We start from the raw sequence: 144,179 nt of genomic DNA, 5'->3' as shown, positions 1-144,179 counted from the left end.
AATTTGTCAGCATTAAGCAACAAGAAAAACAGAAGAAATACTAAGGTGATCGCCGGCCACTAGCCCTAAGCTTCACTAAAAGACCCAAACTTTAGATAAAGTTGAGGCCGCAGCACGCTCCATTTCCTAATAAAATTAATTTAAAAGGGTAAAAAGCATAGTAACATACTATGCCAGTATGCTAGCCATACGAAAGGGAAAATAAGTGTGTCTTATGTCTGGACTTGAAAGTCTCTACAGAGTCTGACTGTTTTATTGATGCAAGGAGATCATTCCACACAACAGGGACATGATAAAGGAAAGCTCTGTGTCCCACAGACTTTTTATTTACCCTAGGGACACAAAGTCCTGCACCATGAGAACGCAGAGCCCGGGCTGGTACGTAGGGTTTAATTAGGTCAGCTAAGTAGGGAGGTGCCAGTCTGTGAATAATTTTATAGGTTAGTAACAGAACCTTAAAATCTTATCTCACAGAGATGGGAAGCTAGTGAAGAAATGCCAAAATGGGTGTAATGTGGTCAAACTTTCTGCTTCCTGTCAAAAGTCTGGCAGCAGCATTTTGAACCAATTGGAGACCCCTAATGTTGGACTGCGGTAAACCAGAAAATAGAACATTGCAGTAGTCCAATCTCGAAGAAACAAACACATGAATCTCAGCATGGTCTCAGCATCAGCCATAGACAGGATGGGACAAATTTTCGCTATATTTCAGCGGTGGAAGGAAGCAGTCCTTGTATTATCTCTAATGTGGAGGTCAAAGGACAACGTAGGATCAAAAATTACCCCAAGGTTCCTCACTTTGTCAGTGTGATGTATGACACACGAGCCTCGGCTAAGCGTTAACTGGTCAAATTGATGCCGATGTCTCACTGGACCAAGAACCATCATTTCAGTCTTATCAGAGTTTAAAAGTAAGAAATTGCTAAACATCCAGTTTTTCACTGATGCAAGGCAATCTTCTCAGGAGTTTATGTGGATGAGATTACAAGCAGTTACTGGCATGTACAACTTAGTATCATTAGCATAGCAATGTAGCAGGAGGAGTATTCTCCGTCTTTCCCCTGATAGCCATTTGGTTCATTCGATCCTCGCTAGGGGCGCACTTTAAAAGGAGTAGTACCTTAGTGGGTGGGCCCCTTCCTGGTTCGGTATGGCATTGAGCAGGCGTTCTTAGCCGCTCCACTTTCACCACCTGGTTGTTTGCCTCATTCCCGGTGCAGGTATGTAGCAGTGCTGTGCTGCGTATCAACCTTATTGTTTTGGTGCTTGTTGTTAATGATTTAATTCTGCAGCACGTCATCGTGCAGCGAGCGGCCAGCCTCCTCCCGTGTGCTATCTTAGTACACGCCTCGTTTTCTGCAGTTCAGGTACGTTGCTGTAGTTGCACTGCCTGCAAGACAGCTAAAAGAGGCTATAGCTCATTATTATATATGTAAATTTGCAGTGGACAGGAAATCTGTGCTATCGTGTTGTGGGGAAATGTCTTACAGACATAAAGACATGGATGACCTCTAATTTCCTGCTTTTAAACTCAGATAAAACTGAAGTTATTGTACTTGGCCCCACAAATCTTAGAAACATGGTGTCTAACCAGATCCTTACTCTGGATGGCATTACCCTGACCTCTAGTAATACTGTGAGAAATCTTGGAGTCATTTTTGATCAGGATATGTCATTCAAAGCGCATATTAAACAAATATGTAGGACTGCTTTTTTGCATTTACGCAATATCTCTAAAATCAGAAAGGTCTTGTCTCAGAGTGATGCTGAAAAACTAATTCATGCATTTATTTCCTCTAGGCTGGACTATTGTAATTCATTATTATCAGGTTGTCCTAAAAGTTCCCTAAAAAGCCTTCAGTTAATTCAAAATGCTGCAGCTAGAGTACTGACGGGGACTAGAAGGAGAGAGCATATCTCACCCATATTGGCCTCTCTTCATTGGCTTCCTGTTAATTCTAGAATAGAATTTAAAATTCTTCTTCTTACTTATAAGGTTTTGAATAATCAGGTCCCATCTTATCTTAGGGACCTCGTAGTACCATATCACCCCAATAGAGCGCTTCGCTCTCAGACTGCAGGCTTACTTGTAGTTCCTAGGGTTTGTAAGAGTAGAATGGGAGGCAGAGCCTTCAGCTTTCAGGCTCCTCTCCTGTGGAACCAGCTCCCAATTCAGATCAGGGAGACAGACACCCTCTCTACTTTTAAGATTAGGCTTAAAACTTTCCTTTTTGCTAAAGCTTATAGTTAGGGCTGGATCAGGTGACCCTGAACTATCCCTTAGTTATGCTGCTATAGACTTAGACTGCTGGGGGGTTCCCATGATGCACTGTTTCTTTTTCTTTTTGCTCTGTATGCACCACTCTGCATTTAATCATTAGTGATCGATCTCTGCTCCCCTCCACAGCATGTCTTTTTCCTGGTTCTCTCCCTCAGCCCCAACCAGTCCCAGCAGAAGACTGCCCCTCCCTGAGCCTGGTTCTGCTGGAGGTTTCTTCCTGTTAAAAGGGAGTTTTTCCTTCCCACTGTAGCCAAGTGCTTGCTCACAGGGGTCGTTTTGACCGTTGGGGTTTTACATAATTATTGTATGGCCTTGCCTTACAATATAAAGCGCCTTGGGGCAACTGTTTGTTGTGATTTGGCGCTATATATAAAAAAAAAAAAAAAATGTAATCTGCAGGTCGTTTCGGCGGCGTCAGCAGCTGTGGCGCTCCTCCCCCCTCTCCTTTCCTGTGACCAAGTGGTTTTTTATTGGTATGTAGTGTACTGTGTTAGCAGTGCACATATTATGTTTTTTTTTTTGTAATTTAATAATTTGTAATGTCATGGCAGATGTCTGGGGTAGACGGTGGCTCGGGATTGGCTGCATAGGACCACTGCTGCTTTGCCGTATTTGGTTTTAGTGTGTGTTCTCTGACCATGCTAACGTTAGCATACCTCATATATAACCAGGTCTCTTTGTGCAGTAGCCCTGGCGGGTGTTCGGACCAGAGTTTATTAATTTTATTTTATCTTTTCTCTTTTAACTGTATGTGTGTTTTCTTTTAATATTAGCTGATATGTTTTTCTTGTGCCTAGTTGTTTGTGGTTCATTTTAAATACTTTTTTTTGTGAGCCATGTTTCATTTGAGGGATTGTCTTGATTTGCTTATCTTTTTCTTTAGGGACCATCACTGCTGGTGCCTCTTTCTCACCGGTAAGCCCTCGTCGTTGGTCAATCCCTCAATGTTTTGTGAGCATGTGTTAATTATGTTTAACCACAATACAATTCGTCCATTTTTAAATATTTGGAAATAAAACTGTAAATTATTGTAATTGGGGTCACGTCTCTGCTTGTCTTTCTTACCCTAGTTTGAGAATCTCTCTTTTTTGTTGGTGACCTGTAGGGGTCGCCACAATCTGGCGTCAAGAACAGGATGTGGGTAGTCACAGAACATGCTTAAATGCACCTGTGACTTCGGGACGAAGTCAAAAATGGTGGGGAGATATGTAGCGGGATGAAGGTCCTGGGTCCTGATTGAAAAGACGTTCCCGCTAGCTTGGCTTAGCTTGCCCTTTGGCTGACCTGGTAGAGGAATGGTCTTTAGTGTGAGCCGCATGGGTTCGATCCCACCGCCGTCCCGGCCACGAAGGTCCTGCGGCCACAATCTGGCGTCACAAACAGGATTCTCATAGGGTGGGAGCAGAGACTTGTGTTCCTCAATTTGTGTTTTTTTTTTTTTTTTGTTTGGTATTGTTTTGAGGCAAAGCAGCAGTGGGTTCGCAGTTGGTAAGGTATTTGTTTGTTTTTTTTTCAAGAGGGTTTTTTTTTTCTTCCTCTCTTTTTGGTTAAGTTGTAGCCATGGAGGAACAGTTGCAGGAATTAAGAGAGGTAGTCGCTCAGTTGAAGGCAGACAATGAGGGTTTGCGACAGGAGCAGGCCGTAGTTGGGTTGGGCCCTAGCACTTCGGCGTCTGCTGGACCTCCTGAGGCCTCCCTTCCTGAGAGGCTAGTTCTGGTACCTCGGGACTGGAAATGCCCTATGTTTAGGGGAAGATCAGGGATAGGACTGAGCGAATGGATTGAGGAGGTAGAGGCTTGTGTGAGAGCGCGTCATCTATCTACATCTGATAGGGTGCTCTTTTTGTTTGTTCATCTTGAGGGGGAGGTGCGTGAAGAGATTAAATTTCGGTTGAGGAAAGAGCGGGAAGATCCAGATGAAATCATTGCAGTGTTGCAGGAGTTGTATGGTTGTTGTGATTCTTATGTTGCTCTGCAGGAAGCGTTCTTCTCCCGACGACAACAAGAATGGGAAACGTTGCAAGAGTTTTCGTTAGCATTGATGCGTCTAATGGCGTCTGTTAAACGGCGGGCCCCGGGCAACATGCCTAATGCTGACATTCTGCTGCGCGATCAATTTGTAGCGCATGTTAGTGATGGCGCCCTCCGCCAGGAGTTGAAACAATGTGTGCACAGGCAGCCTACTGCTACATTGCTTGAGGTTCAGGCTGAGGCAATTCAGTGGGAACGGGAGGGCCTGCCTGGGGGTTCTCGGGGTCATAGTTCTTCTGTCCCTTCATTGCTTGGCTTTCAGTATGGTGTCAACGGTGGCCCCACAGTTAATCCATCTTATGGGTCTGAGCTAACTGAGATGAGGGAGATGCTCAGACTCCAGCAGGAGCAGCTTAATCAGCTCACTCAGAGCATCTCCCAGTTACACAGCTCTCGTCAGCGTAGTCGCTCCCATCGTGGCCCTATTATCTGTAATAGATGTTAGCAACCCGGTCACTTTGCTAGGGAGTGTGATGGGGTTCGTGTGGCCTCAGGCCCTCAGTTTTCTCCTTCTGCACGGACAACCAGCCGGCAGGCTCATTCTGTTGAACCAGCGGAAAATTAGTTCCAGCCAAATTGCAGAGCCACAGTTCGGAGGGTGTAGCCACAGGCTCAAAGTTTGCTGTCGGCAATTCTGAAGTTGCTAAATTGGTGCCATCTTGTCCCCATTTAGCTGTGAGCATGGGTGGAGTCAGTGTCTCTTGCTTAGTGGATACTGGCTCTGTGGTCTCTACAATTACAGAGAGTTTCTTCCTTCAACATTTTAAGCCATGGGGTGAGGAGAAGTTTCAGTCTTGCCAATGGCTTCAACTCAGAGCAACCAATGGCCTGGCTATCCCCTATATTGGCTATTTGGAGCTTCCAATTGAGCTATGTGGCAAGCTGATTCCGCAATGTCGGGTCCTTGTGGTCCGGGATCCTCCTGGTAGTGTATCAGCACCAGCTCCCGGTGTTTTGGGGATGAACATCATACGCAAGTGCTACCAGGAGCTGTTTGGCCAACATGGTCTTGCATTGTTTGATTTGCCATCTGTGTTTGAGGCCCCCGAAGCAGTTGTGCAGGTGCTACATTCATGCCATCAGGCTAGTGTGTCAACCTGTTGGTCTGCCTCTGGTGAGGTCAAGGTGTGTGGCGAATTCCTGGTGGGGTAATGCGGATTGTTGCAGCAACCTGTTCTGTACATTATTCAGGTACTGCTGCATTGTTTGAGCCTTTGGAATCTGGTCTCCCTGCTGGACTACTTGCCTCACCAGCTCTGGTTTGGGTCGTCGGGGGGACAGCCTACATTCCTATAGTGAATATAGGTTCTACCGAGGCACTGCTTTATCCTCGTACAGTAGTTGGCAGCCTAACTGAGGTAGACGTTGTGAGTCTCCCTGCTGGGGTCACAGAAGTACCATCTAACATGGCCACAGTCTCATATCAGTTGGCTTCCACTTCTGTTCTTGAGCAGATCACCTGCCTTCCCTTGGCTTCCTTGTCTGCTGAAGATCAGTGTATGGTCAGAGCTCTCCTCACAAAGTATGCTTCTGTATTCGCTGCTCATGATGGTGACCTTGGTTGTACCAACTTGATCACCCATGACATCCCTTTGTTGGATGATGCTCCCGTTCGGCAGCACTACAGGCGTATTCCTCCATCTGAATATGAGGTAGTAAAAGCACACATAAACCAATTGCTGGAGGCTCAGGTGATTCGGGAGAGCAGCAGTCCATATGCTTCCCCCATTGTCCTTGTTAAAAGGAAGGATGGCAGCCTCCGTATGTGTATGGACTACAGGCAGTTGAACAGTAAAACCAGGAAGGATCCTTTCCCTCTGCCTCGTATTGAGGAGTCTTTGGATGCTCTGACCAGGGCTCGCTGGTTTTTGACTATGGACCTTGCTAGTGGGTATAATCAGGTTCCGGTTGCAGAGGGAGATCGAGCCAAAATGGCGTTTTGTACACCATTCAGCTTGTTTGAGTGGAATCGTATGCCCTTCAGGCTCTGTAATGCTCCGAGCACCTTCCAGAGATTGATGCAGAAGCTTTTTGGTGATCAGCAATGCCAGTCATTTCTGCTTTACCTGGATGATATTGTGGTCTTCTCTTCTACTGTTGATCAACACCTGCAAAGGCTGGAGGTGGTGCTCGGGCTGTTACAGCGAGAGGGCCTTAAAGCAAAGCTTTCCAAATGCTCCTTTATTCAGAGGGAAGTGTGTTATTTGGGGCATGTGATTTCTGATAGGGGTGTTGCTACAGACCCTAGTAAGGTCGAAGTGGTGGCTAACTGTCCGCCTCCCACCACAATTTCCGAACTGCGGTCATTTCTGGGTTTTGCCAGCTATTACCGCTGGTTTGTGGAAGGCTTTGCCAAGTTGGCGGTGCCCTTACACAGATTGGTGGCTGAGCTGGGAGGGAAAAGGTCTAGAAATAGATCACATACCGTGGTTGAGCACTGGTCTGATGAGTGTCATCAGAGTTTTGAGTCATTGAATACCAAACTCACCACTGCACCTGTGCTGGCTTACGCTGACTTTTCCCTTCCTTTCATCTTGGAGGTTGACGCAAGCTATGGTGGGTTGGGGGCAGTACTGTCACACCAGCAGAATGGCCAGATTAGGCCGATTGCTTATGCCAGCAGAGGCCTACGGCCCACCGAGCGCAATATGGAAAATTATAGCTCCATGAAGCTGGAGTTTTTGGCGCTCAAGTGGGCCATGACTGAAAAATTTTGAGAATACCTGCTTGGTCATAAGTGTGTGGTCTATACCGACAACAATCCCTTGAGCCACCTTTTCTCAGCTAAGCTTGGTGCCACGGAACAGCGCTAGGCAGCTCAACTCGCGTAGTTCGATTTTGACATTTGTTATCAGACTGGTCGAGTTAATAGGAACGCTGATGCGTTGTCCCGTCAATATCCTCCTGGTCCATTAGACCTGGAGGCTATGCTGCCTGCTACAGCGGTTCCTGTAGCCTTACAGCAGGTATTGCAGCCTAGTGCAGCGGAAGCAATTCAGGGTGCTGTCGTGGCTCTGCCTCATTATGCTCCCCGGGATCTCTCCCATCTTCAACAGGCCGACCCGGTTATTCAAGAACTTTCGGCTTTTTGGGTGCAGAAGCGGCGTCCAACTTATGTGAAGCGCAAACAACTCTCCCACCCTGCCTTGGTTCTGCTTCATCAGTGGGACCACTTGGTGGAGAAGGGGGGCATGTTGTATCGGCGGGCCTTCTGCCCTGATGGTACCGAGGGGGTGTCGCAGTTGATGTTGCCTGCGGCATTAAAAGAAGAGGTATTAACTGAAGTACACCAGAGACATGGCCATCAGGGTGTTGAAAGGACCTTGGAGTTACTGCATTTACTCTGTTACTGGCCAGGCATGTCCGCTGACATGGCGCAGTGGTGCCAGTCCTGTGATAGGTGCCAGGTTGCCAAAAACACTCAACCAGCCGCTCTTAGCTTTATGGGCCACCTGCTTGCATCTCGGTCAAATGAGATCTTGCCAAGGATTTTACGGTACTGGAACCTACTGCTACGGGTCTTGAGAACATCCTCGTCATGACGGATGTCTTTAGTAAATACACTCTGGCCATTCCTACCCATGACCAAAGTGCATCTACTGTGGCACAAGTGTTGGTTATAGAATGGTTTTGTAAGTTTGGGGTCCCCGCTCGTATTCACTCTGATCAGGGTCGTACTTTTGAGAGCTTACTGATCCAGCAGCTTTGCAGTCTTTACGGCATTGAAAAGTCCCGTACAACGCCATATCACCCAGCTGGCAACGGGCAGTGTGAGTGGTTTAATCGAACACTCCACAACCTGCTGCTTACTTCGCCCGCCTCTCGGAAACATGAGTGGCACTCCTGCCTACCGCAACTCCTTTATTCGTATAACACCACCCCCCATCAGTCAACAGGTGAATCTCCATTCTTCTTAATGTTTGGACAAGAGCCTAGGCTCCCAGTTGACTTTTTGTTGGGCCGCGTCCAAAGTCCAGTTCGTGGTGGCATTTCGGAATGGATTCAGGAGCACCAAGCCCGGTTGCGGATGGCATTTGAGGGTGCCAGAGAGAGGTTGAGGTTGGTAACAGAGCATCGACGAAACAACTACAATCGGCGGGTCCAGGATGTTCCTCTGCACGAGGGGCAGTTGGTGTTGTTGCAGAATTGTAGTGCAAAGGGCCGTAATAAAATTCAGGATTTTGGGAGTTAGATTTTGTATCAGGTTCTGAAAGCACCAAACGACGGGGCTCTGTGTATACTATTGCCCCTGCGGAAAATCATTCCAAAATTAAAACGGTCCACAGAACCCTGTTGAAGGCAGCGGCTGGAGTTGGTACCCCTGCGGACCCCGGTCCCCTTTCTCCCGAAGGAGAACTTCTGGAGGAGGAACCCTCAGAAAGTGATTTGTTTGTGGTGACTCGTGAAACTCATCATGGGACTCCTAGTTGCATGGTGGCAGTGATTCCAAGCACCTCACCGTTGCGGGGTGGTGCAGTTCCTCTAGGGCAGGTGTTAGTTTCTCCTGCCTCTGAGGTGACTGATTTGCCGCCTGCTCCTTTGGCAAGTTCACAAACTGCTCCTTTGAATGCCAGTGGGGGAGTAGTTAGGCAAACTGCACGGTCACCAGCAGGCCAGCACTCCAATAGGTACCACCTGCCTAGGCCCGTGGGCCAGGTGGTGGATGGAGTGGTGGGTGGTTCTGGCCTGGTGTCCAATGCGATGATTGCACTTTTCAGACCTTGGGACTAGTTTAGGTGGAATCGATGCATCGTCGGGGCAACGATGAAAAAGGTGGGGGTAGAATGTAGCAGGAGGAGTATTCTCCGTCTTTCCCCTGATAGCCATTTGGTTCATCCAATCCTCGCTAGGGGCGCACTTTAAAAGGAGTAGTACCTTAGTGGGTGGGTCCCTTCCTGGTTCGGTATGGCATTGAGCAGGCATTCTTAGCCGCTCCACTTTCACCACCTGGTTGTTTGCCTCACTCCCGGTGCAGGTATGTAGCAGTGCTGTGCTGCGTATCAACCTTATTGTTTTGGTGCTTGTTGTTAATGATTTAATTCTGCAGCAAGCGGCCAGCCTCCTCCCGTGTGCTATCTGAGTACGCGCCTCGTTTTCTGCAGTTCAGGTACGTTGCTGTAGTCGCACTGCCTGCAAGACAGCTAAAAGAGGCTATAACTCATTATTATATTTGTAAATTTGCAGCGGACAGGAAATTTGTGCTATCGTGTTGTGGGGAAACGTAATCTGCAGGTCGGGGCGTCCGCAGCTGTGGCGCTCCCCCCCCCCCCCCCCCCCCCCCTTCCTGTGACCAAGTGTTTTTTTATTGGTATGTAGCGTAATGTGTTAGCAATGCACATATTATGGGGTTTTTTTGTAATTTAATAATTTGTAATGTCATGGCAGATGTCTAGGGTGGACGGTGGCTCGGGATTGGCTGCATAGGACCGCTGCTGCTTTGCCGTATTTGGTTTTAGTGTGTGTTCTCTGACCGTGCTAACGTTAGCATACCTCCGGGTGGCTAACTCAGACACCCGCATTATATAACCAGGTCTCTTTGTGCAGTAGCCCTGGCGGGTGTTCGGACCAGAGTTTATTAATTTTATTTTATCTTTTCTCTTTTAACTGTATGTGTGTTTTCTTTTAATATTAGCTGATATGTTTTTCTTGTGCCTAGTTGTTTGTGGTTAATTTTATGTTTTTCTTGTGCCTAGTTGTTTGTGGTTAATTTTAAATACTTTTTTGTGAGCCATGTTTCATTTGAGGGATTGTCTTGATTTCTTTTATTATTTGTTTTTTACTTGTTGGGCGGCGGTGTAGGGGCCCAGGGTGTTGGATCCCTTGATTTTGGTGTGTTGTGCTTCACCCACCCTGCCGGATTGGACTCTCACAGTGTGATTGTGGTGTGTGTGTCACGTGTGACTGGGGTGCTTATCTTTTTCTTTAGGGACCATCACTGCTGGTGACTCTTTCTCACCGGTAAGCCCTCGTCGTTGGTCAATCCCTCAATGTTTTGTGAGCATGTGTTAATTATGTTTAACCACAATACAATTTGTCCATTTTTAAATATTTGGAAATAAAACTGTAAATTATTGTAATTGGGGTCACGTCTCTGCTTGTCTTTCTTACCCTAGTTTGAGAATCTCTCTTTTTTTGTTGGTGACCTGTAGGGGTCGCCACAGCAATAAAAGGTAATCCCAAAATGGGGCAATATGTGCCCAAGGGGTGCTATATAAAGGGAGAAAAACAGCGGACTGAAGAGGGGCCCCTGTGGAAGCCCAAATTTCATGTCACTAAGGTTAGTTATTGTACAAAGCACAGTGAGAGCGACTGGTCAGGTATGATGTCAACCATGCAAGGGCATTCCCAAGTAATCCTAAAATGATTCTCCAGCCTATCGAGTAGAATGTGGTGATCCACAGTATCAAACGCAGCACTAAGATCTAACAGCACCAGAACCATAGTGGTGTCTGAATCCATTGCAAGCAAAAGATCATACACCACTTTAGTGAGAGCTGTCTCTGTGGAATGATATTTTCTAAAAGCAGACTGCAGTGGCTCAAAAAGATTATTCTCAGTAAGGTGAGCCATGAGGTGCTGTGAAACCACCTTTTCCAGAATTTTAGAGCAAAATGATAGATTTGATATCAGCCTATAGTTTTTCAATAAACCCCAGTTCCTATGAAGTTGGGACGTTGTGTGAAGTGTAAATAAAAACAGAATACAATGATTTGCAAATCCTCTTCAACCTATCTTCAATTGAGTACACCACAAAGACAAGATATTTAATGTTCAAACTGATAGATGTTTTGTTTTTGTGCAAATATTTGCTTATTTTGCAACACATTCCAAAAAACCTGGGACAGGGGTAACAAAAGACTGGGAAAGTGATGAATGCTCAAAGAAGACCTGCTTGGAACATTCCACAGGTGAACAGGTTAATTGGAAACAGGTAAGTGTCATGATTGGGTATAAAAGGAGCATCTCCAAAAGGCTCAGTCGTTCACAAGCAAAGATGGGGTGAGGATCACCACTTTGTTAACAACTGCATGAAAAAAATAGTCCAACAGTTTAAGAACAATGTTTCTCAGTGTTCAACTGCAAGGAATTGAGAGATTCCATCATCTACAGTCCATAATACGAGGTCTGTGATAAAAGTAACGGACCTTATTATTTTTTTCAAAAACCATATGGATTTGAATCACGTGTGATTACATCAGACATGCTTGAACCCTCGTGGGCATGCGAGAGTTTTTTCACGCCTGTCGGTTACGTCATTCGCCTGTGGGCAGTCTTTGAGTGAGGAGTCGCCCACCCTCTCGTCGTTTTTTCATTGTTTAGGAATGGCTCAGAGACTGCTGCTTTGTTTGATAAAAATGTTTTCAAAAACTGTAAGGCACAACTGAGTGGACACCATTCGATAAATTCAGCTGGTTTTCGGTAAAAATTGTAACGGCTGATGAGAGATTTTGGTCTGGTAGTGTCGCTTTAAGGACGGCCCACGGCCCCTAACGGCGATCTGCACTTCGAGGCGGCAGCGTCTCGCCGTTTCAAGTTGAAAACTTCCACATTTCAGGCTCTGTTGAACCAGTAAGTTGTCAGAGAACAGAGAACTTTCAGAAGAAGTCGGCATGAGGAGTTTATTCGGACATTCCATTGTTAACGGACATTTTGTAATGAAAGAACGTGCGGGCAGAGTCGCATGTCGGGCCGGACCCGACCGCGGGGGGTCACGACAGGAAAAACACCTCAGTTGGAAACCTTAACGAGCAAGTTGGAACATGCCCAAGCTGTTAAACAATTTCTCAGTTACTCACTTGTTGAAAGCCATCAAAAGCTGCCTGAATTTTACAAATGGTTTTCAACACAGAGGTGTTTTTCCTGTCACGGCGCACACAGATTCGTCGTCACGGAAATGACTCGGCGAATTTGCGCGCACGTCTTTCATTACAAAATGTCCTTAAACAGTGGAATGTCCGCATAAAGTCCTCATGCCGGCCTGTTCTGAATCTTCTCTGTTCTCTCACGACGTCCTGGGTGAATTAAGCCTTAAATTAGAATGTTTTCAGGTCGAAACAGGCCGACGAAGGTGCCTGGAAGTGCTGCGCAACGTCCCGCTCCGTGGGAAGTCCTTACAGCGACAGAAACACCCCATAATCACTCATCAGCCGTTAAACTTTTCACCGAAAACCAGCTTAATTTCTCGAATAGTGTCCACTCGGATATCCCTCACAGGTCCAGAAAAAATGTTGATAAAGCAATGCGCACCGTCCGCAGTGGCTATTCAGACAAAGAGATTCCGACGGGCGGGAGCACTCCTCACTCAAGGCCTGCCCACAGGCGAATGACGTCACCGACACGCATGAAAAAACTCACGCATGCGCACGAGGGTTCAAGCTTGTCTGACGTAAAAACATATGAATCAAATCCATTTATTTTTTGAAAAAATAAAAAGGACCGCTTTTTTCATCACAGACCTCGTATACTCAGAAGATTCAGAGAATCTGGTGAACTTTGTACACGTAAGCGGCAAGGCCGGAAACCAACATTGAATGCCCGTGACCTTCGATCCCTCAGGCAGCACTGTATTAAAACCCGACATCATTGTGTAAAGGATCTTACCACGTGGGCTCAGGAACACTTCAGAAAACCATTGTCAGTTAACACAGTTCGTTGCTACATCTACAAGTGCAAGTTAAAACTCTATCATGCAACGCAAAACTCATACATCAACAACATCCTGAAAGGTAGCCGTCTTCTCTGGGCCCGAGCTCATTTGAAATGGACAGACGCAAAGTGGAAAAGAGTGCTGTGGTCTAATGAGTCTACATTTCAAATTGTTTTTGGAAATCATCGACGTTGTGTCCTCTAGACAAAAGAGGGAAAAGATCATCCAGATTGTTACCAGCACAAAGTTCAAAAGCCAGCATTGTCTGTGTTAGTGCCCATGACATGGGCACAGATGAAGACGAAGCCACAAACTGGAAATGGCACAAACTTCTTTCGTTACATTATTACAATATTGTCGTTAATGTTGTGTGGGCCGCCAGAAGAGGAGGTACTGCTGGCCCACCACCAGAGGGCGCCCTGCCTGAAGTGCGGGCTTCAGGCACGAGAGGGCGCTGCCGCCACGGACACAGCCAGGGGTGACAGCTGTCACTCATTATCTCATGACAGCTGTCACCCATCTACACTTCATCGTACTACTGCATAAAACCCGAACGTCATCTCCACCTCATTGCCGAGATATCATCTACCTGTGAAGGTAATATTCTCTGCTGTATCTGAACTTAACACTGACTTTATAGTCTGAACTTCTTTGCAGCCGTTTTCCTGTGGGTGTTGCCTTATCTGTGGGATTGGCGTTTTGGTGTGATCAGCAACGGCTTCGCTTCACACCCCAACCAGATAAGTGGTTAACAGGAGCTGCACGAGTGTGTGATTAGAGGTGGAGGTGACTTTCCACCTTCTGACTGTTTTTGTTACTGGGTGTGCACACACCCACATCTCACTGTTTGTGCTCCTCGCCAGCAGTACCAGATCCGACAGTCGGGGACGGTGATCACCTGGGAATTCGGGACTTGGCGGCTCCAGTATTCACAAGGGTTTGGTGGCAGCGGAAATCGTGTGGTTCCGGCACTTCTCAGGACAGATATCTTCTATCCTCGAGCCTGCCCACACGTCATCTTTGTGTATTGACTGCTATCAGATTCTGAGATTGTCTGTATATTCGTTGTGCACATTCACAACATTAAATTGTTACCTTTTGGCTCATCTATTGACCGTTCATTTGCGCCCCCTGTTGTGGGTCCGTGTCACTACACTTTCCCCAACAGGATATCTCGGCCAACGTCATGGATCCCGAGGGGCGTCAACCATCTGTTGGACAGCCAATGGAAGAGCAGGGTGCGCAGGCGTCGGCTGGAGGCGTGACTGGTGAGTTGCAGCACATCCTCACCGCCTCTACCGCTCGGATGGACCTGATAACCGAGCAAAACGTCATCCTTAATCGCAGGATGGAGGCTCAGGTGGAAGCGCGCGCTCAGGGCGCTGCTGCAGCTCCTCCTCCTGCCGACCCGGTGCCGAATACAGACATTCCACTGGTCATTCAACGACCCCCCCACCATCCCTTGAAGCATACATAAGCCCCCCAGAGCCGTACGGAGGTTGTGTGGAGACGTGCGCAGACTTTCTTATGCAGTGTTCGCTCGTCTTTGCACAAATTCCCGTAATGTACGCGTCTGACGCCAGCAAGGTGGCTTACGTGATTAATTTGCTTCGAGGTGAGGCACGCGCTTGGGCTACAGCGCTTTGGGAACAGAGTTCACGGCTCCTCGCCTCTTATACTGGGTTTGTGAGGGAGCTCAGAACTGTTTTTGATCACCCTAACAGAGGCGAAACTGCGTCTACCGTGCTGCTGTCAATGAGACAGGGGCGCCGGAGCGCAGCCGAATATGCAGTCGACTTCCGCATCACGGCTGCGAGATCTGGCTGGAATATGACTGCGCTCCGCGCCGCCTTCATAAACGGACTGTCGTCGGTCCTGAAGGAGCACCTGGTGGCTAAGGAGGAACCGCGGGATTTGGCTGAGCTTATCGATTTGGTTATACGATTGGACAATCGGTTAGAAGAACGCCGACAGGAGCGAGGCGAAGGGCGTGGTCAGGCACAAGCCGTCCCTCTTCCTCCCGGGTCTGAAAGAGAGCCGTCTTCCCCACGCTCCACAGCCACAGCGCTCCATGTGGCTACAGCTCCCCCTGCTGATGGTGCTAGGGACATGAGCAGGGCCACATTCAGACAGAGGAGGCTGGTCCGCGGGGAGTGTTTTGTCTGCGGCTCGAGTGAGCATCAGCAGAGAGACTGCCTCAAACGGTCAAAACACAAACGCCCGCCCTTAGAGACTGGGCTGAGGGGGGGTCAAAACATTCACGTGGGTCATACACATCTGTCAACACGACTCCCAGTTAAAATCCTGAGCGGGGATTTAACCCTTCAAGCCCCAGCACTGGTGGACACGGGGTCAGAAGGGAATCTGCTGAATAGCAGATGGGCAAGGGAGGTAGGGCTCCCTCTGGTGGCGCTTTCTTCGCCAGTGCAGGTGCGAGCACTAGATGGCACTCTTCTCCCTTTTATCACACACAAGACACTACCTGTAACCCTGGTAGTGTCTGGGAATCACCGGGAGGAGATTGAGTTTTTTTGTAACTCCTTCTACCTCCCGCGTGATTTTGGGCTTCCCATGGATGATTAAACACAATCCCCGGATTGATTGGCCGTCTGGGGTTGTGACTCAGTGGAGCGAAACCTGCCACCGGAAGTGTTTAGGATCCTCAGTTCCTCCTGGTGTAAATGCTAATGAGGAGGTTAAAGTCCCTCCCAATCCGACGGCGGTGCCGGTTGAGTACCACAATCTTGCTGACGTCTTCAGCAAGGATCTGGCGCTCACCCTTCCCCCGCACCGTCCGTACAATTGTGCCATTGATTTGGTCCCGGGCGCTGAGTACCCGTCCAGCAGGCTGTACAACCTCTCACATCCTGAGCGCGAATCAATGGAGACCTACATCCGGGACTCATTAGCTGCTGGGCTGATCCAGAATTCCACCTCCCCGATGGGTGCAGGTTTCTTTTTTGTGGGCAAGAAAGATGGCAGACTCCGTCCATGCATTGATTATAGGGGGCTGAACGACATAACGGTTCGTAATCGGTACCCTTTACCCCTGTTGGATTCAGTGTTCACGCCCCTGGAAGGAGCCCAAATTTTCACCAAACTGGACCTTAGAAATGCGTATCACCTGGTTCGGATCCGGAAGGGAGACGAATGGAAGACGGCATTTAACACCCCATTAGGTCATTTTGAGTACCTGGTCATGCCGTTCGGCCTCACTAACGCCCCGCGACGTTCCAAGCATTGGTAAACGATGTCTTGCGGGACTTCCTGCACCGATTCGTCTTCGTATATCTGGATGACATACTCATCTTTTCCCCGGACCCTGAGACTCATGTCCAGCATGTACGTCAGGTCCTGCAGTGGTTGTTGGAGAACCGGCTGTTTGTGAAGGGCAAGAAGTGTGAGTTTCAACGCACCTCTTTGTCCTTCCTGGGGTTCATCATCTCCTCCAACTCCGTCGCCCCTGATCCGGCCAAGGTTGCGGCGGTGAGAGATTGGCCCCAACCAACAAGCCGCAGGAAGCTGCAACAGTTCGGCTTTGCAAATTTCTACAGGAGGTTCATTAAGGGCTACAGTCAGGTAGTTAGCCCCCTGACAGCCCTGACCTCTCCAAAAGTCCCCTTCACCTGGTCGGATCGGTGCGAAGCCGTGTTCAAGGAGTTGAAACGCCGGTTCTCGTCTGCACCAGTTCTGGTGCAGCCTGACCCTAGCCGCCAGTTTGTGGTTGAAGTGGACGCCTCTGACTCAGGGATAGGAGCTGTGCTATCCCAGAGCGGAGAGACCGATAAGGTTCTTCACCCGTGTGCCTACTTTTCTCGCAGGTTGACCCCCGCTGCACGGAACTATGATGTCGGCAATCGGGAACTCCTTGCGGTGAAAGAGGCTCTTGAGGAGTGGAGACACCTGTTGCAGGGAGCGTCTGTGCCGTTCACGGTTTTCACTGACCATCGGAACCTGGAGTATATCAGGACCGCCAGGCGGCTGAACCCCAGGCAAGCCCGCTGGTCACTGTTCTTCGGACGTTTTGACTTCCGGATCACCTATCGCCCCGGGACCAAGAACCAGCAATCGGATGCCTTGTCCCGGGTACACGAAGACGAAGTCAAAACTGAGCTGTCGGATCCACCGGAGCCCATCATTCCGGAGTCCACTATCATGGCCACCCTCTCCTGGGACGTGGAGAAGACCGTCCGGGAGGCCCTGGCACGGAGCACGGATCCCGGAACTGGGCCGAAGAACCGACTGTACGTCCCACCAGAGGCTAGAGCTGCAGTATTGGACTTCTGTCACGGTTCCAAGCTCTCCTGTCATCCAGGGGTGCGAAGGACCGTGGCAGTTGTCCGGCAGCGCTTCTGGTGGGCGTCTATGGAGGCCGACGGCCGGGAGTATATCCAGGCCTGCACCACCTGTGCCAGGGGCAAGGCAGACCACAAGAGGTCCCAAGGCCTTCTCCAGCCGCTTCCTGTGCCTCATCGCCCCTGGTCCCATATCGGCCTGGATTTCGTCACGGGCCTCCCACTGTCCCAGGGCAACACCACCATCCTCACGATAGTGGACCGATTCTCCAAGGCGGCCCACTTCGTGGCCCTCCCAAAGCTCCCAACGGCCCAGGAGACAGCAGACCTCCTGGTCCACCACGTCGTCCGTCTGCATGGGATACCAACTGACGTAGTCTCGGATCATGGTCCCCAGTTTTCCTCTCAAGTCTGGAGGAGTTTCTGCAGAGAACTGGGGGCCACCGTTAGCCTCTCGTCCGGGTACCACCCACAGACGAACGGACAAGCAGAACGGGCCAACCAAGAGTTGGAACAGACCTTCCGTTGTGTGACATCCGCACACCCGACGGCCTGGAGTAACCATCTGGCCTGGATCGAGTATGCACATAACAGCCAGGTGTCTTCTGCCACCGGCCTCTCCCCATTTGAGGTGTGTCTGGGGTACCAGCCCCCATTGTTTCCAGTGGTGGAGGGAGAGGTCGGTGTGCCCTCGGTCCAGGCCCACCTGCGGAGGTGCCATCGGGTGTGGCGCACCACCCGTTCTGCCTTGTTAAAGGCCCGGACGAGGGCTAAGGCCCATACAGACCGCCGGCGGTCCCCGGCCCCTGCATACCAGCCCGGGCAGGAGGTGTGGTTATCAACGAAGGACATCCCCCTCCAAGCGGACTCACCTAAGTTGAAAGACAGGTACATTGGACCATTTAAAATCCTCAAGATCCTCAGCCCTGCCGCAGTGAAACTCCAACTCCCGGCTTCACTGCGGATCCAACAGTTAAAAAAAGAATTGCAATGACAGTTGTGAAGCAGCCTATCATTACTTTGAGGTTCTGCAACAATTATTCGATTTTAAATTATTCTTTGATGATATATGCACAGATAGTGAAGAGCTTCCCTCTTTAATGTCAGCGACATCGCATATATTGCATATACACAGTATAACGAGATGAAACTAACCACTTTGGCCTGCTTGTGGCTAAGACTGGGGGTTTATTCTTCTTATTTTCTTCTCGTCATCAGCTTATTTGAAAGTCTTTCATAATGTTTTCATGCCTGCTCCGAAGTACGAGTCTGCCACAGCATATCATCAAAACAGGAAAACGGAAGTTGCCCCCGTGACAACAGGTAAACCCATAAAGCACCAAAATAACATACAGAACTAATCAATTTTCAATTTCAATTTATTTTCCTTTATATAGCGCCAAATCACAACAGAGTTGCCTCAAGGCGCTTCACACAGGTAAGGTCTAACCTTACCAACCCCCAGAGCAGCAGTGGTAAGGAAAAACTCCCTCTGAGGAAGAAACCTCAAGCAGACCAGACTCAAAGGGGTGACCCTCTGCTTGGGCCATGCTACAAACATAAATTACAGAAATAATTCACAGAACAATTCATGGATGAATATACAAGAATTGCTGTTGGTGCACAGGACAGGAGGGTCGCCAACACAAACACAACTCCCATCTCTGGATGGAGCTGCACCTTAAACAGAGAAAAAACAGAATCAGGCATCAGAAAGACAAAAAATACTGTATAATTTGCCAGCATTAATCAACAAGAAAAACAGAAGAAATACTAAGGTGATCGCTGGCCGCTAGCCCTAAGCTTCAGTAAAAGATCCAGAATTTAGGTGAAGTTGAGGCCGCAGCCCGCTCCAATTACTAATAACATGAATTAAAAGAGTAAAAAGCGTAAAACAATACTGTACCAGTATGCTAGCCATATGAAAGGGAAAATAAGTGCGTCTTAAGTCTGGACTTGAAAGTCTCCACAGAATCTGATTGTTTTATTGATGCAGGGAGACCATTCCACAGAACAGGGGCACAATAAGAGAAAGCTCTGTGACCCGCAGACTTCTTATTCACCCTAGGGACACAAAGTAGTCCTGCACCCTGAGAAAGTAAAGCCCGGGCCGGTACGTAAGGTTTAATTAGGTCAGCTAGGTAGGGAGGTTCCAGTCCATGAACAATTTTATAGGTTAGTAGCAGAACCTTAAAATCTGATCTCACTGGGACAGGAAGCCAGTGAAGAGATGCCAAAATGGGTGTAATGTAATGAATCTTATTCAAAACAAAGTATTTCAGCTATTATGCAAACAAATACTATTTACAATGCTGTACATAAATATAAAATGTATAAAAAATATAAGTAAATAGTGCAAACGTACGCTGAGCCAACATTGCCACCTAATGGATTCAAGAAAAAGTACACAAATCTAACTATACACTATTTTACACTCCCACCATCACACTACGTGTCATTCTGTATGTGTTACTTGTCTTATTACTCAGCTTCAAGTAAAAGTATTGTCTTGTGTATTGGTCTCTCCAAAAATGTAATTGTATGTATTCTTTTGTTGTCTAGTGTAGTGTCACTAACAAGAAATTTGACTTTCCCAACTCTGCTGTCAGCTCCTGAGAATACTTCTACCACCTTTCCACTGGTTTCTTGGTACACTATCATCTTGTAGTAATACAATGTCATTTATTTTAGTGTCTTCAAGTCTTGTTCCATTTCCTTCTCTGTTGCAGATTCAATAGATATCCCTTTCTCCACCTGGTCCAGAATATGTTTGCCAAATATTGAATTCTTTTCCATCTCTTCTGCAGATAGAGATCTTCTCTGACAAATTCTCCAGGCGGAGAATGATTGTAGATTTCATCGTCAATATGTGGTTTGGTGTCAACGGTTCAGGTCCCACAGGATCGTTGATACACTCTGCACTTAGTGGTCTGCTGTTCACTATTACCATAACTTCATACATGAAAGTTCTCAGTGATGAAGAGTCGAGCCTTTGAGCAGATTCATCCAAGATTGATTTCAACACGTTTCTTATTGTTCTAATCTGTCTCTCCCAAATGCCGCCCATGTGACTGGAAGCAGGAGGGTTGAGAACAAATTTGCATCCGAGTTCTTTCAGTTTCTCCTTACTTGTTTTCATCAAGTTCTAAAACTCATTCCTTGCACCCAGTGAAATTAGTGTCCTGGTCATAATGCAGTTGTCTTACGTTGCCAGGTATTGCTATAAAGCAACGGAGAGCGTTGATGAAACAATCAATGCTGAGGTCATCCAGGACTTCAATGTGGATGGCCCTTGAACACATGCAGGTGAATAAGAGTCCGTACCTTCTTTTCTTCACATGAAATGGTCCATAGCGATCCATACCACTATACGCAAATGGAGGGGTAGTTTCCATCCTCTCTGGAGGTAGGTCGCCCATCCTTTGTTCCTGATTGCATTTCCTGAATTTTCTGCATTTGACACACTTATAAATGAATGATGACACACTACTGCTACAACCAATAATCCAAATCCCATTGGCTTGGATTTCATTGACTGTCATACCACAACCTTGGTGATGGATCTTTTCATGGAAATGTTTGATGAGTAGGCGTGACACATGATGTTCTTTCGGCAGGATAGCAGGACGTTTGACATTAGGATGTAGTGACACTCCAGTCAGTTGTTCTCCTACCCTTACAACATCACTGTAGTCAATAAAGGGACTTAACTTGTGAAGCTTTGTTTGTGTTGTCACCTTTCTGTTTCTTTGACTTGATTTCTTCATAGAACATTTCGTTTTGTACAGTTCAAATTATGAATTCTTCTACATCCTTTCTCTCATCCAGTGTAGTCGTTTCATTTGATATTTTCATTTTGTTCTTTGCATGCTTTGCCAAGCGGTTTAATCGTGCTATACCCTTTACCAATCTCTTCCTATCTGAAAAGTTCTTCATTCGATCTGAAAGCGACCTCTCTTCTTTTACTTTGATTGTGTGAACTTGTAGCATTTTTAGCTTGGGATCTTTACTGTTGATCTCTTTGATCTTATCCTCTTCCTTAGGAAGTTCCTCTTACCATAAGAAACTTGGTCCAGTGAACCAGTTTGAGTCGACCAGTTCCTTTGTCATGACTTCACGAGATGCATGGGTGGCTGTATTTTGTTCAGACACAACATATTGCCATTGACTTGGTTCAGTGCTTGATCTGATTCTTTGAATGTGATTTGCTACGAATATGTGAAATGTTCTTGCATCATTATTAATGTAACCAAGAACGACCTTGGAATCAGTCCAAAGTATTGCTTGATTTCTTCAATCTCTAGCTCTCTGTTTAGATAGCAAGCTGTTCTTGTGGCCACCACAGCAGCAGAGAGTTTGAGTCTTGGAATAATTGTTACTTTTGTTGGAGTGACTCCTGCCTTGCCCATTACAAGAGTACAGTGAACTTTTCCAGACTTGGGTACAGCTCTAAGGTACGAGCATACTCCATAACCAGAAACGCTGGCATCACAAAAACTGTGTAACTCGTGCTACTGAATGTCTTTGAATGTTGGAGGCACATAGCACCATGGGACCTTTATTGAAAACAGGTTGAGGAGGTCTTGTAGCCAGGCTTCCCAATGTGGCTTGAGGTCATCTGGAAGCGGCTCATCCCAGTCTAACTTGTCTTGGCACATTGTTTGAAGGATTCTTTTCCCAACAAGGATGTAAGGAGCAACAAATCCAAGACGATCAAAAATTGAGGCTACTGTAGACAGTGCTACTCTTCTAGTACAGGGATTGTGTTTTACAATGACTCTGAAATGAAATGTGTCTGAAGTTACACACCACTGGACTCCTAAAGCCCTTTTGATCTTGCTCTCCCAAAGCCAGGTCCAAATCAATGCCTCCTCTTGCACATTCCTCCTGTGGGATAGAGGCAATCACTTCCTTGTTGTTGCTGATGAATTTGTGGAGGTGTAACTTTCCAGAGTTACAGAGATCTCTTCCTTCTTTTATAAGCTGGATAGCTTCTTCTTCAGAATCGACAATGACCAAGCCATCGTCCACATAAAAGTTGCGCTGTATGAACTTAATGTTGGCTTGACTGAACTTGCCTTCACCTTGTGCAGCGAGATGCTTGAATCCAAAGTTTGCACATCCAGGTAAGGATACTGCTCCAAATAGGGGGACCCTCATATGAAACACTGATGTTGGTTTATCCATATTACCTTCCTCCCACCATAGGAGTCTGAGGTAATCCTGGTCTTCGGCAACAATATGAAATTGGTAAAACATGCGCTCCACATCACACGATAGCTACTTGTCCCTTTCTGAAGTGACATAGAACTCCAACAAGGGCGTTAGTGAAGTCAGGTCCACTCAAAGGATGTTCATTGAGAGATGTATTCTGGGTTTTTGCAGAGCAATCAAAGACTATGCGGATCCTACCTGGTTTTTGGGTATGGTAAACACCATGATGCGGAATATACCATGTTGGTTTTTTGTTTATCTCCATCTCTGGCACTTTTTCAGCATCACCTCTCTTTATCATGTCCTCCATGAATTCCACAGTCCTTGAGATAGCAGTCATCCTTTCTCAGGCACTTCTCCAGACACTTTAGTTTATGTTCTACAGAAACTCTATTGTTTGGTAGGTTAGGCTTTTCTTCTTTAAAGTGTAACAGCATTTCAAGATGTCCATTTTGTTTTTGCTTCATGCCTTCCTTTACGTTTGCCAAGAACATCAAATCTTCTTGTGACATTGAATCTTCTTCTGTGGCCCTTTCAACAAAGTCTGAATCAAGCACTTTGATGACCTCTGCTGGAGTTATTACGTCCTTAACTTTGTTTCTGCTTACAAAGTGGACTTCACCTTTGAATTTATGAGACTCGTCAACAGCTGGCAGGACTTGCTTCACGATAACACGATCACTAACACCAATCTTATCTTCAAGTTAGCTTTCAGAGTGGTTGTAGCCGATAATGTGCCATTGTAACATAGATTTTAGTCCAAATGGCTGGTCTCTTTCTCCACTGACCACTTCAATGGACAGTAAAGCCCGTGGGCAGTTATAGCCAATTAGTAATCCGACTTCACAATCAAGTTCAGGAGCCATCTCATTTGCCAGATGTTTGAGGTAAGACCAATTCTCTGCTGTCTTGCTTGTGTGAATATGAGCGTATGGACGGAGCGTTTGAAAATTTCAAGTAAGGCGTGTGTCGTATATGTGCTATTGACGTAGAAAACCACTCTGTTGCTTATAATTAGTTCATTCTGGCCATGTCATTCTTTACATGTGATGATTATACTCAACTGATGTTCCTGAAATAAAAATGACATCGATTTTGTTTGTTACAATTGATCGTAACATATGTATTTCCATAGTCCATGCAAATATTTATAGATTTCCAAATTTTTTGAAATAACACCCCTCCCTAACATGATGGAACACTCTGATGTGTTGCATGACACGCAGACATACACTATAACATTTTTACATACTGTTTTGAACGTAACATGAACACACACCTGCAAATACCCACCTACTTCACTTTGCAGCCAATAACATAGACGCTGATTCACGACAGGCTAAGGACTGCCCACATATGGCCGGCTGGAGGAACAAAAGTTAGCGTAGAAAGGAAATCTGGGCTCTTTGTTCTAGATGTTTGCATGTGATCTGGTCAGAGATCCCAGTGCTGCAGATGACTCTCTGTATCAGTGTTTGAACTTTTTCAATATAACATCTAAACTTTGAAGTCCGTTTCCTGTCCAATTCTTTTTGAGATCACTCATCACATAAAAGAACCTAACACTGGACTCAGTCACAACGCAAAGACAAGAGTTCTTTTTTCACAGATGTTTACTGCTCTTTTAACACCAGAATTGGCAAGAAACAAGCACAAATATAACAGAAATAATTAGCCATATTACCAGCAAAATACATATATGCAGTATAACGAGATGAAACTAACTACTTTGGCCTGCTTGTGGCTAAGGCTGGGGGTTTATTCTTATTTTCTTCTCATCAACTTGATTGATCAACTTATTTGAAAGTCTTTTATAACGTTTTCATGCCGCTCCGAAGTACAAGTCTGCCATAGCATCTCATCAAAACAGGAAAACGGAAGTTGCACCCATGACAACAGGTAAACCATTAATGCACCAAAACTAACATACAGAACTAATCTTATTCAAAAACAAAGTACTTCAGCTATTATACAAACAAATATTATTTACAATGCTGTACACAAACATGTATAAAAAATGTATAAAAAATATAAGTAAATAGTGCAAACATATGCTCAGCGCAACATCGACATCAACTGGATTCAAGAAAAAGTACACAAATCTAAGTATACTATTTACATTAGTGCTGACCTTGAGGTTTACCTGAAAGCAAAGCAGAACTTGGAACTTAAAGTTGAGAGGGTGGTGACGAGGTACAACACCTATTCCTTCTTTCATGTGACATGTGAATGTACAAACCCTTCTGTATCCATGGCTGACAGTCTGTGGCCAGAGTGTGTTTTTGTCCGATGGTGGAGGGAATGCAGACCAATGCAGACTTGGGGTGGGCAGCTCTACCTGGTATGAGGTACGCAAGACATGACATCAGTGTTACTGAGGATGGTCAGGGGGATCTTAACAACACCTTCAATGATCAGCAAATTACATCGACTGAGTTACAACAGCAGAGGTCTCCCCAAAGCTGTAAGAGAACTTGATTTTTGACAGGATCTGGTGTACGCGTTGGGCAGCAATGACATTATTTGTATTCAGGAAACATGGTACAGTAAGTAGGACTTACATAACATAAATGACTTACACCAACTTTTCCATGGCGCTGGAGCTTCATCAACTGATCCGGTACCTGGTTAGACCATGCTGTGTCTACAGAAACCTTTGACAGTGCTATCAATGATATGAATGTGTGTTATAACTTGACAGATGAAGATCATATTCTGGATGCTTTATCTCTGTTGGTTGAAGAGATACCTAGCCTGACGAATATTACCAACAGTTGCACCCCGAGACTAAACTGGGAAATTCTGTCTGAAGCAGAGTGTAATGCCTGTATTACTGAGGTTCTGTTAAAGGATGTTCCTGTATATGGTTGTGTGTATTGCAGAGATACAAATTGTAGCAATATTCAGCATGCAGATGGCGTCAGATTATTGTACAATGTCATTATCAAGTGCTTTAAAAATGTTGGGAGTCAGGTCTTCAATAACGCTTTGAACCAGAGTGGATTTAATATGCCAGGATGGAAGGAACAGTTGGCCGACTTATATAAAGCCTCACTTGAAATGAGAGAAGTATGGTTAGGTGCAGGCAAGCCTGAACAGGGCCAAATCTTTGACCTCCACAAAAACACTAAAGCGAAATGTCAGTAGTACGCCATAAGGTTTATAAAAAATAATGAAAACATTATGCAGAAAGAGTCACTGGCCAAAAAGCTTTCCAACTTGGATGTAAAATCCTTTTGGAAGGAGGTTAAAATAACAAATCAAAGGAACGCCCCCCTGCCGACCACCATAGATGGAGTGTCAGGTGGTGCTGCAATCTGGAAGAGTCGCTTTGAGAACCTTTTCAACTGCCATAAACAAACACATGAAAACTACAGTTGTATGTAAAAGTTTGGGCACCCCTGATGATTTCCATGATTTTCCTTTATAAATCATTGGTTGTTTGATCAGCAATTTCAGTTAAATATATCATATATCAGACAAACAGTGATATTTGAGAAGTGAAATGAAGTTTATAGGATTTACAGAAAGTGTGCAATAATTCTTTAAACAAAATTAGGAAGGTGCATAAATTTTGGCACCCACACAGAAAAAAATACATCAGTATTTAGTAGATCCTCCTTTTGCAGAAATAACAGTCTCTAAACACTTCCTATAGCTTCCAGCGAGAGTCTGGATTCTGGCTGAAGGTATTTTGGACCATTCTTCTTTACAAAACATCTCCAGGTCAGTCAGGTTTGTTGGTTTCCAAGCATGGACAGCCCACTTAAAATCACACCACAGATTTTCAATAATATTCAGGTCCGGGGACTGAGATGGTCATTCCAGAACATTGTACTTGTTCCTCTGTATGAATGCCTTAGTAGAGTTTGAGCAGTGTTTAGGGTCGTTGTCTTGTTGAAAGATCCAGCCCCGGCGCAACTTCATCTTTGTCACTGATTCATGAACATTGTTCTCAAGAATCTGCTGATATTGACTGGAATCCGTGTGACCCTCAACTTCAACAAGATTCCCAGTACCTGCACTGGCCACACAGCCCCACAGCATGATGGAACCACCTCCAAATATTACTGTAGGTCGCAAGTGTTTTTGTTGAAATGCTGTGTTCTTTTTCAGCCATGTATACTGCCCCTTGTTATGTCCAAATAACTTGATTTTAGTTTCATGAGTCCCCAGCACCTTATTCCAAAAAGAAGCTGGCTTGTCCAAATGTACTTTAGCATACCTCAAGTGACTCTGTTTGTGGCATGTACACAGAAAAGGCTTCCTCTGCATTACAGCATCATACAGCATCTTTTTGTGCAAAGTGCGCTGTATAGTTAAATGATGCGCAGAGACACTATCTGCAGCAAGATCATGTTGTAGGTCTTTGGAACAGGTCTGTGAGTTGACTATGACTGTTCTCACCATTCTTCACTTCAGCTTATCTGAGATTTTTCTTGGCCTGCCACTTCGGGCCTTAACTAGTACTGTGCCTGTGATCTTCCATTTCCTCACTATGTTCCTCACAGTGGAAACTGACAGCTGAAATCTCTGAGATAGCTTTTTGTATCCTTCCCCTAAACCATGATGTTGAACAATCTTTGTTTTCAGGTCATTTGTGAGTTGTTTAGAGGCTCCCATGTTGCCACTCATTAGAAGAGATGCAAAGAGGAGAAACATTTGTAAATGGCCACCTTAAATACCCTTTCTCATGACTGGATTCACCTGTGTAAGGAGGTCAAGGGTCAGTGAGCTTACAAAACCAATTTTGTGTTCCAGTAATTAGTGATAAATGTATTTAAATCAATAAAATGACAAGAGTGCCCAAATGTATGCACTTGCCCAATTTTGTTTAAATAATTATTCCACACTTTCTGTAAATACTAGAATCTTCATTTCACATCTCTGGGATGTGTGTTCGTTCCACACATGACTTAGGCCATTATTTTAGGAAGGTGACGATATGATATATTTAACTGAAAATTCTGATCCAGACAACCAATGATTTATAAAGGAAAATCAGGAAAATTATTAGGGGTGCCTGAACTTTTGCATACAACTGTATAATGACAAGGTGAATAGAAGATATGAAGAGATTTTTGTTTCAACAGTAGATCAGGATGGACATCAAGAACATGGAAAAGAACAAATCTTGTGGACTTGATGGTATCTATGCCAAGCACCTTAAATATGCATCCACTCATCTGCTAGACCTTCTTAGTCGTTTTTCTAGTCTCTTAGTGTACGGTGTGCTGCCAGATTCTATGATTTCAGTGGTATTCGTACCTGTCATTAAGGACAAAGCAGGTAATATCATGTCCAAGGACAACTATCGGCCCATAGCATTAGCTAGCATTGTTTGCAAAGTTTTGGAATTTATATTATTAAATCGCATGTCTGAATACAGGGTAACCAACCCCAATCAGCTGCTCATCACGGCACAGACCAGTGTATATATGTGATGAAAGAAATAATCTATGCCTATAGAGTGCTTAACGGCTGTATGTTTACATGTTTCCTCTATGGTAGTAAAGCTTTCGATAGGGTAAATCACTCAGTATTATATAAAGCTCTCATTAGGAGAGGAGTTCCTGATTATATAGTTAGCTTACTGGTTATGGTATGCTAACCAGAAAATGCGTATCAGGTGGGGGATGATCTCTCAGAGTTCTTTGGAGTATTTAATGGTGTCAAACAGGGTAGCATTTTGTCCCCTCATTTATTTAATATCTATGTGGATGACCTGAGCCACAGGCTAAATAATTGTCATGTTGGCTGCCATTATAGTGTCATACTAATTAACCACATGATGTATGCAGATGACCTGATGCTAACTGTGCCCTCAGTGGCAGGACTCAACAAACTGTAGAAAGTATGTGAGCTGTTTGGTGACAACCACTGTGTACTATACAACCCCAAGAAGAGTGCTGCAATGTCCTTTAGGGCCAGCTATTTAAAACGGGTAGATTTGCCAGTGTTTAAACTAAATGGTGATGGTACTGAAAGAAGCTAACTTATACTTCCTTTTCCTGGGATACATTAACCACCTCTGACTGGGGGATACCGAGGCGTTCCCAGGCTGGTGTGGAGACAAAATCTCTCCACCTAGTCCCGGGTCTTCCCTCGGGTCTCTTCCCAGCTGGATGTGCCTGGAACACTTCCCTAGTGAGGTGCCCAGGGGGCATCCTTACAGGTGCCTAAACAACCTCAGCTGGATCCTTTCAACACAAAGGAGCAGTGGGCCTGCTCCGAGCTCCTCACAGATGACCGAGCTTCTCACCTTATCTCTCAGGGAGACACCAGCCTCCCTCCTGAGGAAATCCATTTCGGCCGCTTGTACCCGCGATCTAGTTCTTTCAGTCATGACCCAACCCTCATGACCATAGGTGAGAGTAGGAACAAAGATTGACCAGTAGATTGAGAGAGTCATCTTTCGGCTCCTCTCCCTTTTCGTCACAACAGTACTGCAGAGCGAATGCAATACCACCCCTGCTGCGGCGAACTCCTTCACTTGGGGCAAGAGCTGATCCCCTACCCGGAGTAGGCAATCCATCAGTATCAGTATGTATTGGACAATGTATCTATGTATATGTGTGTGTGTATATATATATATATATATATATACAAATAATGGATGGTAAGGAGTCCAACATAGAGAAATATTGGATGAAGAAAAGTTATATTGGATGAAGCGTAGCCGAGTCCAATATAAATTAAATAAATTAAATAAATTAAATAAATAAATAAAAATTAAATAAATTAGATCAATTTATTTTGTTGTGAACACCATATGAATGCTTCTAAAACGTCAGTAGCGTGATTGTCTACCTTCTTAGTGTTTTTGGCATCCTTGGAGTTCAGTATTTCCACCAGTTCCTCCTCTGTGAACTCAGCCAACCTCGCTGGAAGATGCTGTTGTTGACATGTTTGTTGCCATTTTTTCATCCAGCGTCTGTCAGCAAGTTCCTGACCTCTGCTACGTCATTAGTGATGTCATCTCATGAATAATTGTATGCCGCGCTCTGACTGGCTAGCTGTTGGCAGTAAGCTCTAATGCTATTGGTCAGTGGGAACTGATCCAATATAAGTTTTGGTCCTAGCCTTTTTGGATTCCTTTACACACACACACACACACACACACACACACACACACACACACACACACACACACACACACACACACACACACACACACACACACACACACACACACACACACACACACACACACACACACACACACACACACACACACACACACACACACACACACACACACACACACACACACCTTCAACCGCTTAGTCCAATTAAGGGTCGCGGGGGGGGCTGGAGCCTATCCCAGCAGTCATAGAGCGTGAGGCGGGGTACACCTTGGACAGAACGCCAGTCTGTTGCAGGGCCACAAACAAACACAGTCACACGCACACACCTACAGACAATTTAAAGATTTCAATCCACCTAACCCGCATGTCTTTGGATGTGGGAGGAAACCGGAGCACCCGAAGGAAACCCACGCAAACATGGGGGGAACATGCCAAGTCCACACAGAAAGGCCACAGGCGGGAACCCATGACCCTCTCGCCGTGAGGCAACAGTGCTAACCACTAAGCCACCGTGCTGCCCTATATATATATATATATATATATATATATATATATATATATATATATATATATATATATATATATATATATATATATATATATATATATATATATAGTGAGGCTGTAAGAAACATGACCAACAACTCCTTCGAACTTCATTTCCCAGGTGGCATTGCGAACAGTCGGTTGTCTCTGTTTCTAGGTGTCAACGAAGCGCTGTCAGTCCGGACAACCAGCGGCAAGTAGATCTGTGTTTCTCGTTGTGTCCGTGCAAAATTATTCGCTGTTGGATATTCAATTAACAGTCACTTGGTCGAAATAAGTGAAAATACCACCCTGACCCCTGCAAAGAGATATGAGCGGCAGCGGGCGGCAGAGGACCAGCTCGTTTGCTGAGCCGCCAGGTGTTCTAGGAGCCGCTGCCGCGTCCGCTGGATCAGCCGCTGCCGTGGGGAGCAGCACAGGAAAATCCGGGGTCCCGCAGGCCTCCGGTAGCAGCTCATCGGGATGCTCGAACTTAAAGCTTTCAAGTAAGTTCTGATCTACCGCTAGCTCAGTGTTTAAGCTTGCTTGTTCTGTAAACTTTAGTCTTTGCTTTTGCTTCCACGGTAAAGGTGAATATTGGTTTCACAATATCCTGGAGGAAAGTCGTTGCTGCTGCTATGGCTGACCACCTCAGTAACATGCTAGCTAACGTTAGCCACTTGTTTTGTACATTGTTAATTACCCTGCTGATGTTAAACCGAAGCAGCTTGACATTCTTGGCTTTCCTTCAGTGTGCACCCAGCCGACGTGAGGAATATTATGTTTTACTTGTGAAACATATGAATATCATTTTGATTCCACTGCCTCTGCTGTCAACGTGAATCGGCGCTTACACTGATTTAGTTCTTTGTGGTTTAGCTAGGTTAGGTTGATACACGGATAATAAGTGCCTGATTCAATATTTCATTTGGGGATTTTAGTGACAGTCACCAGATAACCGGTTCTTTTGACTCGAGAGGGATCAGAGCTAAAAGTTCTCCTCACAAGGTCACCAATGGGACAAAGCGTAACAGCAGGTGGCCCGCGCCTGGAGGATGCAAGTGATCCACGACAAGAGCTGGACTGTCTGCTTCTTAAATGTCGAGGAATTGACTTGCTCCTACTTTATATTTCATGATACCAAAACCTTATTGGTATGGAACAGGGGTGTAGGCACTAGGACACTCACGGGTACCTACCCAACACTTTACATTAGAAATCAGAGTGATGCTGGGTTATGGTATGGTTTAAAGGACATACTTGTTTGATAGCATCAGAGTTCTGAGGTTTCCTTACTGGGTTCCTTCAGTTTTAGCTAACTGACCATGAGGGGTCAAAGCTAGGGATGGGTATTAATAAGATTTTATCGTTATCGATTCCGCTTATCAATCCCTTTCTTTATCGATACCTTTTGTGAATTTTCTCTGTACTAAAAGTAGGCTTTACAGGTATTCTGTGTTAACAACATTTTAAATTGGTCACTGAATCCTTGATCTCTGGACATAAATAAAATCTGTAGTTTTTGTCAACCGCATTTCCTTTCAGACATTTTGAATGTCACTCCAACCTTTGAGCTGAGCTCAGCCGACTGCGGCACATCAGCGCAGGACGTCTCGTTTTGGGAGGGGAAAAAAAACGTTTTGATCGATTGCAGTTTGTTTGTATTACAATGTTTGGAAAGTGGTGTCATTTGATTTAAACAGCATTGCTCTTTGAATTTATTAATTCCGACTGGACTCTATCGTTCTAACTTGACTCTGCAGAGAGCAGCACAGTGTTTGGAGCTGCGAGAACAGAACGGAGGACGGTTCTTGTTTCTTTCTCGCAACAAGACAGGAGTCTCAGTTAGTGACTTTAATCTGCACAAAAGTGAGTCACAATTACCCCAAAATTACCCCCCAACACCAACCGCATGAAAATTTTTGAATTCTAGAAACTCTGAAATGCAATCTGGGGCTATTCCAGACAATAAACTGCAGTGAGTGCAGCATCCATTTTGGTGAGAAAAAACCCAACTTTCCTTATTCACATTTATTCCAGTAGTATTTTGCCCTTACGAGGATGCAGCAGTTTTCTAGCTTGGCAGATCGTTTCTATAGGAAATCACATTGTTACATCTCAAGAAATTAACAAATTGAAAATATGAAAATATGGTTTGACCAAAACAAATTGTCATTAAACTTAAATAAAACGGGGATGAAGTGGAGGTGTAAGAGTCACTAGGTGTTCACAGGAAACAGTTATTTATTTCTAGTTATTTCTTTCTCGTATATGTATTTATTTATTTTCATTGTTAGTTGGTTTTATCTTTTCTGTTGTGTTTTGATTCATCAGGTACTTTTTGTCTCTTTCTCTAAAATTGTATTGTAGCATTATTAGTTATTACTACTATTAGCCTGTTGTTGTTGTTGCTATTATTAATATATGAATAAAAATAAATTTTAAAAAATTACAATTTGACTCTTTTATGACAATGAACGCGGAGCCATTAATTATTATACAGAAAACAAATGCACACAGATGTGCTGAGATGTGAACAGCTTAATGCTAACTTTAACATATAAAACGCCATAGACATAACGTGTTAGTATCGGCCCTGTTTTTAAGTTATAAAATACATCTTTCAACAGGTTCAGAAGACCATAACAGGTTGGTTTAACATAAAAAAGGTAAATATTAGTCACAGACATATGCTGTTTAGGGTTTTAGCAGGGAAAAATTAAGATAAAGCGAAATGAAACAATGAATCAACGAAGCAGTAGATCGAATCACTGCTTCGATTGGTTCAAAGCGAAGCCGTGCTGCAGAAAAGTTGATAACAGACCCGCTGCAGGGTCTGTATTCAATGTAGAGAAATGATCATTTTCCTGACAAACACCCCCCAAAACAACGGCCACTCTGAAGGACCAATAAGGGAATCATTAAGCAAAAAGATTATTGATGTAGGTGGATCGACTCATTTCTTAACGATACCTGAAAGCAACTGGTTCTCGATACCCATCTCTAGTCAAAGCTATGTTTCTTGCTGATGCAAAACCTTTAGTAATCATTCAGTAGAACACTGGTCATAAAGTGGTGTTTCTTAGGTAATATTGCGAGAAATATCAAAATAGTGCGAAAATTTTATGATCACAATTAGCTTCCAAATACAAATTTGCTGCAACTGTAAAACCATTGCCATAGAATTTAACAGTTATCTGCTTTCAATCATCTGTGATTTTAGAGGAAAACTGCTTTCCTGTGGTCATTATTGTATTGTCTATTACATGTCTACTAGTTACATCTATCTGTTATCAGCTCATCTAAAAAACAAAAATAAAACATTAGATTGGTGCACGTCTAGTTGTTTGTTTTTCTGATTGACAGTTATCTTGTGACATCTCCAGTTCAAAGTGGTGTGACGATTGTTTCCTCTCTCACTTGGTGACACTACAACTCATGACACTACCTAATACCTCATGAATCCAGATGTTGTTGGGACCAAACAATACTGACTGACTGGATCATGGATATGTTTTCGTATGTGAGATGGGAGTAACTCTATTTTAAATGACGTGTCAAGTATGCTGTCTCAATACAAGTGTAAAGGTGCCCTGACACAAGCATGTTTTTGATTCACGCAACAGCACGACCTGTGTCATGACGATCCCACCCGCTGTGTTCACAGCTGGACGCCATTCTTTGTTCTACCGGCTGCCATGCACTCTGCCCTGGATGCTACATATATAAAATAATTATTTTGTGGCAGATTTATCATTTTTTTCTGCAAATTTGCTATTGAAATGGCTCTAATCACTTCCTGAATCACAGAGGAGGCTGCAACCAGAGCCATTTGTACACGCACCTAACAAGCTGCAGAAAGCATTTTGAGCTGTCTAAAAAGGTCATTATTTGTCATGTTTACCTTGCCATGGCTTGATAAAACAGTTGCATTTACTTTCCGTCATGTGTGCAGCTGTTAAAGTATGCTTATAACAGATTTAACTTCTTGTCATAATCCGTCAGATGCGCTCTGATGCGATCCGCTGACGTCACCTCTCGCTCTGTTCACTTCTTGTTTAATCCACTTGATGAGCTGCACGTCGTGTTGGAGATTAGATCACGCCACATAGCACGACATTTGTGCGTGAAAGATTTTTTGAACATTTTACAATTCTCTGTGCGCAATAGCACACACCGGAGCTCCTTTGGCGTCCTGTCTGCACCCGTTAAAGACAAGTTTACTCTCCAGCACAACACAGGTTGACACAGGTCTTGAATCAAAAACACGCTTGTGCTAGGGCACCTTTAGTTGTCAAGTCACACTATGTGTGCATTTGAGTTCCTTGCATGGCAACAATCTGACTTGTGTGTGTGTGTGTGTGTGTGTGGTGGGGAATGGGGTGTGCAGACAAAATCACTGTAAAGGGCTTTGAGCATGAAGGTGTCATATAATTGCAGTCTGTCTTGTTAAAAATTAAAACCGTTACTCATTACAGAAAGTGTAATGTGAGGAGGACAAAACCATACTCTTTAATAAATAAATGGCATAAACTAAAATCTGGAGTACTGTGTTTGACAAGCCACATCAGGCACAGAAATTCCCAACACTCCCCAAAACAATGCACTGTAATTCTAATTTTCATTAATTGTCATCAATCGGACATTAATTACAATTTGTGGATTTATTTATGTGGCTTTGGCTGGCAAAGCATGAGAAGAAGCTTATAAACTAATTATTTGTTCCTTTTTATAATCTAAAAATTATAATAAATTAATAAATAATTAATTAATAAATTTTTGTATTGGTGATCTGCTATGTTTAATGGAATGGATCAGCTTTTGCCAGTGTTATTGCTGTCGGTCTGACTATGACCATACCAGACAACAGCTGTTTCATTGTGGCCCTTTCACAGCCAGAGCTACTTGTCTTTATTCCAGCACATGCAGTAACTTGTCCTCAGCTAAAAAAGTGTGACAGGCTGGTGTCTGTTACAGCTGAAACAGCGAGACCTGCAGAGTGACTAGCTCACAAGGTCTCCATGATGATCTCATACACTGAGCTCACCTGCTGGACAACAACACATAAAACGCGTATGCAGTCCATACAGGCTATAAAAAGACATGTTTTATTTATTTTTGGTTGTCTGTCTCTGCAAAGACAGAGATGTGATTTATTTATTTCCCCCATACTACAGTATGAAAAACAGCTTCCACATTTTAGAAACTTGTCTGAGGTCAATTATCTGTCACAGGCTTCATTCTGGTTTTGCCAGAGTTTCTGTTTTTATCATTGTTTCATTGTGCACACGTTCAGTGTTTTTGTATCAGTGTGACTTTCTGTCATCAACCTGACATTCACAGAAGGAGCCTCAAGTCTTCCTCAGAACATTACAATTGAAAATTTATCATATCTACCTACATGCTGACTCAGCTAAGTAAGTATGTGTTCTGAAGTCTGTCAGATCTGACGGGTTTGGGGACACAGGTTTGGGTTTGGGTTTGTCTCTGACACAGGTTTGGACAACTCTGGTCAGTTTTCATGGCAGCAATACATTATTGACTTTTTCACCCTCTGTGAGGTGAATTTGTACAATTACTTTGTAGTCAAAGGTTTTCTGCTTGGTTTGTGTTTGTTGGACTAATAATGCTCATGAAATGGGAAAAAAAATAGTACTTTAATGAAAGTGCTATCTTCTTCTAGACATAATTCATCAGAAAGTGGTTGCATGATTATTAATGCAATCACTTTCTCTAAAATGGACATTCAGCCCATTCTCATTGGGGATACCTGTGTGGAAAGGGTCAGGGACTTCTGTTCACATGTCATTCCAGCTCATTATAGAAACTTTGTGCAATTTATTACCATCCCTTTAAAAATATCAGCTACCTATTTTATAAACACTACCCAATCTAGAGCCTGTGGATTGCCACGTACAATGCGCTAGTTATTATTATTATTATTATTATTGGCACAGTATCTTGAATAAAAATGTTTGTTTTTCTTTTCCAGCGGCTTCATAAAAGTGATTTATTCATGATGCCACTGTTGACCTAATTCTAAAAATGGCTGTTAGGGAGACAGTCTCCATGCTTAGTTTGGCTACAACAAGCATCCTGAGTTGAATGTCAGCGATATTGTTTTGACGATGTTGGGAATTCTGTATGAAAGACAGCACATGGTTGCCAGTGGTGTTTTCTGTGTGCTCTGTATCCTGAAGTCACCTGATTTCATGTTGACCGTGTTTTCCGTCTTGTTGCTTAGGAGACAGCGGGAAAGTAACAACAGTTGTGGCAACACCAGGGCAAGGACCAGACCGCCCACAGGAAGTCTCTTATACAGACATCAAGGTCAGTAACTATAAAACCCAAAACCAGCTAGTGCTAACAAGATGTGTCCTTGTACATTATTGTCCAAAATAAGTCATTACACTGTTCACTTCAGTTATCAGAGCAAAGAACGACATAAAGCTGAGATCTGTGGGCTCCAGAGAAAGTCTACTGTTATATGTTGAACAACTTTATCACCTGAGCTGTTGTTGCAAATGTTACTCAGTCATAAGTAATGCATTTATTTCCTCTAGGCTGGACTATTGTAATTCATTATTATCAGGTTGTCCTAAAAGTTCCCTAAAAAGCCTTCAGTTAATTCAAAATGCTGCAGCTAGAGTGCTGACGGGGACTAGAAGGAGAGAGCATATCTCACCCATATTGGCCTCTCTTCATTGGCTTCCTGTTAATTCTAGAATAGAATTTAAAATTCTTCTTCTTACTTATAAGGTTTTGAATAATCAGGTCCCATCTTATCTTAGGGACCTCGTAGTACCATATCACCCCAATAGAGCGCTTCGCTCTCAGACTGCAGGCTTACTTGTAGTTCCTAGGGTTTGTAAGAGTAGAATGGGAGGCAGAGCCTTCAGCTTTCAGGCTCCTCTCCTGTGGAACCAGCTCCCAATTCAGATCAGGGAGACAGACACCCTCTCTACTTTTAAGATTAGGCTTAAAACTTTCCTTTTTGCTAAAGCTTATAGTTAGGGCTGGATCAGGTGACCCTGAACCATCCCTTAGTTATGCTGCTATAGACGTAGACTGCTGGGGGGTTCCCATGATGCACTGTTTCTTTCTCTTTTTGCTCTGTATGCACCACTCTGCATTTAATCATTAGTGATCGATCTCTGCTCCCCTCCACAGCATGTCTTTTTCCTGGTTCTCTCCCTCAGCCCCAACCAGTCCCAGCAGAAGACTGCCCCTCCCTGAGCCTGGTTCTGCTGGAGGTTTCTTCCTGTTAAAAGGGAGTTTTTCCTTCCCACTGTAGCCAAGTGCTTGCTCACAGGGGGTCGTTTTGACCGTTGGGGTTTTACATCATTATTGTATGGCCTTGCCTTACAATATAAAGCGCCTTGGGGCAACTGTTTGTTGTGATTTGGCGCTATATAAAAAAAAAATTGATTGATTGATTGATAAGTACAATAATTTTTATCACCCAATATAACAGAATTTCTGTTACCATATCTGGCTGGTCTTTACAAAGATGGGGGAGTCTATCTGTCTGTCCATGAATTTGGTACACACAACACATAAGCACACTATATGAAGGTCTGCATGAAGGAAATTGTTCTGTTACGGCATCTTCAAGGGGAGAAAATTAAACTTTTAGTATTTTATTAATACATCATATTTGTCAGTTGCATGTATAAATGGGCCTTTGGTGCTCTTCAGTGTGGAGGTTAACCAGATTGTTATGTCAGATGTTTCATCATTAAAGATTTCACTACTACTGATATGTGATGTGTGCAAGCAGCTAGTTTGGCAGAGCGTGCTGTATTATTTGGTGAACTGTGCTTCTTCACTTCTATATACTATGAGACGTGTGTGTGTGTGTGTGTGTGTGTATATGTCCCTCTCCTGTTCAAACAGCACTTCAGAATTGAACCAAACCTGGCACACACATACTTTGACATACTGCAAGCCACATAGGTTATTGAGTACTTTAGTACTTGTAGTTAAGGATAGAGTACTTCTGTGCTGCATCATCATTGGCACGTGTGCTCAAAGTTTGGTGTCATACTTTATTTCTATTCTTTAATTTTTCCTCTGAACTTTTACGCTTCATTTTTGCAAGTATCGTAGTAGTAGTGGTAATAGTAGTAGTGTCTTCTTGAGGCAGCTTTAATTGCACCCTAAAGGTGCCTTGACACTTGCACAAATTTGATCCCCACGTTGCCACGCAATTCGTCATGCGAATGCGTCCCGCTTTGATCCGCCTTTGTCCCGCTGGGCACCACGCTATATAAAATAATTTCGTACCCGATGACACATTTTCTCTCAGAACGTGGTTGATGAGACCATCTCTCATCACTCCCAGAATCACACAGAAATTATCTACAGCTACAGGTTGTCTCATGCGCGTCATGTGGTGGAGAATGCTTTGGAATCTTGTCTCAAAGGTAATTATTTATAATATGTGTTGTAGTGGATTGGTAAAATAGTTGCATTTTCATTCATTCTTATGAGTTAGATAACATATCTCTAAAATTATGTTTATTATGTATGTAATGTTTATGATGTTATTTGACATCTCGTCATAATTGCTCAGATGCGCTGCGTGCAGTGACACTCATTGAAACGCAGAGTTTTCGAATATATTGCGTAATGTTCATGACTAGTTCACAAAATTAATGCGTGCCAGAAGTTTTGAACATTTCAAAATTTTCTTTGCGCACTAGCATGCAGCCACAAACAGTTAACGCAGTTTAGAACAGTTTATGACGCGTTTACTCACTGGCACGTAAAGGTGCGTGCCAGTGTGTGGATCAAATTTGTGCAAGTGTCAAGGTGCCTTAACAGTTCTCTGGAATCCAGGATAGGTAGGAGGTGATAGCTTTTTTTGGTGAAGATGAGGTTTTCATTTCAGTCACTGAATTAAACCTGTCCTGTGGCAGGTAATCGGCTAGTGTATTATATCACATGTGATATAATACACTGCAGAGAATGACACTGCTCATAGACATTTTGCATAACTGCCAAATATGGCTGCTGATTAACTTGTAGATCAGTTACCATAAGATCTAGTTGGTTCAGACTTCCCAAGTCATAATTTTTTTTTCTCCATCTCTTGCAGGTGATTGGCAATGGGTCGTTTGGAGTTGTCTACCAAGCACGGCTCATAGACAACCAAGAGATGGTGGCTATCAAGAAAGTGCTACAGGACAAGAGGTTTAAGGTACAGCTGTGTGTGTGTGTGTGTGTGTGTGTGTGTGTGTGTGTGTGTGTGTGTGTGTGTGTGTGTGTGTGTGTGTGTGTGTGTGTGTGTGTGTGTGTGTGTGTGTGTGTGTGTGTGTGTGTGTGTGTGTGTGTGTGTGTGTGTGTGTGTGTGTGTGTGTGTGTGTGTGTGTTGCGTTGCACATCAGCGGGTCCAGGGCCGAGCATCCACCCGCCTCCTGTTTTTGAAGAAAGCAGGTTAAACACCCACCCACAATTAAATTATTATTATTTTACATTAAAGTTTATTAAATGCCCACCTAAAATAAATTAATTCCCTGACCTCCGGCATATTGTAAAAGGCAAAAAATAATGTATTTTCACAATGTTTTTCTCCTCTTCACTGTTGGACTTGTGATGATGTCATCCCTTTGTCTTTTCTTTTATTGTGAAAGACTCTTGTGCAAGAAAAAGGAAGTGTTCTGTAACAATGTGGCCAGCTTTGTACAGTCACACGGTGAAAGAGCTATCAATTTGTGTTCATTTTTGTCTGACAAAAGTCTTTTCTATCCACTAAAATGAGTTCCTTGTCAGCTGATGTCCGCAAAGCTTGTCAGAAAGCTTTGTGCGTGTTCAGAATTTTGAGGGGCGTTCAGACAGAGATCTTTCCTGCCAGCTGGATGTTTGTTTGCCATTTTGAGTGTGAATGAGTGGGACACAGAGAGGAACACTCCTCATTTCAGGACTGACCACAGAGAAAACTGCCTTCAAGTGTTGACAGTCAGTGACAGACTGGATGTTCCACTGTTTCAGTGAGAGGTTGACGGGAACATTAAGATTTTTTTTTTTTTTTATCTCAATGAGTAGGAGTCACAGACGGCAACAAATGGATTATTTAACCGCAGTCTCCTGGATTTCAACAGGTAGGAGTTTTTTGAGGCTTCCGTGAGTGCCAGAGTTTCTGTTTTAATGTAACGCTGTGCAAAATGTTTCCGTAAATTGTTGTCTGCGTGGTTATCATTGGAAACTAACTGTGCACATCATGTCACTTTTTTTTTTTTTCTGCAGAGATGAAAAAGCAGCAGACACAAAGTTGGTTAAATGCCCACCTGAAATTAATGTTCTTTTTAAATAAAGTTTATTAAACACCTACCTAAAATAAATTAATTCTGTGTCTTGTGCTCTTATTGTGAAAGGGTCTTGTCCATGAAACAGGAAATGTTCTGTAATAATGTGGCTATCTTTGTACAGACGGCAACAAACGGATTGTTTAACTGCAGAGTCGCCTGGATTTAAACAGGAACTTTTTGAAGCTTCCATGAGGGTTCCATGAGAGAGAGTTAATATAAATGCTGTGGAAAATATTTCCGTGAAGTAAATTATTGTCCGTGTAGTTAATATTGAGAACCAACCGTGCTTGTCATGGCACTTTTTTGCTGCACCAGACAACAGCTGACAAGGAACACATTTAATAAATGACATAAGGACAGGAAAAAACAGAGATTTATTCTTTATTTGTGAGGAAATCAGACATCTTATTGAAATGGATGGTCTGGCAAACATAATATTTGGATGAGATTGTGCAAACACCCACCCCCACTTCAAGCAGATTCGTGCGGAATGCCCAAGGCGCTCACAGTCATGTCTGTGATCTTTTTTTCTACAAAATTAAACAACTGAATGAACATCCTCCGAGGCCGGTGATTCCATAATTATTGCCAGGGGTTGTATTAGTCCTCTACAGCATGCCAAAAATAGAAATGTGACTTTCTTAAGGTGCTCCCTGACAGAATTGTTCATCTTGATGAGAAAGTGTTTTCTGCAAAATTTTATTTTGATACGACAATTCTTACCACTGCTGCACGCAGGGTGGAAATTGCAATGGTTGAGCTCATTAGGGCAAACCAGCAATAGTAATGTACCTATTGACAAATGAAATGCAAATTGATACAACAATCCTTTCTCCTTTAACTGACCATATAGGAGAGATAAAGTATTACATGTTGCTGTCCACCTATTTGGTGAAAACAAACATTCATGGGGAGTGGCGTTTGGTTCCAATTTTCTTCATCTCTGGGAACTGATGTCGATGCCACTCAAACTTGCATTAGGTATTGGCGCTGCTGTTCATTCTTCCTTAGGATCTAATTGTAATCCTGGATAAGTGCAACTCTTCGCTCAGCAAAATCATCAACACCAGCAATGTTATACAAGACCTGCTGTGACGACTGGTCGTCCTCCCACTCTGAGGGGTCATTGATGAGGAAGTCCATGTTGACGGTGAATGCCTCAACAATGCGACCTGTGGCAGATGTAACAAAATCTGCCACTAATGGACTAGTGTGTCCAGTCCAGTCACTCACATGTCACAAAAAACAGGGGCCAGGCAGCAGTGGTGAATACTTTTCAAATCTCATGAAATTTTACCCAATTTATTTTTACCCCTAAAGGAACCAAAAAAAAAAAAAAAGATGAAGAAGCACCTTGAAAAAGTTTGTTTTTCGGGACCACCTTAATAAATGGGAGTTTGGTGTTTTGAGGTTTTAAATGTTGTTACTGTGGTTCATTTAACAATGTTGTTAGTGGTGTTGTTAGTGTTGTTTTTATTTTAGTTATATAACCAGGAAAGTCCCATTGAGATTAAAAACCTCTTTTACAAGAGAATCCTGGCCAAGAGGCAGCAAAAGTTAGACAACTATTAAATTAAATTACCATATTAAAATAACATACATTTACAAAAAGCAGATGCAATTTAAAGAAGTCTTTTCAAGTGCTCTCAGTCTGGACTTAAAAGCAACCAAATGAAATAAATTCAGTTAATTTCCAGTCTTTTTGTAACATGTTCCATGTAAATGGAGGCGAGCAAACAAAAGCCCTTTTCCCCAGTTGTGTGCGGACAAATAGAACAGAGAGCAACAAATGATCATTTGAACGCAAAGAGTAAGAATCAACACTTCTCTGTGTTCAAATGATAGATGTAAGAAGGCAGCAGCAGCCCAAGCATGGCCTTAGAAATAAATGTAGATTAGATAGGACTTTATTAATCCCTTGGGAAGACCCCCTCAGGGAAATTGAGGCTCCATCAGCATTGTATAGCAGCACACAGGGTAAGAAGCACACAAAAGTAAATGTTAAATAAATAAATAAATGAACTACTGCATATCAATTTCAGGAGGTAAAAAGACCCCGTGAACTCCTGAAAATCTTGTTAGAATGCATTATCATTTTCTTATAAAGAGTTTTATGATTTTAGAATTACTGGCAACTCTGCTGTGACTTGAACATGCCAACTCTCTCGATAATTTCAGCGACAAAAAACAGTCTGAAGAAAAACAGTGTTGGGGTTAATTTTAATTTGACAGAGACGGTGGTGAAAGACAATAAAAGCAATACACATTTCACTCATAGCACCAACATAACACGTAACTAAACTGACTAAACCAACTGAACAACAAAAACACAACAAATCAATAACACTAACAACACTGTTAAACTAATCTGAACCACAATAATGACATTTAAAACTGTGAACTCCCATGGTGCATTGCACCACAATGTCCAATGTATACTGGTTAGCGAAAATCCATAATTTCTCAAAAAGTATTTGTCCGTTTTTGCAGCATTCATCCTTGACCCAAAATATGTAAGCATTCCAAACAACAAATGTCAGCTCTCCCTGGTTTCGCCATGATCGAAGCCATACACAACGCACGCAAGCACACAAGCATAGAGATCCCATATATAGATGTTTTTAAAGGACATGTCGCATGGTTTTTTTTTTTTTTTTTTTACGTCCCAGTTAGCAATACATCAAAGTACACGATTATAAGTCTTCCTGCGCACATGCGCTCATAATTAGTGGTTTCTGCTGTTTTTTATTCCTCTCCCAAAGCGAGGAAACGGGTGCTTTTCCAGAAAATGTCTCACTCTGCAATTCTCTGCATTTCTCTGTGTGTGACGTAGATATGAGCAAAACAGAAACATCCCAGAAAGACAGACAGAGCAAAATGATTGAGGTTATGTCCCATTACGAAGCTTCGGTAATTTTCTTTGAAAGCAGTGGCTCGGATTTACGGAGGAGACAACAGACTTCACCCCGAAACTCCTAACTTTTTCAGAGTCTGTCGGATTTTGGAAATTAAAGTGTTGTGATGTTGCTGTTTGTGCCACAGCTGCTGGTTTACTGCTGCGGACATGCCTGGACATGCAGATGTATGTCTCGTATTGGGAAAACTCAGAAGACGCTATTTTCAGGAGCTAATGGAAGTTGAGTTGAAGGCAGAGCTGTGATCGGACATTATGCGCACGTGCGACCAGAACCTGAGAGCGAGTGGACCTGGACATTATTCTCTGGCCGAGTGGAACTTGAAAATAATCTCTGGCTATGATCCGAGTGTGGACGACTGGACCATTCCATGGCTGGTGATCGCAATCGTGTGCGCGTGATGCGTGCGTAGGGGCTTGTTTTTGTTGTGGACTAATTTGGAAATTTTTACACTGGGGTGAGTGGAATGTTAATGGAGCTTTCAATGAAAATAATTTTTTTTTTTACTTTGACAATGTGTTTGTGTGCGTGTGTGCGCACAGCAGCTGTTTTAACCCCAATTTAGACTGACTTTTGTCTTAATTTGAACAAAATACGAATAATCAGCATTAAGCTTGTAGACTCTCAAATGTCATAAAACTGTCAATTTCTATAAGTAAGTTTTTAAAAGAGAATGTTGAATGTTAAACAGCTGACATGCAGGTTAAAACAGCTGTTACACTGTTTTAACCTGCATGTCAGCTGTTTATTGCCACTTAATGGACATGGAATGTCTCTGTGATGACACAGATATATATTTATTAGATTTTTCACAGTTATATACAACACTTATTAGCAGTGGTGGGCACACTTCCGATAATCCGATAACATAATTATCGAAGATAATGTTTTCATTATCGGATTATCTTTTTAGATAACTTTAAAAACCATTATCAGACTAATTATCTTCCGATGAATTGTCATCCAATAACTTTTAGACCGATAACGTACGAGTAGTAAAGCAAGCTGAACAGCAGGAAACATGTTTAAAATTTAAAATCAGTTGAGACCAAGCTGTTGAAAGTTTCCTAAGAGATTTTTAGTTCTACCCTCTGCAAACAAGCAAACTAGTTTCAGGAGAAACCACTCTACCCACTGCAGGCAATGAAGAACTGGTCACAAAAAAAAAAAATCATTTTCTTTAACACCATACTGATGATGGCAATATCACCCAAGTCATCCAGATGCATACATTTTTAACTTATGGTTCAAATTTTAACCAAACTAATTTTGGACAAGTTCTTTAAAATTACTGTCATGCCTGAAGTTTTATAAAGTGAAAACATCAGATATATGTTTTAGTTTTAAAGTAATGTGCTAATTTTTAAGGTTTTGTGACACATGCTTTGCCCAGCAGTGCATTATGGGTAATCTCAGTACGTTCACGACAGGACAAATGCATTTCAGACACTCTGTTCAGGCTCCACGGACAGCAGCATTAAACTCTAGTGCCTAAAACTCTCGTGAATATATTCTCTGGGTTTATAGACATTATTGTATTTGCGTTTGTTAAATTCCACGCATCTTAAATCAATGTAGCAGACACGGATTATCTGGAATTTTGTTTTGGCAGGTTTTCAAGGCCTCTACTGTCATCTACTGGCCAGTAGTGTTCATGGCAGTATTCGCCCTAAGTACTAAGCGTCTGGGCACCAGTACATGGCAGTGTTCTATTTATTTGGACCCCAGTTATATCAGATGGTTGTCAAATCAACTTTTTGGCTTTGCAAATGGCTTTTTTTTTTTTTTTACAAATTAAGTTTAAAAACAAAACAAAAAACACCACCAAAAAACATTACAAGACAGCTCTGCGGTGTTTGCACATGCACAGTGCAAGCGGTTGGATGCTTGTCGCTCTTCAGGAGCAGGACACCCGCACGACGGCCGACCAGAATATCAAACAGGTTTGATTTTCATTCGACCATACAATCGGCAATCAGGAGGTGGTCGTGAGATGTTGAACGCAGTTTGTTACTCCATGTACACTACACGATGCAGGACGCGCGATTAACCTGAAACTCGGCCCAAACATTTCTCACACGAATGAAAAATCATTTGAAAAAGGGCCAAAACTCGCACAGTGTAAAGCCAACATTTATGTGTCAACACAATATTGAGTGCACGTTTTACATCATCAAACGTGCACACATCATAAAACGTGCGTACAGCACTAATAAAATGAGCGCACATTCTCTCCACATGCAAAACATTTTGTGATGACACTTCCAGGGCTCCATAAAAATGCCTGTTTTTACAAATAAAAATGGAATATTTTACAAAAGCTCATTTATCTGTAAACACCAACACACGACACATGTCACATTAATGTGTTGGTTTACATAATGAATGACTGAACCAATCAGTGTTTAGCAGAGGCACTTTTACCCAGAATCCTTTGCGAGCTGTCTGTGTTTGTTACAAAACCTCAGAATTGGTGCATTATTCAACATTAAAAGATATATGTTATATTTTAACTTTGTACATGGGTGATTCTTAGACTACAGGCACTTATGTCCTTTGATCATATTGTATGAATAACAGAAAAAATGGGAAATTTCACACTTTTATAGTTATCTTTACAATGAAAGTGTGTTAAGAAATTTGTTCTAGTAGTCTATGATGACTTTTTCACCTTTTTTCAGCATCATTATATGCAAATATTGCTGTTTTGTGCTTGTCCCACGCCCAGGCTTTTGATCTTCATTGATAAAAATGAATGGTAAAGAAACGTTTTTTCTAATGTTTTAAAATATCTCTGAATAAAATACCAGTAAAATAATCAAAACATAATTGGGGTATTCAATGTCATGCAACTGTTGTGATTTTTTTAAAACAAAATGTAGTTGTCCCACACTATTGCCGTAATTTCCACCACAACACTGTAATGTCCCTTTAAACAGTTTGTATGAAAGATTGTTTGGGTAGTTTCTATGGAGATAAACAGTGATATCCGAGCACATGTATATAGCGCCAAATCACAACAAACAGTTGCCCCAAGGCGCTTTATATTGTAAGGCGTGGTGGAAATTACATTTACAAGGCCAATAGTGCCCGTAGTTAAAGAATCACCCACAAATGACAGAATTGACATTAATGGAGTTATTCTATCAGTATTCACACCAAACCATAAGTCAGGATGCCTTTATTTTTCAAGACCTCCGCCTGACCGGAGCATTGTGATTGGTAGAGAGCTGGCTTTGTGGCTGCTCTCAGGGTGCTTCTGTGCTGTAGCCGTGTAGCTTCCAGCAGGGGGCAGCATGTTCAAACATAGAAGTGCTGACTCATTGTTTGGGTCTTTTGTTGCTTTTTATGCTTCCAAAAGCGATCGAGGTGTTTAAACTCAAATTCAGCTTGTTAGCAGTTGCAAATGTACCAGAGACAATACTGGAAGTTATCGGTTATCTGTAACTTCCGATACATTTTTGGGTGGTTCATCGGTTTATCTTTATCAAAGATAACTTTTCAGTTATCTGATTATCTGTTATCGAAGTTAATTTTTTGGTTATCTGTGCCCACCACTGCTTATTAGTGTTATTAACAGGCTGCGTTTATGACTAATTGCCACAGGTGCACAAAACCTTCTCACAGCTGCTCCTTTTACCGTGACTGCATCAAAATGAACAGTTATCACTTAAAAACGAGTCATCATAACACAGCATCACACTTGTGTAAACTTTGGAATTAACCTGTGCCTCAGCTCATTGAAGCGCACGCTGAGACACTTCTAGTAACTATGTCACCTGTCAGAAACACCCGAGTACTCATGAGTACTTTGTTTTCAGAAGTCTCCGTAGCTGTTTGCTTTGAACGCCGTATACTTCAAACCCGGTCACGGAAGTGCACAAAGTAATCCCTGTTGCTCATCGGATGGTCATTAACAGTCTAAATCTAAATTGTTATGATTTCAGTGCGACATGTCCTTTAAGAACCTTAAACTTCAACAAGTTTTTGAAGAACTCAGCCCTTTTATTTCCTTTTAATTACGTAATTTATTAATGTTAATTTACTGTCTTAGTATTTATAAATTGTGTAGGTTCTTGTTATCATATACACACTATTATTGTTATTAACTACTATCAGTATTATTATTTTATCTACTATTTTGACATTTGATTTTTAAATGGACCACAATGGAAATAAATGTTTTCACTTTCTTGTGTCATCCATGTATTTTTAATGTAAGGTAAGTGTACCCTTTAAGGCCACTTTCAACTTTGATGTCGATTTACAAAAAAGGAAAATATATATTTTGCCATCCATTACTTCATCCAGTCAAATGGTTTGTTACTTCTATGACATTTTTTATTGCATACAAATCACATTTTCCTTTGTTGAGTTAGCCCCACCCCAAAGTATACAGTCTCGGGACCCCTGACTAGAAGACACCCAAAAACTTTGGTGTGGTGCGTGTCAGAAACAGAGTAATTTAATCCCCCACATCCACCTTATTGTTGTCCTTCTAGAATCGGGAACTACAGATCATGAGGAAGCTGGACCACTGCAACATTGTCAGGCTACGTTACTTCTTTTACTCCAGTGGTGAAAAGGTAATACCTTTATTTTTATTTTCATTTGACTATTGTTGCAAGATTTGGTGTACAAAGTGTAACCAGAAAACTAAGTTGCCTGCTTTGTTTGGCTGGTAAGCACACTGTCATCTTGTTAAACTGAAACATCTGTAATGACCTGTTAATTGCTGTCAGTGCTGTGAAAAGGAAGAGGTTCTTAAGGGCGTAAATAAGCTTTTTATGACACCTGGGTCACCTCGTGCAAACAAAGGCCTCTGTCTTTATGAAGACAGTGCTGGTTCCCCACAAATGCCTGAGTTGCCCTGATACTGATGTGGCAGATCAGCACAGATAATCCTCTGGACATAATGTTAAACCTGTTTTATGCCCACCCCTTTCCCATGTTGTGTATAGAAAGACGAGGTGTACCTCAACTTAGTGCTGGACTTTGTCCCTGAGACGGTCTACAGGGTTGCCAGGCATTTTAACAAGGCCAAGAGCATAATTCCGATCATATATGTTAAGGTAAAATACTTTCTTGTCAACTAATTTCTACACAAAAAGTTCACTATATATATATATATATATATATATATATATATATATATTGCACTTGAAAACAACTTTTTTTCCTGCAAGCCATTTTTTCAGTCATGTTTGTTTGTTTGTTGACGTGTTACTCGTGCGGACAGCTGATTTTATGTTGTCATTTCCTCAGGTGTATATGTATCAGTTGTTTCGTAGTCTGGCTTATATCCATTCCCAGGGAGTGTGTCACAGAGACATCAAGCCTCAAAATTTGCTTGTCGATCCAGAAACTGCTGTCCTGAAGCTGTGCGATTTTGGCAGGTGAGGCACCATGAAGCTGTGGCTTTTTCACACACTGGAACACAGATCAAGTCTTGGAAAGATATAGTGGATGCTGATAGGGTACCGCAGTCTCGTTTGAATCCTGCATGATACGAGGTCTGTGAGAAAAGTATCGGACCTTTTTATTTTTTTCAAAAACCATATGGATTTGAATCACGTGTGATTGCATCAGACAAGCTTGAACCTTCGTGCGCATGCGTGAGTTTTTTCACGCCTGTCAGTTGCGTCATTCGCCTGTGAGCAGGCTTTGTGTGAGCAGTGGTCCACCCCTCTCGTCGGATTTTTATTGCAAATAAATGTCTGAACGATTTGGAGCCTTGCTGCATCAATTTTTTCCAGAAACTGTGAGAGACGTCCAGGTGGACACTGTTCGGAAAATTAATATGGCTTTCAGGGACGATTTTATGGGGATTATACAGATTAAGGAGTGTTACTTCCGCTTTAAGGACGTCCCACAACTGCTGAGAGCGCAGCGCGCTCCCAGCGCCGATCGACATGCTCAAATAACCAGATCATTTCCAACGTGAAGGCTTTGTTGATCCGGGACCTCGTCTGACTTTCACAAAAAGGCAGGAGACGTGGACATCAGCACTTTTTTGGCACATTCCACTGTTACAGGAGTTTTTTTCATGGAAAGAAAAGCGGAGGGACGCGCCACGGAGCCGTTCATTACGCGGCACAAAACCACCTCCGTGTTGGTCTCACAGGATGGCTTTCAGGTGGATTTCAGATGGATTCCGGTTGCTTTTCAGTCGTGTGATTATCCGATTGTGATTGTGCATGAGCTGGACATGCCCCAACATGTCCTGGAAGGCTTCATCACAGCGCTCCTCTTTCCATGACAAAAACTCCTGTAACAGTGGAATGTGCCGTTCATTTCTAAACTGGACGCTGTCTTGATCCGGTATGTTGTCTGACTAGCACAGGAATTGTGAAAAGACATGGACATCAGCACTTTAAGACAGACATGCGGAGGAGTTCCGCTCGTCGCGGTGGAGCCGCATGGCACAAAGCAATGCCGTGATGAAGCCTTCCAGGACATGTTCGGGCATGTCCAGCTCATGCACAATCACAATCGGATAATCACACAACTGAAAAGCAATCGGAATCCATCTGAAATCCACCTGAAAACCGTCCTGTGAGATACTTTTCTCACAGACCTCGTATTGTGGGATTTGACCACTTATAGGGCAGCCGGTCCTGTTGTGTAATATGTACACAGTATAACTTCACATGGAAAAAAGGTGTACTGTTTTGTTTTCGGCTGTAATCACTGAAGCAGTCTTGAAAAGTGCAGTTCCCAGTGGAGAAGGGAAGACGAGGCAAATGGGAGATGTTGTGTCGGTAAGTGTTAGCCTATACAGCTAACCAGAGTAGCTACTTTCTCTCACCTGCAAAACCGCCTCGACATGTTTGAGCTCTGGGTCTTAAACAAACCACAAGACATGTCCACTTTCGCACTGCATCATCACTTTTCTTTGCATTTTCATTTTGTTTGCGTGTAATTTGCTCAAAAACTCAGAGAAAATGCCATGTTTTTTTCCCCCAGAAGTAGAGAAATGACATCATATGCGTCATATTTTACCCCTTTACCGCACACCCTCAAACGAGACTGCGCGAGCCAATTTGCCCACCACTGGTCCATTGTTCATCCCATGCTTCCCTATCCTTGTCTAAGTCATGTAACTCTTCCTGGGGGATCCCACTGCATTCCCAAGCCATCTGGGAAATATAATCCCTCCAGCGTGTCCTGGGTCTTTCCTGTGCCCCCTTCTTAGTTGGACATGCCTGAAAGACTTCCCTAGGTAGGCGACCATGGGGCGTCCACACCAGATGCCCAAACCACCTCAACTGGTGCCTTTTGATGGAAAGGTGCAGCAGCTTTACTAAGTCTCTCCTGGATAGTTGAGCATCTCAGCTTGTTCAGGAGTGAAAGCCCAGATACCCGACGGAATAATATCCAGGGATGAAAATTTTCCACAGATCCACGGATTTCAAAGTTTTTCTGGGCCATTTCTAAGATCAGTGTAAATCCGTTGAGAAAAATTTTGGGTAGGTGGTGCAGCGCGGGTCATCCATGCGAGTTAAATCTTTCCTCATATGCATGAGAACCATAATAGTGCTGCCAAAACTGCAAGCTTAAGTGCACAGCATCATTGGTTACTTTTTATACAACAAAAAACTTTTAGCTAGTCAGAATCTCTGTAATATTGAAAGTCACTGAAAGTACCTGGATGTGGAAGTTTTGAATTTCTGCAAGTTTGGTCTGTCGAGCTGCATCTTAACATCAAGAGAGAAGATGAAGACTGCGTTAAAGACATCGATACTGGTGCAAAAAAAAAGGTTTAAGTGGACATGTTTGGAATGGGAGGTGGACGTGGACAAAGGCGACTCTGTGAATTTTTGCGCAAGGTTGAGCTACCCAGTAACGCTATGTTCGGATTTAATCAACAAAACCTTGGAAGAACACTGCAAGACGAAGAAACATGTCATCAAATAAATATTAAATGGAGTAATCTGCCCGAATCAAGAGCACGTAAGAGGTACAGAGCGAGCACCAAAGCCCACAGCACTCGTACCAGTCAGTGATCAAACATCCAGTGCTCAGGTGTGTGTCCCCAATAATTTTATTCATGCAATTAAAATGTGTTTACAATCACTGAAATTTTTAAGTGTGGTGCAGTTATTTATGCTGTGCACATACTGAAGTGAAATTCAGTGCTACAAAACCAGCATTGCTATACGGATTTTTGTCCAAATTTGTTTCCATGTTCCGTTTATGCCATCATATAAAACCGCTAACTTTATATATATATATCAGTCCCTGATTGTGCAAGTTCTCGTACTTAGAGAGATGAGAGAGGTCTGTAATTTTCATCATAGGTACACTTCAAGTATGTGAGACAAAATGAGAAAAAAAATTCCAGGAAATCTCATTGTAGGATTTTTAAAGAATTTATTTGTAAATTATGGTGGAAAATAAGTATTTGGTCAATAACAAAACTTCAATTCAGTACTTTGTAACATAATCTTTGTTCGTAATGACAGAGGTCAAACGTTTCCTGAAAGTCTTCACCAGCCTTGCACACACTGTAGCTGGTATTTTGGCCCATTCCTCCATGCAGAGCTCCTCTAGAGCAGTGATGTTTTGGGGCTGTCGCTGAGCAACACGGACTTTCAACTCCCTCAACAAATTCTCTATGGGGTTGAGGTCTGGAGACCGGCTAGGCCACTCCAGGACCTTGAAATGCTTTTTACGGAGCCACTCCTTCGTTGCCCGAGCTCATGAGTACTCATTGTCATGCTGGAAGACCCAGCCATGTTGCATCTTCAATGCTCTCATTGATGGAAGGAGGTTTTGGCTTAAAATCTCACGAGACATGGCCCCGTTCATTCTTCCCTTAACACGGATCAGTTGTCCTGTCCGCTTTGCAGAAAAACAGCCCCAAAGCTTGATGTTTCCACCCCCATGCTTCACAGTAGATATGGTGTTCTTGGAATCCAACTCAGTATTCTTCTTCCTCCAAACACGACGAGTTGAGTTTTTACCAAAATGTTCTATTTTGGTTTCATCTGACCACATGATATTCTCCCAATCCTCTTCTGGATCATCCATATGCTCTCTGGCAAACTTCAGACAGGCCTGGACATGTACTGGCTTAAGCAGGGGGACACACCTGGCACTGCAGGATTTGAGTCCCTCTCTGCGTAGTGTGTAGCCTGTGTTACTTTGGTCCCAGCTCTCTGCAGATCATTCATCAGTTCCCTCCGTGTAGTTCTGGGAGTTTTGTTAACTGTTCTCATGATCATTTTGACCCCACGGGATGACATCTTGGGTGGCCTCAGATCGAGGGAGATTATCACTGGTCTTGTATGTCTTCCATTTTCTTACAATTACTCCCACAGTTGATTTATTCACACCAACCTGCTTGACTATTGTAGATTCACTCTTCCCAGCCTGGTGCACATCTACAATTGTCTTCCTGGTGTCCTTCAACAACTCTTTGGTCTTGGCCATGGTTGAGTTTGGAATATGACTGTTTGAGTCTGTGGATAGGTGTCTTTTATACAGATAACGAGTTCCAACAGGTGCCATTAATACAGGTAACAGGTGGAGGACAGAAGAGCTTCTTAAAGAAGTTACAGGTCTGTGAAAGCCAGAAATCTTGCTTTTTTGTTAGTGACCAAATACTTATTTTCCACCATAATTTACAAATAAATTCTTTAAAAATCCTACAATGTGATTTCCTGGGTTTTCCTTTTTTTTTCTTTCTCATTTTGTCTCTCATAGTTGAAGTGTACCCATGATGAAAATTACAGACCTCTCATCTTTCTAAATAGGAGAACTTGCACAATCAGGGACTGACTAAATACTTTTTTTTACCCCACTGTGTGTGTGCATATATATATTATGGCTTTATTTTGACACAAAATAGGCTTTTTCTGAAAACGTGACCCTGTAGAGAAAAACAAATGGGCCCTTCTTCTTTTGTGGTGTATAACGGCACCTGGCATGCTTTTTGTTGCATTGCTGCCACCTGCTGCATCAGTCCGTTATAGCAGTATTAAATACTCTCGATGAGTCCGGTGTATTTCAAGTATTTGAAAAGCCAACACGCCCCCCTCTCACTTGACCTGATGGCTAAAATACTTCCTACAGAAACTTCTTTCAGTCCTTATAATTGCTTTCCTTCAGTTTTTACTCTTTAGTAGATAAACCATTCAAAAATGACTAAATATATTTTGTCCGCATGCTGAAGTTGTCCTGCATCATTTTGGTGAATTTCATAGACTGCGGTACAGCTGGTGCACAGGACGTGTGCTTTTTAATGACACAATTCTACTGTATGTGTCTGTGGGGTTTTCCTGCTGACTGACATAAGTAGTTGGGCTGCAAACTCACATGGTGTGATTTAGGAATTTATTATGGGACAGTAATTTGTAAGCATACATTTTACATGTAAATATTAATAAAGTCACTGCTTTATACCACAAATGTTGTTTTGATAGGTTTAATCTCTTTAAATGATTTACACACACTTGCATGAAGTTTCAGTATATTTCAGAGCTCATTACAGGTTAAGGAAAGATACTTAAAGAATAGTTTTGGCAAGTTCAGTGATATCTGTCCAAATGCTATGGCATTTATAGTAAGTACATATGCTATAGCACGAGGCAGATGTCACTGAAAGAAGGTCTACATAGACAGATTCTTTTATTACAGTCAGGTTTCCACAAATCAAACATACAAAAAATATAAGATGGAAATTCATGAAATTAGGTCTCTATAGTGACCCTGAAATGCCTCTAAAATGCTCAAAGCCTGTGGGCTCCCACCAGGGGCAGCGCCCCTCGACCTTGCTGGGGGCCTACGGCGACCCCCGGGCCCCCGCTGTTTTCAGAGTTTTTTTTTTTCTTTGCCCATTCTCATCCCTGAATCTCACTTCATTTGTATCCATGACCTTATTCTTTCGGTCAATATCCAAAGTTCATGAGAATACTTGAAGATAGGATTGGAGAATTAATTATCTGGTAAATTAAGATTCTCGCATTCTGGCTGAGCTTCTTCTTCACCACGATGGTCTGGTACAGCGTCCATGAAACATCAAACACAGTCCACTGGTCAATGTAGCCATGTATCTGCTGTAGCATCTGAGTTGTCCGGAACACAGATTTATATGTTTTCATGTGCAGAAAACGCAGACTAAAATTATACTCATTTTAAAGGATTGTCTTGATATAGTGTTCTGCCCATTTTCTCTCACTTTAATCACATGACCAAACACAGCACAGCCATTACTGGGGCCTTTTTAATAATTTAGTTTGGTTTCTTCTGTTTTTCTAGCGCCAAACAGTTGGTCCGTGGTGAACCTAACGTGTCGTACATCTGCTCACGGTATTATCGCGCCCCGGAGCTCATTTTTGGTGCCACAGATTATACGGCAAATATTGACATCTGGTCTGCAGGCTGCGTTTTGGCTGAGCTGCTGCTTGGACAACCCATATTTCCTGGGGACAGTGGTGTGGACCAACTAGTAGAGATCATCAAGGTGTGTGTGTGTGTGTGTGTGTGTGTGTGTGTGTGTGTGTGTGTGTGTGTGTGTGTGTGTGTGTGTGTGTGTGTGTGTGTGTGTGTTGTTTGATGTGAGGTTATTCTTGTTGGCAAGGTGATGAAAAGGTATGAGTTACTGTTATGTTTGCATAATATTACTTGTATTGCTTTTGTTTTCAGGTGCTCGGAACCCCAACAAGGGAACAAATCCGAGAAATGAACCCAAATTATACAGAGTTTAAGTTTCCTCAGATTAAAGCTCATCCATGGACCAAGGTAAATAAATGTAGAAATGAGGCAGGATTTCTTATTTGTCATGAAAAAGAAAAAATCCATTTGTTGACTGAGCAAGCAAGTTGTGTGTGTGTATGTACACTCAACAAAAATATAAACGCAACACTTCTGGTTTTGCTCCCATTTTGTATGAGATGAACTCAAAAGATTTAAAACTTTTTCCACATACACAATGTCACCATTTCCCTCAAATATTGTTCACAAACCAGTCTAAATCTGTGATGGTGAGCACTTCTCCTTTGCTGAGATAATCCATCCCACCTCACAGGTGTGCCATATCAAGATGCTGATTAGACACCATGATTAGTGCACAGGTGTGCCTTAGACTGTTCACAATAAAAGGCCACTCTGAAAGGTGCAGTTTTGTTTTATTGGGGGGGGATACCAGTCAGTGTCTGGTGTGACCACCATTTGCCTCATGCAGTGCAACACATCTCCTTCGCATAGAGTTGATCAGGTTGTCAATTGTGGCCTGTGGAATGTTGTCCACTGCTCATCAATGGCTGTGCGAAGTTGCTGGATATTGGCAGGAACTGGTACACGCTGTCGTATACGCCGGTCCAGAGCATCCCAAACATGCTCAATGGGTGACATGTCCGGTGAGTATGCCGGCCATGCAAGAACTGGGACATTTTCAGCTTCCAAGAATTGTGTACAGATCCTTGCAACATGGGGCCGTGCATTATCCTGCTGCAACATGAGGTGATGTTCTTGGATGTATGGCACAACAATGGGCCTCAGGATCTCGTCACGGTATCTCTGTGCATTCAAAATGCCATCAATAAAATGCACCTGTGTTCTTCGTCCATAACAGACGCCTGCCCATACCATAACCCCACTGCCACTATGGGCCACTCGATCCACAACATTGACATCAGAAAACCGCTCACCCACACGACGCCACACACGCTGTCTGCCATCTGCCCTGAACAGTGTGAACCGGGATTCATCCGTGAAGAGAACACCTCTCCAACGTGCCAAACACCAGCGAATGTGAGCATTTGCCCACTCAGGTCGGTTATGACGACGAACTGGAGTCAGGTCGAGACCCCGATGAGGACGACGAGCATGCAGATGAGCTTCCCTGAGACGGTTTCTGACAGTTTGTGCAGAAATTCGTTGGTTATGCAAACCGATTGTTTCAACAGCTGTCTGAGTGGCTGGTCTCAGACGATCTTGGAGGTGAACATGCTGGATGTGGAGGTCCTGGGCTGGTGTGGTTACACGTGGTCTGCGGTTGTGAGGCTGGTTGGATGTACTGCCAAATTCTCTGAAATGCCTTTGGAGACGGCTTATGGTAGAGAAATGAACATTCAATACACGAGCAACAGCTCTGGTTGACATTCCTGCTGTCAGCATGCCAATTGCACGCTCCCTCAAATCTTGCGACATCTGTGGCATTGTGCTGTGTGATAAAACTGCACCTTTCAGAGTGGCCTTTTATTGTGGACAGTCTAAGGCACACCTGTGCACTAATCATGGTGTCTAATCAGCATCTTGATATGGCACACCTGTGAGGTGGGATGGATTATCTCAGCAAAGGAGAAGTGCTCACTATCACAGATTTAGACTGTTTTGTGAATGATATTTGAGGGAAATGGTGATATTGTGTATGTGGAAAAAAGTTTTAGATCTTTGAGTTCATCTCATACAAAATGGGAGCAAACCCAAAAGTGTTGCGTTTATATTTTTGTTGTGTGTGTGTGTGTCCGTCCCAAGTTGGGGAGGATTCAGACTTGAAGTAATTTTGCCCATTTTGTCACAGGTCTTTAAGCCTCGCACCCCTCCGGAGGCTATCGCTCTTTGCTCGCGGCTGCTGGAGTACACGCCAGCCTCGCGCCTCTCTCCGCTGGAAGCCTGTTCACATGCCTTTTTTGATGAGCTGCGCCAGCCAAATACACGACTGCCCAGTGGGCGAGAACTGCCCATGCTCTTCAATTTTAGCACCATAGGTATGTGCACGCAGACCTCTCCTAAATTCAAGCAGATTCCACAGTGGTTCACTGCAGCTTCATGGCTACAAAGTTGCATTGATACCATTGTACTGTTGATGATTTCAATTTTCAATATCAATTTATTTTCATTTATATAGCACCAAATCACAACAGAGTTACCTCAAGGCGCTTCACACAAGTAAGGTCTAACCTTACTAACCCCTAGAGCAACAGTGGTAAGGAAAAACTCTCTCTGAGGAAGAAACTACTACAGACATAAATTACAGAACAATTCACAAAATGAATATACAGGAAATGCAGTTGGTGCACAGGACAGGAGGGTCTCCAGCACAAATACATCTCCCATCTCTGGATGGAGCTGCACCTTAAACAGAGAGAAAAAAAAAACAGAATCAGGCATCAGAAAGACAAGAAATACAGTATAATTTGCCAGCATTAAACAACAAGAAAAAAAAAGGAAATACTAAGGTGATCAAAAGGGAAAATAATCAATCAATCAATTTTTTTATATAGCGCCAAATCACAACAAACAGTTGCCTCAAGGCGCTTTATATTGTAAGGCAAGGCCATACAATAATTATGTAAAACCCCAACGGTCAAAACGACCCCCTGTGAGCAAGCACTTGGCTACAGTGGGAAGGAAAACTCCCTTTTAACAGGAAGAAATCTCCAGCAGAACCAGGCTCAGGGAGGGGCAGTCTTCTGCTGGGACTGGTTGGGGCTGAGGGAGAGAACCAGGAAAAAGACATGCTGTGGAGGGGAGCAGAGATCGATCACTAATGATTAAATGCAGAGTGGTGCATACAGAGCAAAAAGAGAAAGAAACAGTGCATCATGGGAACCCCCAGGCAGTCTACATCTATAGCAGCATAACTAAGGGATGGTTCAGGGTCACCTGATCCAGCCCTAACTATAAGCTTTAGCAAAAAGGAAAGTTTTAAGCCTAATATTAAAAGTAGAGAGGGTGACTGTCTCCCTGATCTGAATTGGGAGCTGGTTCCACAGGAGAGGAGCCTGAAAGCTGAAGGCTGTGCCTCCCATTCTACTCTTACAAACCCTAGGAACTACAAGTAAGCCTGCAGTCTGAGAGCGAAGCGCTCTATTGGGGTGATATGGTACTACGAGATCCCTAAGATAAGATGGGACCTGATTATTCAAAACCTTATAAGTAAGAAGAAGAATTTTAAATTCTATTCTAGAATTAACAGGAAGCCAATGAAGAGAGGCCAATATGGGTGAGATATGCTCTCTCCTTCTAGTCCCCGTCAGTACTCTAGCTGCAGCATTTTGAATTAACTGAAGGCTTTTTAGGGAACTTTTAGGACAACCTGATAATAATGAATTACAATAGTCCAGCCTAGAGGAAATAAATGCATTAATTAGTTTTTCAGCATCACTCTGAGACAAGTCCACTGTCCGAGGCCATAAGAAGATCATTTGTAACCTTCACTAATGCTGTTTCTGTACTATGATGAATTCTAAAACCTGACTGAAACTCTTCAAATAGACCATTCCTCTGCAGATGATCAGTTAGCTGTTTTACAACTACCCTTTCAAGAATTTTTGAGAGAAAAGGAAGGTTGGAGATTGGCCTATAATTAGCTAAGATAGCTGGGTCAAGTGATGGCTTTTTAAGTAATGGTTTAATTACTGCCACCTTAAAAGCCTGTGGTACATAGCCAACTAACAAAGATAGATTGATCATATTTAAGATCGAAGCATTAAATAATGGTAGGGCTTCCTTGAGCAGCCTGGTAGGAATGGGGTCTAATAAACATGTTGATGGTTTGGATGAAGTAACTAATGAAAATAACTCAGACAGAACAATCGGAGAGAAAGAGTCTAACCAAATACCGGGATCACTGAAAGCAGCCAAAGATAACGATACGTCTTTGGGATGGTTATGAGTAATTTTTTCTCTAATAGTTAAAATTTTGTTAGCAAAGAAAGTCATGAAGTCATTACTAGTTAAAGTTAATGGAATACTCAGCTCAATAGAGCTCTGACTCTTTGTCAGCCTGGCTACAGTGCTGAAAAGAAACCTGGGGTTGTTCTTATTTTCTTCAATTAGTGATGAGTAGAAAGATGTCCTAGCTTTACGGAGGGCTTTTTTATAGAGCAACAGACTCTTTTTCCAGGCTAAGTGAAGATCTTCTAAATTAGTGAGACGCCATTTCCTCTCCAACTTACGGGTTATCTGCTTTAAGCTACGAGTTTGTGAGTTATACCACGGAGTCAGGCACTTCTGATTTAAAGCTCTCTTTTTTAGAGGAGCTACAGCATCCAAAGTTGTCTTCAATGAGGATGTAAAACTATTGACGAGATACTCTATCTCACTTACAGAGTTTAGATAGCTACTCTGCACTGTGTTGGTATATGGCATTAGAGAACATAAAGAAGGAATCATATCCTTAAACCTAGTTACAGCGCTTTCTGAAAGACTTCTAGTGTAATGAAACTTATTCCCCACTGCTGGGTAGTCCATCAGAGTAAATGTAAATGTTATTAAGAAATGATCAGACAGAAGGGAGTTTTCAGGGAATACTGTTAAGTCTTCTATTTCCATGCCATAAGTCAGAACAAGATCTAAGATATGATTAAAGTGGTGGGTGGACTCATTTACTTTTTGAGCAAAGCCAATAGAGTCTAATAATAGATTAAATGCAGTGTTGAGGCTGTCATTCTCAGCATCTGTGTGGATGTTAAAATCGCCCACTATAATTATCTTATCTGAGCTAAGCACCAAGTCAGACAAAAGGTCTGAAAATTCACAGAGAAACTCACAGTAACGACCAGGTGGACGATAGATAACAACAAATAAAACTGGTTTTTGGGACTTCCAATTTGGATGGACAAGACTAAGAGTCAAGCTTTCAAATGAATTAAAGCTCTGTCTGGGTTTTTGATTAATTAATAAGCTGGAATGGAAGATTGCTGCTAATCCTCCGCCCCGGCCCGTGCTACGAGCATTCTGACAGTTAGTGTGACTTGGGGGTGTTGACTCATTTAAACTAACGTATTCATCCTGCTGTAACCAGGTTTCTGTAAGGCAGAATAAATCAATATGTTGATCAATTATTATATCATTTACCAACAGGGACTTAGAAGAGAGAGACCTAATGTTTAATAGACCACATTTAACTGTTTTAGTCTGTGGTGCAGTTGAAGGTGCTATATTATTTTTTCTTTTTGAATTTTTATGCTTAAATAGATTTTTGCTGGTTATTGGTAGTCTGGGAGCAGGCACTGTCTCTACGGGGATGGGGTAATGAGGGGATGGCAGGGGGAGAGAAGCTGCAGAGAGGTGTGTAAGACTACAACTCTGCTTCCTGGTCCCAACCCTGGATAGTCACGGTTTGGAGGATTTAAGACAATTGGCCAGATTTCTAGAAATGAGAGCTGCTCCATCCAAAGTGGGATGGATGCCGTCTCTCCTAACAAGACCAGGTTTTCCCCAGAAGCTTTGCCAATTATCTATGAAGCCCACCTCATTTTTTGGACACCACTCAGACAGCCAGCAATTCAAGGAGAACATGCGGCTAAACATGTCACTCCCGGTCTGATTGGGGAGGGGCCCAGAGAAAACTACAGAGTCCGACATTGTTTTTGCAAAGTTACACACCGATTTAATGTTAATTTTAGTGACCTCCGATTGGCGTAACCGGGTGTCATTACTGCCGACGTGAATTACAATCTTACCAAATTTACGCTTAGCCTTAGCCAGCAGTTTCAAATTTCCTTCAATGTCGCCTGCTCTGGCCCCCGGAAGACAATTGACTATGGTTGCTGGTGTCGCTAACTTCACATTTCGCAAAACAGAGTCGCCAATAACCAGAGTTTGATCCTCGGCGGGTGTGTCGTCGAGTGGGGAAAAACGGTTAGAGATGTGAACGGGTTGGCGGTGTACACGGGGCTTCTGTTTAGAACTACGCTTCCTCCTCACAGTCACCCAGTCGGCCTGCTTTCCCGGCTGCTCGGCATCTGCCAGGGGGAAACTAACGGCGGCTAAGCTACCTTGGTCCGCACCGACTACAGGGGCCTGGCTAGCTGTACAATTTTCCACGGTGCGGAGCCGAGTCTCCAATTCGCCCAGCCTGGCCTCCAAAGCTACGAATAAGCTACACTTATTACAAGTACCGTTACTGCTAAAGGAGGCAGAGGAATAACTAAACATTTCACACCCAGAGCAGAAAAGTGCGGGAGAGACAGGAGAAGCCGCCATGCTAAATTGGCTAAGAGCTAGTAGCTACGCTAAGCTAGCGGATTCCTAAAAACACGCAAAGTGAATAATGTGTAAATAATTTAGAGGTGATTCAGCAGAAGGAGTGCTTTAGTTAAGGCACGTAAAGATTACACTGTGCGTCTTAAGTCTGGACTTGAAAATCTCCACAGAATCTGACTGTTTTATTGATGCAGGGAGATCATTCCACAGAACAGGGGCACGATAAGAGAAAGCTCTATGACCTGCAGACTACTTATTCACCCTAGGGACACAAATTAGTCCTGCACCCTGAGAACGCAAACCCCGGGCCGGTACGTAAGGTTTAATTAGGTCAGCTAGGTAGGGAGGTGCCAGTCTGTGAACAATTTTATAGACTAGTAGCAGAACCTTAAAATCTGATCTCACTGGTACAGGAAGCAGTGAAGGGATGCCAAAATGGGTGTAATGTGGTCGCAATTTCTGCTTCATGTCAAACGTTTGGCTGCAGTATTTTGAATCAGTTGGAGAGCCCTAATGCTGGACTGCGGAAAACCAGAAAATAGAACATTGCAGTAGTCCAATCAAGAAGAGATAAACGCATGGATCAGGGTCTCAGCATCAGCCATAGACAGGATGGGACGAATCTTCGCTATATTTCGCAGGTGGAAAAAAGCAGTCCTCGTAATACAGTGAGGAAAATAAGTATTTGAACACCCTGTGATTTTGCAAGTTCTCCCACTTAGAAATCATAGAGGGGTCTGAAATTTTCATCTTAGGTGCATGTCCACTGTCAAATCGCAATGTATGAGTTTTTAATAATTTATTTGTATGTTACTGCTGCAAATAAGTATTTGAACACCTGTGAAAATCAGTGTTAATATTTGGTACAGTAGCCTTTGTTTGCAATTACAGAGGTCAAACATTTCCTGTAGTTTTTCACCAGGTTTGCACACACTGCAGCAGGGATTTTGGTCTACTCCTCCATACAGATCTTCTCCAAATCATTCAGGTTTGGAATTTCAGCTCCCTCCAAAGATTTTCTATTGAGTTCAGGTCTGGAGACTGGCCAGGCCACTCCAGGACCTTGAAATTCTTACGGAGCCCCTCCTTAGTTGTCCTGGCTGTGTGTTTGGGGTCATTGTCATGCTGGAAGACCCAGCCATGACCCATCTTCAATGCTCTTACTGAGGGAAGGAGGTTGTTTGCCAAAATCTCGCAATACATGACCCCATCCATCCTCCAATACGGTGCAGTCGTCTTATCCCCTTTGCAGAAGATCACCCCAAAGTATGATGTTTCCACCCCCATGCTTCACGTTTGGGATGGTTTTCTTGGGTTTGTTCTCATCCTCTAAACATGGTAAGTGGAGTTGATTCCAAAAAAGCTCTATTCTGGTCTCATCTGACCACATGACCTTCTCCCATGCCTCCTCTGGATCATGGCTTGAGCAGGGGGACCTTGCTGCTCTGCAGGATTTTAAACCATGACAGCATCATGTATTACTAATGTAATCTTTGTCACTGTGGTCCCAGCTTTGTTTAGGTCATTGACCAGGTCCTCCTGTGTAGTTCTGAGCTTTCTCAGGATCATCCTTACCCCACAAAGTGAGATCTTGCATGGAATCCCAGACCAAGGGAGATTGACAGTCATCTTGTGTTTCTTCCACTTTCTAATAAATAATCATAACAGTTGTTGTCTTCTACCAGCCTGCTTGCCTGTTGTCCTGTAGTCCATCCCAGCCTTGTGCAGGTCTACAGTTTTGTCCCTGGTGTTCTTAGACAGCTCTTTGGTCTTGGCTATGGTGGACAGGTTGGAGTGTGGCATGGGCATAGGCATATGGCGTAGGTATGTGATTGATTGAGTGTTCACACACTCAATCAATCACATACCTACGCCATGCAGCTCCGTCGCGACGCACGGAATTCCTCCGCACGTCTGTCTCAGTGTGCCGAAAAAGTGCTGATGTCCACGTCTTCCGCAATTCCTGTGCTAGTCAGATGACATCCCGGATCAACACAGCGTCCAGTTAGGAAATGAACGGCACATTCCGCTGTTACAGGAGTTTTTGTCATGGAAAGAGGAGCGGAGGAATTCCGCGCGTCACGACGGAGCTGCATGGTGCAAAGCAACGCCATGATGAAGCCTCACAGGACATGTTGTGGCATGTCCAGCTCATGCACAATTTCTCAGATAGTCACATGACTGAAAAGCCACCGAAAGCCATCTGAAAACCGTCCTGTGAGACCAACACGGAGGTGGTTTTGTGCTGCGCCATGAGCGTCACGGTGGCGCATCCCTCCGCTCCTCTTTCCATGAAAAAAAACTCCTGTAACAGTGGATTGTGCCAAAAAAGTGCTGATGTCCATGCCTTCTGCCTTTTTGTGGAAGTCAGACGACGTCCACGATCAACAAAGCCTTCACGTTGGAAATGATCTGGTTGATTCAGTGGGGTTTGAGCCTGTCGATCGGCGCTTGGAGTGCAGCGCGCTCTCAGCAGCTGTGGGTGGTCTTTAAACCGGCTGGAGCACTCCTTAATCTATGTAATCCCCATAAAATCGTCCCTGAAAGCCATATGAATTTTCCGAATGGTGTCCACCTGGGGGTCTCTCACAGTTTCTGGAAAAATTTGATGCAGCAAAGCTCCAAATCGTTCAGACATTTATTCCCAATAAAAATCTGACGAGAGGGATGGACCACTGCTCACACAAAGCCTGCTCACAGGCGAATGACACAACCGATAGGCGTGAAAAAACTCACGCATGCGCACGAAGGTTCAAGCTTGTCTGATGCAATCACACGTGATTCAAATCCATATGGTTTTTGAAAAAAATAAAAAGGGCCGATACTTTTCTAACAGACCTCGTATATGACCACTAGAGTCCGCACTCCCAATGCTGCCCACTAAACGTGAATGTCCCTTCATAGACAGTGACATGACGCCTCCTAACCGGGCAAAATATTGACGAAGTTCCCGGATGTTAATGCATTTTCAATGGGGATTTGTGACTGAACACACTCACAAAAACACTCGCAAAATACGTGTTAAAAGGCCATTCTGACCTGGATATCAAGCCAGTAAAATTAATTAACATTAAATCATGTCATGAAAGTATAAACTTACTCTGACACCCACACATTCCAAAATATTAGTGTTGAAAGTTACATAGATCTGCACTGTTAAGCTGCGCTGTTGTGCTGAACCCAGCTGCTGTTGCTGCTGTTTTCAGCGTAGAGCAGCTCCTAAAACTATTATATATATATATATATATATATATATATATATATATATATATATTATTTATTTATTTTTTTCACAATTATCCTTTATTGACCGAATTTCATTCATGAAGTCAGTGGTGGGTGTGTGTGTGTGTGTGTGTGTGTGTGTGTGTGTGTGTGTGTGTGTGTGTGTGTGTGTGTGTGTAAGTGTCATCCTTGTCCTCAGACGACACAGGCACAGGCAGGAAACATACGCCTGTTTATCAACCAAACGTCACAGACAAAGTGACAAGAATAACCTAAACCACTTACTTATGGAAGGAAATATTGTCTCCATTGTTTCTCCGTTTGTGGCTTTGCCAACATGCGCAGTTTTCTGGCATATTCCACCTGTTTCTTGACGAGACTAATAGAACTTCAATGTAGTGTTAATTTCATCAGACGAAAGAAGATGAAATATGTTCGTCAACAACCCTTTTTCCTATGACTATGACGAGATGGCACCAGTGTTCTAAAACTGTATAAATGTGCGTTATTGTTGATGAATAAAAATGAGATGAAAATGTTTTGCAGGAAATAAATAAACAAAAACTCCCTCCTTGTTTTCCTCTACTACACAAGAAGAAACACAACAATGAATAAGAGCTTGGGACTCCAGCGAGGGCGGTCGCATCTCCTCCTCTCTGCTCTCTGTCCTTGTCTATCTCTGCTCCAACCTTTAAAAGTCCCAACTTCACCACACTGTGAATTCTTCAAAATATTTTTGGAATAACCATGGAATTGGTCAGCTGGTCTCTGAACGCTATTGACACCATTTTTTCAACAAGGAAATCACGGCTGGGGGACCCTGCGTGCCCAGATGGAACCTACCCTGCGGGCTATGTTCTCGGCGCCTGGGAGAAGTGGCGTGTTGCGTGCTTGGTACCACTCTCTGTGGAGGACGTCAAAGACTTATTTATATTTGGTTTTATTGTGGGAGGGCTGGTGCTCATTGGTTTATGTGCTGTCCAGACCTACCGGAGAATTGATTTAACCTTGCAAAGAAAGATGTCTGAGACCAGGGAATACTCATAAAATGGATTTGGTCGGGCAGAGGAGCTGCAAATGTGTTTCTCTGCTCAACCCAAACATGGCAGGCTTATCAGCCTCCGAAGATCAAAACACCCCACTGTTTGCCTTGGTGAACCATTCGGCTGCTCTCTCATCTTCTGCTCCCCTCTACAGTCTGATGTTGTCAAGGCAACTCCAGACATTATGCACACAGTGACAGAAACTGATACAAACTCATCTGACTGATACAAACTCATCTCATCTGCACACTTGACGCACGCCCCTCTCGCCACCACCGCACCCCCCGCGCCTCCACCCTGCCGCTGAGCTCATGGCTGCGTGGGACACTGCTGCGGCCCCCCACACTCACATTTCCTCAGTACGGTTGACAGACTGTATTAAAGTTTAGCGTACATAAACAATCACATGTATATGTATGGTTGTTTTAATTCTGATGTGTGCCATTATTACGTTCAACGTAATAATGGGGCAGCCAATGATGTGGATCTCTGCCGTGGACTGGAACATTAATATCTCCCACTTCTCTGGTTCTCTGGTTAAACTAGAGTTACTGTCCCTCATGAAAATAATAATACTAAAGATAATATTATCAGTTCCATGTCTCTCTCGGTGTGTGTTGTGGGATTTACTGTGGCTCTCTGTCGAGTAAAGGTGGAAAGACTGATCATTCCATTGTGCAGGGCTGCAGGGCTGCACTCTGAGTTCCATTATAGTTTATCTTTCCTCCTTTGACCATGAGGTGCACGTGTGCGTGCGAACGAACCGTCCGTGAGTAAATGTGGAGATGTCTGACGTGATACTTGATGTGGACATGTCCTGTTTGGCAATCAGTCTGTGAGCAGGACTTATGTCCTTTATTGAACAGAACAATGAGAAAGTTTAAGGGGAGAACAAGGAACTAACTGCAGCAGCCAGACAGTTTTTTTGTTTTTTTTTAATTGTTCACGTGCACTCACGAACGAATCGTCCGTGGGTGGAGTGGAGTGGAGATGTCTGGACTTCTTACTGGATGTGGACATGTCCTGTCTCTGGCAATCAGTCTGTGAGCAGGACTTTTATGGACTTTATTTAAACACATTTGTGAGAGAAGAGTGAGGAGCTGCAGCAGCAGTCAGGCTGAGCATATTTTTGTTTTTCTGTGCTCTTTGAGCGTGTAGTTTCACTGCATTGTGTACAGGATATAAAAACAATCCTGCGTGATTTATGCTGTGGGAAAAATGAAACACAGCAGGAATCATAAATTGGCGTCGGGTAATGTTGTATTGTGAGGGTATGACTTCCAGTCACGTTGAGTACCATCGTGTTGCCCTGACTTGCACTGAAACCACCTAATTTCTGCATCGAGCACAAGACGCAAAAAAATTAAACGTTTAATTTTTGGCGTCTGATTTGCTTCGTCCTTTGCATCCCTCGCGCTGTTGGGACATTGAGCTACATCATCTCGGCACTAGGTTGCTTCCACGTGGCGTCGTCATAACATTGCACGACGCAACTCGGAAGTGGGCCCGGTGTGAAAGGGGCTTAAGACTAAGAACGAACTTTGAAAGAACACTAAGACTAAATTGAAAAATGGGCGACAAAATTAACACTACTTCAATGAGCGATCTCAGTCAACGGCCCAGAACACCCCAACCAGTGACGTCAACCAGAAGTGCCCTCCACTGACTTCAGCCAATGGCGATTTACATGTCAGTTTAGCGGCAAATTTGATTCAAATATTATCTACACTGCACTCAAACATTCTGCAAGTGTATAAATAACTATTTTTACCAAGGAATGCACAAATAAATTCTCAAACAGCGTTTCTGTTCTCCTTTAATGTTAGCTCATTTAGAGAGCTGTTAATAGGCATTATGTGGATCTGTGGGATAAGTTGGACTGCATTATGTAGACCACGGTTTAGTTCATAGCATTTGTGTCCTACTACGCTTGACCAACTCACTTTGTCCCAGTCCACACAGCTGTAAATGTGTTGGCTGGTGCAGTAACCTGCAATGACTCCAGGGGGAGTTGTTGACTCTTTTTCCTCGTGTTATGATACCGTATTTTGTCATAGGTACATTTACAATTTATCAATAAATAAAGAAATGTCAGTTCTGAATGTTATGGGCAAGCGCGGTGGCCAAGCAATTTGTGCATAAGGTTCCTGGTTCAAGACCACCCCCTGCCCATTCTTCATGTAATATGGAGTTTTCTCAGGAAGGGCATCCGGTGTAAGACTTGTGCTAACTCAACAGGCAGATCCACCTCAGACCTGCTGTAGTGACCCCAAGTGGAAAAAATCTACCACATCAGTATGCACTGGAATTTATTAAAAAAGAAAAGAAAAAAAAAACAATAAATCATCCAGATAAAAGTAAAAAGTGAGAAAATTAAAAATAAAAGTTCTCACATTATTGTGCATATGCATTAAAATTCTGGAGCTCAGTAACATGAATCCTGTATTTTACTGTCAGATGTGTTTTTGTTTTTTTTCTTTCAGTTTTAATATCCTGTTTCAGTTGTGATGTAAACCTCTGGATTTGGCTCGACGGTGCCCCCCTCCCTCACCCCGTGCTTTGGGTTTTGCACTCTGCCATAAGGGGGTTGTGTTGTCTTTAATTGGCTGAGTGATTTTTGGTCCTCACTTTGTTTTGATCTCATCAGAGGCCATTTTTAATGCAGTTTGCTGTTGTTACATCAAATCTAAATCAGACCCGTGTGTGTCTTTGCAGAGCTGTCCATCCAGCCCCAGCTGAACTCTGCCCTCATCCCTCCTCACGCTCGCTCTCATACAGCTGCCTCCGCCCATGGTGAGAAAGCGCTTCCTTGCTGTCATGGTTTTGTTTCTACAGACATGATCACTGCTTCTGAAAATGTTCTGATCAAGTTTGGTGTGAAATGAAAAACACTATAAATAGGGCTGAACGATTTTGGAAAATAATCTAATTGCGATTTTTCTCCTCAATATTGCGATTACGATTTAATATGCGATTATTTTTCCCCTTCTTATACATTAAAAAACCACGCACACGCAACAGAATTAATGAATCCGTTTCATAATAAACAATATATTTTTTTAAAGTGCAAACAACACAATGCAACACAACAACAATGCAAACAAACTGACTTTACTTGTTCAACTTTAGTTTTATGTAAGCCTATGTAGGTCTACTCTTTTTAAACACTGAACTTTAAACACTGAACCTTATAGATTTATAACAATCTATAAATAAATACAATTACAGGTATAAAACAAATAAAGCTTACTGATCTCAACGTGGTGTTGCCTCGTGAGGTAGCAACTGTAGCAAGGCAGGTTCTGCACAATACCTGACGCTGCGCTGCATCTTCATTTTTAAAGCCAAAATAATTCCACACAACTGACGTGCTGCCCCTCTTTGGTTCCAAACTTTGAGCTGTGTCCGCTTCTGTCGAGCCTGAAGCCATTGTACAACAGGTTAGCGCAGTGCTACTGCTAACTACACATTGTGGCTGCTTTCTTTGCTCGGCTTGCACTCAAATCTCGTGCGTTACGAGATCATGTTTCAAATCGCGTCCTTTGCAATTAGGAAATCTCGTTCTATGATATTGCGATATTATCGTTAATGCGATTAATCGTTCAGCCCTAACTATAAATAACCATAAATGAATTAAAATGACTCAAAGAGTCTTTGTTAGAATGTGGTACAGTGCTCTCAAATAATTGAGGGAAACTGATGTCAAAATTAATTTTTGGACATGTTTAACAGCCCTACAGGGATATTCGTTATTAAAAAAAAAAAATCTTAAATTCTGTGTTGAATCAGACTGTGTTTTTATTGGATTCACATATTTCAGAGGTGTTCTAATGGCGGCCGTGGGCCTCGCGTGGGCCACAGGCAGGTGTTCTGACAGCCCAGCATACTGTGCCGTAACAGGCCTGGGTGTCTTTCTGTTATTAACTTTCTTCTGTTGTGTAGCGTTGTCATTTCTGTTTGTCTTGTAATCAAAATTAAACACGATGAAGGAAAAAAAAAATCTTGTCTGCTGCCTCATTAAACTCCATCACACCACCTTTTCTTCTCAGAGACTAAAACCTGCACATGCTGTTAAATGGAACACGTGCTGTAGTTTAGCTTTGAAATTCATGTCAACATCATGCTGTAGAATTGTGCTGCATCGTTTGCACAATGAGCTGCAGCAGACCGCTGTTTGTTATTGGATGGAGGTTTGGTTTGTTTTGGTTGGTGTGAAAACAAATAGCTCTGACACCACGGAAAGGATCTCGCTCCATTTTTGTTGTTTTGTGATAAGTCACACACGTGACTTTCAGGTGTGATTTGTACAGCGACTTTTTTTCTCTGTACTCAGGTGTGACGAAATGTTTGAATCTGCCAGCGGTAGCAAAGTGAAAACCCAACCAGGGTTTGATTCAGATGGAAGAAACATTCACACTCATCATTTCATTGATGCTGCAAGAGCTTCCACAGAATGTAAATCATTTGACATGATAAAAGTTTATCACAAAGTTCTGTAGTTCATCAACTGTACAAATTCTCCCCATTTCAAACTGCCATCTTAATTTTTCACCTCAAATGAACAAAACATCAAAATTTATTGTGATCTCATCTCATCTGGGGGAAAACTTAAATACCTGAAGGTGTGATATTTGTCACTCAGAGCTCACTGCGCTTTTCTCTCCTTCAGATGGTTCAGATTCATCTCAGCACAGTTCGGTACCAGGATCCCTTAACAGTATCTGAAGCAGCATCTCACCTGTTCAGCCGCCGGCCTCACCTTTCATTCAGACACACACGTTCCTGCTTTCCTCCGTGCTGCTCGTATTTTAGCTGCCAGAGTCCAAACTACGGGAGATTGTTGAAGCAGCTCAGGTGGGATGTGAAGGTTCAATCCTGGGGGCTGGTCCTCTGTAATATAACCTTTTTTTTTCTTTTTTTAGATCAACATTCTTCTCCTTTTATTATGTTTTATTTATTTAAACATTTAAAGCATTATTTTATCAAACCACATTTTGTGTCTGAAGTCTCTGCTTACATTTATTTAATATTATATAATATATACTTTCTTTGCATCCTTGATGGTTAATCCGTGATTGCTCTTTCTGACCGAGACCGGAATCGGCCTCCAAAAGGTCTTCAGGCTGAAAGAATTCTTTTTCATTATTCAACTCAGGGCAAGAGAATGACAGCAGCATAGACTTCCTAAAATTCTCCAACCAACAAAACCTGATGTCCAGAGTGGAAACAATTCCTGAACTTTTAAATGACCTGCTGAAGAGGAAAAACGTTGGTGTTTGGAGGCTTGTAGCGAGGTGCCTTCAGTCATGTTTAGTTACGTGTTCTTATTATTCAAACCTCGTTAAGACTGGCTGTATTCATTTAGAGATAAAATACTTTAGGTTTTCAGCTTTTAAACTTGATTCAGATTTTAAACACCCATCTGAAGCACGTTAGATATGTTGTTACTATACAGAAGCAAGTGCGTTCATTCATTCATTCAGCTTTTTGTTTGCTGCTCTCACATATTTCAAGCTTTACTCAAATGTCAGTTTGTGCAGAATGTAAAAACTTTTTTTTGTTGTCTTCTGGCACAGTAAAGTGTTGAACTTTAACAGTGGTCTGAGCTTTGCGTAAATGTTGTCCTGTTGCTTGAGTGTCATTTGTTCTCATTAGGTGGGTAGAATGAGGCCCGGTGACAAATTACAGTAGCACGAGCTGCACATCTGTAATTTTCTAAAAGTTGAGAGTGACAACACAAACTGTCATTGACACCAACTATGAATACCAGCCTCTTAGCTTGTTTGTCGGAGTCTCCATGTGACGTCTCCAAAGCTGAAATGAACTTAATTTTAATCTTTTCCCATAAATTCTGGAGGAGCCACGTGAATGCATCAAATAACCCTCAGTGTTGTTATAATATTAATAGTAATTAATGTAAGAATACAAAAAGATTAATTCTGTGAGCCTCTTTAAAGTCTGAAATATTCTTTCAGATAAAATATTTAAGTCCTTAAACTTCTAAATTAAGTTCAACTTAATTTTAAAATTATTTTTCTCACTTAATTGTTTATGATTTCTTGTTCCTTAAGAAAAAAATCTTACCTTGTAGTTGGTCCTTTTTAATTTTACAGCTGAGAAATGAAAAGATACTTGATGCTCATTTTGCAGACATTATGTGTTTTGTTTATTGATCTACTATATTATTGGTGGGACGACCTTGAAATAATGTGTCAAACTCCTTCTGTGGGAAGTGATGAGAGACGTGTTTGTGTGGAACCTCGGCCGGTAAATGTTTGTTATATTTACCTCTTGTTAGTGCTGCTCATATGCACATAGAAGCATTAAGAAAATGAACTGTGTGTGTGTGTGTGTGTGTGTGTGTGTGTGTGTGTGTGTGTGTGTGTGTGTGTGTGTGTGTGTGTGTGTGTGTGTGTGTGTGTGTGTGTGTGTGTGTGTGTGTGTGTGTGTGTTTTCTGGTACTTCTATCTTTGTGAAAACCAGGTGACATTTGGTACCTAAAGTTAGTGGGTGAGGATTTTATATATATATATGTATATATATATGTATACGAGGTCTATTAGAAAAGTATCCGACCTTATTATTTTTTTCAAAAACCATATGGATTTGAATCACGTGTGATTACATCAGACATGCTTGAACCCTCGTGGGCATGCGAGAGTTTTTTTTACGCCTGTCGGTTACGTCATTCGCCTGTGGGCAGGCTTTGAGTGAGGAGTGGCCCACCCTCTCGTCGATTTTTTTCATTGTTTAGGAATGGCTCAGAGACTGCTGCTTTGTTTGATCAAATTTTTTTCAAAACTGTAAGGCACAACTGAGTGGACACCATTCGATAAATTCAGCTGGTTTTCGGTAAAAATTTTAACGGCTGATGAGAGATTTTGGTCTGGTAGTGTCGCCGTAAGGACGGCCCATGGCGCCTGACGGCGATCTGCACTTCGAGGCGGCAGCGTCTCGCCGTTTCAAGTTGAAAACTTCCACGTTTCAGGCTCTGTTGACCCAGTAAGTCGTCAGAGAACAGAGAACTTTCAGAAGAAGTCGGCATGAGGAGTTTATTCGGACATTCCATTGTTAACGGACATTTTGTAATGAAAGAACGTGCGGACAGAGACGCATGTCGGCCGGACCAGACCGCGGGGGGTCGCGACAGGAAAAACACCTCCGTTGGAAACCTTAACGGGAAAGTTGGAACATGCCCAAGCTGTTAAACAATTTCTCAGTTACTCGTTGAAAGCCATCAAAAGCCGCCTGAATTTTACAAATGGTTTTCAACACGGAGGTGTTTTTCCTGTCGCGGCGCACACAGATTTGCCGAGTCGTCACGGAAACGACTCGGCGAATTTGCGCGCACGTCTTTCATTACAAAATGTCCTTAAACAGTGGAATGTCCGCATAAAGTCCTCATGCCGGCCTCTTCTGAATCTTCTCTGTTCTCTCACGACGTCCTGGGTGAATTAAGCCTTAAATTAGGATGTTTTCAGGTCGAAACAGGCCGACGACGGCGCCTGGAAGCGCTGCACGACGTCCCGCTGCGTGGGAAGTCCTTACACTGACAGAAACACCCCATAATCTCTCATCAGCCGTTAAACTTTTCACCGAAAACCAGCTTAATTTCTCAAATAGTGTCCACTCGGATATTCCTCACAGGTCCAGAAAAAATTTTGATAAAGCAACGCGCGCCGTCTCGAGCAGCGTGTTAAACAAAGGAATTCAGCCGAGAGGGCGGGACCACATCTCACTCAAGGCCTGCCCACAGGGAAATGACGTCACCGACACGCGTGAAAAAACTCACGCATGCGCACGAGGGTTCAAGCATGATTGGTGTAATCGCACATCATTCAAATCCATATAGTTAAAAAAAAAAGGGTTTATTATCTAATAGACCTCATATATATATGTATATATATATGTATATATATATATATATATATATATATATATATATGTATATATATATATATATATATATATATATATGTACGAGGGCTGTCAATAAAGTAACGGTCCTTTTAATTTTTTTCAAGAACTATATGGATTTCATTCATATGTTTTTACGTCAGACATGCTTGAACCCTCGTGTGCATGCGTGAGTTTTTCCACGCCTGTCGGTGACGTCATTCGCCTGTGAGCACTCCTTGTGGGAGGAGTCGTCCAGCCCCTCGTCGGAATTCCTTTGTCTGAGAAGTTGCTGAGAGACTGGCGCTTTGTTTGATCAACATTTTTTCTAAACCTGTGAGACACATCGAAGTGGACACGGTTCGAAAAATTAAGCTGGTTTTCAGTGAAAATTTTAACGGCTGATGAGAGATTTTGAGGTGATTCTGTCGCTTTAAGGACTTCCCACGGTGCGAGACGTCGCTCAGCGCTCTCAGCCGCCGTCGTCAGCCTGTTCAAGCTGAAAACCTCCACATTTCAGGTTCTATTGATCCAGGACGTCGTGAAAGAACAGAGAAGTTTCAGAAGAAGTCGGTTTCAGCATTTTATCCGGATATTCCACTGTTAAAAGAGATTTTTTTAATGAAAGACGTGTGGACGGGTCCGCGCGTCGGGACGCAGCCGCCGTGACGCTCCGCCACAGGAAAAACACCTCTGTTGAAAGCCTTAAGGACAAGTTGGAACGTCCTGCCTGTTAAACAATTTCTCATATACTCACTCCACTGAAAGCCATCAAAAGCCGCCTGGATTTTACAAATGGTTATCAACACGGAGGTGTTTTTCCTGTGCCGCCGCACCGCGTCGGCTGCGTCCCGACGCGCGGATCCGTCCGCACGTCTTTCATTAAAAAAATCTCCTTTAACAGTGGAATATCCGGATAAAATGCTGAAACCGACTTCTTCTGAAACCTCTCTGTTCTCTCATGACGTCCTGGATCAATAGAGCCTGAAATGTGGAGGTTTTCAGCTTGAACAGGCTGACGACGGCGGCTGAGAGCGCTGAGCGATGTCTCGCTCCGTGGGAAGTCCTTAAAACGACAGAATCACCTCAAAATCTCTCATCAGCCGTTAAAATTTTCACTGAAAACCAGCTTAATTTTTCGAACCGTGTCCACTTCGATGTGTCTCACAGGTTTAGAAAAAATTTTGATCAAACAACGCGCCAGTCTCTCAGCAACTTCTCAGACAAAGGAATTCCGACGAGGGGCTGGACGACTCCTCCCACAAGGAGTGCTCACAGGCGAATGACGTCACCGACAGGCGTGGAAAAACTCACGCATGCGCACGAGGGTTCAAGCATGTCTGACATAAAAACATATGAATGAAATCCATATAGTTTTTGAAAAAAATAAAAAGGACCGTTACTTTATTGACAGCCCTCGTGTGTATATATATATATACAGGTCTTATTTTTTCTAAATTTATGCTTTGTTTCATTTCTTTCTTCTCTTTATATGCACCAAATCAGTGATGGGGTGTATTATTGTATTATCTGTCATTTCTTATTCTTTGAAGAAGAAAATCTGGTTTTACGTCACTTTTGTTTAAACTTCAGGTCCTACTGCTGTTTGTCCCTCTTTTGTGGGTGAAAGGTCACAGGGAATGACTCAGCTGCTTTGGATAAGCTGTAATTGGGTAGTGCAGTCTTGCTTGAGAGCAGGCGCTAAAGGGTTAAAATATGCATCAGTAATAGGTACAGTTGGGCCTACGTCACTTCCGCGTAGTTACGTCCGCCATTTTGGGTCGCCGCTGAAAACAAACTACGCGCACTCACAACCATTGTTGATATAGTCATCTTTACCGCTGTTTATTCGCAAAGTCTTGCTGATTTGGTCATTCCAAATGGCGTAGGTACAGTACAGGACATCCTGGTCCCTGATGTGCGCGCTACAGCCGCAGCCAAAGCAGAAATGTGAAGTGTCTCGACCAGCCACGCCCCAGGCCAATGAGGACAAAGTCGAAGCTTCATTTTGGCTCATCTCCTGCAGCTGCCTCTATTGGTGAACCTGCTACAGCAGTAACCTCACCCAGAGAGTTTCTGCCTCCAGCTGACCTGAGTGACCATGAGGACTTGCCTTGTCCAACATCACATGATTACGTTGACATGGAATAGTTGTCCTAAAATGGAAGAGTTGGAAAGCCTGAAAGCGGAGAACTCACAGCTGAAGACAGAATGCGTTCCTGCGAGCCAAGCAGAATGAAGAGAGAAGCAGAATGTGGCGCTTTGGGAGCTCGAAAAAAAACCCGCACTTATTGATCTTTTAACTTATCATGGTTGGTACAGCCAACTGCAACAAATGATCGTGGCATTCTCTGTGAAAACTGGTGTATATTAAGTAGAAAAAACTGTGGCAGTATGATGCGAGCACGATGGACATCAAGTAGGAAATGAACGCGACAGTGGCTTGTTTTCAGCGGCTCGCTGGTTACTATGCGAGTTGCTATGTGTGCGCGCAGCAGGGACCCGAATGTCCGACCGTACCTATTCTGCATCTGGGGACCACCCTCTCTGAGTTTTTGGGCAAATTCCATGCAAATTTTGGGGAGGTTGCTGTTTGGGAGGTGATGGTCTAGTGGTTAAAGCGTTGGGCTTGAGACCAGAGGATCCTCGGTTCAAACCCCAGCCTGTCCGTAAAATCAATCAATCCTACTTGCTCCCGGTCTGTAGTGAGTACCTTGTATGGCAGCACCCTCACATCAGGGTGAATGTGAGCCATTATTTGTAAAGCGCTTTGAGCATCTGATGTAGATGGAAAAGTGCAATATAAATGCAGTCCATTTATTTGTTTGTTTAGGACCCGGAGCTCAAAAGTGTCGAGACAGTTTTGCAGGCGAGACACCGCAACTACTCTGGCTAGGTGTGTAGGCTAACACTTACCGACACAACCTCTCCCATTTGCCTCGTGTTCCCTTCTCCACTGGGAACTGGGAAAAAAAAAAAACTGTACTTTTCGCGACTGCTTCAGTGATTGCAGCTGAAAACAAAACCGTACACCATTTATCCTTGTGAAATGATGCTGTGTTTGTGTTGCACAATACCAGGCTGTCCCCAGAAGTGGTCAAATCCTGCAATATCACACAGGAGTTCAAACGAGACTGCGCTGCCCTATTCTTTTGCTTTCAGTCCACATGAAAATTCAGTAAGGTATATCTTATATACAAGGTATTATATTCCAATACTAAGGTGGAACTATGCTAGTATACTAAGGTATATTTAGATATTTAAAAAGGAAGAGTAAAATAGAAGAATAGAGTAGAGCCACTTAGGTGCCTGGTCTTGAGAACCAGGGATGGTAGGTTGAAAAGCTTTTTTATCCCATGTTACCATGTTATCACGTTTACATTATAGATAACTGAAAGAACGACAGTGCATACCAATAAAAATGCAAAGTGGCACAGCTATATATAAAATGTTTTACTTTACATTTAATAAGTTGAATTCTATATTATGATTATATTGGGATATAATTGTAATAGAATTGGACCTGGATCAAACAGCATTTTTACAGAACATTTTATTCTTTTCTTCTTCTTTTTTTTCCTCCAGCAGAATATTGAATTTTCACAAACTATACGTTTTTTTTTTTTTCCTCTACATCCAACAATGTCAGATAACTGACACCTACATCTATTTTATTTTCATAACTTTGAATTAAAACTGCAGCGAACTCTTAGAGTAATATGGGGTATTTGATTTGTAGATGTGGATACGGTGTCCCAAATGTTTTTTGTCATTAGATGTCATCACAGGCATAGAAGTACATGCGTGCGTGTGTGTCTAAATAGTTTAAGTATTATTTTGTGCTGACTACTTGAAGGTTGTTTTATTTGGTACTGTTGTACCATTCCTCCTCCTCCTGCTGTTTTTAGCCACTTTATTTAAAATAAGTGACTGTTTCTGTTGAGCCCTCGCTCTTTTTTTTTTGTTTTGTTTCTATATATATATATATATATATATAAATAAAATTGCGCCACATCAGAGTTTCGAGCGTTTCTTTCTCTGCCCACAACTGCTTCTCTGTTTCAAACCACTGGCCTCCCGGGTCATGTTGCTCAGTGACTGTTGAACACATTCTTTGTTGTCAAAGAGTCAGAGCGGTGCGTTTGCTTTGAGCCTCAGCTGGCGTTCACACACAGAGCTGTCAGTCACCCTGTAGCTATGAAAAAGTGAGAAAAGGTTACCTGAGACAAGTCAAACAGCGCATTTCTCTCCTCTCCCTTTTTGCTAAAAGCCATCTTTAAAAGTGTCCCTCTTCCTTTTATCGCACATGTAAATATCACTGATTTTTATTTTCTTCTTATTCCGGAGTTGTATCTTATTTCCTTCCTTCCTTCCGTCCATGACACGTTTAGCTTGTGCATTTTTTTTTTGTACATAACTTACTTTTTCATGGTCAGAAATGTAAATGCTGTGGAGAGGAAATGTCTCCCCACAACTCCTCATATTTGTGAATGATCTTTCTCTCTCTTCCTCTTTCTAGTAGTCACATTGATTTTGTAAAGTGGCTGTTTTCAGCTCCTCTCATTTGGTGTGTAGGACCATGAGACTGTTTAATGAATATTTTAAGGGTTTTGTTCCAAACGGTTGTCTGTGTGTTTGCTTTGTGTCAATGTGAACAGTATGAAAATGACTAATTTGTTTTAGTTTTTACAACACCTCATTATTAGTTGAGCACTTTTTTTTATCTTGATTTTTGTTTGTCTACTGTAATTTCTCAAAAACTATAAAATGATGATGCAGAACCACCTTACGGTTCATTCCGTGACAAATCAGCAGCAACCCCTCCAGAGTCACCATCATGGATTTGCTTTGTACTTCATGTTAATGATGTAATTGTATCCAACAAGTAGTATGCAAAATTTTTGGCTTTTCCCTTCTTTTGGAGATATTGAGGATTTAAAGAGGGGGTGATGGCACAAATGAACATGTTTCTAAAAAGTTAAAAATTTTCCAGAACTCAGTACTTTTGAGCTGTTTGAGCTACACACTTGGTGCATGTTTAACAAACCCATCCCTAAAAACAACAATAAAACAGGAAATGGTGTCGATTTTGCAAGTTTTCCTACATACAGAAAGAATGTAAATGTCTGTAATTTTTATTGTAGGTACATTTCAACTGAGAGACAGAATCTAAAAAAATCCAGAAAATCACACATTGCATGATTTTAAATAACTTTTTATTGCATGAAATAAGTATTTGATCACCAACCAACCAGCAAGAAATCTGTCTCACAGACCTTAGTTTTGTTTTGTTTTTTAAGAAGCCCTCCTATTCTGCACTCTACCTGTATTAATCACACCTGTTTGAATGTGTTACCTGTATAAAAGACACCTGTTCACACACTCAGTCAATCACACTCTAACCTATCCACCATGGCCAAGACCAAAGAGCTGTCTAAGGACACCAGGGACAAAACTGTAGACCTACCCAAGGCTGGGATGGACTACAGGACAACAGGCAAGCAGCTTGGTGAGAAGGTAACAACTGTTGCTGTATTTATTAGAAAATCAAAGAAACACAAGATGACTGTCAATCTTCCTTGGTCTGTGGCTCCATGCAAGATCTCACCACGTGGGGTAAGGATGATTCTGAGAAAGCCCAGAACTACACGGGAGGACCTGGTCAATGACTGGATTACGTCATGGTTTAAAATCCTGCAGGGCACGCAAGGTCCCCCTGCTAAAGCCAGCATATGTTCAGGCCTGTTTGAAGTTCACCAGTGACCATCTGGATCATCCAGAGGAGGCATGGGAGAAGGCCGTGTGGTCAGATGAGACCAACATAGAGCTTTTTGGTATCAGCTCCACTCACCATGTTCGGAGGATGAGAACAACCCCAAGAACACCATCCCAACCATGAAGCATAAGGGTGGAAATATCTTTTTTTGGGGGGGGGGGGGTGCTTTTCTGCAAAGGGGACAGGATGACTGCATCATGTTGGAGGATGGATAGGGTCATGTATCATAAGATTTTTGGCAAACAACCTCCTTCCCTAAGTAAGAGCATTGAAGATGGGTCATGGCTGGGTCTTCCAGCATGGCAATGACCCCAAACACACATCCAGGGCAACTAAGGAGGGATTTCAAGGTCTTGGAGTGGCTGAGCCAGTCTACAGACCTGAACTCAATAGGAAATCTTTAGATGGAGGAGAAACTTGAAACCTGAAAGATCTGGAGAAGATCTGTATGGAGGAGTGGAGCAAAAACCCTACTGCAGTGTGGAAAACTTGGTCAAGAACTACAGGAAATGTCTGACCTCTGTAATGGCAAACAAAGGTTTCTGTACCAAATATTAAGTTATTTTATTAAGATTTTTCTATTTTATCAAATACTTATTTAATGCAATAAGTGCAAATTATTAAAAAAAATCATACAATGTGATTTTCTGATTTGTTTTTTGTTTTTTGTTGTTGTTTGTTTGTTTTAAGATTCTACCTCTCAGTTGAAGTGTACCTACGATAAAAATTACAGACCTCTCCATTCTTGGTTGGTGGGAAAACTTGCAAAATCGATAGTGAATCATATACTCATTTTCCTCACTGTATGAAGTTGATATTTTGAGGAATCAAACTTGATTTTCTGGGGAGTTTTTTGTTGTTGATTTTTTGTTCTTTGGTTGTATTGGCTTCTGTTTAATTTCATGAGATGCTCTGTTGTGGGCAGGTGTGTAGGAAAGAATGGTTTTACTACTATTTCATCAAGACATAGAAAATGTGCTGCTGCAGGCCAACCATTTTAGAAGTTAAAAATTGCTAATGGTGTTGAACAAACTCATGTAGCATGTAGCGCAAACGGTTCAAATGTAATGAGTTATGGAAGTTTGCTTTTTTTTTTTTTTTTTGTAAGCAACAATCATTTATTACCCCCACCCCCAAATATCTCAGAAACTAAAAATTATGCAAGCAAAAAAAAAAAAAAATTGCATGTTTGTTGTTAGGTATAAAGATATTATTTGCATGAAGTACCCATATTTTCCAGAGTATGTCATTTTTCTTTAATAGTTTGGGAGGTCCTGAATCTTACACTCCAGTGCGACTTATACACCGAAAAATCACAAGTTTGCTATTAATAATTATGACTGTATAATTTGATTTTCCTGGGAATCAAAGCACTAAATAAAACAAAGTCCAATAATAAAAGAATATATGCCAATAATGAAAAGTATACTTAAGCAAAACACAAAAAGTCTGCCACTAATTAAGCTGCTGTGTTGATGTAAATGCCAAAATTACTCTTTTTTTTGTTTGTTTGTAATAAAGCTTAGTTGGAATTTCACAAATTCAGTTTAGCTTCAACACAGCCACACTCGACTTTGTGCAAGTTCTTGATTTGGATAATGACTCATAAATTCAAAGTTGAGCTAAAATTCTGAAGAACAAAGACCAAAAATTAACCTGGAACTGCAATTCGACCCAAAAACAAAATTCTGCTCGAGTACCAAAGATATGCCAGAGGTTTTTGTCCTTGTGGAAAGGTTTTTTGTTTTTTTTTACAGCTAGCAGTGAAGTTTTTCTCCCTGAAGTTAAAATATTTTAATGGCGTCTTTGCATTGATTAGAGCCAACCAAAATGGTGAGTTTCTTATTTGGTCTGAACTTGCCTTCAGTCCACTTTATTTCAGTGAGGCGGCTATAAAGTTCAAAGTTGGCTTTATTGTCAATTCTTCACATGTACTAGGCTATAGTTGAATCATTCCCATTTTGGGGCAAAACGTGTGTGTTGTGGCAGGTTGCAGTATTGAGAAACCTGCCACACTGCAGGTTAGTGGTAATTTCAGAACGTGCTTTGTCAAAAGTGTTAGTTGAATTAGAAACATGTTATTTTGTCCAACCAATCCTTAACTTGGAGGTTTTTGTCTTGCAGTATATACTGTAGATACGTGCTGTGTGACTGCTGCTAATGGTCATGTGATGGCCGACGTGCACGTGTGTAGCGACTGCAGAAGGAGCTATCCGTGTGAAGATCTGGTTCATGTGTCTGAAAACTGTCGTGTTAATATCCTGAACCTCATTTAACACCTCCTGAAGGAAACCATGCGATCTTTTTATATGGATGGCTTTTATTTTGTCCTTCGGTTTATGTGTTCTGAAGGTGTTAGCGTGTCATTCTGCCCTGGTGGACTGACGTGTCAGGGTGAGGAGAGAGAAAGAAAAACAAACACGTCTCTGTTGTGTGTATGTAAGATATCAACTCACTGACTGGAATAAAGTGATCAAACTGTTTCTGTGCTCTTTGCCTGCTCTCGGACCTTAAAATTGTTGGCTGTTTTTGTGTTTGGGTTGGGGTGGAGGTTATTGGATATGGTTGGGATTGATTTGAGGTATGGCTAGGTTTAAGAGTCAGGGTTTAGTTTTCGTGCTTATATTAAAAAAAGACAGTTTTTGTAATGATTTAAAACAAAAATAATCTGACTTTTTATTGCAAGTTTAAAAAAAAAAAAGAAGTTAAGATACTATGGTGTTATTTGACCACCAGAGGGCGATTCAGATTTCCTCAATAATCCCCCGCAGATGTCTCAAATCCGTTCCAGAAGGGGCCAAGAGGGTGCAGGTTTTCTTTGCAACCACCCATTCTACGAGGGCTGTCAATAAAGTAAGGGTACTTTTTATTTTTTTCAAAAACTATATGGATTTCATTCATATGTTTTTACGTCAGACATGCTTGAACCCTCGTGCGCATGCGTAAGTTTTTCCACGCCTGTCGGTGACGTCATTGGCCTGTGAGCACTCCTTGTGGGAGGAGTCGTCCAGCCCCTCGTCAGAATTCCTTTGAGAAGTTGCTGAGAGACTGGCGCTTTGTTTGATCAAAATTTTTTCTAAAGCTGTGAGACGCATCGAAGTGGACACGGTTCGAAAAATTAAGCTGGTTTTCAGTGAAAATTTTAACGGCTGATAGATTTTGAGGTGATTCTGTCGCTTTAAGGACTTTTCACGGTGCGAGACGTCGCTCTGCGCTCTCAGCCGCAGTCGTCAGCCTGTTTCAAGCTGAAAACCTCCACATTTCAGGCTCTTGATCCAGGACGTCGTGAGAGAACAGAGAAGTTTCAGAAGAAGTCGGTTTCAGCATTTTATCCGGATATTCCACTGTTAAAGGAGATTTTTTTTAATGAAAGACGTGCGAACGGATCCGCGCGTCGGGACGCAGCCGACGCGATGCGGCGGCACAGGAAAAACACCTCCGTGTTGATAACCATTTGTAAAATCCAGGCGGCTTTTGATGGCTTTCAGTGGAGTGAGTATATGAGAAATTGTTTAACAGGCAGGACATGTTCCAACTTGTCCTTAAGGCTTTCAACAGAGGTGTTTTTCCTGTGGCGGAGCGTCGCGGCGGCTGCGTCCCGACGCGCGGACCCGTCCGCACGTCTTTCATTAAAAAAATCTCCTTTAACAGTGGAATATCCGGATAAAATGCTGAAACCGACTTCTTCTGAAACTTCTCTGTTCTCTCACGACGTCCTGGATCAATAGAGCCTGAAATGTGGAGGTTTTCAGCTTGAACAGGCTGACGACGGCGCCTGAGAGCGCTGCACGACGTCTCGCACCGTGGGAAGTCCTTAAAGCGACAGAATCACCTCAAAATCTCTCATCAGCCGTTAAAATTTTCACTGAAAACCAGCTTAATTTTTCGAACCGTGTCCACTTCGATGTGTCTCACAGGTTTAGAAAAAATTTTGATCAAACAACGCGCCAGTCTCTCAGCAACTTCTCAGACAAAGGAATTCCGACGAGGGGCTGGACGACTCCTCCCACAAGGAGTGCTCACAGGCGAATGACGTCACCGACAGGCGTGGAAAAACTCACGCATGCGCACGAGGGTTCAAGCATGTCTGACGTAAAAACATATGAATGAAATCCATATAGTCTTTGAAAAAAATAAAAAGGACCGTTACTTTAATGACAGCCCTCGTACAAGGTGATTTCACTGATTAGCATCACTTTGAGCAGATGGAATCACTTAATCAGTGAAATCACCTGGTGCAGTGGGTGGTTGCAAAGAAAACCTGCACCCTCTCGGCCCTTTCTGGAACAAGTTTGAGACCTCTGCTTGCATCCTCAAATCAAAGATGCTCATTTATAGGTTACCTCTGTTATTGATGAGCTCACATTGTTATTCTAAGTTAGACTTTTTACATTAATAGTAATAATCTGTTGTTTTTAATTTCATGGGTTCAACAGTATAGTGTAGTTTCAACATGTTCCCACAAGAGGGCAGAGAGGTTTTATTTAGGAGGTGATGAAGCTCAGATCTACAATGTGGTGTGAGGTCACGGGTTCTGTTCTGTCTCCACGTGATTTGACTGTTGGTTTGATTAACCCTTTTTTTGGTTCTAATTATGGGAGTTTGATTCTTGTTGCTTTATTTATTTATACTTTTGCAGTGTTTTAAGAGAGAATGCCCTTTTTTTCCTTCCAAAATAAATGTTTTGAGTTCAATGGTATGAATATTTCACGAGGTGAAAGCTGGAACAAACTTGCCGAGTTGAATGGTTTGTTCTGGCTTTCACAGAGCTAGTCAAATCACAACTTTTTGCTGTGTCTGATTTGACAGGTGCACGTCCAGGCTGCGGCTCAGAGTCTGAACATGTGAAAAAAATAAACGGTCGGGCTTTTAATCACAGAAATGACTCCGGTTGCACATTCAAGGGGTTTAATGGAAATACACTGCAATCGGACGGGACATTTTATCTGATATGAGCGAACATCTGTTGTACAAAATCTGTTATGGAAAACAATAGAAACTTTGGGAGGTTTTTTTTGTCCGGTGACTGCGAATATCCAATTCATATGATGACTGTTTAGGTGAGTTTTACTGTACATGGGACTGAACAATAAATTTACCTAAACTCTGACCATCCCATACAGCTGGCTTTGTTTTCCCAAATTTTTCTTCTGTTCGGATCTGAAGAAAATCTTGAAGTCCTTACTTTGTCTATGTGTGCATCCAAATGCACAGCAACCTGTCATTTTCAGCGAATAAATAATTTTAAAAAGATGGGTTTATATGCAGACAGATTAAAAGCGAATGCTATTTTGAACCCAAGATAGCACACACTCATGAGCATCCACAACTTAGTTTATGACAAGCTAAAAGTGGACGCTCTCGTTATGGCCGAACAACTGTCCAGTTTCTGGGTATTGTGTTAGTACGCGCCCGCGGCCAACGTGCTTGATGAATTCTTGCGGAAAAAGTAGTTCCCAGATAATTCATTCTAAAATTTACCAATAATAAAACTATAACTTAAGTTTTAAGAGTGGCCGTAATAAATATTTAAGAAACGTAAAGTTTATGAGCATTGTAAACATTGACACGATCTGCACTGAGATCTATCCGGTTGTTACTCCAACGAGAGCAGCACGCTGAGCAGTGTGGCGGAAATAGTCCGGCGAGCTCAATCTGTGGACGCGAGCTATCCCACAATTCCAAAACAGCAGAGATGTCGGTCCAATGAGAGCGGCACTCTGAGCAGGGTGCAACGACACCAAAATTCGACAACTTAAATCAGGACCCGTCAAATACATAAACCCACAGTTACCGCAGACAAGTGCAAATTAAAGAAAATGCTATTCTGTGTACCGCTCATTATGTGCGCGACCACGTTTCTGTGATATCTTCTTCTCGGTTGTCGACAGGCTAGGCACGTTCAGTGCATTACTGCCCTCCTCAGGTCATAAGACTTATTAAAACTTTATTGAGATAGATACAGATAGCCTCTCATTTTTTGTCTTCATGGATCCTGCTCGGGTTTCCGACTTGAATGCCCCCCCCCCCCCCCTTCAGAGTACAGTTGAACACAGCATGTTTAAAAAATGAACATAAATTCAAGTCATTCAATGCTACTACATTAATACAAATCCATTCATAATGCCGCTCTCGGCCATAAGCTAAGCTAGTGGCGCTCGTGATAGTGTGTGTACAGCGCGTTGTGGTCACGTGACTTTCGCTGAAAATGACGTCATCTTCTAAGAATGTGTTCTAATCGTGAGTCTCGCGACGACGAAAAGACGAACAGGGAAGTCTCGAAGGTAAGAATCGTTCAATGCGAGAATTATTTGTTTTGTTGGAACTCGAAACCACATGCACAAATGAGTTAACATAGGTGTCTATCTCATGTTGTTTTGTTTATGCTTCTGTCACGCTGTAAAAGTTGGTATTTTCAGTCATATGCTGTTTTAGCTTCTTGTGCTAGCTTAGCTAGCTAGGCGGTGTCGGCCTGTTTGGACGAAGCGGACAGTTTTTCCGTAAACTGGTAATTTCTTATTACTAGTTGTAGTTAAATGTATGCTGCAATGACAGAAACATGAACATTTATAAAGCAGAGGGGTGTTTCTGACAAAGTTAACGAAAAGTCCTTTCGCTAAGCAAAGACTGTGCTCGATAGTGGCACTTGCCGGACAAAAAGCGGAATTTCAGGAGTTGGGGACGAACAAGATTTGTTTTAAGAACAGGGTCATTTGTCATGGTGGGAGTGTTTGGGATTGTTGGTGAATATTTTGTTTATAAGGAAAGTGTGAGGCTTGTCTGACTTTACCAACAATTTTATATCTCACATAATGAGCACAATCTCGTTGTGTTAATATTACTAAGGCAAAGCCTTGAACCGAACATTAGCAAAGGTTGATGTAAATGTAGCGTGTCGATTGTATGCGATACACCATAGTTCAAAATTGCTTGGGTGTATGAAGGTACTTTAAATAGACTGACACGATTTGTTAATGATAAACTATTGTACCCTTTTTTAAGATAAGAGAGACTTTATTGTAATTGTATTAACTATTGTAATAACGAAACTTCGTTGGTGACAACCAGTCAGTAGCAGCAAAGATTAAATATAAAAGATAAAATAAATGGTACATACATGTGGGTTTATTAAAGGTATACATGAAAATATCATTGCTAAGTAGAATATCAAGAACAGAAACGTCTGTATTCTCAAGATCAATAGATTTATTGAATGATCAATGTAATTTACAACAGTAAATAATGCTTATGTGGGGTTATAGTTGGTGCATACTTTATTGTTTAAAATGTCTTTAAATAATTAATTACAATGTAATTTTTCTGTGTAACGGCACACCTCAGCTGATATTTTCCAAAGCAGTTGTCACCTGGTGGCAGTTGGGTGTGAAACTTTGATCCTCTGTTTCGTCCACGCACGAACCTCTGAGCTGAGCAGTGCACACTGCTGGTGCGCACAGAGCTTATGAGGTGTTTCACATTTAAATAAAGACTCACCTCCATGTGTGCATTCTTTGGGTGATTCTCTTTAAAGCACATAGTTTGATTTGTTTTTTCTTTGTGCAGGTTGAAGCTGAGAGCCATGGCTCGTGGACACCAGAAAATTCAGTCCCAGCAGAAGAACGCCAAGAAGGCTGCAGAGAAAAAGAAATCTCAGGGTGCTGACCAGAAGACGGCAGCGAAGGCCGCACTGGTCCACACCTGCCCTGTCTGCAGGGTGAGAACGATGTGATCAGCAGAAATTCTCATAGAAACTTAGATGTTTGTTTTTTTTCCAGTTAAATCTGAACATTTTTATTATTATTATCCAGTTTAAAACAGTCTTATTTAGATTAAAGAGCCACGTACACACATACTTTAACTTGAATCCATACTTTTTGTGCAGGGGTAGTTGATGTTGTCGTCAGTGTTATTTGAAAAATGAGTTGTGTTTAAACAGAGATGCTTTTCTTCATGTAGACACAGATGCCCGACCCCAAAACCTTCAAGCAGCACTTTGAAAGCAAACACCCAAAGTCTCCAATGCCTCCCGAGCTGGTAGACGTTCAGGCGTAAATGACTGCTGACCTGAAATGAGGTAATGTCCACCACACAGAAGTGTTTTTAAAAAAAAATTATTAAAGAAAAGGTTAATGTCAAAGCAGTTTGATAGTTTGCAACAATAACAGATATGTAGAACTTAAAACCACATGTTATTTACAGATACACACTGACCATGGACTAAACGTTGAAACATGGCACCTGAAGGATGTTGACAACGAACACTGGGATCCGTCAGTATTAAAGGACAGTGGGTTGGGGTGTGTATGTGTTTGTATGTATATGTGAGAGAGGAAGCAACTTTTAAGGGACAGAAGTACACCAGCGCCCTGTTTTCATATTTATTGTGTAAAAATACTTTGGTCTTTCTGAGGGTGTAAGTATGGAATCAGCTAACAGTTAAAATAAAAAACTATTATGCCATAAAGTGTCAATAAATATGAAAAGGCTTCCTAAAGAAGAAATAAAACGATGATTTCGAATGTATGGTGGAAGTTGGCTGTACTTTGATCATGGCATCAGAGTGATGGATGTGGGTTCAAGGCCCTGACTCTAAACTCCGTCAGGGGCTGAAGGGTTCAAAAACTGTGACTTTAGTCACCTTTTTTCTTTTTGCTTAACTAGATGGCAGGATTGCGAATTTACGTTAGCTGGAAATCACCATGGTAACCACCCTGAGGGACAAACATGCATACATAAACACAGGTGTGAATGCCACATAAATGTTTGGAAAGAATTCAAAACATACATATTCAGGTGTGTTATTGCTCAGTGGTAAATGACAAAAACTCAGACTTCTTCAGTTTAACTGCGTGCAAATGGTGCCAAAAAAAGCAAGGAATGAAAAATGGCAAATACTCAGATTTGAGGAGCTGCAACCAAAGTGTAGTTCTGGTTTATACAATTATTTCCTTAATTTTATAGGAACTAGTCGATCATTTCCACTCTCGTCTGGTGATTCTCAGACAGACTTTCGACTGGATCAAGCAGCAACACTCAGAACTTGCATTTTGACCCCAACCAAGAAGTGCAGTTCCTTAACTGGCTGCTTGAGGCTGGCTCCAAAAAGAGCTCATTCCCATAGAAGCCCATTTTAAAACATCTCACTTTCAGAGCAGAAATAAACATGTTTATAGTCTGGTACAAAAAAATGGTTTTGGTCTCTGTAGATGGTTTCCTCTTCCATGACAACTGTATGGGGTGAAATTTTTTTTGTAGTCTTTGAACAAAATGGAGCCACTCACTTTTGTGTCTGTTTGGGGGGGGGTTATTCCAAACACCTGGAATAATATATAGTTTGTTGTGTGGTGAAACGCTCTGACGGATCATCTAAGACTGCTCCACAGGTGTCAACTGTCAGTAACCCTTGAAATCAGTACCTCATTGTGTTGAACCACATGGTTGACAGGCGTTAGCAATAATCATTGACACACATTGCTCACGGTTATGGCTTCTTTCTTTGACAAAAATAAGTTTAAAAAAATTGTGCTGAGCCCAACTTTAGCTACAGGCTGAATTGTAAGATACCAAGAACTGTAGTGTACACCCCACCCCTATCTGCCAAAATCATTAATCCTCATTTTGATTTCTTTTCACAGTTGATTGTAAGCAACATTAGAAATCTGTTCACTGTATTTTTTTTTAAACACCCTTTTCAATAAATTAAACTATATTTAATGTGTTGTGCTCTGTCTTTGAATACTGTGAAGAATAATTGTCATGAATGACACTGGAAAATGTTAAAATTACTTTTGACAAAGACAAAAATCCTGAAGACAAATTATAAAGGGGGATGTTTGCATCAATCGACACAATGAGAATTATGTTTTTGACTGAGTAATGGAGGAAATGTAGCTGCAGAGACTTTTGATCACACTAAACCACTACAGTGTGCAGTTTAAAATGGACGTATCCTGTCCCTCAGTGTGAACTGAAAGAAAAAAAAAAACTGCTTTTCTAAAAAAAAAAAAAAAAATCTGACACATGGCAGAGAAAAGTTGTGATTTGTCCCTAAAAAGACAAAAAAGTAGAACTTAGGAGTATCCAGAGAACACATTTAATTACTTGTCTGCGATGAACACGGTGTCAAGAGCAGAACTTGTGGAAAAGCTTTTTTTATTATTGTAATCACTTTTTTAAAATCATTAGCAGCATTAAATATTCAATCAGGAGGAAGTGAAAAGTCTGAACAAAAGCATGGATTAGAATGTGATTCTGACGAATCAGATCAGCGCACAGACCTGATCCATTTGTCACTAAGCTTGTTCTGAGTTTACAGGTGCTGTTCATATAATTAGAATATTATGAAAAAGTTGATTTATTTCAGTAATTCCATTCAAAAAGTGAAACTTGTATTTTATATTCATTCATTACATACAGACTGATATATTTCAAGTGTTTATTTCTTTTAATTTTGATGATTATAACTGACATCTAATGAAAACACCAAATTCAGTATCTCAGAAAATTAGAATATTGTGAAACGGTTGAATATTAAAGACACCTCGTGTCACACTCTAATTAACTCAAAACACCTGCAAAGGTCTTTAACTGGTCTCTGTCTAGTTCTGTAGGTGACACAATCATGGGGAAGACTGCAGCCTTGACATCTTGCCTGGGTTAAAGACAAAAAGGACTGGACTGCTGCTGAGTGGTCCAAAGTTATGTTCTCTGATGAAAATAAATTTTGCATTTCCTTTGGAAATCATGGTCCTAGAGTCTGGAGGAAGAGGAGAGGCACAGAATCCACATTGCTTGAGGTCCAGTGTAAAGTTTCCATAGTCAGTGATGGTTTGGGGTGCCATGTCATCTGCTGGTGTTGGTCTACTGTGCTTTCTGAGGTCCAAGGTCAACGCAGCTGTCTACCAGGACGTTGTAGAGCACTTCATGCTTCCTGCTGCTGACCAACTTTATGGAGATGCAGATTTCATTTTCCAACAGGGCTTGGCACCTGCACATAGTGCCAAAGCTACCAGTACCTGGTTTAAGGACCATGGTAGCCCTGTTCTTAATTGGCCAGCAAACTCACCTGACCTTAACCCGTAGAAAATCTATGGGGTATTGTGAAGAAGATGCAACACACCAGACCCAACAATGCAGAAGAGCTGAAGGCCACTATCAGAGCAACCTGGGCTCTCATACCACCTGAGCAGTTTCACAGACTGATCAACTCCATGCTACGTAAATGTAATTCAGGCAAAAGGAACCCCTACTATGTATTGAGCCCTGCACATGCTCACACTTTTCATGTTCATCCTTTTCAGTTGGCCAACATTTGTACAAATCCTTCTTTTGTATTGGTCTTATGTAATATTCTAATTTTCTGAGATGCGGAATTTGGGATTTTCATTTGTCAGTTGTAATCATCAAAATGAAAAGAAATATATCAGTCTGTGTGTAATGAATGAATATAATACACAAGTTTCACTTTTTGAATGGAATTACTGAAATAAATCAACTTTTTCATGATATTCTAATTATACGACCAGCACCTGTATGTTGTGGTTCTCGGTTGGACTGGGTCACAGGCAGCCGCAGGTCTTCACCACCATGTTACGATGTTTCTTCAAGATGACGTTGTTGTTGTCATCATAGAAGAGGACAGAAATGGGACTCAGCTTGGTGGGGGCACAGCAGGCTTTGGGAACCTCATCCGGCTTCAGGAGGTGGACCTGGCAGAACAGTGGAAGATGGTTTAAGAGACGAAGAGATGTGCACAAAATGAATTGCCTCCAGCTGTTGTGACGCTCTCGAAAAGTTACAAATAATGCAAGAGAAGAGATGCGCAGCAGCACGAAGCTTGCTGATGGTACAATGTGTCCCAAACAGAAAACGCCAAATTTTGAGTCCACAGTGAAACAAAATGTCAAATGTTGAACACTTCCTGGATTGACAATAGCCAAGATCTCATGAAATCTCGTGGGAATTCAGTGGCAAGGTCATACTGAAACAGGAAGTGCCAAATTTTGAGCCCACAGTTAAACAGGAAATGTTGAACACTTCCTGGCATGGGTGGAGCTTGGTGTCGCTGGACCACCTTGAAATCTGATTGGACACCCCAGATGATTGACACGTCACGGCACTGCACATCTGGTTGAAAAGAGCCATTTTAAATTTGTGACATATTGACTGCTAAGTCTCTCCTGTACAGTAGTTGGCACTGTGTACCACAAAAAGTTCTAATCCACCTTAGTAGAAGAAGAATCTTGGAGTCATATTTGAACCTGAACAGTCAGCAATATTTAACAACCCTGTAAATCTGATGCTCAAACTTTCATGGCCTTTTATTTCCTCAAATATAAGACAGATTTTTTTTTCTTCAAATACTTAACCCCACCCCTCTCGAATATCCCACATCAGACTTAGAGTGGTTAAAAAGTGCCTAAAAACCTGAACAGTGTCTGAACCATGGACTCCTCATGACACCAAACTTATATTTGTGAGTAAACGAACATATTTTCTGCCAGAAATGAGGTTCAGGTTGTTAAAAGCAGCATTTCTTCATTAATTAAGGTTGCCTTATATATGCATGTTTTTCCAGTGATTTTAGCAGCTGATTCATGCTCTGTTTGCTTATTAGTGCAGCAGATAACTGAGACAATCCTTCAAATCGTGATACAAGCAACATATTCAGCACAAATGCACCTTAGACATTACACTTTTGAAAAAATTGAATGGCCGCTTGAATTTTCACTAGGGGTCAATTGAGGAATTACACAGAGATTGAAATTTAAAAATGCTCCAATCAAATTGAAAACTACATCACATAACTTGTCTGATCATAAAGATTCCAAAAAGGTATAGTTTGGACTATCTTTGAATGTTATTCTGTGTTTCATAGTTGTGAATCTCGTGCCGTCTGGTGGTCCGTGACTCACGCGAGAGGTCTGTTTCAGCAGAGTTCCAGTGTCAAGAGCTCAGCACTCACAGTGTAAACACATCTCGTCAAGTATGGACAATAAGACAACATTGGGGCACAGCATAAATCTATCACAGGTGCTACACCTCCTCTAGATAACCATCTCAACTTGGGAGAACATAATCATCATAATCGCCCGTGAACTCGCTAAATAAATGACATCCACATCCTCGTATTGCCATAGTTTACGTGCACTGTGAAACAGCGGAACTCTGCTGGCACCACGGTGCATTCTGGGGAGTGGAGGCCCCCACCAGGGGCATCATGGGAAACGCTGAAACACCGAATGGGATAAAAACAGCAAGAATGGCGACAAATGTCAATTTCCGTTTGTACAGGGGTCAAAAGTTAAAGTGGCTCCAATTTTTATAAAAAGTGATGCAAATTTGATTGAGTTAATAGGATTAATAAATGGAATAGTTTTGACAGTGTTGAATGTTTGGTCTCCAAAGTAAAGGTCAAACAAGGTCAATGTCCATTGGATTCTATGACATGTGACATATGTTACCCCGTGACATGAGCTAAGCATGACACATGATGCAAACTGTTACTTTTTAAAACCCAATTAGCTCAACCAATAATTTGCATCATTTTTTTCTACCAAGATTGGAGCAGCTTTAACTTTTGACCCCTGTACAAACCAAAACTGACCTTTGTTACCATTTTTGCTGTTTTTACCCCATAATTCCATAGAATTCAGTCACAGATTGTCCAAACTATACATTTTTGGAATAATTATGATCAGCCAAATAATGTGGTGTAGTTTTCAACATGATTGGAGCATCTTTTAATTTTGACCCCTGTGTAATTCTTCAGTTGACCCCTACCTGGCTGCCTAATGAAAATTCAAGTGGCCAATCATTTGTTTTTGTTTTTTTTTAAAGAGTTAATGTCTATGGATTATTTGTGCCAAATTTGATGTTTGTATCACCATTTGCAGGATTCCACTCTGAATATTCTCTTACCTGCTGCACTATACAACCCCTGGCAAAAATTGTGGAATCACCGGCCTCGGAGGATGTTCATTCAGTTGTTTAATTTTTTAGAAAAAAAAGCAGATCACAGACATGACACAAAACTAAAGTCATTTCAAATGGCAACTTTCTGGCTTTAAGAAACACTATAAGAAATCAGGAAAAAAATTGTGGCAGTCAGTAACGGTTACTTTTTTAGACCAAGCAGAGGGAAAAAAAATGGAATCACTCAATTCTGAGGAAAAAATTATGGAATCATGAAAAATAAAAGAACGTTCCAACACATCACTAGTATTTTGTTGCACCACTTCTGGCTTTTATAACAGCTTGCAGTCTCTGAGGCATGGACTTAATGAGTGACAAAAAGTACTCTTCATCAATCCGGCTCCAGCTTTCTCTGATTGCTGTTGCCAGATCAGCTTTGCAGGTTGGAGCCTTGTCATGGACCATTTTCTTCAACTTCCACCAAAGATTTTCAATTGGATTAAGATCCGGACTATTTGCAGGCCATGACATTGACCCTATGTGTCTTCTTTGCAAGGAATGTTTTCACAGTTTTTGCTGTATGGCAAGATGCATTATCATCTTGAAAAATGATTTTGTCATCCCCAAACACCCTTTCAATTGATGGGATAAGAAAAGTGTCCAAAATATCAACGTAAACTTGTGCATTTATTGATGATGACAGCCATCTCCCCAGTGCCTTTACCTGACATGCAGCCCCATATCATCAATGACTGGAAATTTACATGTTCTCTTCAGGCAGTCATCTTTATAAATCTCATTGGAACGGCACCAAACAAAAGTTCCAGCATCATCACCTTGTCCAATGCAGATTCGAGATTCATCACTGAATATGACTTTCATCCAGTCATCCACAGTCCACGATTGCTTTTCCTTAGCCCATTGTAACCTTGTTTTTTTCTGTTTAGGTGTTAATGATGGCTTTCGTTTAGCTTTTCTGTATGGAAATCCCATTTCCTTTAGGCGGTTTCTTACAGTTCAGTCACAGACGTTGACTCCAGTTTCCTCCCATTCGTTCCTCATTTGTTTTGTTGTGCATTTTCGATTTTTGAGACATATTGCTTTAAGTTTTCTGTCTTGATGCTTTGATGTCTTCCTTGGTCTACCAGTATGTTTGCCTTTAACAACCTTCCCATGTTGTTTGTATTTGGTCCAGAGTTTAGACACAGCTGACTGTGAACAACCAACATCTTTTGCAACATTGCATGATGATTTACCCTCTTTTAAGAGTTTGATCATTCTCTCCTTTGTTTCAATTGACATCTCTTGTGTTGGAGCCATGATTCATGTCAGTCCACTTGGTGCAACAGCTCTCCAAGGTGTGATCACTCCTTTTTAGATGCAGACTAACGAGCAGATCTGATTTGATGCAGGTGTTAGTTTTGGGGATGAAAATTTACAGGGTGATTCCATAATTTTTTCCTCAGAATTGAGTGAGTCCATATTTTTTCCCTCTTCTTGGTCTAAAAAAGTAACCGTTACTGACTGCTACAATTTTTTTTTTCCTGATTTCTTATAGTGTTTCTTAAAGCCAGAAAGTTGCCATTTGAAATGACTTTAGTTTTGTGTCATGTCTGTGATCTGCTTTTTTTCTACAAAATTAAACAACTGAATGAACATGCTCCGAGGCCGGTGATTCCATAATTTTTGCCAGGGGTTGTATATGAGATGTAAGATGCTGTTTTTCAATTGGCCTCAAAAGTATTTCACACATTTCAATTTGTTTATTCCATTTCAAATATTTTTTTTCTAAAATTATCTTCCGTAACTCAAACTGAAAGCAAATCTCTACAACTTGATATAAATTAATTAAAAATAGAAAATTCAGCTTCCTGATGAAGTGGTGTAGAGGAGGATTTTCTTAAAAAGAAGACCTGAAAGTTCAGCTACAATTTGACAGAAAGTACATTTGAGATGAAAACCTAGATTTGATGTTTTGGTGCAAGAAAGTTTTGTATTTCTTCATAATTGATGTAAATAAAGTCCAACACATATTCAGTGACTTGGAAATGTTCATGTTTCCATCCCCTGACTTGTCTGAAGAAAACTTGCAATAAAAATGATGATTATTTACAGGTACCATCAGGTTTTAGAAATTTGCTTTCAGTTTGAGTTTGAGGAAGATAATTTTCGAAATTTTTATTCTTTGTTTTTTTTTTTTTTGCATTTCTTGTATTTGAAATGGCATAAACAAATTAAAATGTGTGAAATTCCAAGTGTACCAATACTTTTGGAGGGCACTGTATCCTCACTTTATGATGAGTGCAAAATGAGTGTGGTATTATTACAGTTTTGTTTAAGAATGTTTAATTTTCACTGTTGCTGCACTTTGTGTGAAATCATAGCCATATTGTATATCATATTGATATGACAATATTGAGATACCATAATTTGGCCATATTGTACAGCCCTACTGTCAACTTGGTGAAAACTTTGAATATTAATTTACATCTACATTTTTTAAAAAATGCTTAAAGTGGCAGGGGGTTAAGAGGGCCTTCATTAGTGGGGTATGGGGTGGAGCTCCCCCCTTCCACAGAAGCTGAAAGGCAAAAAAAAAAAGGCAAAAAAAAAAACTAAAAAAGGCGGGGGGGGGGGGGGGGGGGGGGGACTTTGAAAGGTTTTAGCCATGCTAATGCTCCCCTGAAGCATTTGCTCAAAAAAAGTCTAAATGACATGGTGAGATGCTGAAGAGCTTCGCTCGTTCATGTCTACAACATATACATGTTATGAGCGAAGCGTCGCAAAACTCGCTCATGGTACAGGGAGTCCCAAACAGGAAGTGCCAAATTTTAAGTACACAGTGAAACAGGAAATGTCAAACACTTCCTGGATTGAGAGTAGACGGGAACTTGTGGAATCTCACAGGAATACGCGAAGTGCGCATCTCAGGCCGCACGGTGCATTATGGGCAGGCTAAAGTTTTCAGCTACCAATCCACAAGCTATGGCGGCGGAAAGCAGCGAGGAGTGTTGTGATTTGGATCATTTCAACCACTGGAAAGCTGCCGATTTAAAGCGTTTTTGTAAGCTCCGAGGATTGCCTGTTACAACCAGGACTGCGTACGGCAGTGGACAGAAATGGAAAGAAGAGCTGGTTGTGCTTGCGTGTGCTGCATCTGTACAGAAAGTACCGTTAGTGCCAACAAAGGAGGAAGAGCGCGCTGCTGTCGAAAATGACCCGTGCTTGTTGATAGCTGGAGAAAAACAAATTTCTGACCCCTTGAAGGCAACTGACGGATGGTTAGACGAAGTCCAGAGACTGAAACTGGATATTGCAGAATATTTGCTAAGCAGGGATGAGAAATCGCGACTCCCCCGGCTTCATAATGATGACAATGACGGTGAGTCTCACATATAACCTCTTTGGTGTCACGTTTGTTTTGATAAGTTGACAGACATACAATGATATGTGCATGCATGCAGTTTGTTTATAGAACATGTCAATTTTACAATATTACACGCCACGTCATTCATGGCGCGACATTACAGTCATAAGCTGATGCACAAAAACAGTGGCATGGTTTCAGGATATTGACAAAAATGTGTGCAAGAAACTTACAGTTTTAGTCCGACTTTTACGTCCGTCGAGCTTTCTTTTCTGTGGCGAAATTGTGTAGAATGAACGGAGGTTTACGACCACATTTCTTCTTTCCATCTTTGTTTGGACTCGGCGGAGCTTTGCAATTGTGTGTTTTCAGCCGACTTTCAAGCCTATAAATTCCGTTCAAGCATTTGAAAACAGCACAATGTGCCCCTGTCATTACTGTATGTGTCGCTTAAGGCTTAAAGCCTTTGAAACAATCCCTGTAAAAGCCTTAACTTTTACAGTCCGCTAATGCTACTGTATACGAAATTCAGTGGGAGCAGTGTGAGTGTGGTAGCTGGGATTTTTACCCCCGTTTGACCCACGCATGCGCAGATGCAATGCGCACTTCGCTTATTCCGTGGCAAGTTCAGACTGAAACAGGAAGTGCCAAATTTTGAGCCCACAGTGAAACAGGAAATGTCAAATGTTGAACACTTCCTGGATTGACAAAACAGGAGATCTCATGGGATGTCACTGGAATTCAGTGGGAGGTTGGGACTGAAACAGGAAGTGCCAAATTTGGAGTCCACAGTGAAACAGGAGTCAAATGTGTTTAACTCTGGTTTTGATATTTTTCTTTAAATTAACCTATTCTTTGGTATGTTGTTTTTGCTGTTGTATTTAATCCCCTATAAGGCTTCTGTGTAACTTTTTGTTTCTCTCATTACATAATAAAATAAAAGTCAAATGTTGAACTCTTCCTGGTTTGACAATAAACAAGATCTTGTGGGATCTTGCGGGAATTCAGTTGGGGGTTGAGACTGAAACAGGAAGTGCTAAATTTTGAGTCCACAGCCAGGTTCTAGCTAGGACCATTTTAGTGCCGGGTAAATTCTGTGATCACAGCTCATAGCTTTGGGGGGCTGCGGGGCCCGTGGCCCCTATAGCGGTTTTATACCACTGAAACAATATTGGCAAAACCTATTTGAACTAATTTTTAGTGAATTTAGATGCATTGAAAGCAAGAATAATAAGCAAATAAAATACATTTATATTGTAATATTTGTAAGATCAAAGTTCTTTTTAAGTAAATTAACATTTTTTTAAAAATTACATAATTAACAGGAAATAAAAGGGTTGAGTTCTTCTTCTAAAAACTTGAGGTCTAAGGTTCTAAAACCATTTTGGAATCACACGCCATTCCAAATCATTATAGAAACTTTGCACAATTTATTACCACCTTTGAAAAAAGTCAGATACCTATTTTATAAGCACTACCTAATCTAAAGCCTGTGGATCACCACAGGCAACACGGTAGAGTGTGTGTGTGTGTGTGTGTATGTATATATATATATATATATATATATATATATATATATATATATATATATATATATATATATATATATATATATATATAAAATAGCCAAATGGCCTCTGTGTGCATATGGCTTTGATCATGCAGAAACAGGGGAGAGCTGATATTTGCGGTTTGGTATGCTTATGTATTTTGGGTCAAGGATGAACGCTGCAAAAACGGAAAGTTGATAGGACAAATATTGTTGGCGAAATTAGCAATTTTAGCTAACCAGTAAACAATGGACTTTTTTTTGTTGTTGTTTTTTGCATTTTTTTGCATTTTTTTTTTGCATTTTCTACACTATATGTATTTTGATTTGAGGTTGTACCAGCAGCATTGGCCTTGGTGGTCACCAGACAGGCTGTGAAAGAAATCACCTAAAAATGAGCTAATGTTAAACTACATGTAACTTCAAAACCACAGAGGTGTGTGCTTAGACTACATTCATGCAAAATATTTCCTACAAGGTTGTGAGTTTTAGAACATAATGACTGAAAACATTTACAATTGCATTTCTATGCAAAAAATCCTAATAATATGGGTGAGGCAATGAACTAGTGGTGGGCTTGAGACCAGTGGAACCTCAGTTCAAACTCCTGCTACACTGGAAAATCATAAGGGCCCTTGGGCAAGGCCCTTAACCTCCACAGTTGCCACAACGGTCCACAGCTGCCCTGTCTGCAGTGTCTTATTCAGATGGAAAAGAGCTATATAAATGCAGACCATTTATCAAGCCAAGATTCACTCACCATCCAGCAGGTGGCAGACATGTCTATAGATGTTACACTGGCAAAAGAATGTTGCTTTTTGGATGATGTGATGCATCAGAGTTTATTAGATTTAAATGAGTTTGACTTCAGTGTTAAACTGTTAAATCGCTTTAATTCACACCTTGGCTTTGTCACAACGCAGGAATATACCATAGTTTATGTCCTGATTTCTGCAGTACACAGTGTTAGTGGGTTTGATTATGGGTTTGACATGATGCACTGACCAGCTGCTGGATGAGGGCGTGGTTAGTGGCATTCATGCAGGAGCCCAGAGGGTAGAAACACTCGCCATCACAGTAATACGCCGAGTATCCAGGGGGAGCCAAAACCCAGTCCTGAGTGGGAGAAACAGACAGTCATCTAGTGTGCAGTTAAAAGTCAACTGTGAGGTGATTCTGAATTTAAACAGAAGTCAAAGCTGACCTTCCATCCCAGGTCGCTGAAGCTGACGTAGAGTTCATGTTTTTTACACACCTGACGTCCGCTGTTAGTGTGACTGTGATCTGAACAACGTTAAATAAGGACAAACAGTAGAGACCACACATTTATAACTTAATAGTTTGATTCAAAAGACTTTGGTGGAAACATTTAAGTGGTCGTCTTCCAGGCTTCATTTTCTAATTCAACGATGATGTTTTGAGCTCAATCTAGATACATATTTTAAAAATAATTTTCCAACACTTTGTAGATTAAATATATAAAAAAAAATGGCTGATTATGAAAATAATTGTCACAGCTTCAAACTTAGGTTCATACGCATTAAATACATGTCACATTTTCTTAAATTATGTTTCTAAAAAAAAAACATTATCAATTTTGTCCAATTACTTATGGTGTCTGAAAAGTGGAGGATTGTGTGTAAAAAATGCTCGTATTTACTAAATGGTTATCATATTTTTGTTAAACCGAGTTAAAGCTGAAAATCTGAACTACAGTTGTGTTCAAAGTAATAGCGTATTTAAAAAAAGTGAGTATTGTATTTTCGGGAGTATAAGTCGGTAAAGGTCAAAACCCTTATAATAGCTTTTATTTCCATACATGCATTGGGAACACCACAAATTCTTTTCCAAGTCAAAACATGAAGAATAATTTATTAAATTTGTTATTTACAGAAAGTAAGAAAAAAGGAATATTAGCAGTGTCTGCATTTATATTTCTGCGGAAAAAAAAAACTGGTGTCAAACAGGTGGCCCTGATTTAACAGGGCCATAGTTCCAAACACTGTTCAGAAGAACCGTGTACTTTGATTAAAAAGTTGATTGGAGAGAGAATAACTTATTTAAAAAAAGCGCAGAAAATGATCTCAAATGCTTTAAAATCACAACCAAAAGTAGAAAGACGTGAAAGAAAACTGAAAACCACAATTCAAATGCATCAAAGAATAGCTAGAATGGTCATCAGCTCCAGGGTGATCAAAGAAGGTCTAAAGTTACCTGAGTACTGCAACAATTAGAAGACGCCTATGTGACGCCAAGCTATGGGTAAGAAGCCCCCGCAAAGCCCCACGGTTGAAAAGCTACATGTGCTGAAGAGGTTACAATTTACCAAAGAACACATTTACTGGACTCAAGAGAAATGGTGCAACATTTTGTAGACTGATGAAAGCAAGGTTGTTCTTTTTTGGCCTAGGGGACGCATACAGTTTGTCAGACAACCCCCAAAACCTGAATTCAAGCCACAGTCCACTGTGAAGACAGTGAAGCATGGTGGAGCATCATGATATGGGGATGTTTAAGTTCAAGTTCAAGTTTATTTATTTGAATATGTGTATAGTACACAAGAAAAGACAAAACAATATCATTACTAAAGAGAGTACATATTCAAAAAGGAATGGGAAGAAGTATAGACTTATTAGTCGCAATCCTTAATGTTTCTCTTACATACATAAGCATCACAATATGGGGATGTTTCTCATACTATGTTGTCGGGTCTATTTATCATATACCAGGGTTCATGGATCAGTTTGAATACATCAAAATATTTGAAGAGGTCATGTGGCCTTATGTCGAAGAGGAAATGCCCTTTAAATGGGTGTTTCAATAAGACAACACCCCAAACACACCAGCAAGCGAGCAGGATCTTGGTTCCAGACCAACAAGATTAATGTTATGGAGTGGCCAGCCCAGACCCAGGATCTTAATCCAATAGAAAACCTTTGTGGTGACAAAAAAAAAAAATTCTGTTTCTGAGACAAAACCCAGAAATGCAGAGGAATTGTGGGATGTAGTCCTATGATCCTGGGCTGGAAAACCTGTTCACAGGTGCCAGAGGTTGGTTGACTCAGTGCAACATAGATATCAAGCAGTTCTCAGAAACAGTGGTTACTAGTTCAGTGATTCACGGGAAGGATAAATCTTCAAGCATTGTTCAGTTTGTACAGTAAATGTTTGTGTTGGCAAAGAAAAATGGAGACAGTGCTGTTTTTTTATTATTATTATTTTGAACAGCCATATGTTCCAATTTCTTCACTTTCTGTAAGATTCTGTACATTTAATAAACTTTTCATCATATTTTGAATTGGAACAGAATATGCAGTGTTCCCAATGCATCTGTGTGTGTGGAAATAAAAGCTGTTTTGGGGATTTTGAGCTGTACTCACTTTTTTAAACACACTGCTGTTATTTTATACACAACTGTACAACAAAGCGTTGATTCATTTCAGCTCCAGTGTGGTTCTTGAGACAAAGTGGCATCAAACATTCACTGTCCAAATACCTATGGACCAAACTAACTGTTCAGTTTTAAACTGCACTCTAGAATCATTGACATTAATTTTGCAGCTCTTTGTTCACATATTTGACACTTTGTTCATATATGTGACAAAATAATTAGAGAATCTGAGCAGGATGAGGTTTAGCTGCAGGGTTCAAAGTTCACCGTGAATGCTTGGGACGGGAAGGTCATATTTAGGTTTCTTCCTGCGGGGGTGTGGCTTGACAGCACGTGGTGGCCGACATGGGACTTGGCTCTCCCTGAAGAAGGTCACCATGAAGGGTTGTTTGGACCGGGGCCCCCGTCGGCCGACCAACCCAATCCAGCCTGCAGACAGCGAGCGGTCTGCAAGAGAGGCGATCGATGACATCAGCAATCAGTGGATCAATGACATCAATGATTAAAAAACAACCACTTTTATTGGATCAGTGCAACCAATGAACTTAAAGAGTTATAAATTCTCAGCTGTATACTTATTAGTATACTTTAACTTGTATGTGTAACAAAAAGTGCACTAGTTCAGGAGCCAGTCATCAATTTTGACCTGATTGGTACCACTGAAAGTGACCAAACATTTAGAATACAGCCTCAGTGTGCCATGGCCTACACATTAATGTATGATAACCATCACAGGGTGGTAGATGTAGCCAGCTAGGGGTCAATGAAGAATTACACAGAGGTCAAAATGTGAAAATGCTCCAGTCATGTTGAAAACTATATCACATTATTTGTCTGATCATAACAATTCCAAAAAGGTATAGTTTGGACTATCTATGACTGAATGTTCTGGAGTTACGGGGTAAAAACAGCAAAAGTGGTGACAAAGGTCAGTTTCAGTTTGTACAGGGGTCAAAAGTTAAAGTTGCTCCAATTTCAGTTAAAAGAAAAAAAATGCAAATTATTGGTTGAAATAAAAGGGTTAATAAATGGAATAGTTTTGACTGTGTTGAATTTTTGGTCTCCAAAGTAAAAGTCAAACAAGGTCAATGTCCATTGAATTCAATAACACGTGGTATATGTTACCCTGTAACGTGATAACTAAGCATGACAGGTGGTGCAAACTATTCCTTATTAGAACCCTATCAACCCAAACAATAATTTGCGTAATGTTTTACTGAAATTGGAGCAACTTTAACTTTTGACCCCTGTACAAACTGAAATTGACCTTTATCACCATTTTTGCTGTTTTTACCTCGTAACTCCAGAACATTCCGCCATAGATGGTCCAAACTATATCTTTTTGGAATCATTATGATCAGACAAATAATGTGATATAGTTTTCAACATGACTGGAGCATTTATAGGTTTTAACTTCTGTGTAATTCTTCATTGACCCCTAGCTGGCTAGAGCTGTCACCCTGTGATGGTTATCATACATTTTTGTGTAGGCCATGGTACACTGAGGATGGATTCTAAGTGTCATTTGGTCACCTTCAGTGGTACCAAAAACTTACTTGGCCCATGGACTACACCACCTTTGACCTCCTGCTGTGACAAAAAAAAGTCTAATTCTAGTTCAGCTCTTTTTCCTCAGCTGTCACATTTAATGATGACCTTTCACCTCAGAAAAAAGCTGTAATTGTTCTTTTCTGTCATCCACTGATGTGGCTCTGTGGGGCAGTTTATGGTTTTGGTGTCTGCGTGCTGCACTGACCCTCCTCGGTCTCCACATACAGTCGGATCCCCAGGTTGCTACGTGGGTGCAGGAGCCAGTGGTTGGAAGCTGAGGTGACGTCGAAGGCGAGCCAACCCTCCTGACCCGCAGGTACCGACTGCATGTCCAGCAGCACCAGCTCCGCCTCCCTACCGTGCACACACACACAAACATTCATTTCCACAAAATTCAACTGCACACGAAGGTCAAAGGTCAAGCCAGTGTTTTTGATTTGAAACGTGAGAGAACCTGTGTCTGGTCTCGCGTTTGATCTCGTAGACAGAGATGTGCAGCGTGCGATTTGCCCTTTGACCCACAGTCAGCGTCTTATAGATCCGAAACTCTGCCGCCGTCACCGTCTCACCCTGTGGGAGGGGAGTCAGGTCAAACCGAAACTCCTTCCAGTATGGACGAGGCTGCAGGAGGTCACGCTCCTGCTCCACTGCAGGAGACAAACAGAAGAAAAAGACTAAGTTTCAGCTACAAGAACTCCGGTAGCAGGAAGTCTCGGTTCCTCAGTTTCCAGGTCTTGACGGAGGTTTGCACTCTGATCACTGCTCCTCAGAATAGCTTTTAATTTGCCAAGGAATTTGACTTGACTTTGAACATCCCAACATGAATGTGAGTAGGCGTTTCTGCTGAAAATCGTCAAATATTTTGTTACAACATGATTTATGGCACTTCGATCCTAATCAGTGGTATTAAAAAAAAAAATTCACAGCTGAAACACTTTGATTTCCTGTTCATGACCCAAAAGTAACTTAACAGCCGAGTGGCTAAAAACAAACAAATCGTATGAAAGCCAACAAGAAACCAGAAACGATCAGGGAAACAGTTTATGCATTTCTTCTTAGTTTGCTGTCAGTCTGATAAATTTGAACCACAGCTGATGATATTTTAAGATTGTAATCATCACATCAGACAAAAATACTCTTACAAAGACCTGTATGCGTAAATGTAATAAAGACAGCACTCAGAGTGCTCACTCCTGAGAGAAAAGGAGGCTTAAAATGTCAATTACAAATTATCATGGATCCACATCAGCTCACTTGACCTAAGGTCGATCTCTCCAGCAAATTATACTGGAATCCATTACAAACTATATCCTGCGTAACATTAAAGTCACACCCACATTTCATAGTATCAGGCCTGTAGAGAAAATGTTACATGGGCAAATTCATAAAATAAATAACTTTCTATAAAATTTACCATTTTCAGATTTATTAGCACGAGGCTGGAAATTTCACCTTGACCTCTGACCTGTCAACCAAAATCAAATAACGTCTTCACATCAGTAAGCCCGATAAACCTGCTGAGTTTGATCAAATCAGGTTGTGTTTGAAAAATATCCTGCTCACACCACTGCACAGAAATTTATGTGAACACACATCTGGCGGTGTCACCAACAGCCTCCACGACAAAAAGTTAATGAAGATCAAGAACATATTCATAAACTTTGAAACATGCTATAAATACCGTAAATTTAAGACGTAAAATAAAGAGTATTAGCAGCATGGGTGGATGGACGTCTGTGCTACATTCATGGCGTCCTCCATCATTACGTAAGACAGAAACACTACAAATACTATTTAATTGCTTTTAACAAATCACTGACTTGTGTGCGTTTGTGTTCTTTGTTTATTACTGAAATTTTCAGTGTTACATTTTCACAAAGATGTCACTGAAGCCAAAACACAAAATAGAAAATGTCCATCATGGTCATTTTTTTCCATCTTACTGACCCGCGACAAGCACCTACAATAACCTTTTTATGTTCCTTGTGAAGATAACAACAAACCACAAATGTGTTCCTGTGGGCATCCATATTGTTTTCAAAGTCCATCAAGCGAACACACAGTTTTTGTAATTCGGAGGTTCCCAGTTTGGGTTTCCTGAGTTTACACGTAAACACAGCATAAATAATATTTTACATTTTGTTCTGGATTTATTGGTGTACATATTGTGTGCCTTCTTTTTTTTTATTTCTTACATAATGTGCTGTGACGCTGGTCACGTGGTTGCCTGGGCCTGGTTTTGGTGATAAATGGTGGGTCGGTGTCTCTCGTCAGACCCGTGAGGGTTTGGGCGTGTTCATAATTAGAGACACTGGGAGCTGAACCGCAGCAGCTGCTCTGCACACTCACCACTAATTACAGCCCTGCCTCGTATTTTTAGAGCCTGTCCACAGCCGTATTTTCATCTCGGTCTCTCTCTCTTCTTCCCCCCTAAAACGGCTGTGTGTCAGCGAGGCCTTTAATTCTAACCAGCTGTGTCCTCACACACACACCCGGACCTGTTTCAGCCCTTTGACATCAAACACACCCGTAGTGTTCTTAAAACAAATAAATCAACCGAACACATTAACTATGCTAATAACTGATCATGAAGAAATGCCTCATCTTGTTCCATGCTCTTGGTGATGAATTGATTTTAAAAGGTGGAGTCCCTTTTGTTCTAAACCATTTGTTAAAAAGTATTTTCTTCAACACCATCATCACGTTCTTTAGTCTTCAAATAAGTAATCTTATGTCGCCAAAAGATTATTATTATTTTGACCCGCACGGGTTAAAAATCCAGCTTTATGTTGAGGTGGTGGATCTGAAATTGCAACAAAAAGTGCCAGCTGAACTGAAAATCTAAGCAAACAAGGAACACTGTGCCTAAACACAGGTGAGCAGAGTCGGAATCAAATCCGAACATATTTCACACTAAAGCTTTGCAGGATATTTGCTGGACATGTAAAACAGTCACGCACGTCTTGCTGTGACTAACGTCAGTTACATTTACAGTGTTTTTACTTGCATTTTCTCATAACTTTTAGACTCTACATGTCATTTTCCTGAGAAATTGGGAATTTCAAGTTCCCAGTTTCAATCAGATGCAGCATAAAGTTTGAACGTTGTCTGCAAAATCTCACAGAGCAAACTCACTACATTCGTTGTGGAATCCCCAAAATAAAAACTATCAGTAACGAAAGTAGGTGTAATTTTGTAATTGTATAAATAAAGGAAATTTCTAAAAAGTAGCAAGAAGGTCATGGGATTGAGTCCCATCTGTGGCCTTTCTGTGTGGAGTTTGCACCTTCTCCCTGTGTTTGTGTGGGTTCCCTCCAGGTGCTCCAACTTCCTCCCACAAGCAAAGACACACAGGTTAGGTGGATTGGAAACTTTAAATTGTCCGTAGTGTGAGTGTGGGTGTGAATGTGTTAGTCTATATGTGGTCCTGTGACAGACTGGCGTCCTGTCCAGGGTGTACCCCGCCTCACAACCTATGACTACTGGGATAGGCTCTATTGGGTATGTTCTCTATTGTCATATACCAACACAGAGCAGAGTAGCTACCTAAACTCTGTAAGGGAGTTAGAGTATCTCGTCAATAGTTTTACATCCTCATTGAAGACAACTTTGGATGCTGTAGCTCCTCTGAAAAAGAGAGCTTTAAATCAGAAGTGTCTGACTCCGTGGTATAACTCACAAACTCGTAGCTTAAAGCAGATAACCCGTAAGTTGGAGAGGAAATGGCGTCTCACTAATTTAGAAGATCTTCACTTAGCCTGGAAAAAGAGTTTGTTGCTCTATAAAAAAGCCCTCCGTAAAGCTAGGACATCTTTCTACTCATCACTAATTGAAGAAAATAAGAACAACCCCAGGTTTCTTTTCAGCACTGTAGCCAGGCTGACAAAGAGTCAGAGCTCTATTGAGCTGAGTATTCCATTAACTTTAACTAGTAATGACTTCATGACTTTCTTTGCTAACAAAATTTTGACTATTAGAGAAAAAATTACTCATAACCATCCCAAAGATGTATCGTTATCTTTGGCTGCTTTCAGTGATGCCGGTATTTGGTTAGACTGTTTCTCTCCGATTGTTCTGTCTGAGTTATTTTCATTAGTTACTTCATCCAAACCATCAACATGTTTATTAGACCCCATTCCTGCCAGGCTGCTCAAGGAAGTCCTACCATTATTTAATGCTTCAATCTTAAATATGATCAACTTATCTTTGTTAGTTGGCTATGTACCACAGGCTTTTAAGGTGGCAGTAATTAAACCATTACTTAAAAAGCCATCTCTTGACCCAGCTATTTTAGCTAATTATAGGCCAATCTCCAACCTTCCTTTTCTCTCAAAGATTCTTGAGAGGGTAGTTGTAAAACAGCTAACTGATCACCTGCAGAGGAATGGTCTATTTGAAGAGGTTCAGTCAGGTTTTAGAATTCATCATAGTACAGAAACAGCATTAGTGAAGGTTACAAATGATCTTCTTATGGCTTCGGACAGTGGACTTATCTCTGTGCTTGTTCTGTTGGACCTCAGTGCTGCTTTTGATACTGTTGACCATAAAATTTTATTACAGAGATTAGAGCATGTCATAGGTATTAAAGGCACTGCGCTGCGGTGGTTTGAATCATATTTGTCTAATAGATTACAGTTTGTTCATGTAAATGGGGAATCTTCTTCACAGACTAAAGTTAATTATGGAGTTCCACAAGGTTCTGTGCTAGGACCAATTTTATTCACTTTATACATGCTTCCCTTAGGCAGTATTATTAGACGGTATTGCTTAAATTTTCATTGTTACGCAGATGATACCCAGCTTTATCTATCCATGAAGCCAGAGGACACACACCAATTAGCTAAACTGCAGGATTGTCTTACAGACATAAAGACATGGATGACCTCTAATTTCCTGCTTTTAAACTCAGATAAAACTGAAGTTATTGTACTTGGCCCCACAAATCTTAGAAGCATGGTGTCTAACCAGATCTTTACTCTGGATGGCATTTCCCTGACCTCTAGTAATACTGTGAGAAATCTTGGAGTCATTTTTGATGAGGATATGTCATTCAAAGCGCATATTAAACAAATATGTAGGACTGCCTTTTTGCATTTACGCAATATCTCTAAAATCAGAAAGGTCTTGTCTCAGAGTGATGCTGAAAAACTAATTCATGCATTTATTTCCTCTAGGCTGGACTATTGTAATTCTTTATTATCAGGTTGTCCTAAAAGTTCCCTAAAAAGCCTTCAGTTAATTCAAAATGCTGCAGCTAGAGTACTGACGGGGACTAGCAGGAGAGAGCATATCTCACCCGTGTTGGCCTCTCTTCATTGGCTTCCTGTTAATTCTAGAATAGAATTTAAAATTCTTCTTCTTACTTATAAGGTTTTGAATAATCAGGTCCCATCTTATCTCAGGGACCTCGTAGTACCATATCACCCTAATAGAGCGCTTCGCTCTCAGACTGCAGGCTTACTTGTAGTTCCTAGGGTTTGTAAGAGTAGAATGGGAGGCAGAGCCTTCAGCTTTCAGGCTCCTCTCCTGTGGAACCAGCTCCCAATTCAGATCAGGGAGACAGATACCCTCTCTACTTTTAAGATTAGGCTTAAAACTTTCCTTTTCGCTAAGGCTTATAGTTAGGGCTGGATCGGGTGACCCTGGACTATCCCTTGGTTATGCTGCTTTAGACGTAGACTGTGGGGGGGGTTCCCATGATGCACTGTTTCTTTCTCTTTTTGCTCTGTATGCATCACTCCGCATTTAATCATTAGTGATCGATCTCTGCCCCCCTCCACAGCATGTCTTTTTCCTGGTTCTTTCCCTCAGCCCCAACCAGTCTCAGCAGAAGACTGCCCCTCCCTGAGCCTGGTTCTGCTGGAGGTTTCTTCCTGTTAAGAGGGAGTTTTTCCTTCCCACTGTTGCCAAGTGCTTGCTCACAGGGGGTCGTTTTGACCGTTGGGGTTTTTCATGATTGTTGTATGGCCTTGCCTTACAATATAAAGCGCCTTGGGGCAACTGTTTGTTGTGATTTGGCGCTATATAAAAAAAAAGTTGATTGATTGAAAGTTGATAGGCTCCAGCCCCCTGTGACCCTTAATTGGAGTAAGCGGTTGAAGATGAGTGAGTGAGTGAGATTTCAACACAATGCAAATTTCAAAAAATTAAAAGGGACTGCAGGTTTAAATGGTTGTAAACGATGAAAATTAGGTTTTCAGTTGAGCTTCAGTCAGTTTGTCTGATTGTCTGCAGGACATCTAAAAAAATACCTCAACAGTTTTCTGATAAAATGTCCTGGAGAGGATTTTAGACTGTATCTGGGAATTCCTGATTTGACTGTGAAGTGGATGCAGATCCAAAATATCTGTTGTGTGGGCCGCCAGAAGAGGAGGTACTGCTGGCCCACCACCAGAGGGCGCCCTGCCTGACGTGCGGGCTTCAGGCACGAGAGGGCGCTGCCGCCACGGACACAGCCGGGGGTGACAGCTGTCACTCATTATCTCTTGACAGCTGTCACCCATCTACACTACATCATCTCACTCCATAAAACCCAGACGTCATCTCCACCTCATTGCCGAGATATCATCGACCTGTGAAGGTCGATGATATCTCAGCCGTATAACTAACTGTGTTTAGTAAACTCATTTTTGCAGCTGTTTTTCCTGTGGAGTGCATTATCTGGAGATTGGCGTGACCGGCGACAGCTTTGCTTTACACCCCACCAGATAAGTGCTGTGTGACAGGAGCTGCACGAGTGTGGATGAGAGGTGGAGGTGGAATCTCCACCATTGTTGTTACTGGGTGTGCACACACCCACATCTTATTGTTTCTGCTCCTTGCCAGCAGTACCAGATCCGACATTCGGAGACGGTGGCCACCTGGGGACTCGGGACTTGGCGGCTCCAGTATTCTCCGGGTTCGGTGGCGGAGGAAATCGTGTGGTTCCGGTTCTTCTCAGGACAGACGTCTTCTATCCTCGAGCCTGCCCACACGTCACCCTTGTGATTGACTGTTTGCAAAATTTCACATTCCTCTGTATTGTGGTTGTGCTCATTCACAACAGTAAAGTGTTCATATTCGACTCTTTCATTGTCCGTTCATTTGCGCCCCCTGTTGTGGGTCCGTGTCACTACACTTTCCCAACAATATCTATTTTATTAATATCTCAGGCTCCCAATGATTTCCATATTTATATTTTGTTGAAACAGTGCCCCCACCTGGACTTCAGTAGTGCTTGGCAGAGGTATGTGCTCTCAGGGCACTCTTCAGTTTGTAATTATTTTTTGTTTGGGAATGAAGGTTTAATTTTATAAATAGAATTCAATCCAAATAAACATTTTAAACCTGTTTCATACTTTTTTTTTTTTTTTTTTTTTTTTTTTTTTTTTTTTTTTTTTTTTTTTTGATGAAAATTCTCAAACAACCATTTGGCAATATTGAGACGTTTTGGATGTTAGATGGTTTCTGACAAATAGACGAGAATAATTGGTAAAATAACTGGTAGCAGTAAAAATACTGGGACTCACTATGAAATATGAGCCCTTTTATTGACCTACCCTAGCCAAAAGAAAAAAAATCCGCACAACATAAAGAGTTACCAAACCATCATCTTTTCAGCGAATGGGATATATAAAGACAACAACTTTATATAGAATAAAGAATATAGAAGTTTTGAATTATGTGCACAGCTTTGTGTCAAAAGGAATACTTGATAGAACCATGATACCCTGTTAAAGTTTAGATGTTTAGCACAATGAAAATCTCTTTACTTATCTGTACAAAGTGTATATACCATTCACAAGTGTGACTTTTCAGCTTTCATGTTGTGTAAAGTTATTCAAATTGGACATATACTGACCATTTCACAAGTACCTGACATCTTTTATGCACAAAGCAGGTGGAATGTACCAGTGAGTACAATGTGCTTTGTGTATCTTTCAGGCTCATTGCAGATCAGAGGGTATACATTTGACATACTCTTGACCTACTTCATGTGTGGCCTCTTCTGCTACTCGCAGGCATGCTTTGATAGTTTTGTATTTCATAATAGAAGAACAAAAAAAAACAAAGCAAATAGATCTACAGATGATGCTATCTCGCTAACTTTTCACACTGTCCTCCTGATGGATGCATCTGGTGGGGCAGGGAGGATCGTGGAAGGAGCGACGATTTCCCATGTTGACAGCATAACGGCATGTCATTTATTTCTCTCTTGGTTCACACTACTCACAGACTTTAAAGCACAACTCAGCACCAGCCATTAACCCTCTGGGGTCCGGGGGCATTTTATGGACAGTTCACTCACCTGGCATAAATGTTTTATTATTGTTGTTAAAAGCTCACCCTGCATCCCACAATCAAATGGTATGTCTCTTTTTTTTTTTTTAGGACAACCTGTACATTCAGAATATATATGCTAAAGTGGTGTTTTATAAGTGTAATAAAGGTTTACAATCAGAAATATGAAAAGAAAAAATAAAGCGGAAAATAATTTTCACACACATTTATTCAAAACACAGCAAACTATAATAAACAACTATTTTTACACTTTATAAAGTCAGTTTGGGTCTTGTACAAAAGAATTTACAAAATTAAGGTACTAACAATAAACACAAATGCACATTTTGAACAATATACGAGGTCTATTAGAAAAGTATCCGACCTTATTATTTTTTTCAAAAACCATATGGATTTGAATCACGTGTGATTACATCAGACATGCTTGAACCCTCGTGGGCATGCGAGAGTTTTTTCACGCCTGTCGGTTACGTCATTCGCCTGTGGGCAGTCTTTGAGTGAGGAGTCATCCACCCGCTCGTCGATTTTTTTCATTGTTTAGGAATGGCTCAAAGACTGTTGCTTTGTTTGATAAAAATTTTTTCAAAACTGTAAGGCACAACTGAGTGGACACCATTCAATAAATTCAGCTGGTTTTCGGTAAAAATTTTAACGGCTGATGAGAGATTTTGGTCTGGTAGTGTCGCTTTAAGGACGGTCCACGGCGCCTGACGGCGATCTGCGCTTCGAGGCGGCAGCGTCTCGCCGTTTCAAGATGAAAACTTCCACATTTCAGGCTCTGTTGACGCAGTAAGTCGTCAGAGAACAGAGAACTTTCAGAAGAAGTCGGCATGAGGAGTTTATTCGGACATTCCATTGTTAACGGTCATTTTGTAATGAAAGAACGTGCGGGCAGAGTCGCATGTCGGGCTGGACCCGACCGCGGGGGGCCGCGGCAGGAAAAACACCTCCGTTGGAAATCTTAACGGGCAAGTTGGAACATGCCCAAGCTGTTAAACAATTTCTCAGTTACTCACTTGTTGAAAGCCATTAAAAGCCGCCTGAATTCTACAAATGGTTTTCAACACGGAGGTGTTTTTCCTGCGGCGCACACAGATTTGCCGAGTCGTCACGGAAACGACTCGGCGAATTTGCGCGTACGTCTTTCATTAAAAAAATGTCCTTAAACAGTGGAATGTCCGCATAAATTCCTCATGCCGGCCTCTTCTGAATCTTCTCTGTTCTCTCACGATGTCCTGGGTGAATTAAGCCTTAAATTAGGATGTTTTCAGCTCGAAACAGGCCGACAACAGCGCCTGGAAGCGCTGCAGGACGTCCCGCTCCGTGGGAAGTCCTTACACCAACAGAAACATCCCATAATCTCTCATCAGCCGTTAAACTTTTCACAGAAAACCAGCTTAATTTCTCGAATAGTGTCCACTCGGATATTCCTCACAGGTCCAGAAAAAATTTTGATAAAGCAACGCGCGCCGTCTCGAGCAGCGTGTGAAACAAAGGAATTCAGCCGAGAGGGCGGGACCACATCTCACTCAAGGCCTGCCCACAGGGAAATGACATCACCGACACGCATGAAAAAACTCACGCATGCGCACGAGGGTTCAAGCATGATTGGTGTAATCGCATGTCATTCAAATCCATATAGTTAAAAAAAAAATAATAAAAGGGTCGGTTTATTATCTAAGAGACCTCGTATACAAAATGGTCTATGCACTTTGTTTGTCTTTATGCCACATCTCAAAGCAATTTTTGTCTGCTATTACACAAAGGCTTACAACACAAAATTTTATTTCCATGAAGTTTGACTCCCTCTTGGAATGTGTTCCTGCACTGTAAACAACTTTTCTTCACAGTTTGAGGACCTGTTAACACCCCCTCCTTTCATTCATATGCGCAAACGGCACTTTACAAGTGAGAGCGAGAGAGGCTTATTCAACAATATTCACTGGCCAAGTAGTGAATCATTTCTCTCATTTCTCTCACTCTTTGGTCGACCACATGAGGTTGTATAAGGCCTTACACTGATCACCTTCATTCATATGCGCAACACTGTGCTTTTATGCATGGAGCCAGCAGCCAGAGGGCTATTCAGACAGCATTTACATGCCAAAGAGAAACACATTGCTTCTACAAACGATCTTTTGTCTGCCATGTGAGACTGCTCTGCCCTACGATTGGATATTGGAAAACCATGTGATGATGAACCAATTCCGAATGGACACTCACATTGCACGTCATCACACAGCTTCTATGAGGAGTAGAAAGATGGTGGACAGCTGGCTTGAAAGTGCGCGGAGTTAACTTTTCAGCAAAAAAAGTAAGTTTCTATCTCATATCAATAGAAAAGTTATTTTATTTATAATTTAGTAAAACTTGTACTCAGCCATCGTATATGACGGCGTCCCAACGGGGAAACATCAAAGAGACCGAAACGTTTTGATATATGCCTCACACGTCAGCTTGTTGTCAAATGCACAACAGGAACAAAAAACAGCTTGCCCACCCATCAGCAACACAGCAATCACAACAGGGAAACATGAAAGCAGCAGAGACTGTTGGGAAGGTGTAGTGACACGGACCCACAACAGGGGGGCAAATGAACGGCCAATAGATGAGCCAAAAGGTAACAATTTAATGTTGTGAAATGTGCACAACGAACATACAGACAATCTCAGAATATAATTACAGTCAATCCACAAAGGTGACGTGTGGGCAGGCTCGAGGATAGAAGACGTCTGTCCTGAGAAGAGCCGGAACCACACGATTTCCGCTGCCACAGAACCTGGTGAATACTGGAGCCGCCAAGTCCCAAATTCCCAGGTGATCACCGTCCCCGACTGTCAGATCTGGTACTGCTGGCGAAAAACAAAGACAGTCAAGTGTGGGTGTGTGTACACCCAGTAACAACAGCGGTGGGAATGCCACCTCCACCTCTCACTCAATACTTGCAGCGATCCCTCAGAGGAAAAAGAGTGCCGTCTTGCACAGCCTCCACAAAAAGGACCGGTACTCCTGCAAACACTCACAATAAACTGATTTACAAAATACCACAAAAAGGCTGAGGATATTACCTCCAATGAAGTATGATATCTCGGCAACGAGGTGGAGATGACGTCTGGTCTTTATGGAGTGAGAGGACGTTGAGTAGATGGGTGACAGCTGTCAAGAGGTAATGAGTGACAGCTGTCACCCCCGGCTGTGTCCATGGCGGCAGCGCCCTCTCGTGCCTGAAGCCCGCACTTCAGGCAGGGCGCCCACTGGTGGTGGGCCAGCAGTATCTCCTCTTCTGGCGGCCCACACACAACAGGACCCCCCCCTCAACAACAGGACCCCCCCCCCCCGGCTTGTTGGGGTGTCGACGGTAGAAGTCGGCCGGGAGGGCCGGATCCAGGATGAAGCTCCTCTTCACCCAGGAGTGTTCTTCGGGTCCATACCCCTCCCAGTCCACCAAGTACTGGAACCCCCGGCCCATCCGACGGACGTCCAGGAGCTGGCGCACCATCCAAGCCGGCTCCCCGTCGATGATCCGAGCAGGAGGCGGCGCCGGTCCAGGAGCACAGAGGGGTGAGGTGTGGTGAGGTTTGATGCGGGACACGTGGAAAACCGGATGGATCCGCAGTGAAGCCGGGAGTTGGAGCTTCACTGCGGCAGGACTGAGGACTTTGAGGATCCTGAAGGGGCCAATGTACCTGTTCTGAAGTTTCGGGGAGTCCACCTGGAGGGGGATGTCCTTCGTGGAAAGCCACACCTCCTGCCCGGGCTGGTAAGCAGGGGCCGGGGATCGCCGGCGGTCTGTATGGGTCTTCGCCCTCGTCCGGGCCTTCAACAAGGCAGAAAGGGCAGAGCGCCACACCCGACGGCACTTCCGCAGGTGGGCCTGGACCGAGGGCACACCGACCTCTCCCTCCACCACGGGAAACAACGGGGGCTGATACCCCAAACACACCTCAAATGGGGAGAGGCCGGTGGCAGAAGACACCTGGCTGTTATGCGCATACTCGATCCAGGCCAGATGGTTACTCCAGGCCATCGGGTGCGCGGATGTGACGCAGCGGAGGGTCTGTTCCAGTTCCTGGTTGGCCCGCTCTGCCTGTCCGTTCGTCTGTGGATGGTACCCGGACGAGAGGCTCATGGTGGCCCCCAGTTCCCTGCAGAAGCTCCTCCAGATGTGTGAGGAGAACTGGGGACCACGATCAGAGACGATGTCGGAGGGTATCCCATGCAGACGGACGACGTGGTGGACCAGGAGGTCTGCTGTCTCCTGGACTGTTGGGAGCTTCGGGAGGGCCACGAAGTGGGCCGCCTTGGAGAATCGGTCCACTATCGTGAAGATGGTGGTGTTGCCCTGGGACGGCGGGAGGCCCGTGACGAAATCCAGGCCGATGTGGGACCAGGGGCGATGAGGCACCGGCAGCGGCTGGAGGAGTCCTTGGGCCTTCTTATGTACTGCCTTGCCCCTGGCACAGGTGGTGCAGGCCTGGATATATTCCCAGACATCGGCCTCCATAGACGCCCACCAGAAGCGCTGCCGGACAACTGCCACGGTCCTTCGCACCCCTGGATGACAGGAGAGCTTGGAACCGTGACAGAAGTCCAAGACTGCAGCTCTGGCCTCTGGTGGGACGTACTGACGGTTCTTCGGACCAGTTCCGGGGTCCGGGCTCCGTGCCAGGTCCTCCCGGACGGTCTTCTCCACGTCCCAGGTGAGGGTGGCCACGATAGTGGACTCCGGAAGGATGGGCACCGGTGGATCCGACAGCACCGTTTTGACTTCGTCTTCGTGTACCCGGGACAAGGCATCCGATCTCTGGTTCTTGGTCCCGGGGCGATAGGTGATCCGGAAGTCAAAACGTCCGAAGAACAGTGACCAGCGGGCTTGCCTGGGGTTCAGCCGCTTGGCGGTCCTGATATACTCCAGGTTCCGATGGTCAGTGAAAACCGTGAACGGCACAGACGCTCCCTCCAACAGGTATCTCCACTCCTCAAGAGCCTCTTTCACCGCAAGGAGTTCTCGATTGCCGACGTCATAGTTCCGTTCAGCCGGGGTCAACCTGCGTGAAAAGTAGGCACACGGGTGAAGAACCTTATCGGTCTCTCCGGTCTGGGATAGCACGGCTCCTATCCCTGAGTCAGAGGCGTCCACTTCAACCACAAACTGGCGGCTAGGGTCAGGCTGCACCAAAACTGGCGCAGTAGAGAACCATCGTTTCAACTCCTTGAACACGGCTTCGCACCGATCCGACCAGGTGAAGGGGACTTTTGGAGAGGTTAGGGCTGTCAGGGGGCTAACTACCTGACTGTAGCCCTTAATGAACCTCCTATAGAAATTAGCAAAGCCAAGGAACTGTTGCAGCTTCTTACGGCTTGTTGGTTGGGGCCAATCTCTCACCGCCGCAACCTTGGCCGGATCAGGGGCGACGGAGTTAGAGGAGATGATAAACCCCAGGAAGGACAAAGACGTGCGGTGAAACTCGCACTTCTCGCCCTTCACAAATAGTCGGTTCTCTAATAACCGCTGCAGGACCTGATGTACATGCTGGACATGGGTCTCAGGATCCGGAGAAAAGATGAGAATATCGTCCAGATATACGAAGACGAATCGGTGCAGGAAGTCCCGCAAGACGTCGTTAACCAAGGCTTGGAACGTCGTTGGGGCGTTGGTGAGGCCGAACGGCATGACCAGGTACTCAAAGTGACCTAACGGGGTGTTAAATGCTGTCTTCCATTTGTCTCCCTTCCGGATCCGAACCAGGTGATACGCATTTCTAAGATCCAGCTTAGTAAAGATTTTGGCTCCATGCAGGGGGGTGAACACGGAATCCAACAATGGCAACGGGTATCGGTTGCGAACCGTAATCTCATTCAGCCCCCTGTAATCAATACATGGACGGAGTCCGCCATCTTTCTTGCCCACAAAAAAGAAACCTGCCCCCATCTGGGAGGTGGAGTTCCGGATCAGCCCGGCAGCTAATGAGTCCCGGATGTAGGTCTCCATTGATTCGCGCTCAGGTCGTGAGAGGTTGTACAGCCTGCTGGACGGGAACTCAGCGCCTGGAACCAAATCAATGGCACAATCGTACGGATGGTGCGGGGGAAGGGTGAGTGCCAGATCCTTGCTGAAGACGTCAGCAAGATTGTGGTTCTCAACCGGCACTGCCGTCAGATTGGGAGGGACTTTGACCTCCTCCTTAGCCTGTAAACCGGGAGGAACCGAGGATCCTAAACACACCCGATGGCAGGTTTCGCTCCACTGAACCGCCACCCCAAACGGCCAATCAATCCGGGGATTGTGCTTCAACATCCATGGGAAGCCCAAAATCACGCGGGAGGTAGAAGGAGTTACAAAAAACTCAATCTCCTCCCGATGGTTTCCAGACACCGCCAGAGTTACTGGTTGTGTCTTGTGTGTGATTAAAGGGAGGAGGGTGCCATCTAGTGCCCGCACCTGCAATGGCGAAGGAAGCGCCACCAGAGGGAGCCCTACCTCCCTTGCCCATCTGCTGTCTAGCAGACTCCCTTCTGACCCTGTGTCCACCAGTGCTGGGGCTTGAAGGGTTAAATCCCCGCTCAGGATTGTAACTGGGAGTCGTGTGGCAATCTGTGTGTGTCTCACGTGAATGTTTTGACCCCCCCTTACCCCAGTCTCTGAGGGCGGTTGTCGTTTTGGCCGTTTGGGGCAGTTTTTCTGTGTGTGCTCCTTTGAGCTGCAGAGAAAACATTCCCCGCGGATCAGCCTCCTCATTTTGGCCCTGTGCGTTTCCCTAATAACGTCAGCAGGGGGAGCTGTTGCCCCACAGAGCGCTGCGGCTGTGGAGCGTGGGGAGGGCAGCCCCTTTTCGAACCCGGAAGGGAGAGGGGCGGCGCGTATCCGGTCACGTCCTTTGCCTCGCTCCCGACGGCGTTCCTCCAACCGATTGTCTAACCGTATAACGAGATCGATAAGCCCATCTAAATCCCGCGGTTCCTCCTTAGCTACTAGCTGCTCCTTCAGAACCAACGACAGTCCGTTTATGAAGGCGGCGCGGAGCGCAACGTTATTCCAGCCGGACCTCGCAGCCGCGATGCGGAAGTTGACTGCATAAGCGGCTGCGCTCTCGCGTCCCTGTCTCATTGACAGCAGCACAGTTGAAGCGGTCTCTCCTCTGTTAGGGTGATCAAACACTGTTCTGAACTCCCCCACAAACCCAGTGTATGCTGATAACAACCGTGAATTCTGTTCCCAGAGCGCCGTAGCCCAGGCGCGTGCCTTACCTCGAAGCAGAGCAATCACATAAGCTATTTTACTAGCATCTGACGCGTACATGACGGGACGTTGTGCGAAGACGAGCGAACACTGCATGAGAAAGTCCGCGCACGTCTCCACACAACCTCCGTACGGCTCAGGAGGGCTTATGTATGCTTCAGGGGATGGTGGGAGGGGTTGTTGAACCACCACTGGAACGTTTATATCCTGCACAGGGTCGGCAGGAGGAGGAGCTGCAGCAGCGCCCTGAGCGCTCGCCACCATCTGTGCGGAGAGAGCCTCCACCCTGCGGTTTAGGAGGATGTTTTGCTCGGTCATCTGATCTAACCGAGCCGTAAAGGCGGTGAGAATGTGCTGCAGCTCACCAATCACGCCTCCTGCAGACGCCTGCGCTCCCTGCTCTCCCATTGGTCGTTCAACAGCCGGGTGACGCCCCTCGGAGTCCATGACGCTGGCCGAGATATCCTGTTGGGAAGGTGTAGTGACACGGACCCACAACAGGGGGCGCAAATGAACGGCCAATAGATGAGCCAAAAGGTAACAATTTAATGTTGTGAAATGTGCACAACGAACATACAGACAATCTCAGAATATAATTACAGTCAATCCACAAAGGTGACGTGTGGGCAGGCTCGAGGATAGAAGACGTCTGTCCTGAGAAGAGCCGGAACCACACGATTTCCGCTGCCACAGAACCTGGTGAATACTGGAGCCGCCAAGTCCCAAATTCCCAGGTGATCACCGTCCCCGACTGTCGGATCTGGTACTGCTGGCGAAAAACAAAGACAGTCAAGTGTGGGTGTGTGTACACCCAGTAACAACAGTGGTGGGAATGCCACCTCCACCTCTCACTCAATACTTGCAGTGATCCCTCAGAGGAAAAAGAGTGCCGTCTTGCACAGCCTCCACAAAAAGGACCGGTACTCCTGCAAACACTCACAATAAACTGATTTACAAAATACCACAAAAAGGCTGAGGATATTACCTCCAATGAAGTATGATATCTCGGCAACGAGGTGGAGATGACGTGTGGTCTTTATGGAGTGAGAGGACGTTGAGTAGATGGGTGACAGCTGTCAAGAGGTAATGAGTGACAGCTGTCACCCCCGGCTGTGTCCATGGCGGCAGCGCCCTCTCGTGCCTGAAGCCCGCACTTCAGGCAGGGCGCCCACTGGTGGTGGGCCAGCAGTACCTCCTCTTCTGGCGGCCCACACACAACAGAGACACTTTGATGTGCACCGCAAACCTCTCAGCATGTTATCATGCATAACAGAGGTTACAACTTGGTATGGTGAATTATGTCCACAAAGTCCATTACGTGTTGAATGTCTGCCACATATGTCCCCCCAGAATTCACCATAAACGAAAAGAACAAATGTCATCCAGGGGGTGGGAGAATAACCCAGGCACAGTGACTCCTCTGCACTGAAGCGTCTCAGGCACTGTGGCGTAAGGGAACCATAGGCCTCCCCTGTGGGGGCCCGGGCCGAGTAGGAGGGCGCCCCATTGGAGGAGGACAGGCAAGCCCTGTGTGTCTATCCAGATCTAGGTGGGCTGGCTTGAGGCAGTCCACTGAAATGTGTTTGGCTTTGCCACCTATGTCGACCACAAAGTTTTTGTCTCCCATCTTCAATACGTGAAAAGGCCATCACGGTAGACAGTGGATCTTGGAATGCTGACACTTGCCACAAGATTCCGCCCAGTCTCTCACATCCTTCTTGAGCCCGTGCCAGACAAACGTGGCTGCCACCAACTTTTGTGAGGGTTTTCTACCTAGATGGGAAAGGCCGTGCACAGCCTCACAAACACGTTCCTTCCATGTGGCAGGGATGACGGGCCGTGGCTGCCCTGTGATGTCACTTTGCAGCCCAGTGCTGCCCTCAACAAAAGTGATGTCTGTCAATTGCAGTCCAGTAGGAGCAGACCTGAATGACTGCACCTCTGGGTTGGTGATCTGATCAGCCTCCGTGAGGGTGTAGTTCAGCCCGGAGTGTACAGTGGCTGCAAAAGCTTGACAGAGGCAGTCCGTGATTAATTTTGTCTTGGCCACAACATGTTGTATGTCTGTGTGAAACTCAGATACAAGAGAGCTGTCGCTGTTGGTGGGCGACCTGGGGTTCAGACACTTTAGCCATGGCAAAAGTCACTGACAAGAAATACTGTATAATTTGCCAGCATTAATCAACAAGAAATACTAAGGTGATCACCGGCCACTAACCCTAGGCTTCACTAAAAGACCCAGAATTTAGGTAAAGTTGATGCCACAGCACGCTCCGTTTACTAATAAAATGAATTAAAAGAGTAAAAAGCGTAAAAAAAAAAAAACTATACCAGTATGCTAGCCATACGAAAGGGAAAATAAGTGCGTCTTAATCTGATTGCTTTATTGACACAGGGAGATCATTCCACAGAACAGGGGCATGATAAGAGAAAGCTCTATAACCTGCAGACTTCTTATTCACTCTAGGGACACAAAGTAGTCCTGCACCCTGAGAACGCAAAGCCCGGGCCGGTACGTAAGGTTTAATTAGGTCAGCTAAGTAGGGAGGTGCCAGTCCGTGAACAGTTTTATAGAATAGTAGCAGAAACTTAAAATCTGATGTCACTGGTACAGGAAGCCAGTGAAGGGATGCCAAAATGGGTGTAATGTGGTCGAACTTTCTGCTTCATGTCAAAAGTCTGGCTGCAGCATTTTGAACCAATTGGAGACCCCTAATGCTAGACTGCGGTAAACCAGAAAATAGAATACTGCAGTAGTCCAATCTAGAAGAGATAAATGCATGGATCAGGGTCTCAGCATCAGCCATAGACAGGATGGGATGAATCTTCCCAATATTTCCCAGATGGAAGAAAGCAGTTCTTGTAATATTTCTAATGTGGAGATCAAAGGACAATGTAGGATCAAAAATTACCCCAAGGTTCCTCACTTTGTCAGTGTGATGTATGACACACGAGCCGAGGCTGAGCGTTAACTGGTCAAATTGATGCTGATGTCTCTTATCAGAGTTTAGATGTAGGAAGTTTCTGGACATCCAACTTCTCACTGATGCAAGGCAATCTTTTATGGATTTTATGTGAACGAGATTACCAGCAGTTATCAGCATGTATAACTGAGTATCATCAGCATAGCAGTGAAAGGTAATCCCAAAACGCTGTAATATGTGCCCAAGGGGTGCTATATAAAGGGAGAAAAGCAGGGGACCTAAGATGGACCCCCGTGGAACCCCAAATTTCATGTCACTAAGGTTAAAGTTACTGTTACTGTACAAAACACAGTGAGAACGACTGGTCAAGTATGACGTCAGCCATGCAAGGGCACTCCCAGTAATCCTAAAATGATTTTCCAGCCTATCAAGTAGAATATGATGATCCATGGTATCAAATGCAGTACTGAGATCTAACAGCACCTGAACCATAGTGGTGTCAGAATCCATTGTAAGCAGAAGAACATTCACCACTTTACTGAGAGCCGTCTCTGTGGAATGAGATTTTCTAAAAGCAGACTGCAGTGGCTCAAACAGATTATTCTGAGTAACATAGTCCACAAGCTGCCATGACACCACTTTTTCCAGAATTTTAGAGCAAAATGATCAATTTGATATCGGCCGATAGTCTTTCAATACACTGCGGTCAAGATTAGGTTTCTTAAGTAATGGTTTAATCACTGCAGATTTGAAACATTTAGGAACAGATCCAGAAGTTAAAGAAAGATTAATAATTTCCAGCACAGTCAGCCCAAGAGTGGGCCACAGGTCCTTAAACAGTTTTGTTCGTATAGGATCAAATAAGCAGGTTGTGCTTTTTGTTGACGTTACAAGTTTCATACCTCAGTAATGGCCTAATTTTCTTCTCAAAGTAATCCAGGAATTCTTGTCCTGTAAAAGGAGACCGAACTACAGGTGGTTGTCCATGAATAAGTGTTACCACCGTGTTGAACAAGAACTTTGAGTTATGCTTGTTTTTGTTGATCAAATCAGAATAATAGATCCACTTTGTATCCAATAATGCATGCTTATAGTCTAAGACAGCATCACGCCATGCAAGGTGGAATACTTCTAATTTTGAACAATGCCATTTCCGTCCTCGACCTGTTGCTTTATGTTTGAGGTCACGCAGGTAATCACTGAACCAAGGTGACTGTGATTTGGGGGAGCGCAGTTTTAACACAGGTGGTGCAATCATGTCGAGTGTAGTTTTGAGCACTGAGTTTAAACTATCCACAAGACTGTCTACTGATTGGGCATTTGCCAAATGTGAAGCTAAGACATCAGGCAGTCTAGCTTCGAGTTCAGTCTTAGTTGACTTGATACATCGCCGTAGTGATATATAAGGTTCTTGTTCCACTAAACATGGGAGCGAAACTGTGTATAAGTGAATGATCAGACACCACTGATGTATGAGGTATGATGTCAATATTCATGACAGCAATACCACGTGTGAGAACCAGATCCAGGGTATATCCACTAATGTGGGTCGAGTCCCGAATGCATTGCCGAAATCCTAATGCATCCACAATTTCCATAAATGATTTGAAGAGGAGATCAGAAGGCTTATTTATATTAACGTTAAAGTCACCAATGATCAGAATGTTATCTGCACTAGCTGACAAGTTAGAGATGAACACACCAAATTAATCTAAGAATTCAGAATATGGGCCAGGAGGCCTGTATACATTGACAAAGTAATACGGTTGATTTATATTCTTCTGACCTTGGTAATGTGTAATATCCTGAGCAGAGTGTAGAATCAGATGCTCAAACGAGTTATATTTGTGACCCCCAACAGCTAATAAGCTAAACCCAGATTTAAAAATAAGAGCAATACCCCTGAACACACACACCCTTCTACATCAATGGGGGCTGTGTGGGACAAGTCTTATCCTTAGTTACTGGGGATCCACATCTCAGACAACCTCTTGTGGACATCCAACACCATCACTCTGCTGAAACTTGTCTCCAAAATGGACTGCATTTATATAGCGCTTTTTCATCTGCATCAAACGCTCAAAGTGCTTTACACATCAATGCCTCACATTCACCCCGATGTGAGGCTGCTGCCATGCAAGGTGCCCACTCCACGCCGGGAGCAACTAGGAGATTAAGGACCTTGCCCAAGGGCCCTTGGTGATTTTCCAGTCAGGCTGGGATTTAAACTGAGGATTCTCTGGTCTCAAGCCCAACGCTTAACCACAAGACCATCACCTCCCCCCGTGCATTACGCACATCCCTCTCCATTTGCACATCGACAGTACTATCATGTTTCCACTGTTCATACACCACGTAGGCTGCAACATATACATGAGATGACTCGTGGAGTTTAATTTTTTTCTGTCAAATGTTCCCAATCTTTGATTTCATTCACCCATGCATTGTTGTAAAAGGGTGAACTGTGACCTCCAAATAGCCAACATGTCTCACAATATACACGGTCCAGTTTTGGAGAGTAGCAAAACCAGCTACACAGCAGTTTGACCCCGGCTTTTGTAGATGTGTTGTAGAACATTTTTTTTTTTTTTTAAAGGATAATTTAGATTTTTTGGGAAAGGGCTACAAGGTTTACAGCAGCATCTAAAATATTTTCATCAAAAAGCCCGCTGTCTGTGGGGTGAGGCTGCAGTCTGTGGCAGTGGCTCGTCATCCTGCTGCTGCTCATATTCTTTATGACTGTCCTCCTGGCTTCTGTCATCGCCATGACTGCCATAGCAGACGTACTAAGTGGCCCTTTTTGTGTCGGGACATTTGAAGTGCTTCTGGCTCTGGCTGCGTCTGAACTGCCTGCTTCTGACTCTGAGTCTGACTGGTTAATCAAGTTAGACCTGCAATCAAGAATATGGAGAATGTACAAAAGTATTACTTTTCACCAAAGAAATGAATCGAAAAACTACAACCCTAATTTTCCTTCTAACTTTTCCTTCTAACAAGACTCAATATGCATTTGGGAACTGAGGACACTAATTGTGAGTGTCATGATTGGGTATAAAAGGAGCATCCTCAAAAGGCTCAGCCATTCATAAGCAAAGATGGGGTGAGGATCAACACTTCATGAACAACTGCATAAAAAAATAGTCCAACAGTTTAAGAACAATGTTTCTCAACGTTCAGTTGCATGGAATTTAGGGATTCCATCATCAACAGTCCATAATATAATCAGAAGATTCAGAGAATCTGGAGAACTTTCTACATGTAAGCGGCAAGACCAAAAACCAACACTGAATGCCCGTGACCTTCGATCCCTCAGGCGGCACTGCATTAAAAACCGACATCATTGTGTAAAGGATCTTACCGCGTGGGCTCAGGAACACTTCAGAAAACCATTGTCAGTTAACACAGTTCATCGCTACATCTACAAGTACAAGTTAAAACTCTCCCATGCAAAGCACAAGCCATACGTCAACAACATCCAGAAACGCCGCCCCCTCCTCTGGGCCCGAGCTCATTTGAAATGGACAGACACAAAGTGGAAAAGTGTGCTGTGGTCTGATGAGTCCACATTTCAAATTGTTTTTGGAAATCATGGACGTCGTGTCCTCTGGACAAAAGAGGAAAAAGACCATCCAGATTGTTACCAGCGCAATGTTCAAATGCCAGCATCTGTGATGGTATGGGGTCATGTTAGTGCTCATGGCATGGGCAACATACACATCTGTGATGGCACCATCAATGCTGAAAGGTACATCCAGGTTTTGGAGCAACACATGCTGCCATCCAAGCAACGTCTTTATTGGGGATGTCCCTGTTTATTTCAGCAAGACAATGCCAAGACACATTCTGCACGTGTTACAACAGCGTGGTTTCGTAGTAATTGAGTGTTGTTAGAAGGAAAGGTGATGTAACACAGTGGTAAACATACCACTGTTCCATCTTTTTTGAAACGTGTTGCAGGCATCCATTTCAAAATGAGCAAATACAACCCCTGGCAAAAATTATGGACTCACCGGCCTCGGAGGATGTTCATTCAGTTGATTAATTTTGTAGAAAAAAAGCAGATCACAGACATGACACAAAACTAAAGTCATTTCAAATGGCAAGTTTCTGGCTTTAAGAAACACTATAAGAAATCAGGAAAAAAAATTGTGGCAGTCAGTAATGGTTACTTTTTTAGGCCAAGTAGAGGGGAAAAAAATATGGAATCACTCAATTCTGAGGAAAAAATTATGGAATCACCCTGTAAATTTTCATCCCCAAAACTAACACTTGCATCAAATCAGATCTGCTCGTTAGTCTGCATCTAAAAAGGAGTGATCACACCTTGGAGAGCTGTTGCACCAAGTGGACTGACATGAATCATGGCTCCAACACGAGAGATGTCAATTGAAACAAAGGAGAGGATTATCAAACTCTTAAAAGAGGGTAAGATGTTGGTTGTTCACAGTCAGCTGTGTCTAAACTCTGGACCAAATACAAACAACATGGGAAGGTTGTTAAAGGCAAACATACTGGTAGACCAAGGAAGACATCAAAGCGTCAAGACAGAAAACTTAAAGCAGTATGTCTCAAAAGTCGAAAATGCACAACAAAACGAATGGGAGGAAACTGGAGTCGACGTCTGTGACCGAACTGTAAGAAACCACCTAAAGGAAATGGGGATTTACATACAGAAAAGCTAAACGAAAGCCATCATTAACACCTAAACAGAAAACAACAAGATTACAATGGGCTAAGGAAAAGCAATCGTGGACTGTGGATGACTGGATGAAAGTCATATTCAGTGATAAATCTTGAATTGATATTTTGTTGATATTTTGGACACTTTTCTTATCCCATCTATTGAAAGGATGTTTGGGGATGATGAAATCATTTTTCAAGATGATAATGCATCTTGCCATAGAGCAAAAACTGTGAAAACATTCCTTGCAACAAGACACATAGGGTCAATGTCATGGCCTGCAAATAGTCCGGATCTTAATCCAATTGAAAATCTTTGGTGGAAGTTGAAGAAAATGGTCCATGACAAGGCTCCAACCTGCAAAGCTGATCTGGCAACAGCAATCAGAGAAAGTTGGAGCCAGATTGATGAAGAGTACTGTTTGTCACTCATTAAGTCCATGCCTCAGAGACTGTAAGCTGTTATAAAAGCCAGAGGTGGTGCAACAAAATACTAGTGATGTGTTGGAGCGTTCCTTTGTTTTTCATGATTCCATAATTTTTTCCTCAGAATTGAGTGATTCCATATTTTTTTCCCTCTGCTTGGTCTAAAAAAGTAACCATTACTGACTGCCACAATTTGTTTTCCTGATTTCTTATAGTGTTTCTTAAAGCCAGAAAGTTGCCATTTGAAATGACTTTAGTTTTGCGTCATGTCTGTGATCTGCTTTTTTTTCTACAAAATTAAACAACTGAATGAACATCCTCCGAGGCCGTGATTCCATAATTTTTGCCAGGGGTTGTATTTGCACAAAAACAAAGTTTATCAGTTTGAACATTAAATATCTTGTCTTTGTGGTGTATTCAATTGAATATAGGTTGAAGAGGATTTGTAAATCATTGTATTCTGTTTTTATTTACATTTTACACAACGTCCCAACTTCACTGGAATTGGGGTTGTAAACACATATAGCTTACAGTTTGCTGGGGCCAGATTCGTTGGTGGGTGCTGGCCATGCTGAAAAATCCCAAACTGTCTAATTTAGTCAGCTTTGCTCTCTTCTCTTCCCTTTCTTTTCTGTCCTTTTTTTTTATTACTGCCAGATTTATGTTTGTAGAGTGAAGAAATTTTTCCGCAAGGTCTTTGGTGTGATGCCTCCATGTTTGAGGTCATGGAGGCATCATTTGTAGCATCTTATTAAATACAGTACTCAAACAGACATTACCTTATTTTTTAAGTGAGTATTCTTTATTGTAAATTTAGCCTATTATTCATTTAAAAACATGCCATTTTGGAATATATTGCACTTAACTATTTCACCAATTGGGAAACCATGACAGAGAGAGGCTTGCTTCAAGGCTATAAGGGGATTAATCAACTGTGTGCAGTGCGCACAACGTGCATAAAATTACAATTCATTGAGTGTGATAATATAAATTAGTCCAGACAAATTCATGGGCCCCTGTATCTCCCGTGCCCCAGTGCGATGGCACGTGCTGCACTTTTTATTAGCTAATTTTATAAGTAAACAGAGCGAGTCCAGCCTCAACTTATCTAAAGTCTGTTCATGAAGCTTAGGACTAGTGGCCGGTGATCACCTTAATATTTCTTCTGCTTTCCTCTTGCTTAATGCTGACAAAGTAGACCTTAAGTGTAGTTTGAAGTATACCTTAAGTGTAGTTTTTCTCGCTGACTGATTCTGTTTTCTTTGTCTCTCTGTTTGAGATGCGGTTGGATCCACATGCTGGATCGGATGATTTGTGTGGCGGACGCAGGACAGACTCTGCTGTAGGAACAGATCCAACGGGTGGCTAAATTAAACCTGATTTTACCAGTTAGCTTGTCAGTATGGGTGATTTAAAAACTAATCTCAAAAATGATTGACAGGTTAAAAAAAATAAAATAAAATCACTCCCCAGAATGTGACTACCTCAAAGTGAGCTTTTAAAAAGTAAAAAGTTCTTTTACTTTTACTCAGACTCTTACTCTCTTACTCTCTACAACAGGCAAGACAGAAGTCAGACTACCAGAGCAAGAATTTTAGCTGAGGAAGCTTCTGTGATTAGAAGCGAAACGTCCTCGCGTCAAGCAACCCAGTCCAGTCGAAGATTCAAGCTTCTCTTCTACAACCTTGTTTATTACTGCAGCGATGCATTAATTCCTCACCTATGACTGAATTCGAAGCTCGACTGCCTGATATCTTAGCTTCATGTTTGGAGAATTCCAGTCAGTAGACAGTCTTGTGGATAGTTTAAACTCAACGCTCAAAACTACACTCGACATGATTGCGCCACCTCTATTAAAACCACGCCTTTCTAAAACACAATTTCCTTGGTTCAGTGGTTACTTGCGTGACCTCAGGCAGAAGGCTAGAGGTTTAGAACGGAAATGGTATAGCTCCAAGTTAGAAGTATTCCACCTTGCGCGGTGTGATGCTATTTCTAGACTATAAGCACTACTGGCTACAAAGCGCACCTACTCTGATTTGGTCAACAAAAACAAGCATAACTCAAAGTTCACGTTCGATACGGTGGCACCACTTATACATGGACAACCACCTGTAAGTCGCTCTCCCTTTTCAGCACAGGACTTCTTGGATTACTTCAAGAAGAAAATAGAAGACATTAGGTTGAGCATATCCCAGCATGCTTTAACCCAGCCACTACACCCTGCTATTGAGGTGGGTGTTACCACTGAGGTGTTGCCTAGATTTACAGAGCTTGATAGTATCTCACTGTGTTTGCTGACGGAACTCGTAACATCTACAAAAAGCACAACCTGCTTGTTTGATCCTATACCAACAAAACTGTTTAAGGACCTGTGGCCCACTCTTGGGCCGACTGTGCTGGAAATTATTAATCTTTCTTTAACTTTTGGATCTGTTTCTAAATGTTTCAAACCTGCAGTGATTAAACCATTACTTTAGAAATCTAATCTTGACCCCAGTGTATTGAAAAACTATAGGCCGATGTCAAATCTATCATTTTGCTCTAAAGGTCTGGAAAAAGTGGTTTCACGGCAGCTTGTGGACCACCTTATACTGAGAATAATCTCTTTGAGCTACTGCAGTCTGCCTTTAGAAAATATCACTCCACAGAAATGGTTCTCACTAAAGTGGTGAATGATGTTCTACTTGCAATGGATTCGGACACCACTATGGTTCTGGTGCCGTTAGATCTCAGTGCTCCATTTGATACCGTGGATCATCATCAGTGGAGGCTCCAGAGATATTTTTCTGCAGGTGCTATGGGTGAGCTTGGCATTTTTATGAGTCTGCTATGCGCTCATGTGTCGCGATGGCTCTGTGCTAAACCTCTGCCACAGTCGCGTGCATGTTTACATATTGTAGCATTTAGAATAATAGTAGTGCTATGTAACTAAAAAGATTAATCCAGGTTTTGAGTATATTTCTTATTGTTACATGGGAAACAAGGTACCAGTAGATTCAGTAGATTCTCACAAATCCAACAAGACCAAGCATTCATGATATGCACACTCTTAAGGCTATGAAATTGGCCTATTAGTAAAAAAAAAAGTAGAACAGGGGGTGTTCACAATAATAGTAGTGTGGCATTCAGTCAGTGAGTTTGTCAATTTTGAGGAACAAACAGGTGTGAATCAGGTGTCCCCTATTTAAGGATGAAGCCAGCACCTGTTGAACATGCTTTTCTCTTTGAAAGCCTGAGGAAAATGGGATGTTCAAGACATTGTTCAGAAGAACAGCGTAGTTTGATTAAAAAGTTGATTAGAGAGGGGAAAACTTATACGCAGGTGCAAAAAATTACAGGCTGTTCATCTACAATGATCTCCAATGCTTTAAAATGGACAAAATAAAACAGAGATGCGTGGAAGAAAATGGAAAAACAACCATCAAAATGGATAGAAGAATAACCAGAATGGCAAAGGCTCACCCACTGATCAGCTCCAGGATGATCATATCAACTGGCCTAAAGAGAAATGGAGGAATATTTTGTGGACTGATGAGAGTAAAATTGTTCTTTTTGTGTCCAAGGACCGCAGACAGTTTGTGAGACAACCCCCAAACACTGAATTCAAGCCACAGTTCACAGTGAAGACAGTGAAGCATGGTTGTGCAAGCATCATGATATGGGCATGTTTCTCCTACTATGGTGTTGGGCCTATATATCGCATACCAGGTATCATGGATCAGTTTGGATATGTCAAAATACTTGAAGAGGTCATGTTGCCTTATGCTGAAGAGGACATGCCCTTGAACTGGGTGTTTCAACAAGACAATGACCCCAAGCACACTAGTAAACCAGCAAAATCTTGGTTCCAAACCAGTAACATTAATGCCTTGCAGATGTGAAGAAATCATGAAAAACTGTGGTTATACAACTAAATACTAGTTTAGTGATTCACAGGATTGCTAAAAAAGCAGTTTGAACATAATAGTTTTGAGTTTATAGCTTCAGCAGCAGATGCTACTATTATTGTGAACACCCCCTTTTCTACTTATTTTTAACTAATAGCCCAATTTCATAGCCTTAAGAGTGTGCATATCATGAATGCTTGGTCTTATTGGTTTGTGAGAATCTACTGAATCTACTGGTACCTTGTTTCCCATGTAACAATAACAAATATACTCAAAACCTGGATTAATCTTTTTAGTCACACAGCACTACTATTATTCTGAACACTACTGTATAGCCACATTCTGATCTGTGACAGTCACTAATGACATACAGAATGACCAAAATCACACACACAAACCCAGGCTACTATTCAATACAAATATCCATAGACCTCCACATGTAGCCTATAGCCTCAGGGAAAAAATGCCAACAGCAGGCAGAGAGAAAATCTTTCACCTAACATTGATGTCTTCATAACAGCACAATGTTGTTGTGTTTAAGGCTCCAATACATTCAAAACAGTGCAGCTAGAATTCTGATAAGAGTATATAAATAGAAGCACATTACACCTATACTCCATAACCTTCACTGGCTTCCTATCACCTACAGAATCCATTTTAAGATTGCTCTCATCACCCACCAATGCATCCATGGCAATGCCCCCACATACCTCAAAGACCTCCTCACTCCCCACACACCCTCCCGTTTCCTCCGTTCATACAACACTAATCTTCTCCGTCTCCCTTACACCAAACTTCACACCATGGGAGACAGGGCCTTCTGTTCAGCTGCCCCTCATATTTGGACCGCCCTCCCTGACAATCAGAGGGCTCCACAAACTGTGGAAGTTTTTTAAAAAGCCTCAGGACATACCTGTTTAGGCAGGCCTATCACAGGTCTCAATAATTTGAATCTGATGCATCTTAGTTTTTTATTCTATTTTATTATTTTATTTTGGTTTTATTACATACTGGTGACTGTTTTTATTTTAAGATTTTATGTTTTTATTCTCTTACTTATCCATGGTTTTATTTTTTTCCTGTAGCACTTTGAGATTTTTATTAATGAAAGGTGCCTTATTATTATTATTATTATTATTATGACATTGTTGAACGTAATGCTATTGAATGTCACGTTACACTCATTTTGTGTAAAACAATCAGTTATGTTGATGAATGTTTATTTTCTTTTATGAGTGGAATATTTATCTAATCACATAAATCTGTAAATACCAGAAGTGTCTTACTGTGGAAAACTGAAAGGATGATGTCATCTCCCTGCCTCTGTAACATGTTAACAGTGTAATTTAAGTCTAACTTAGCATTGTTTTTTTTTTCTTGGTGGTGGGACAAAGTGCTGGCGTCCTCCAGCTCAGTCTGAGAAACTCACCCAGAGCAGACAAACACTGAGGGGCTTCTTTAAAAACTCGAATTAATTAACACATTTTCAGACGTCATCTTCCAAAACAAGGATGTCATGTACACAACAGTTTTCATCTGATGATGATGAATGCTGGCAACAGGTCAGATTAAAAGACTTTATTTAATCCGTGAGCCGGCTTCTAAAGTGTTAGCTTTCATTGCTACATTAGCCCCATGTCGTCTTCTCCATTTTTTGTGGAAGCGTTACAGCACTACATACAGGCCTAGTATGTGTACTACAGCACTTCCACGCGGTTTCCCTGGATCTGTGACAATGGAGATATTTATTGAATGCAACACTTTTTGAAAATGACAAAGAAAAAGATTGTATAGCAGAAGTTTCAGTGTAGACAAGACCTTAAAAACATGGGATGAAATTAAATAATAAATGACGAATTATTTTCTTGGGGTGCTATGACAAATCCAGGGGGAGCTCTAGCACCCCCTTGGCGCCGCCCATGATCATTATATTTTACTCGATAGGCTGGAGAATCATTTTGGGATTACTAGAAGTGCCCTTGCCTGGTTGACGTTATACATGTCCAGTCGTTCTCACTGTGTTTTGCACAATAACACTACCTTTAACCTTAGTGACATGAAATTTGGGGTTCCACAGGGATCTGTCTTTGGCCCCCTGCTTTTCTCCCTTTATATAGCACCCCTTGGTCATATACTGCGGCGTTTTGTGATTGCCTTTCACTGCTGTGCTGATGATACTCAATTGTACATGCAGATAACTGCTGGTAATCTTGTTCACATAAAATCCTTAAAAGATTGTCTTGCATCAGTGAGAAGCTGGATGTCTAGCAATTTCCTACTTTTAAACTCTGATAAGACTGAAATGATGGTTCGTAGTCCAGTGAGACGTCGCCATCAATTTGACCAGCTAGCGTTTAGCCTAGGCTCATGTGTCATACATCATACTGACAAAGTGAGGAACCTTGGAGTAATTTTTGATCCTACATTGTCCTTTGACCTCCAGATTAGCTATATTATGAGGACTGCTTTCTTCCATCTGGGAAATATAGCGAAGATTCATCCCATCCTGTCTATGGCTGATGCTGAGACCTTGATTCATGCATTTGTCTCTTCTACATTGGATTATTGCAATGTTTTATTTTCTGGTTTACCATAGTCCAGCATTAGGGGTCTCCAACTGGTTCAAAATGCTGCTGCCAGACTTTTGACACGAAGCAGAAAGTTTGACCATATTACACCCAATTTGGCATCCCTTCACTGGCTTCCTGTACCAGTGACATCAGATTTTAAGGTTCTGCTACTATTCTATAAAACTGTTCATGGACTGGCACCTCCCTACTTAGCTGACCTAATTAAACCTTATGTACCGGCCCGGGCTTTGCGTTCTCAGGGTGCAGGACTACTTTGTGTCCCTAGAGTGAATAAGAAGTCTGCAGGTTATAGAGCTTTCTCTTATCGTGCCCCTGTTCTGTGGAATGATCTCTCTGCATCAATAAAGCAATCAGATTCTGTGGAGACTTTCAAGTCCAGAATTAAGACACACTTATTTTCCCTTTCGTATGGCTAGCATACTGGTATAGTTTTTTTTTACGCTTTTTATTCTTTTAATTAATTTTATTAGTAAACGGTGCGTGCCGTGGCATCAACTTTACCTAAATTCTGGGTCTTTTAGTGAAGCCAGTGAATCAGATTCTGTGAAAACTTTCAAGTCTCAAGTTTCAAGACTCACTTATTTTCCCTGTCGTATGGCTAGCATACTGGCATATTATGTTACTATGCTTTTTACTTTTTTACTCTTTTACTGTGCTTTTTAAAAAATATTTTATTATGCATCCATAATAAAATATTATGGAAGGCTAATTAACTGAATTAGCCTTCAGTTAATTCAAAATGCTGCAGCTAGAGTACTGACAGGGACTAGAAGTAGAGAGCATATTTCACCCATATTGGCTTCTCTTCATTGGCTTCCTGTTAATTCTAGAATAGAATTTAAAATTCTTCTTCTTACTTATAAGGTTTTGAATACTCAGGTCCCATCTTATCTTAGGGACCTCATAGTACCATATCACCCCAATAGAGCGCTTTGCTCTCAGACTGCAGGCTTACTTGTAGTTCCTAGGGTTTGTAAGAGTAGAATGGGAGGCAGAGCCTTCAGCTTTCAGGCTCCTCTCCTCTGGAACCAGCTCCCAATTCGGATCAGGAAGACAGACACCCTCTCTGCTTTTAAGATTAGGCTTAAAACTTTCCTTTTTGCTAAAACTTATAGTTAGGGCTGGATCAGGTGACCCTGAACCATCCCTTAGTTATGCTGCTATAGACTTAGACTGCTGGGGGGTTCCCATGATGCACTGTGTGTTTCTTTCTCTTTTTGCTCTATATGCACCACTCTGCATTTAATCATTAGCGATTGATCTCTGCTCTCTTCCACAGCATGTCTTTTTCCTGGTTCTCTCCCTCAGCCCCAACCAGTCCCAGCAGAAGACTGCCCCTCCCTGAGCCTGGTTCTGCTGGAGGTTTCTTCCTGTTAAAAGGGAGTTTTTCCTTCCCACTGTCACCAAGTGCTTGCTCACAGGGGGTCGTTTTGACCGTTGGGGTTTTTCCGTAATTATTGTATGGCTTTGCCTTACAATATAAAGCGTCTTGGGGCAACTGTTTGTTGTGATTTGGCGCTATATAAATAAAATTGATTTGATGCTTTTTAAAATCTTTTAATTAATTTTATTTTTTTATTGTTTTGTGTGACGCGTCTTGAGGAGACTCTGTTATGATTTGCTGCTATACAAAATGAATACATTGAAAAAATTGAATTGAATTACCATTCATCACCGTTCATCAGTCTGAACTGCAGCATTTTGTGTTCGATGTGTTTGTGTGCAAAACAGAGTTCTGAGGAAACTTTTACTTTGTATTTTACAAATTTACAGGGTTTCTTGCTTGCTGGTGTATGTTCTGGGTCAAGAGAATTTCAAAGGGGAGGAAAAAAACTTTAGTAAATTCCTTTTAAAAGCTTTGGAAAGGAGCAGATGTATCAGCGTAAACCAGCAGCAGATTATCATCATCATCATCAGTCTGAGGGGAGGAAGGAAGCCCTTTAGAGATGTTTATGTTTCTCAGATAAGCGAGTTCAGGGATGAACACGTTACCGTTTATTCCGTCAACAATCAGCATGAACCCGTCCACGTGAAAGTCTCAGAGGACATTTTCATGTGTGCAGGACTTGTTAAACAGAACTCAATAAAAAGTCAGCATTTTGTTTACATAAAGTCTGATTGTGTGTTTGTGTGACATACAGCACTGAATTTTGTCTGTTTCAAGCCAAACATCTGCTGAAAACAGCAGAGCAGATGGATATGTGGATCTTTAAGAAGGTTTAATATGAAAAAGCAAACATGTGACTCTCATAGGTGGCTCCACTGAGATTTTTGCACAATATGCATGTTTTAAATGGTAAATGAATGGTCAGTGGACTGTATTTGTATAGTGCTTCTCCATCACCAACAGAAGCTCAACGCGCTTTGCAATGATGCCTTGCATTCACACAGACACATACACGCCAATGTCAGGCTGCTGCCATACAAGGTGCTCACTACACACTGGAAGCAACTAGGGGATTAAGGACCTTGCCCAAGGGCCCTTAGTGACTTTCTGGTCAGGCTGGGATTTGAACCGAGGATCCTCTGGTCTCAAGCCCAACACTTTCACCACTAGACCAAACTTTCGTAACAGTTATGTTTCTGTGTTCATGATGCGTCAACTGGTGGCCGGTATTTGTCTGAGCTCATTATGCGCAGCCCATGGTGACTTGTGATAGGCACATGACTGGAAAAACATTTTCACGTTGATTTAAATAGAAACCAGTTATTGTGCATTTTATTTTGAAAACAATGTCATAAATTTGTGCTAACATGAATCATTGTGACAGGTGGGGCGGCATAGCAACACAATTGTTCATTTTTGTGTTAAAAGCATGGAAATGGAACATATATTCTAAATTAACTAATGTTTATTTTCAGATATGGAGCCATCCTGGAGCTGACCTCTAATGAGCTACAGGGGTCAATAAAGACTTACATGGGGTCAAACTATTAAAATGCTCCAATCAATTTGAAAATTATACCACATTATTTGTCTGATCATAATGATTCCAAAAAAGGTATAGTTTGGACTATCTATGACTGAACGTTCTGCAGTTATGGGGTAAAAACAGCAAAAATGGTGACAAAGGTCAGTTTCATTTGTGCAAGGGTCAAAGTTAAAGTTTCTCCAATTTTGGTAAAAAAAAAAAACAAAATGATGAAAATTATTGGTTGAGTTAATAGTATTTTAAAAAGGAATAGTTTGCACCATCTGTCATGCTTAGTTATCATGTTACGAGGTAACATGTCATACGTCATAGAATCCAATGGACGTCAACCTTGTTTGACCTTTACTTTTGAGACCAAACTTTCAACACAATCAAAACTTTTCCATTTCTTGATCCTTTTTTATTTCAACAAATTTTTTTTTACCCCATAACTCCAGAACATTCTGTCATAGACAGTCTAAACTATACCTTTTTGGAATTGTTATGATCAGTTTTCAACATGAATGGAGTACTTAAAATTTTGACCCCTGTGTAATTCTTTATTGACCCCTGTAGCTCATTAGAGGTCAGCTCCAGGATGGCTCCATATCTGAAAATAAACATTAGTTAAATTAGAATATGTGTGCCAAATTCCATGCTTTTATCACAAAATGAACAACTTTTATGGAAATTTTAGCTAAGCTGCACCCCTACCTGTAAATCTTCACACCCACCTGTTAAAGGTGCATTATGTAGTTTACAGCAACATCTAGTGTCCAGGATTCACACGTGAGAGTACTGAGTGGGACGCAATCTGAAACCTCACCACTAGATGTTGCTGTAAACTACATAATGTCCATTTAAAGCATGAAAACATTTAATGGAGGCTCAGACGATCGGCGGTTAATGGTTTACTCACCAAGGTTGACGAAGCTCATCACCGTGTCTGCCTCGCTGACCACCGTCCCCAGCGGTGGCGTGTGTGTGCTAAGGGTCGGCAGGGCCGCGTGGTTCACGTGACCCAACCTGTCCCCCCCTCCAAACCTGTTCGTCCCCGGCCCGCTACCCAGGATTTCATTCCCTTCATCGCCCCCCTCAGCTGACATTGCGTGGTACAGGTCCAACATAAACAACGGTGCTGAGGAGGGGGGCCGGAGCGGTGGGTGAGGTCTGGGTCGCCCCGGCAGACCCAAGATGGACAGAATCTCCTTCTGCATCTCCTTCTTCTCGCGGCCGCTGAGCCGACGGAAGCTGGAGTGGACCACGGCCTCGGCCTGCTGGCTCCACAGCGAGAGGCAGAGCAAGAGCAGGAGGAGCGAGCGGCGGAGGCTGGAGAAGGTGGAGAGGTCCAAGGTCATAGCTGAACTGATAGCAGAGATGTTTTCAGATTCTGTGTCCTCAGTCAACCCGTTCAGAGGAGACACAGCACTTTCACCACCTTAAAGTTCCTCTTTCTCCCTCGCCCACCTTCTGTGATCTCAGAGAAAAGGAGCGGTGTGAGCGCCGCGGCTCTACTCATGCAGCAGGAGAAACAGAGATAATGAGAGTGAGGACATAATTACAAGCACAGGACTCTGAGTCTGGACAAACAAAACCCCTGTGTACCGAAAGCCGTTTCAACACCACCACACGTCTCAAAGAGCAGCTGCAGATCCGTCACTGTGGCGACTCACATTCCAGATGTTTTTCTGAATCCATGTTAGAGAAACTGTGTAATTCCAGAGAATCTATAGAGCCGTCGTGTTTGAGACTCAGAAGCAGTCGGCGGGACGGAAACTCCCTCCTGTTTCTGCCACCACCTCAAGTCACTAATCCTTCCTCCCATCTCACCATCCTGAGGAGACCTCCTTTTTCTCCTCCTTTATGTCTCCACCCATCTTTCTTTACATCTGTGCCTCCTTTCATTGCGTCCAGGCGGACCAGTGGGATGAGGTCCTCTTTAATTAAACCTCAACCTCAACCAAGAATGTGACTATTTTCTACAGAGGTCACAACATGAATATTCAGCACTGTGGAGTCATCACTTTTTAAAATCTCTGTCAGCATTTACATCAGAACTTTACAGAAGTCCATTCCTGCTTTAGAATTGTGGCCAGGGTTCCCTCAGAACTAAGACCCGGCCTCTCATGACTACTGCCCAACTTGTCATAAGTTTGACTGTGTTACATAGTTACAGTAATGTCATGGAATCACGACTCTGCAGCTTTCAAAATTACGAGTTCTTCTCCAGTAAATCATCACCCAGCTTCAGGCAAAAAGGACGTCCGCCTGTCTGTGTCTTGTCATGATGCATCTTTCAGAATTATGACTTAATGTCTCATAATTATCACCTGCACATAATTTTTGCCACCTGGTGTCATGACCTTGTGTGTCCTAGAATTATGACCAAATAGCCTGTAATCGCAAAATTATGACTTAAAAAAATATAGCCAGCACATTAGAGAATTGAAGCCCGTCATCTTGCAGTCACGCGTTAGTGTCTTGTAAATACAACCTAACGCCTTGTAATTATAACCAAAGATAAAAAAAAAAAATCTGAGTTATTGAGTTGTGTTTGTGAAGTAGGATTCATTTATGAGAAACTGCTGCTGAGTAATGATGGAATAGTGAGATAGCAGGGGGTTTTTTCCAAGCTTTGTAACCAGTGCCATCAGCGACACCTAATGAGACACCTTTTTATGGGCCATCAGTTGAGGCTGAATCAGCTGATATTAAATTGCACTGACAAGGGGCAGGAGTGTTTTCTAATTACTGATAGATTTCAGCTGATGTCTTGGCTTTCCATGCCTTTTTGTAGCCCCCCCCCCCCCCCCCCCCCCTTCAGGTGTACAGTACTTTTTCCATATCATTTCACATTATTACACATAACTGAATTTATGGACAACTATGGTTTGATTTCTTTGCATGTGTGGATTACTTGGGTTCTTATCAACATTTGGTGAAAATTTCATGTCAGTAGCACCTTTAGAAAAACACATACTGAGAAAAATTGTGACGTGTTCAGTACTTATTTTACCTGAACCTCAAGAACAATACAATTTTCTCCACAATAAAACAGTAATAAAGATATTCTGCATGAACAGATCCAACATTTAGTTTCTAGAATATGATATTTTACCATTTCAGCATGGCTGCCAGAAGCTATCTTGGATTAATTACCTCATCTCTCTGAAGGAATAAAGATGAATATGAAAGGCAAATTACATTTTATGGACATCTTATAAAGGCATATAAGACAAACACTGCAATTCATTAACTACAACACAATTTCGTGATTTAGACCTGGTGGCCATCTTGAAAACCACCTTGAATGATCCCCAAAAGAAAAAATATCAAAGGAATCTGACTTAGGGACCTCAAAATAGTTATAATAAGACATATTACATGAATAGATAAAACACTTGGTTCCTGGAGCCTGACTTTTTCAGCCATATTGAATTTGACAGGAGTGCTTCGGTCATGATATTTCTGTGTTCCTTAACTCTTATATAGGTACAAAAAAATAAATAATTACATAGGTGTCCTGTGCCAATAATTCATAAAAGAACTTTAGTTTCTACAAAAGTGTCAGATTTGGTGGCTGTCGGCCATCTTTGATTGGAACCTTCAAGGGGCACTTTTGGCTTGGCATTACATCAGAATTTGTTTAGATCCATTAGACATCTTCACCTGCTCCACAAATTAGGGGTGGTGGCCAAGTGGTTAGTGCGCTTGGTTCCCGGTTCGAATCCCGCCCCTGCCACATATTTCTCCATGTAATATGGAGTTGCGTCAGGAAGGGCATCCAGCGTAAAACTTGTTCCAATTCACCTTGGAGCTGCTGTGGCGATCCAGAGTGCAAAACAAGGGAGCAGCCAAAGGGACTTACTATCTGCTCTACTAATTTAAACAGGTGTGGCTGCTTAGTAGAGCAGCCACACCTGCTCTACTAAGCAGGTGTGGCTGAAGTTGTAATGGGTCAGTCCATCTCAGATCAACCAGTGAATTAAACACCTCCTCCAATTTTTATGAAATTTGGTATATAGGTAACTCATAGCCAGAAAAGCCAGAATTTCAAATTTTAACTTGATCAGAACAGTAGTTTTCGAGATATCGCAATTTCATTTTTTAACATTTTCGCGAAAAGGGTGCAGCTGCCAAATTTCAAATTGCTGTAACTCAGCAACCACTGAGCCAATTTTAAAAAACAAGACATTTCTGTAATGGGGAGAACTATAAGGAATCTAAAACTGCATTTGGGTACTTTTGAGTTGGATGACCTTTTTGACCTATATTTTGATCCTGAAATTGACACTGATGGACACACCCGACCTCTTCGGCCCCATTATGAAAATTAATAAAAATCATAAAAATTGGAGGGAGGTGTGGTTTAAAAATGCCATTTTGGCGGGTGATTTGAGATGGACTGACCCCAGTCCAAAGCTGCTGCGGCTCATTTTTAGCCAGCAGAACTTATGCCCAAATAGAGTCTGCCTTCAGCAGCACAGAAAGCTGTTGATGGATGTTGAACAGTTGTTCTCTTGTAAAGCTGCAGATTTTGAGTAAATCTGTGATTTCCTGTTGAAGGATTCGTTCGTTTACGGAGTGCGTAAAGTGAACAAGTCGGCAGGTAATAAATGACTCAAACAGTGACTCAAACAGAGTCCTGAGGTTGGACTGTTTATGTCCTCATTCTTCAAAGCAAACTGCTGCAAACGGAGCAAACCAACGTGACTGACCACAGGTCATTTATTCCCGGTCCAAACACCGGGAACAAACTCACAGCAAGAACACAAAACAGATCTCCATCCCAGAGTGAAGCAATGAGAAGGACAGAGAAAGGAGGGATGGAGTGAAAATAAGGGAGCGAGTGTGCAAAAAAAAAGTCAGACATCATCTCCAGTGGAAACACGAAACAAACAGGAAAAACGTACTTTCAAATTCTCATTTTCTCAAAAAGCCATGTCAAACTGATCCAAAAGTTAAGAAAAATGTCAACAAATAAAGAGGCCGGCGAACCTGCTGCAGACGGAGGCGGGCAAGTTCTGATCTGTAACAGGATAATTACATCCGGTCACCCTGGAACACAAAATCACACAGGAGGAAAAAGGTTATTACACACACATACACACACACACACGCAACTCTGACAAGCCCCAAAATTTTAATTCAAGAAAACAGAACATAAAAAAAAATGTAAAAACCCAGGCTTGAGTCCTCTTTTTAAGAAAATCCTGTTTCACTGCACTATAAAGCTGTAAAACTGGTGATGAATCAGACAAAAGCTGCATTATGCAGTTTCTTCAATCACAGCCACAAGCTTCAAACTCCTTCACTTGTCTAGGTTTTCTTGGTGGCTTCCCTCACGAGTCTCCTTCCTTGCTCATTCACTGTTTTTAAGAACTGCCTCATTCTAATCCATACAGACTGACCGTTTAACTAGAGCACCACACTCATCGAGCGCAAACCTTCACCAACACTAGTTTCCAATTTCACAAAATTTTACCTTGGAAAAAAAATTTCAAGGTCAAAGTCCTGTTAGAAGTGACTAAATGTTGCTGCTGTTTTTGCACAATAGAGATTGGTGATACTCCACGAAACACACTTTGGAGACTTAATACAGGTGCTTTAAACAACCCCCAGTTTGTGGCTCAGATGAGAAGGGAAATAAAACAATTTTTGGAGATTAATGACACGGGAGAGGTTGATTCGTCCATAGTATGGGACACTTTAAAAGCTGTAATCCGGGGAAAAGTTTTTTCTTGGTGTGCCTATAATAAACAAGGAAAACAATTAAGACGGACAGACCTTAACAAAAAATTGAAAAACTTAGAAATCAAACATAAAACAAACAATGCCCTAATCGTTTTAATGAGAAAATACTAATTGAAATAAATTTGTTGTACACGCAGGAAATTGAAAAGAAGTTTGTCTTTGTAAAACAAAAATATTATGAAGCTGGTCCTAAAGCATCAAAAATCTCGCTAGAAGACTGCAAAAAGAAAGAGCAGACAGTACAATATACAAAATTAAAGATCCCAACTCTGGCATTGTATTCTATAAACAAGAAGAATTACAAAAAGCTTTTGAGAAGTATTATAAAAATCTGTACACACAACCCCTTTGGGAGAGTGAATTGCATATGGAGGTTTTTCTAAAGTCACTCAACTTACCTAGTTTATCTGAAGGACACAATAACATATTGACCACTAAAATTTCAGAGAGCGAAGCTAAGTGGCACCATCTCTAGGCTAAAGGCTAACAAGACTCCAGACCCAGACGACTTTTCTCCAGACTGGTACGAAGTATTTCAGAATGAACTCTTGCCAAGCCATTTAAGGGCTTTAATACAGTTTTTAAAACAATCAAAAATGTCACCTTCATGGAGTGAAGCAGTTATCTCAATCATCCCTAAAGAAGGAAAAGAAAAGTTGGAATGTGGGTCATACGGGCCGATTTCCGTGTTGAATGTTGATTATAAATTGTTCACAGCTATTCTTACTAAGAGACAGGAGAAGATGCTTCCATACCTCATACACACAGATAAACTGTACATTGTGGGTACATTGTGATTTTGTTCATGTTATTCGTACACTATATAATAAACCATCTGCTAGAATTAATATTAACAGATTGTCTGTCAGATACCTGTTATGTGTCGGACGCAGCTCGGAGAACCGACCAGCGTTTGAAGGACCCAGTATGAAATAAGCAGAGCACGGTACAAAGGCTAACTGAATTTAATACATAACAGTGATACAAAAAATAACAAAAGAAAGTGCGGCCTGGCGTGGTGCGCTCCCAGCAGCGCTAACGGTCCGGAGCCAGAAGCTGTTCGGACCCAAGGACCCCGCCGACACCCCCCAGGTGGCCGCAACAAACCGAGTCTGTGAAAGAAGGAACCATTATGTGAGTCCACACTCTACACACAGAGAGAACACTTAAAGGTGTACAAACAGCAAACACTTCCTGGCTTGATTACCAATCAGCTTCCCAACCTGCAGGCATGGAACATCCAGTTCACAAAACTCCACTGCAGTAGAAGCCGATACATGACTAACATACAGCTCAATATAATAAAGGTGTGAGGGACACCACATTTACTGACTGTATAAATGTTAGTCACAAAATCTAACGTACCTCAGGAAGTGTGCTGACGAGCGTGAGACCTCACCCCCTCCTCTTTCACAGACCGTGCATCAAACCCTGGACGTTCTCTGCATCCACTGATGATGAGATGGCTCCCGAGACGACGATCTCACCCGTCTGGTCACAAGGTCGGGTCTCTGGCAAATACACACTGTATACTCCAGTCTTAAATGCCACCATGTTCCAATCCATATAGATGCACCTCAGCTGTGAGTCCTGACGAGCCGCAGGTGATCAGGGTGAGGTCCTGATAACCTCAGCAACACAGCCACTCAGTCCCAAATGCAAGCCACCTGGAAGAAAAAACAAAAGACAGAAACAAAAAGGCAGCCAGGCCCCCCAGCCAAACAACAATACCACTACATTTCAGCATGAGTTGAGGCAGGGCTGTCCTTTCTCACTGCTCCTTTTTTCTTTACATAACCACTTGCACAATGGTTGAGACAGACAGACAGTATTAAAGGCATTTCTATTTAATGGAGATGATCATAAAGTTGCTCTATATGCGGATGATGTTTTGATATATATATATATATATATATATATATATATATATATATATATATATATATATATATATATATATATATATATATATATATATATATATATATATGAGCCTACTGCTACATTTCTTGAGTTGATGAACATCTTGCAGAAATTTGGTAGATATGCTAATTGTGAATTAAACATACAAAATACCCAATATTTAACTTTAATTACTTGCCTCCAAAACAAGCTTGCGACAAGTTGCTTCTTAATTGGGATCAGCAATCGCTGAAGTACTTGGGCATTCATTTGCCAAAGGACATCTCTTTACTGGCTGAAATGAACTATATCCCCTTATTAACAAAAATTAAAGAGAATAATAGAAGTTGGAATTCAGTTTTTTTCATTACTCTGAGCCACAAAATTGATAGTGTAAAAATGAATGTGCTTCCAAGGTATCTGTTTTTATTTCAGGCACTTCCAGTGGAAATCTCCAAGAAAGATTTTTCAGAAATTGATAAAATTGTTTCTAGATTTATTTGGCAGGGTAGAAGACACGGGGCCCAAATATAAAACACTACAGCTTTCAAAAGAAGAGGGAGGCATGGAGTTATCATACTTTAAAGGATATTTTTGCGCAGCTCAGGTCAAACCACTAATAA

At 42.4% G+C, this 144,179-nt stretch overlaps 3 protein-coding genes across 5 annotated transcripts; 2 read left to right on the top strand and 1 right to left on the bottom strand.

The window, feature by feature from the left end:
• The first annotated feature begins 30,237 nt into the window (after positions 1–30,237).
• Positions 30,238–81,888, top strand: gsk3aa (glycogen synthase kinase 3 alpha a). 3 transcript variants are annotated; one of them, XR_004558267.1, is made up of 12 exons: positions 30,238–30,586; positions 36,325–36,410; positions 39,181–39,282; positions 47,808–47,891; positions 48,267–48,377; positions 48,571–48,701; positions 54,568–54,772; positions 54,955–55,050; positions 56,834–57,020; positions 68,229–68,306; positions 69,847–70,022; positions 81,872–81,888. XR_004558267.1 is itself a non-coding variant. In XM_034161357.1 (11 exons), the coding sequence occupies exons 1-11, from the start codon at positions 30,412–30,414 to the stop codon at positions 70,236–70,238; spliced, it is 1,311 nt and encodes a 436-aa protein (XP_034017248.1). In that variant the 5' UTR covers positions 30,238–30,411; the 3' UTR covers positions 70,239–71,142. The 3 variants fall into 3 exon arrangements, 1 of the variants encoding a protein (XP_034017248.1); XR_004558265.1 differs by lacking the exon at positions 81,872–81,888 and adding an exon at positions 70,183–71,142 and having other exon boundaries at positions 69,847–69,968; XM_034161357.1 differs by lacking the exons at positions 69,847–70,022; positions 81,872–81,888 and adding an exon at positions 70,183–71,142.
• A 3,510-nt stretch (positions 81,889–85,398) lies between these two features.
• Positions 85,399–88,704, top strand: zgc:91910 (uncharacterized protein LOC445276 homolog). The gene is made up of 4 exons (XM_034161359.1): positions 85,399–85,469; positions 86,749–86,899; positions 87,142–87,259; positions 87,385–88,704. The coding sequence occupies exons 2-3, from the start codon at positions 86,765–86,767 to the stop codon at positions 87,235–87,237; spliced, it is 231 nt and encodes a 76-aa protein (XP_034017250.1). The 5' UTR covers positions 85,399–85,469; positions 86,749–86,764; the 3' UTR covers positions 87,238–87,259; positions 87,385–88,704.
• A 63-nt stretch (positions 88,705–88,767) lies between these two features.
• Positions 88,768–138,053, bottom strand: bmp8a (bone morphogenetic protein 8a). Its single transcript, XM_034161358.1, has 8 exons — positions 136,820–138,053; positions 103,412–103,604; positions 103,163–103,311; positions 101,674–101,853; positions 99,220–99,299; positions 99,021–99,131; positions 90,719–90,893; positions 88,768–89,497 (listed from the first exon to the last, which is right to left on the bottom strand). Exons 1-7 carry the CDS (start codon positions 137,256–137,258, stop codon positions 90,744–90,746), a joined length of 1,302 nt encoding a protein of 433 aa, XP_034017249.1. The 5' UTR covers positions 137,259–138,053; the 3' UTR covers positions 88,768–89,497; positions 90,719–90,743.
• Positions 138,054–144,179: the final 6,126 nt, after the last annotated feature.

The sequence above is a fragment of the Thalassophryne amazonica genome, chromosome 20 (genome assembly GCF_902500255.1).
Source record: "Thalassophryne amazonica chromosome 20, fThaAma1.1, whole genome shotgun sequence".
Taxonomy (NCBI): domain Eukaryota; kingdom Metazoa; phylum Chordata; class Actinopteri; order Batrachoidiformes; family Batrachoididae; genus Thalassophryne; species Thalassophryne amazonica.
The sequence above is the reverse complement of the archived record's forward strand: the minus strand, read 5'-3'. Positions and strand labels throughout refer to the sequence as shown.

Bases quoted from the DNA above. Each gene is read 5' to 3' on its own strand.
- bmp8a (XM_034161358.1), bottom strand. From the start codon at position 137,258: ATGACCTTGGACCTCTCCACCTTCTCCAGCCTCCGCCGCTCGCTCCTC. The intron at 101,854-103,162 runs GTCAGTGCAGCA...CCTCTCTTGCAG, and splicing joins GTATGTGGAGACCGAGGAGG to ACCGCTCGCTGTCTGCAGGC. The intron at 90,894-99,020 runs GTCAGTGCATCA...CTGTTCTGCCAG, and splicing joins ACGCCCTCATCCAGCAGCTG to GTCCACCTCCTGAAGCCGGA.
- gsk3aa (XM_034161357.1), top strand. From the start codon at position 30,412: ATGAGCGGCAGCGGGCGGCAGAGGACCAGCTCGTTTGCTGAGCCGCCA. The intron at 30,587-36,324 runs GTAAGTTCTGAT...CTTGTTGCTTAG, and splicing joins CTCGAACTTAAAGCTTTCAA to GAGACAGCGGGAAAGTAACA. The intron at 68,307-70,182 runs GTGAGAAAGCGC...TCTCTCCTTCAG, and splicing joins TACAGCTGCCTCCGCCCATG to ATGGTTCAGATTCATCTCAG.
- zgc:91910 (XM_034161359.1), top strand. From the start codon at position 86,765: ATGGCTCGTGGACACCAGAAAATTCAGTCCCAGCAGAAGAACGCCAAG. The intron at 86,900-87,141 runs GTGAGAACGATG...TTCTTCATGTAG, and splicing joins ACACCTGCCCTGTCTGCAGG to ACACAGATGCCCGACCCCAA.